The sequence below is a fragment of the Cheilinus undulatus genome, linkage group 17, assembly GCF_018320785.1.
Source record: "Cheilinus undulatus linkage group 17, ASM1832078v1, whole genome shotgun sequence".
Taxonomy (NCBI): domain Eukaryota; kingdom Metazoa; phylum Chordata; class Actinopteri; order Labriformes; family Labridae; genus Cheilinus; species Cheilinus undulatus.
This window is the reverse complement of record NC_054881.1, coordinates 37,771,510-37,914,774: the sequence shown is the minus strand read 5'-3', so window position 1 is coordinate 37,914,774 and position 143,265 is coordinate 37,771,510. Positions and strand designations below refer to the sequence as shown.

At 39.8% G+C, this 143,265-nt stretch overlaps 7 protein-coding genes across 10 annotated transcripts; 5 read left to right on the top strand and 2 right to left on the bottom strand.

The window, feature by feature from the left end:
- The first annotated feature begins 32,406 nt into the window (after window positions 1-32,406).
- On the top strand, window positions 32,407-35,930 carry lyz (lysozyme). The gene is made up of 4 exons (XM_041811353.1): window positions 32,407-32,589; window positions 35,219-35,374; window positions 35,574-35,652; window positions 35,742-35,930. The coding sequence occupies exons 1-4, from the start codon at window positions 32,463-32,465 to the stop codon at window positions 35,806-35,808; spliced, it is 429 nt and encodes a 142-aa protein (XP_041667287.1). The 5' UTR covers window positions 32,407-32,462; the 3' UTR covers window positions 35,809-35,930.
- A 10,889-nt stretch (window positions 35,931-46,819) lies between these two features.
- On the bottom strand, window positions 46,820-88,275 carry mbd2 (methyl-CpG binding domain protein 2). The gene is made up of 7 exons (XM_041811565.1): window positions 87,825-88,275; window positions 77,738-77,897; window positions 73,064-73,204; window positions 69,820-69,910; window positions 69,564-69,741; window positions 60,820-60,964; window positions 46,820-47,742 (listed from the first exon to the last, which is right to left on the bottom strand). The coding sequence occupies exons 1-6, from the start codon at window positions 87,932-87,934 to the stop codon at window positions 60,847-60,849; spliced, it is 798 nt and encodes a 265-aa protein (XP_041667499.1). The 5' UTR covers window positions 87,935-88,275; the 3' UTR covers window positions 46,820-47,742; window positions 60,820-60,846.
- Window positions 88,276-91,802: 3,527 nt separating this feature from the next.
- On the top strand, window positions 91,803-99,893 carry c17h18orf54 (chromosome 17 C18orf54 homolog). Of its 2 annotated transcripts, none has more exons than XM_041811169.1 (15): window positions 91,803-91,912; window positions 92,641-92,776; window positions 93,132-93,288; window positions 93,503-93,670; window positions 94,994-95,141; window positions 95,241-95,304; window positions 95,403-95,607; window positions 95,733-95,821; window positions 96,091-96,199; window positions 96,275-96,367; window positions 97,730-97,808; window positions 97,891-97,945; window positions 98,022-98,186; window positions 98,298-98,353; window positions 98,634-99,893. In XM_041811169.1, exons 2-15 carry the CDS (start codon window positions 92,642-92,644, stop codon window positions 98,782-98,784), a joined length of 1,674 nt encoding a protein of 557 aa, XP_041667103.1. In that variant the 5' UTR covers window positions 91,803-91,912; window position 92,641; the 3' UTR covers window positions 98,785-99,893. The 2 variants fall into 2 exon arrangements, with proteins under 2 accessions (XP_041667103.1, XP_041667104.1); XM_041811170.1 differs by having other exon boundaries at window positions 91,817-91,902.
- Window positions 99,894-101,289: 1,396 nt separating this feature from the next.
- Window positions 101,290-103,683, bottom strand: LOC121525688 (sperm-associated antigen 16 protein). The gene is made up of 3 exons (XM_041811796.1): window positions 102,760-103,683; window positions 102,419-102,523; window positions 101,290-101,934 (listed from the first exon to the last, which is right to left on the bottom strand). The coding sequence occupies exons 1-3, from the start codon at window positions 103,681-103,683 to the stop codon at window positions 101,290-101,292; spliced, it is 1,674 nt and encodes a 557-aa protein (XP_041667730.1).
- A 1,505-nt stretch (window positions 103,684-105,188) lies between these two features.
- Window positions 105,189-119,293, top strand: wdr91 (WD repeat domain 91). 2 transcript variants are annotated; one of them, XM_041811615.1, is made up of 18 exons: window positions 105,189-105,265; window positions 106,784-106,920; window positions 107,206-107,385; window positions 107,459-107,666; window positions 107,876-107,958; window positions 108,318-108,427; window positions 112,301-112,436; window positions 112,952-113,152; window positions 113,593-113,789; window positions 114,414-114,468; window positions 114,575-114,670; window positions 115,044-115,138; window positions 115,603-115,756; window positions 115,924-116,032; window positions 117,077-117,189; window positions 117,531-117,638; window positions 117,820-117,909; window positions 118,991-119,293. In XM_041811615.1, the coding sequence occupies exons 2-18, from the start codon at window positions 106,798-106,800 to the stop codon at window positions 119,153-119,155; spliced, it is 2,223 nt and encodes a 740-aa protein (XP_041667549.1). In that variant the 5' UTR covers window positions 105,189-105,265; window positions 106,784-106,797; the 3' UTR covers window positions 119,156-119,293. The 2 variants fall into 2 exon arrangements, with proteins under 2 accessions (XP_041667549.1, XP_041667548.1); XM_041811614.1 differs by having other exon boundaries at window positions 112,301-112,472.
- Window positions 119,294-120,931: 1,638 nt separating this feature from the next.
- Window positions 120,932-126,958, top strand: ccdc82 (coiled-coil domain containing 82). 2 transcript variants are annotated; one of them, XM_041810872.1, is made up of 2 exons: window positions 120,932-121,831; window positions 122,481-126,958. In XM_041810872.1, the coding sequence occupies exons 1-2, from the start codon at window positions 121,274-121,276 to the stop codon at window positions 122,700-122,702; spliced, it is 780 nt and encodes a 259-aa protein (XP_041666806.1). In that variant the 5' UTR covers window positions 120,932-121,273; the 3' UTR covers window positions 122,703-126,958. The 2 variants fall into 2 exon arrangements, with proteins under 2 accessions (XP_041666806.1, XP_041666807.1); XM_041810873.1 differs by having other exon boundaries at window positions 120,935-121,819.
- A 453-nt stretch (window positions 126,959-127,411) lies between these two features.
- Window positions 127,412-132,332, top strand: thap1 (THAP domain containing, apoptosis associated protein 1). The gene is made up of 3 exons (XM_041811417.1): window positions 127,412-127,557; window positions 131,004-131,196; window positions 131,334-132,332. Exons 1-3 carry the CDS (start codon window positions 127,487-127,489, stop codon window positions 131,721-131,723), a joined length of 654 nt encoding a protein of 217 aa, XP_041667351.1. The 5' UTR covers window positions 127,412-127,486; the 3' UTR covers window positions 131,724-132,332.
- The last annotated feature ends 10,933 nt before the right edge of the window (window positions 132,333-143,265 follow it).

Sequence of the window (143,265 nt, the reverse complement as noted above, 5' to 3'; positions counted from 1 at the left end):
GAATATGGCACATGTGTAAACCTGACTAGATCAGATCGTACTCACAAACTGAGTGAGCATGCAAGAAGGAGACCGCCAGGACACCTATGACTACTCTGAAGGAGTTCCAAGCTTCAGCAGCTGAGATGGGAGAGACTCTGCAGACAACAACTGTTGGCCGAGTTCTTCACCGGTCAAAGCTTTAGGGGAGAGTGGCAAAGACAAAGACACTGCTGAAGAAAACTCAGATTCAATCTGGACTAGAGTTCAACAAAAGGCATGTGGGAGACTCCATGGTCAAGAGGAAGAAAGTTCTTTGGCCTGATGAAACCAGAATGGAGCTACACATCACACCATCCCCACTGTGAAGCACAGTGGTGGTAGCATCATGCTGTGGGGATGCTTCTAAGCAGCCGGCCCTGTGAGGCTTGTAAAGGTAGAGGGTACAGTGAATGTGGCAGGATAACAAAGAAACTTTTTTCAGATTTTGAACACCAGTTTTTATCATTCATAAGGCTATTATCAAATGTTTTTAGTTGTTTTAAGTTGTTTCAGATGCTGTTAGTCACTATGCAGAGTCGTACGGACCTTTCTGTAAGTATCAGTTAAACTTTCTTCAGTCATAAATCACAAAGGCCATTTGCACATGCAATTCTAAAGATTTATATCATCAGGTTAAGCTAATATTTGTTCATCTATAAACTCACTGTTTGTTTTTTGTAGCTGTATGCTTCATAAGCTTTTAATTTTAGCTCGAAAATGATTGTTTTCCGTAGATCAGGAGCTACAATAACTCTGCAGTAAGGTAAGACAAATAAGTGTAATTTATACATTTCATTGAAATGCATTGATAATCATTTATACAGAATAGAATCGGTCCATGATGAAGCTATAAAACCAAGAAAAGCAGCTCTTTATGCTACACAGCTGTGTTTGATACTGTAATTGCACTCTCTGCATCTTATTTACTCTTTAAACCTTCATCTTAATTACAGCAATAAGTTTTGATGTAGACCTCACATGTGATGCACAGTTCAGCGTCTGCCTGCAGGCCCCTCAGAGCTGGAGGCCTCAGGCGTCTGCCAACCCTTGCCTAATGGTAAAACTGCCTAGGAGGGAGACCCAGTGATGTTTCCGTCCTTTATATTTCATTCTGGATGTTGTAGAGAAGTGGGGCAGCGTTAAATTTGGGACAGCGGGGATATTTAAGGAAAGTATTTTAGGAACTGAGCCATAATGTAAAGATTTAAAAGGACATCTGAAGACATCCCTAGAAGAGAGGGAATATCCGTCTTCTTATAACCTCTAGGATGTAGATTTTATAGACAGAATTACAAATCATGTGTAGAATGTCTATGGGAAGATTGTAGGTCTAAAATAGAGACATTTTCAATATTTATGAGCATAAAAGGTTATTTTAAAGGCAGTCAGAATGGATGAGAGTCAGACTGTGAGAGAGTAAAAACACAGCGACAGTGCCCTCTAGCTCAGCCTCGCTGCATTCATTTAGATTTAAAGGGTCAGTTCAACTAATTAACACTGCGGCTATCCAAGAAACGCCAGTATTCAGGTAAAAACTAAAAAAAAGACACCAATAATAAGAAGCTGTTTTTATCAGTGGATAGAGTGTATTTTATAGTGAAAAGGCTATCTTACAACCCTGTCAGATGCAAGAAAACACACATGCAGCTTTTACATTTGACATTATAAAAAGGGCTTGAAGATTAATAATTTTTAATGGAGATTAATGTCTGGGTTATATAGTTAATCACCATTATTGCATCCTTCTTGTTGTGTTTAAAATTCTATGATTTTGCATTCAAAACTGTTTTCATGTCTGTTTTAGGATTTTCTATAGTCCGGATTATTGACTTCCTGTTTGGATCCAGACCTGCTCTTATAGGATCGATGATTTTGAAAAGGATTGAAAAGGAAATAAGGGGACGGTAAAAAGATTAATGTGTATCACAATGCTAATGACTTTTGTCCACTGAGCTGTCTGTGAGGTGACGCGAGACATTAAAGACCCTGAAAAGTGAAATCCAAAGTTTTTGTCTTAACACCCTAAATATGTTGGAATATGGTTGCTGGAAACTCGTGAAAACACTGAGATCTACATGTGACTGAATTCTGGATTTGGACCGTTATAAATTCTATTCGGGCTGGGTTGAATTTGGGCAGGGCCAATACGTGGGCTGACCCCGCCCCTCTAACACGACAATATAAAACCACAGAGCAGTTCATCTCAGTCCAATCTGTTGGTCACTGATGTCACTTCCTTTATTGAAGTTAACAGTCAGTTAAATGCTGCTTTTCTGTTCATTGTGAGGTAAATTTGCCAAATCTATCAGCCACAGTGGTCTATGGATCATTTAAAACATCATAACAAAGATCTGAGCCAGAAAACAGACTTTGTTGAGATTTGATTTAGGGGTTCATAACTCAGTGACCTGTCATACAAAAAACTAAAATACTGCTTAATTTTTACTTTACAGAGTCTTTAAAGAGCAGTGGTAAACTTACATCACTGTGGCTGCAGGGAGAGAGAGGCGCCTGGCTGCAGACGAAAATGCAAAAACAAAAGGAGGACCGAAACTCAGAACCAAACTTAGATTAACTGAAAGAAAAACATGCTTAAAACTAAATCCACAGGAAACAAATCACAAAGTCCAAAAAGCCAGGAAACAATAAAACAAAACACAGGGAAAGACATATGACGATCTGACCAAGGACAAGGAGAAACACAGAAGCTAAACACACAGGGAGTGATTAGAGACAGAGAGATGTGACAAACGAGACACAGGTGAAACAGGTGAAGGCATCAAAGTGGAGGGAAACTCAGGCAGGAAAAAAACTGGAATCACACACACACAGAGGAATACAACTACAAAATAAAACAGGAAAAATGACAACAAGGAAAGATATATAAACACAAAAAGGGACAAGGATTACAAAATAACACACTAGATACTAGGGGCTGCACAGCAGTGCGGGGTTTAGCGCTGTTGCCTCACAGTAAGAAGATTCCTGGTTTGCTTCCCGGTCAGGGCTTTTCTGTGTGGAGTTTACATGTTCTCTCCATGCACATGTGTGTTCCCTCCAGGTTCTGATGTCCCAGAAAACAAAGACATGCTCATCAGGTTAATTGGTGACTCTCAATTTCCTGTTGGTGTGAGTGTGCTTGGTCGTCCATCTCTATATGTCAGCCTGATTGACTGACGGCCAGTGCAGGGTGTACCCCGCCTCTCGCCCAGTCTCCAGCCCCCAACCCCCAGCGGGATAAGGGGTGTACAAAATGAATGGATAGACATTTGATACTAGAATCTATACAAGAGATTATGAAACACAAAAAGGTAACTTACAAAACACTAGAAACATGACATGCAATAAATAACATAGCACAGAATACACTGAAACATAAGGTCAATGGGATATGCAAAAGAATCTAAACAAATCAAAATCTGAATCATGACGTTACGCATAAAATCCACGCTAAACTGTAAGCTGAAACTAAACCTAGCCCAAAAAGTAAGTAATTTTGTGTTTTGTAGATGCTTCTTGGCAAAAGAGCTTATGCTGCTGGAAAGCCTGTTTGTGTCCCCTTTAAATGGTGCTATATTTGTAGGTGACATGCATTTGTGGGCCGAGCAGCAGAGCTGAACATGTGGGTTACAACCATGAAAAATATTACTTGTTTTAGTCTTGATGATTACAGCTTACAGGTCATGACAATTAAAAATCCACCATCTCAAAATATTAGAATATTTTGGAAAAGTCCAATCAGCAAAGGTTTCCTGAGCCTTCATACTCTCTCCCTGGTTCAGTTCACACAACCACAATCATGGAGAAGACTGCTAACTCTGCAAATGTCCAGAAGACAATAGCCCAGTCTCAACGTTCACACTCATACACTCACTGACTCTGAGGCGTGCTCTCGCTAAGTCCATGAGGACTCAGGGCTGTCCCACTGTCAAATCCTAAAGCTTGTGAGGGATCTCTTGCAGACTTTTTGAGCCTTTCATGCACCTGTCCTGTTAGGGGGGCATATCTGCAGACTTAGCGTGAGGGAAGTACCCATAGTTTATAGCACTGTGACATATAACAAGGAGTCCCTTGGGATGCCCACTAGCAAATCCTGTAAAAGCAAAGTGAAAAGAGTGAAATGGTAAACAAAAACAAGAAAAGGTCCTGGAGTATTATACTTTGAGATTAATCTAGAGCATATGGAAGTTTCACTTCATAAATTAAATCAGAAAAAAAACACTTTTTCCTGATTACCTAATTTTCTGTGATGCACACGTGATCGAACTGAAGGGTCTAGATGTGCATGCATTTGTGGATGTCTGCAGCCAGGCCGTCCTGCAGGGAGACACTGATGTGGCTTAAGGGTGCTAAAAGGAACCATAAAGCATGAGATTAATCATAATTTGAATAAATGTGGACCTTGTTTAATGGTGATTAATGTAATTAATCTTAGCAGCTCTAATCATAATAAAAAGCTGGGTAAAGAAGCAATCGTTAGGATGCTTTCCATCTTCCAGTAGCCACTAAAGTGTTCACCTGCAAGGTACCACTTAACACAGTCACTTTTTACACCATAACACTACTTCCTGTCTGTCTCTCAGTCACTGTGGTCATACATGTTTGTAGATAGAGGCGTCCTTCATGCACTTAATGGTTCTTGGACTTAGAATGAAATTTAATCCTCCAGTTTGTGTGGGTGTGTGTTGTATTTCTGTGTCTTACCAGATCTCTGAGAGTTGTTTTAATATCTCTGCAGCAGCCGCTCTGACCCCCGTTAGCTCCAGTAACACCCTCTCTCCGTCTGTAATTACATTTCTAACTTCTACTAGATTAACACTCACGTTAACGGCGTGTTTGCCCAGGGGAGCGGCACTGCCCTCCTCTGAAGCTGCTAAACTATTTTTAATCATCCTTACATTCGTCAGAAAGCACAATTATGATGGAGGTAGTTAACACCGTTCACCTCTCACTGGGAGGACTGGGAGGGGGAAGACGAGGAGAGGAGAGACGAATGAGAGGAACACAAAGAAGAAGGAGGAGAATACAAATGAATGATTGAGGGTGCGTTCACTCATACAGATAGAGAGCAGCAGCCTGGGGCTTGTCTTTGTGTTCAGCAGGTTATTTAAACCCTCAGCTCTGTTTCTCTTTGTTTTCACTGTTTTTGGAGCTCGTTAGGAGACGACTATAGAGGTCGTTCTCACTAGATCAGGAGTTTCAAACTCAAGGCCCGGGGACCAAATCCAGCCCGTGGTAGAGCTACACCCGGCCCACCGGATCATATCATATTTTTATTTTAACTGGCCCCCTGGTTTGAGGTCCTCAGATTTCCTCCAGTTTAAAAATGTAAACTTAACCATGATGATCTAAAATATCCTTGTTAAGTCATAAAAATTAGAAAAGAGTAAAAATTTAAAATAAATAGATAAAAAGTCAGGAATGTGGGAAAATATATTTAGTTTTCATTTCATGTTCTTAATTTTGCACCTCACAGTTCTGACGCAAAGTCATGGTTTTGACTTTTTATTTCATACGTTAACCTTTTCCTTTAACAATTTTGACTTTTTATCTTAATTTTTGACCTTTTAGATCCTCAAGTTTAATTTTTCAAGCAATTTTTTGACCTTTTAAACTCATAATTATGATTTATTTTCCTCACATTTTTACCTTTTTAGCTCCTTACTTTGACTTTTATCTCATGATCTGACCTTTTAGATCCTCATTTTTAAATTTTAAGTAATGATTTGACCTTTAAATTTTAAAAAAATTCTCACACTTTGATGTTTTAAACCAATGATTTTGAATTTATCTCATATTTTGACCATTAAGAATCATGATTTCAACTTTCTAACTCATATATTTGCCTTTTAAAAACATGATTTTGACTTTAAATGTCATGTTTTGAACCTTTTGATCTCAGATTTTGAGCCTTTAAACTTCTTATTTTGACTTTTTTCAGTCTCTAAATCCTCTATCATCAGTGCTAAGGTTGTTTTCCCCCATAATTCATTGCAGGTGAAAATGAGGTTGACAGTCTGTGGCCCTCAGATTGGACCCAAATTCAGAATTCGGCCCCTGCTGTGATTGAGTTTGACATCCCTGCATTAGATGCTGATAATAAAGGAATATTCCAGCAGTGTAATGTATTTGATGTGCAAGCGTAGTTCCATTAATACATAATTACCTCCTGTTTATCTTGATTCATAAGGCAACATTTAGAAGCATGCTGATGAATTACAGAGGAACTCTGTCATCAGATTTCCAAGGTAAACTGAATGCACCTTTAAATAGGTGTTGCACATGGAAAATGCTCTCTGATTGATGGAGATTTCTTGCAGGATAGTCCTCGAAATGAGGGCTAGTGGACACCTGCCTGGCTGTGTCCGCTCCCAATAACAACTTCTTCAATACCAACCGAGTCTAAATGAATGCATCCTCTTAAAAGTACTGCATATATTATATATTTATTTTTCTGTGCCAAGGGGTTCCACTGTTAAAAACTTTTGTGAGCCACGCCGTTGCTCCAGGTGAAATGTTCACGCTGTAAGTTTTGACTCACAGTCTCTCTGCACAGAACAACCACCAGAGCATCACATATAAATCCATCCGCCACTGAAAATAGTCCTTAAACAACACACTTTTTCTCCTGTTTGAGAAGTTAATACCTCTGAGAACAGCTGCCAGCCAATCAGAGAGCAGGGTTTTCCGCTGTGTAGCTCTTGTTATACATGAGGAGGTCGGTGTCTCAAAGCCAGACACTCACAGCAGGAGGGCCTGTCAGCCAGAACGGTCTCTGTCTGTCTGTCAGTGTCAGTCACACTAATAGGGTGCTGTCGGTCGTCCGAGCATGAGATAGACAGAGGGAGAGCGCGAGAGAGCGAGAGAGAAGGAGGAGGAGTGTGGTGTTGTTTACTTGATTGATTTTCACACTCAGTGTCTCTCTGAGCTCGGTGTGTTAAGATGCTGACTGTCTCAACATTGGTCTGAACTTTAATGAAGATAAATCAGTAACACTTTACAATAAGGCGCACAACCTGGCATGGTTACCAGGCAATGAATGAGCAGCTATCTGTTAATTGATAAAGGAAAAGTCACACTAGGATCCCTGCTGTGCCCAAGTAAGTTTGACCCAAACTGCAACATCCGCCAACATGTTAGCAAACAACATCATAGCTTACACAAGTGCCATGTGATTAATACAGTCTGGGCCTGAATACAGTCATATTGAAAATATTAATAAATCGTACAGTGCCACCCTGTGGCAACAGGAAGTTACTGCTTGTGAATTTTACATTACACTTCCTAAATGGTTTGCCAATCATGCAAAAAATTTCCCATTGGCGTCCCAAGACTTTGACTTTACACATGTTCACAGGTCAAAAGTCTCTGTGTAAAGGCAAGGCCTTAGCGATTTTTTTGCTGCCACGAAACAAGAAGTAGTTTTTTTCAGGTGCTTAACATACATGTACAGCCATGAATTTTGGTGGTAAAATTTCTTGTGGGAATCTAAACAGAATGACACGGCATTGGCTAAATGGCACCCCAATAAAGTAAAAAAAAAAAAATCAGCCCCAAATCCACTTTCAATCTAAGATTTTAAAATTTGGTAAGCATCATTTCAAGACCAACAAAAAAATCATCACTTTGTCTCGCAATTTTTGAACAGTCATTACTCTGGCAAACAACATCATATTTTAGACAAATTCCATGTGCCTGATAACAGTCTGGACCTAAATTGCACAGCGTCATTCTATGGCAACAGGAAGTCACTGCTTGTAAATTTTACATTACACTTCCTGAATGGTTTCTAAATGGTTGGCTGATGATGCAAAAAAAAAAAAAAAATGCCCAGTGGCATCCAGAGATATTGACCTTATACAAGTTTGCAGGTCAAAAGCTTATGTGAAAAGGCATGGCCTGAGATTTTTTGTCCGCCATGGAACAGGAAGTAGTTTTTTAGGTGATTAACATACATGTACAGCCATAAAATTTGGTGGTAAAATTTCTTGTGAGAATCTGAGAGGAATGAAAAAAAAAAACAGCCCCCAGTTAACCTACGATTTTGAAGTTTGGTAATTCACATCTGTTTGAGACCTCCAAAAAGTCATCATTTTCTCTTGCAATAAACAGTCACTACTCTGGCAAACATTGTATCTTAGCCAAATTCCATGTCCCTGATAACAGTCTGGACTTTAATTATATAACGCCAACCTGTGGCAACAGGAAGTCAATTTTGGCACAGTGTCCAGTATCAGTCAAAATATTTTTCTGCTGATATAGAATCAGTGTAACTTTATAGAACATTGTTGGCACATTAGTAGAAATACAGTGTATTTCAAACAAGCAGAGAAAGAAAGCCATATGAGAGAAAGAAAGCCATAGTCTGAGCACAATTTTTAAGAAATTACTTGCTTGCAGGTACATCCTGTGTCCTAGGCAGTTCCACTGACATTATATGGGAATGACTGATGAGTGTAAACTGATTTGTAGAGGTCTGCAGAGGTTTTATTGTTAATATGATGACAAATAAATGTTTAAAATGACAAATAAGACCGATTTAAACCTGCGCATTCTAGTAAAAGGTCAGTATCACTGAATGCAGCTGGTTTCATTTGGGACACTGGCAGTATTTTAGTGTCAGGAAAGAGAATAAGCATGAATAAAAAATGATCCGACACGATTTGAGCCGAGACATTCACCTCCACAGCTGCCCTTGGAGTTAGTATTCACAGTCACTACTCTACAGCGTGTGTGATGATGTGTGTGCGTGCGTGCTGGTGCTGCAGCAGTTGAAGATGTTTTGCAGACAGGAAGTAACACATAACGGTGCCATGAGCTGGGTCGTCACCCTCTGCAGTTAAGGCCTCACAGGTTAATGAAAGGATGATGCAACAGATGACAATACAGAGACTCGCACAAATACACTCTCGCTGACTCTACACATGAACCTGGATGTTCCTGACATTTTTCTGCTTTCAGAGTGCTTTTCTTGCAGGATAGAGCTGAAAATAATACTAATGAGGATGGGTGGAAATGCTGATACGATGGAAACATCGTTAACCTACAAAAATGGTCAGTCAGTGGCTGGGAGTCAGACTGGATTTATGGCAAAAGCTTGCTTTTAGTTCATCTTTTACAGCAGAAATCACCACATGTTTAACAAACTGCATGCTCTAAAGAGACAGCATGTTAAGCCTGGCGTTGTACAAGAGATAATTGCTTCCAAATATAGTGGTCAGTGCAAGGAACCTTCACTGAAGATGCATGGGTCAGCTAGGATAAAGTCTGCAGTCATTGTTTTGCATTTACAGGTAAACTTTGTCCCAGTTGAGTTCTGTCATGCTCCCTTTTTGTGTCTACATGTAAGTAGTAAACAACAAATCAACAGCATGTCAGCAGCAAAATGCAAACAGAAAAGAAAAAGTGTGCTCTTTAAAAACTGGGATGATGTTGAACTGCAGTGCTGGTGCTGCTAGCAATCTCCAGACTTGCTTTTAAACTTTACAGTGTTTTTTAAGGCAGGCTAGCTTTTGATCTGGTGATGCTGCCATCTTCTCCTTGAGTTTAAGTGGTGAATGATGTTCCATCGATCCGTTAACATGACCATGGGCTTGACAGCAGCTCCTGCTCTGGTGAGGCTTCACTAGCACCTGCCATCAGGATTCAGATCCCAGAGGAAAATAAAACTTAAAAACCATCTGTCTTGATTTTTGAAAGTCCTTTCTCCTATCTCGGAAAGGAAGTGTCTTAATGAATGATGTATCTCCATTTTGTTTATCTTTTTAAATTAAATTAAATTATATGTTAATCATTAACAAAGTCTGGCAGTAACATTCATAGAATTAAAACACTGCAAACATTACAGACTGAGAAACATTTCATGAATAAAACATTTAGAAGTAGTTGCCAGTTATCTTTAGCTAAAGCTAACATAGCTATGCTAGCTACGTAATTAATGTTACTACATTAGCTAATGTAGCTTTGATAGCTCTAGCAATGTCAGCTTTAGCAAACACAGCTAAAGCTAAATTGGCTACGCTAGCTACATTGCATTACTAAATAAGCTAATGTAGCTAAGTTAGCTTAAGCACCATGAGCTTTGGAAAATGCAGCAAAAGCGATCATGTCTATTCTAGTTATGTAATTGTTACCACATAAGACAATGTAGTTAATTTAGCTTTAGCAATGTGAGCTTCAGCAAATATAGCTAAAGCTAGTAGCCCGTAGCTGCTTTGTTAGCATAGCTTTAGCTAAGTTAGTTACATAGCACCATTAGCAACCACAAAGTTAACTTTAACAATTTGAGCTTGACAAACCTTGCTAAGTCAACTCAGCTAAGTAGATAATGTAGATGCTACGCTCATGTAGCTACTTTGTGAGCTTAGTTTAGCTAAGTTAGCCGATATAGCTACATTATCCAAAGCCAAGTTAGCCTTGGCAATGTGAGTTTTACCAAATGTAGCTAAAAATAACCTAGCTTTGTAGATAATGTAGATAGTTTGCCCACATAGCTGCTTTGTGAGCTTAGGTTTTGCAACATTTGCTACGTAGCTATGTTATCAATAGCTTAATAAGTTTGAGTAATGTGGGCAGTAAGCATAGCTAAAGCTTACAATCTATGTAGATAATGTAGATATATAGCTTACAGAGTTGCTTTGGGAGCAAAGCTTTGGCTATGTTAGTTACATAGCACCAGTAGTTACAGCTAAGTTAGCTTTAGCCATTCGAGTTTACAAACTTACCTAAATTCAACTCAGTTAAGTATAGATTATATAGATACTATGCTCATGTAGCTGCATTGTGAGCTAAGTTTAGCCATGTTAGCTAACATAGCTACAATATCTACAGCTAGGTTAGCCTTAGCAATGTGAGCTTTACCAAATGTAGCTAAAAATAACCTAGCTTTGTAGATAATGGAACTAGTTTGCCCACATAGCTGCTTTGTGAGCTTAGGTTTTGCAACATTTGCTACGTTGCTATGTTACCTTTAGCTAAACAAGCTTTAGCAATGTAAGCAGTAAGTATAGATAAAGCTTACAATCTACGTAGTTAATGTTGAGATATAGTTACATAGCTGCGTTGTGGGCATAGCTTTACCTAAGTTAGTTACATAGTGCCATTAGCTACAGCTAAGTTAGCTTTGGCAATTTGAGTTTACAAACAGCTTAAGATAACTCAGCTAACTAGATAATGTAGATGGTACATTCATGTAGCTGCTTTGTGAGCTTAGTTTAGCCATGTTAGCTTATATAGCTACATTATCCAAGCTAATTTAGCCTGAGCAATGTGAGCTTTACCAAATGTAGCTAAAAATTAACCTAACTTTGTAGATAGTGTAAATAGTTTGCCCACATAGCTGCTTTATGAGTTTAGCTTTAGCTACATTAGCTATGTAGCCATATTATCTATAGCTAAATAAGCTTTAGCAATGTCAGCAGCAAGCATAGCTAAAGCTTACAATCTACGTAGATAATGTAGATACATAGCTGCTTTGTAAGTGTTTGGTTGGGTTAAGGCTCCTCGACTACCTTAGGTACAGGGAAAAGATCAGAGCTGCTTTAAAATATGCAGTGCATGTGTCATGTTTCATTTTTGGATCAAATGGTTCATGAAGAAAGCTGCTGTAGCTGATGACTGTGGAGAACAGGCTGTACTTTCCTAGTAAAGGAGGGTAGGAGCAGAAATCAGGAAGATACTGAATCTATTGTTAAGTAAAGTAATGATGGACATATTGGTATTAAACTGAAAGCTTACGGTTCTCCTTTTTGAGTCTAAGGTTAAATTTTGGGAACATGCTGTAAATTATTAGTAATAATCTTCATCTGGTTCACTAAAGGACGACTGTCGCTGAAGCTGCCCACCCCAGTGCTCACCTAAACAATTTACGTTAAGTTTGCCAGTCTAGTTTTGACAACCTAAGGCAAGACAAAACCCCAGTACTGGTGAGCATGTACCAGCTTTTAAAGTGCTGCCCCGGCCCCCTGCCATTACTAGAAGCTTTGATTCGCTGTGTTCAGACAGAAAAAAAGACTCTTTAGTCTGAATAAAGTTCAAACAGACTCATCAGCTGCTGTTTTCTCTCAGAGGCCGTGAGCTGAAACCTGCTGCAGGATGACGAGCAGAAAAAGAAGGTCAGACATCTAATTGATGTTTTAATTAACTTATTAACCAGACCGCTCTTTGTAATTCCACGAGGGCGACTCGCTCTATGTGACCACAATGTCTGAGAGAAAAGAGGGACAAATGCGCTGCAGCATTAGAAGTTGAGTGAGGCTGACTGTAGAGGAAAGATGAGAAAAGTTTAGCTCTGTGCTTTGAGTGGTCTTTAAGATTTATATCCAGGAAAATTTAAACAGATCTACTACCTGGTGGACCATCTCAGACGGCTGCACCCTGTGAATGCAGTTAGACAGGGCTCAAGTCTAGTCTGTGCCTCCTATCAGGAGGCCAGAACAGTACAGGACCAAGGCTGATGCATCAAAGGGCCTAATCAGCATATAGTATTGATATTGGCTAAAACGAGTCTGGAAATATTTGCATATTGGATGTTGTTAATATAATATCCAGTCCTCCTCTGTGTTCTGTGCCAACATTCTGAGAAGAACCCAGTACATTCAAGTACCCAGAGTCCTGTCTGTTGTTATGACTACCTACGGTGTATTAAAACAAGTTTCCCAAGCAAAACCTCCAGAGAGGGAGGGCAACGGATACTCACAAACTTACACACTCACATTAATAAACATAGCTGGGTTTGTGTGCAGATTTTCATTATCCTTCACACACTTCAGATGAGAATATTGGTGATATTCTTCCTGTGAGTCTCAGTCGAGTTTCAAACAGCAGAGAGACATCAGGCTAGGAACATAATATATCGTCTAATAAACTCTGAGCCTTGTCGCTGTCATATTAATAAGAGGCTGTATCATTATTATGAATATAAAGTTCAGGCTGTGGTTGTAGCTCTTCTTTCAGCACCACGGACAGCGACCAACCATGCGCTCACGATTTCTGGGTTGTGTTTAAAGCAGTTAAAGGAGGTAAAGGTGCTGATTTTTGTAGTTTGTATATACAACCCAAAGATTTAAATCTCTTAAACAGCTTCAGCTGTGCTCAAAACTATGAAACATTCAATCTTTTTGAGGATTTTAACCCTTTAAATGCCAGTTTGTTTACTTGAAGTCAATGTTGTTTCTTTATGAAAAAAAGTGAAAAAATGTGATATCTTCCTCAAACCAAATGTTGGATGGCTGGGTCATTATTTCTTAATCCAGCTTGAATATGTCAGTGATTAGCCAAAACATTGACTTTGATGCATTTTTAGTTTTTGTGTTGCATCTAATTTAAAATTTACTACCCTTTCGAGACATTAAGGACAAAAATGTTCACTTCCAAAACGGCAGTAAAAATAGTTTACATTGATATTTTTTTCAGCTTTTTCGGATCAAATTTTTTGATCAACTTCCGTTCTAATCAAAACAATCAATTATTGAATCATTTTCATGATTTTAACCCTTTAAATGCCAGTTTGATTACAGGATGGTTATATTTTTTCTAAAAAAACACACAAAACAGTAATTATTTTCCAGGTAACTAATGTTGGGGAGGTGAGGGGTGTTTTTCTAAATCAGTCCTGGGTATGTCAAACATTAGCCAAAATATTGACTTTGATGCATTATTAGTTTTTGTGTAGCATCAGATTTAAAATTTATTACCCTTTCAAGTCACTTTCAAGTGCACAAAAATGTCCCATTGACTCCCATTCAAACCACATTCTTTGATCTCATAGCCATTGCATGATATAATCATGCATCCTGTAATTTTATGGTTTCATTATTGAGAAAAATAGTCAAATTTGTCATTTTTACTGTTCATTACTACAATTGGCCATCATAAGTGATCAAATTGGCATTTAAAGGGTTAAAATTCTCAAAATGATTGAATGTCTGGTAGTTTTGAGCACAGCTGAAGTTGTTTCAGAGATTTATGCAAAACAAAAGCAGAAAAAAATACGAATCTGTTTTTTTATAGCAGTTTTTTGGGAAGTGGACATTTTTGTCCTTAATGACTTTAAAGGGTATTAAATCTGTTTCACAGTGTTCCCCTGACCTTACAGAACAATTGAAAATTGAATTCAAAAATTTGCCTTGAAAGAAACTTTGTTGCAAAAAAATGAAACCATATGGACTAACACAGCCAAAATGGTGAGCAGAGAAAGAGGAAAAACTTGCCTGAATGGACAAACATGTCCCCAGTGATGCCTGGGGGTTAAAACAGAAGGCAATGATTTTCAAATCTCATAAAGCCATTTTATTCACAACAGAACATAAACAACATATCAGAATACCACTTCATGAAAAATATTAGCTCACTTTGAATTTGATAGCAGCAACACATCTAAAAAACAGAATGGATTGGGAAACAAAAGGCTGGAGAAGTATTAGTGACTTTTCCAGCCTTAGGGTTGTCAATGGTAAAAGATCAGTCCAGCCTTTTTTGAAGAAACTGCATCAAGAAGAAGCGGATACGCCTACGCTGGTTAAAAGCTTTGATTTTCAGGGCTGACGTCTGAAGCCCCACGTCTGCTGGACCAGGCTCTGAGGCTCTTAACATGAATGCTGACCTCGGCATCAGTCTTACCTTCCTGCTCATGACCCCAGAGAATTTTCTCTCATGACTCCTCGTGTTTTTCATCTTTATTTTTGGACTTTGAGTTTGGAAAGTAAGTCTTGTTTTTGATCTTCCTTTTTCTTCTCTTTCCACTCTTCCAAGACCAGCATCTTTTATCTGCTTGTTTATTATTTTAATGTATTTCATTGTGATACTTGTTATTACTGTATCTATCTTAATGTCATGACACCGCTCGGCCTCTGTAAGCCCTTCACATTGCTCTATAGGGCTTTCTAAATAAACTCACAGAAACTTCAAACAAAATGAACACCCAATAACAAGACAGGATAGGTTTTAGATGGGGTTATGACCAGAGAAATGAAAACAAACATGGCTGACCCAGCTGAACAGGGGCAGAAGTTCAGAAATCTTCATTTCTTTGATCAACATCAAAAATTTTATTTTGTTTTTTGGTCCTGAACAGCAGAACTCTGAAACATTAACACTACCTGGAGCCGGGAGAGTGGCTGGAAGATTGTGAATGAAATAAAGACTGATTTATACGTCTTCACTTAATCTACACCATAGCAACGTGGGTGCACATTTAGCCTAGAGCCCTACGCAGAGGCCTACACAGGAAGGAGTTGTGCATCTCCTTAAAAATGTAACCCTGTGATTGGTCCACTAGGTAGCACCAAATGACTGCCACTCTCCAAGTAGTCTCCAGGCATACTGCATGTTCTATGACTGATGAATTATTAGACTTGCATATCCTCCTTAATGTCCCTTAGGCTGCTGGATGACTACAACACTGACTATGGTACATGAGATCAGGGTGTGATCAGTATCCAGTGTGGGCCCTTAGGCAAGGTCCTTAACAGCATATACACCTGTCCATCTGTCCATGTATAGCTGCAACCAAAATGATTCGACCCCTGTATTGCAAATCAGGTTAACTCTGAAAGTTTACAGACTTTCTGCATTAGGCAATGAACAAATCAGACAAAAGGAGTTGAAATAGCTCAACACAAATAATGCCCTAAGTGGTTTCCCAAAATTCAACTGAATATACAAGTTATGCTGACTTCTCCAGTCTCAAAATTATTCAACCTCATAATGGCAAGCACCTTCAGTCCTCAGTTAAGCTTGTTTTGCTTCTATTATCTGCTACAAATGAGGTGTACATCAAGACACCAGCTTCTGGCAGCGTTCCTGAAAAATCTCCTCCTATTCCTCATGTGCAATGGCCTCCAGTCCTCCAATTTTCTTGGGTCTGCATTCTGCAACCACCTTCTTTAAATCCCACCAGATATTTTCTATGGGGTTCAAGTCAGATGACTGTGCCATTGGAGAATATTCTGGGACTTCTTCTGCAACCAAGCTTTGGTGGAGTTTCAGGTATGTTAGGGATCATTGTCATGTGGGAAGGTCCAATGATGCCCAAGCTTCAGTTTCCTCACAGATTTCCTGGTTCTTCACTGAATCCCTCTTACCTTCCACATGCTGCAGGTTATCAGAGGATGCAAAGCAGCCCCAGAGCATCACTGAGCCACCGTCATGCTGAACTGTGGGCACAGTGGTCCTTCCAGCATTCTTCTTCCTCCTTGATCCCCCGTTCCAAAAAGTTCTGGTTTTGTTTCACCACTCCACAGAACAGAAACCCAAAACCTCAGTTGTGGTGTACATCTTTGAGTTCTAGCATGGAAACCATCTACGTTCAGTGTGTGCCCACTGAAATCTCAGTCCCTGTTGCCACCAAGTTTTGCAGGTCTTTTGCAGAGGGTTTTTCATGACCTGCCTTCTCAGATATCTGGTTGCAGCCGGTGAAAGCTTCTTTTTTCTTACCAATAGAGTGCCTTTTGTTGAATAGTGTACTCGCCTGACCAACCTCTCCTGAGTGGTTGGATGGATTTATGGCATGTTTAATATTTTGGTCATACTGCACATCTTTACTGCTTTCACAGCTTGTTCTTTGTAAATTGTGAGCCAGCATCTTAAACCACCACGACAAAAGCAGGAATGCCTGTTTGATGTGCTTTCCCTGTCTATAGCTGGGTTTCCATTACAGTTTTTTGCAAAATAAAAGCAATATTTCTTAAATTTCAATTAAGTACAATTGTCCTTTGAATGCATTTCAATTGACGGGAGTTTTGGGAATAGGCCTTGCAATTCCCGTAAAACCTCATCTTGCATGAATCCGCTGCAGGGAAGCCTGATGCTCAAAACCTGTTGATAGTTGATAGGCCGTTGATAAGCAACGGATGATAGTTCAGAGGTAAAGTCTGTATGTATGGCAAAAGCCAAATATAAGGGTATAAGTATGATGTTAAGAAAAGTCTTGTCTCTTCTTCTGCCCACACATACAGCGACATGTTGTCATGGAGTGACTGTTAATGTGTAAATGCGAAAAAGGTGTTTCCATCACACTTTTGCGATATATTTCTATATTGAAACGCCTGAAAAACCTTCTCATGAAAGGGGGTTTTCGAAATTCAGGTGTTTTCATTACCAGTTTTTTATTGCGCTATTTAGATTTTGCACATTTTCAACTGTAATGGAAACCCCACTTCTGATAAAGGATTTGAATAAGTAGGCGTACCGTCAGTCCTCCATCTGACACAGAATATTTGTTACTTAGCTGCTAGTTGTGTTTGCTTGCAATGCTGTTAATGTGTGAGAGAGATGGCACAACAGTTTTTTGCCCCTCTTTGCAGCTATTCCAGGCATGCAAATGAGACAACAGATCTGACTTTGCTTCTTTATGTAGGACTTGTCAATAAAAACTTCATCATCATTTTAGTCCAGTCCATCCTGGCTTCACTCTGGTCATGCAAAAACCATCAGACTGGAAGTATGAGGGCATAACCATGCACCATGGTGGTGCATTGTAAACAATTCAGTTGCAGTGTTTGCTGACATTTACCATGTCTGTTATAGAGTCCACATGTAAAATCAGTAAAGACAAAGCTGACCCTCAGAGAATCTCACCAATGCTCATGCCTAAGCGCCCAAACTAAGGTGTGCACTAACGTCAGACTGCTCCTGTTTTTACCAAGTAATTTATTCTCACCTGAATGTGTTATCGGAGTAATTTGAAGGCTGGTTCAGGGCCAGAACACTGACTATAAATAAATAAAATAGAAGTAAATCCTCACTATTTGATCCCATGATGATTCCCTTGTGTCGTACCTTTAAAACAGCCGTTTTCTCCTCTCTCTGATGGTTCTATCTTCATACTCCTTGTTGTTTTTCTGGGTTCAAGTTTTCTCTTGTTATTTCAGTTAGAGGATCGAGATGTTTTTCGAAAAATTGCTCAGGGCTTTGTCTGTCAGCTGTGAGCTTTGTGTTTGTTTTCCTCTCTTCAGTTAAACTAAAGCAGGTTAATAATAACAGCAGGAGGCTCTCTGACTCCTCAGGCACGTCTGCTTCTGTTTATCAGTAACATGTGAGGTAATGGGACCATGTGACGGGTTGGCGTGTTTTTATCCAGTTGGTACTGTGTTGACGTGTCAGATCATGAAACATGCCAGTCCTCAGACTCACAAAGCACCTACATTTTGATCTGATTTCAGTTTTTTCTGCTGCATATTCTGGGACAAACTTCCTGTGTGTCAGCCCCATCATTCTTCTTTTGCTTCCCTGTTTGGTTTGTTTACTCTAAAGACTTGGACGGTCATGAGGTGGGCCAGATGTGCTCTGGATTGTTGTTATGAATCCCTATAAAAGAAAAAAACATCAAATTTTAAAGGCTACAGTCTTAGAAACCTTTTTGATTTTTCTTTAAAGCTCCACTTCACCAAAACAAAGATGTTTTATTCTGAATAAGCTAGCCTAGCCTTATGTCATATTACAGATAATCAGCATCTGTAAATGCAAATGCAGTATTAAACACAGACGGAAGCAGAGGGTATAATTGGTTGAAGACAACAGCCTCAGATGTCTCCTCCCCTCCTCCATCAGCGCGTGTCCTTGGGTCAGTCGGTCTATTTCAGAATAAAAGTCCTCCTCTCGGCCCACTGACCCTGAAGGTTCTGCTGCGTCTGAGATATCAGCTCTGAAATTAACAACCTCCCCCTCCTTCACCCTGCTCCTCTTTTCTTCTTTCACCGCTCTCATCTCTCCTCTTTTGTCATCTCCTCCTCTCCGTCGCCTCTCCTACATCTTGTTCTCACACTCGTCTCTCCTTCTGATCCTCCTCTCTTCGTCTCTTCCTCCTCATCACTTGTTGTCAGAAACTTTCTGCCCTCCTTGCTCTCATTTCACCTCCTTTAGATGAACTTCAGCTACAAATAGCTGAAGTTCTCTCCGCTTTTAAAATTAAAGCTCCAATTCCAAAAAAGTTGGGGCACTTTTTAAAATGCAGATAAAAACAAAATGCAGTGATTTACAAATTTCATAAACTCATATTTATTCACAAAAACCAAACAACATATTTGATGTTGAAACTGAGAAATTTTACCATTTCATGGCAACTATAAGCTTGTTTTGAATTTGATGGAAGCAAGGCCTTTCAAAAAAGTAGGGACAGGAACATGTTTACCAAGGTAAGAGCCATTATCCACAAATGGAGAAAACTTGGAACAGCGATGAACCTTTCCAGGAATGGCCGGCCATTTTGAGGGCTCTGTGACTTCAGCCAACCATGGTGAGAGCCTTTATCCACAAATACAGAAAACTTGGAACAGTGGTGAACCTTCTGAGGAGTGGCTGACTATTTCTAAGGGTTTGGTCTCCAGCCAACCATGGTGAGAGCCATTATCCACAAATAAAGAAAACTTGGGACATTGGTGAACCTTTACTAGGAGTGGGTGGCTATTCCTTTGGCTTTTGGCATCCAGCCAACCATGGTGAGAGCCGTTATCCACAAATAAAGAAAACTTGGAACAGTGTTGAACCTTCACTAAGTGGACCAGCCATTTCTACGCATTTCTCATCTCTAGCCAACCATGGTGAGAGCCATTATCCACAAACACAGAAAACTTGGAAGACTGGTGAACCTTCCGAGGGGTGGCTGGCTATTTCTAAGGCTTTGGGACTCCAGCCAACCATAATGAGAGCCATTTTCCACAAATAGAGAAAACTTGGAACAGTGGTGAACCTTTCCAGGAGTGGCCAACCATCTTTAAGGCTCTGGGACTCCAGCCAGCCATAGTGAGAGCCATTATCTACAAATGGAAAAACTTGGAACAGTTAACCTTCCCAGGAGTGGCCAGCCTACTAAAATGACTCCAAGAGTGCATTAGACGACTCATCCTGTAGGTCACAAAAGAACCCAGAACATCTAAAGACCTGCAGGCCTTACTTGGCTCATTTTAGGTCCATGTTCATGATTCAACAATAAGAAAGAGAGAAGAGAAACAATTCTGCAAGGAAGAGTGGGCAAAAATTCCACCACAGTGATGGGAAAGACTCGTTGTCCGTTACCACAAATGCTTGCCTGCAGTTGTTGCCACAGAGGATGGAACATCTAGTTCAGAACACAGTCTTTTTGAAGAGCTGTGACTGTTGTCCTTGCCCTTAATTTGCCCAGATGACCTTTTCCTGTTTTCTACAAAGCTCATGTTGTATCCTCCCACTTCCTCAAGAACTCATTCTTTAGCTTTCTAAACACAGTGAGCACCAGCTCTTCCCTATTATTTCTCCACCAGATATTCTTTAATTTGGAGCGTCAGCCATCATCACTGCCTGCTTGAACCTCTGTCTGCATTAAGAACGCTCTGCTTCTTTAATGACTGAATGATTTATTCACGTTCACCCCACAAACCCACAGAGATTTTATTTTTCTGCTCCTACATTTGAAGACGACTCAGACTTTGTACAAGGCTCCAGCGAGTAAATGATGAGCGGCGTATTCATCAGAGACACACGCTGACCTTCCTTCTATGAGTCACTGATTGGTAACAGAACAGAGGATGAGGACGGGGGGGTCGACAGGGGAGACGAAGATGATGTCTGGGATGATGAGTTTTGTTCCAGCAGGCTGAGCTGTAAAAAGTAAAGTGCAATTCAACTCTCACGGCTCATCTCTTTATTTCTACTCCAGCTCTCATATTGAGACTTTTGTTTCAATTTCAATAAAATCTAAAAACTATTTCATAAAAACTTTTTACATGATATTTAACATCTGCAAATGCTGCAAAACATCTTTATGCTCTTAGGAGAAATAAGTCACCATTTATGCATCTTTGAGAGGGTTTGAAGCAAAGAAGTTTGGAGAAATCTGCCTTACCAGGCATACTCAGAATAAACAGAATGCTGTGCAGTCCAAGCTCATACATGGTGTCTGTAGAAAGGGAGCGGTCTGAAGTTTCTTCACAAATGACCGACTCACCGGAGATGCTACTGGTATTGAGAAATGAATGTTTTTAAAACAGGTCTATAGAGCAGGAGTTCTCAACCTTTTCAGCCCGCAACCCCCAAAATAAAGGTGCCAGAGACCCAGGACCCCCACTGATGAAGGTGGTTGAACACAGCCATGCACAATCAGGAATAGCCATGTGCAGACAGGGCCGTCCATAAGGGGGATAAAGGAGCGAGGTTCCTGGGACCCAGCCAGACTGGAGGCCCATGGAGATCAGCAAAGTCACAGTCAACTGTAAAGTTAAGCTGTGATATCTTTTTTTTATATTTTACCTGAATAATAACCACTCTTATCAAAGCAACAAATACCACAAAAATATCTTGTTTATTTATTTGGGCTGTTGTATATCGCCTCCTAAAAAAGATGCAAACCTATTTTCTTAAAAACATTATTAAAATGTTAAAAATAGCTCAAATGGGTTAAAAATGGTGGAAGAGGTGGTGAAATTAGATTTCAAAAGTAGCAGAAATGGGTAAGAAGTAGCAAAAAATTAGATTAAAAGTAGCAAAAAATTTAAAAAAATAAAGTGCCAAAAATGGGTGGGAAATTTGGTGAGCTGGAATTTAAAAGTGAGAAAAAGTATTTTAAACTAGCAAAAATGGGATAACTAAGGCAGAGAAATTGGCAGAAAGTGGCAGAAATTGGTTAAACTAGCAAAAATGGGCATAACAAATGCTGAAACGTAGTTAAAAAGATAGTAAAAAAGGGGTCAATAGTGGGAATAATTGGTCAACAGAGACAACAACAGGCAGAACGTGGTTTAGAAGTGGCAAAAACAAGCAGAAACAGGGGTGGAAAGGGTTTGAAATGGACAAAATTTGATATAAAGCGGCAAAAATGTGTTGGAATTTGCAAAAATTGGTGAGAAAAGTGAAGAAAATGGGTTAAAATCTCTCTTAAGAAAAATAAGGTTGTGGTCCAGTCTCTTCTGATGATGGCAAGGAAAGCAATAATGGTGAAATGGATTATGGATGACCCTCCAACTGTTGCAATGTAGAAGTCTCTGATCTCAGAGGTTGTTACTTTGGTCAAGCTTGGACACTATGTTGATGGAAGGACTCATCTTTTTCTGCAGAAATGGAAGAAGCCACTGGAAAAGTTCGGACTTGACTGTAATTTGGACCTTAATAAATGATTTAGCAGGCAATTAAAACATTTTTGGATCTTGAGTAATGGACATGAGAGCGTCTGAACCCCACAGTTTTGGTTACTTTGCAAGTATAGTGTTTTGTTTTATTTTCTCATCTATGTTACAAAACGTTTTAGTTTTTGGGTTATCCAGTCTTGTAGCTGTGTTATTAGTTGTTTGTGTGTTCTAATTTTTTCTGTTAAAAACTAAGAGAAGTTAAAAAAAAAAAAGAAAAAAAAAAAAAGACAGAAAAGAGAAGAAAAAGAAGAAAATGGGTTCAAAATGTGATGAAGTTGGTATAAAGTGGCAAAACTGTGTAAGAATTTTAAAAAATTGGTGTGGAAAAGTGTTGAAAATGGGTTAAAATGTGGCAAAATTGGTTTAAAGTGGCAAAAATGTGTTAGAATTTGCAAAAAATGGTGAGGAAAAGTGTTGAAAATGGGTTAAAATGTGGCAAAATTGGTGTAAAGTGGGTAAAAAAAAAAAAAAAGTTCAAATTGTGCAAATTCCAAATTGTGCTCAGCTCCCTCTTTATAACAACGGCCAGGTCCAGTGCCTGCAGAGCAGCTGATGCTGCACCAATCTGCCTGTCAATATCACGGTCTGTTCTATTCTCACTCGTGAACAAGACCCCGAGATACTTGAACTCCTTCACTCGGAGCAGAGACACCCACTCCTTACCCAGAGGGAGCAATCCACCATTTTCCGGCACAGGACCATGGCCTCAGACTTGGAGGTGCTTATTCAGGACTTTCCAAAAAAATGTGGTTGAAATACATTTTCACAGGCCGGTTTTTTCCCTTCAGCGAATTCTAGGTCTGCCTTGGGTTCCTCTCCCAGTTGGACTTGCCCAGAAGATCTCAAAAGGGAGGCACCTGGGAGGCATCCTCATCAGAGACCCAAACCACCTCAACTGGCTTCCCTTAACGTGAAGAAGCTGTGGCTCCAGTCTAACTCGCTGTTAGCTCCTTATTCATGTGGATTTTATTGTGAAGTTACCATAATTGTATAAATGCATGAAAAGCCTCCTCAAGACACACTCCAAACTGTGTGAATATTTGTTTTAGTCTGTCAGTCGAGTGTCTCTGGGATGTTTTGAAACCAAAAACATCATCAGAAACAATCAATCACTGACTCAGACTGTTTTTCTATCACTCTCTCTCTCTCAAACGCACAGTCACCAACACAAAAACAATCTCCTCCACAGATAAAGAGCAGGAACGGCCGAACAGACAGTTGTTTGGGAAAATGTCAGTGTTTACTTCACAATCTGTAATTAGCAGGAGCTCACAGATGGATCAGGCTTCAGCCAGGATGATGGCCAATAAATCACTGGTTCAGGGGAATAATGGAGGAGTTTAACCAGCTCTCTTACTCTCTGTTGGCACATTTCAGGATTATTTAACTACAGCAGAGAGAGGAGACATACTGTAGTCTTCTACAACTTTCACCACAGTCCTCTGAAGTCGATGTGAAGACGTGTTTGTCTTTGCAGCCAGTAGATCCACACTGAGATCCACCACTCATCATGACTCTAGCTACTCCTGCACTTGCACGAAAAACGACCAACCCCTGCACCGCCATGCAGCCCTTTCACACTTTTTATGCTGGTAAAAATTCAGGATACCCAAATAAGTGTGAAGACTTGCCAGTTAGCAGAGCTAAAAGTAAGTTTATCTTTCAGACCAGAGGATGAAATCAGCTTCATCTCCACATTTCTGTCACAGAGAGAAGTCCAGGACATTTTTAGCACAGATTATCACAAAGGCTCAAAGCAGAGGGACTTCATCAACCGAGCTCCATTATAAGAAAACAAAGAACCTATTTATACCTAAGCTGTACTCACATGGGGCTCATATTGCCAGCCAACCTGTAGAAATCTATTCAGAGATTGTCGGTTATCATAATCCTGCAAAAGTTTCTGTTTTAAGGCTTGGATCACACGGCAAATCCCAGGGGTTGTCTGAATTCTCAGAGCACTTTTTTACACCACAGGTCACACCAAAGTCAGAATATTTACAGTCAATCCAGAACAATCTGTGATCATCAGTAATTGCACAGAGTCTGCTTGCTTCACCCCTCCTGCTCCTGTTTACTCAGACTGATGCACACTATGTGCAGAGAAACACTCGTTGTCGTATGAGGTGCATAAGAGGGAAAAGTGTCCAATCAAAAAAAAGTTCAACTTTTTTTTTCCAACATGCAAAAACTCTTCTATTTGCAATGTTTCAGTGCAAAAGTGATGGACATCGTCTCCTCCAGTTGCAGTAGAGTGAATCGACGGGCTTTCAGTGTTGCAGAGTGACTCCATTGCAGGAAATTGCAGGTATCAACTCTGCAGTGGATGCAGTTCAACTCAGGGTGTTGGTTAGCGCTTGCCTCGACAAAATAGTTGTTCTGTACCAGCAGTCCACCACAAAGGAGTTGCTTAGACAAACCAACTCCCCTTTCTTCCTAAGCCACACAAAAAAGGCAGGCATAAAAAAACACAACACTAAGACAGTCAGAATTCTCACTTTCTCAGTCCCACTAAGCAGTCTTTTTCTGCACAGGCCTGCCTTATGGAGTGAGACCTCCTGTCCACTCACAAGCTCCAAACACAAGCAGGCCTATACTTAAGAACTTCAAGAAGGGTGGGTTAGGATGAGAAGACAAAGATGAGATTTGCTCCAGGATAACCCAGGTTATTGAAGGCAAAGATGCAGACCGATGATGCAAACACTCAGACGGACTGCCACCTCTGGAACACGCACTCCAAGGTCAGCTGGCACCATATTTAAAGGTCACTAATTTTACCCTTTTAAGACAAGTTTATATTGGTCTTGGAGGTCCCCAAAACATGCCTGTGAAGTTTGTTGCTGAAAAAAAAATCAATGTTGGATTTTTGCACGTCTAAAAACCCCTCTGAATGAAATGTATCTGTGTCTGTGGCTTTATATGTTACTGAGCTGTCTGACTCCGCCCCTCTCAGGAAATGGATGTTTCTGTATGGATGTGACTCTCCTGATAGGATCAGAAGAGGAGAAGAAGAAGCAGCCATATTACCCACTTAGGTTGACATTTATGTCTACTCTAGTGGATAAGGGATTCTGTCTGCTTCTATGGAGGTTTTTATTACTTTTAAGCCACTCAGAGGAGGAAATGGGACCATGCTGCATGAATATGACAGTTTTTTTTAGCAACAGTTGACATTACAAATTGAATATCTCTACTTTCTACCCTGATGAGTACCTAGTTCTTGGGCACGGTTGGGTTCATATGTCCAGTGTAGCGTGCCTGAGTCCACTTGAACCATGATTGAGACCACATCTTGAAGCAGAGTATAGCATGCATTCACACTGACCAAATGGAGCCAGACTTCGGGGTCAAGTTTACTCAGATCGGGGCCTAGGGCACTGATCATCAACTGGCAGCCTGGAGGCCATATCAAGTCCCCCAAAGCTTCCTGTCTGGCCCCTAGAGGATCATTATATTCAGAAAAGGAGTAAAAGAAGATGCTGTTGGCTTTAAATGTCTGCAGTTGTTAAATCTGCCCCAAAAATGCAAATGAAAATGAAATGAAATAGTTTTATAATGACTTAACATTTGATTGTTCTTTTTAGAAATTTACTTGCCAGCCATTATTAGTAAATTAAAAAAAAAAGTGTTAAAGTTGTCAGAAATGTTGCAAAAATGGGCAGATGAACAGGTAAAAAGGGGTTAGAGAGCGGTAAAAATGGGTGATAAATGGGAAAATGGGTTGACGTGTGGCACAATGGGACAAAAAACATTGGCAGGGAAATTGGTGAAAAGAGGTTAAAATGTGGTAAAAATTTGTTAAAGAGGAAAAAGGGGGAAAGAAGTATCAAAGCTGGGTTAAAATTGGCAAAAAAGCATAAAAAAATGAATGAAAATAGGTTATTAAGTGGCAAAAACACAAGAAAAGTTTCAAAATGGATAAAAGAGTGGCACAGAGGGGGTGAAATATGCAGTAAAAATGGTTTGAAAGGGGTTTAAGAGTGGCAAAAATTGTGTTCTAGTATCAAAAAGTGGTAAACATGTAGCAAAAAAAGCCTGGCAAAGTAGTGGAAAAGTGCCAGTGAGTAGCACACAGGGATAATAATTAGCAAGAAAGTTGCAAAAAAGGGGTTAAAGATTGGCAAATGGGTGAAAAGTGACAAAAACTGGTTAGAAGTGGCAAAAATTTTACATTTATTTTTGTTTATTTGCAGTCAGGGCTGCATGGTGGCACAGGGGTTAGCGCTGTTGCCTCACAGAAAGAAGGTCCCTGGTTCGCTTCCCAGACAGGGCCTTTCTGTTTGCATGTTCTCCCATTTGCATGCGTGGGTCATCTCTGGGTACTCCAGCTTCCTCCCACAACCAAAAACATGCTCATTAGGTTAACTGGTGACTCTAACTTGGCCATTGGTGTGAATGTGAGTATGCCTGGTTGTCTGTCTCTGTATGACTGGGGACCAATGACACCTGGGATAGGCTCCAGCCCCCCTGTGACCCCTAACAGAATAAGCGGTATAGAAAATGGATTGATGAAAGCCCGTTTGTAAATGTATTTGATGACCCCTGGCCCAGGGTCCTTGATTTGAAACCAACTTACTTTATTGGAAGCTAACGTTTTTGACGTCTCTATTATGCAACCATGTTGGCCAATCAGAGCACAGGTTACTACAAGGATTGACTCATTTGGTTGGTGATGCTCCCCGGTCTGCTCATAGCAGGTATTCCTTAGGATGCAGCAGACCTGGAAACATAAATATAAAAAGATTTGAAATCAGGGAGGCTCAGATTTCATCAAATAATCATAGATACTTGTTTGCAACAATCCTTAAATTGGGGAAAACAGGCCTGGAGATTGTTGCCTCATGTTATTCACTGTAAGCAGAGCTGCATGCACGCCCATTAATTTCCATTAACTTTTTTTTCAAAGCGAGAGCATGCAACCTCCTGTACTTAAAGGTTAACACGAAAATGCCATTGTTTTCAGGACTTCTGACAACTTTAGCAGGAATTTAAACCTTTAAATAAATGTAAAATACAGATTTTCATCATCCAGGACCATTTATGAATCACAGAGCTCCCCTGGATAAACTCTGTCTCTCTGATTGTGTCTTAAGTCTTTTTCCTACAGAGAGAAAAGTAATTCTAAGAAACACAAATGCATCTGAGAAGCATTTATAATAGGTTGAAATGTGATTGCCTGTCCCACCTGGGACACATTTATTTCCAGCTGCTGAGAGGCTGTAAACGCCACTATTCCTCTTAGACACATACTTAATCTTTATTGCTCTGAAAAAGTAAGTACAGCAGAGAGCGCTCAGTGGGAATAGGCACACACTCGGCTCTGTCTGCTGTGATAATGGAGGCTGAAATAACGCTGGAATTAACTGTGCTTGTTCTCTGTCATCAAAACTACAGGAGGAGGACAACTGCAGGGATTCTGCATGAACTGGGACACGTGTCGCTGCGGCTGGTTTGAAATCCTGATCGGTTGGTGAGATCTGAGAGGAGGAGGAGCATGAAGACTAATGATTGGATCTCATGAGTCTGGCAGAGATAAGATCATGGTTGGAGTTGAAATGATTTCCTAAAATAATAGAATGAAAGCTCAACTGAGGCTGGCTACTCACTCCCTTAATCTTCTCTTAAATAATCTTCTATCAGAGTGTCTGTCCTGATTTAGCTTCATTTTTAAGTCTCTGCACCGGCAATTGCTGTGGCTGATTTTCCTTAAACTTTGCACAAATGTTTGTCCCGACTTCAGGATTAAATGTTAACATTTTATGGGTCAGAGGTCAAGGGTGCATCTCTTGCTTGTGAATGCAATATCTAAAGAATGCCTTGATGGATTTTCCTTGTATTTCTTAGAAATAGATGGCAAAACCAAACATGACTTCAGAAGAAAAACAAATATGGAGGATGATCTGACATTGGTCTGGTCTTCTTTTTCAGTTGTCCACTCCAGATCCCATGTCTGTCATCAGATGGATCCATCTTGCAAAGCTTCAAGGGGGTACGCCTTTTCCTGGTCAGAGAATAACCGGACCAATCAGAGTCATTTGAAGAGAAAGAGGCGGGAGCTACAGGCATGGTTTAGTTGGAGTGACTGCATGCCTGTCAACAATGGCGGCCAGTGAAGAGATTAGTGTGGGTGCAGCTACAGTATAACCTGACACAAAAACCTTCAATACTAAGCGAAAGGCAAAGGCTTTGAAAAAAACTCGTGATTGGATGAACGTTCTGTCTGTCACATCTTTACAGGCCAATCAGAGCAACAAAACACGTGACGTAGCCATGACCGATGTTCACGTCTCCAGTTCTGCTGTAGCAGACCTTGCATAGCAGATGGATTTGCCCGTTTCAAATCCATCTTGCAAAGCTCCCACCTGAACCGTTTGGGCTCGGTTAGAAAGTGACAGGACCAATCAGCGTCGAGGGGCAGTACTTTTGGGCGCAGCAGAGTCGTGACGTATGCAAGCAGTGAGAAGAGGCTGGTGCAATTATGGAGGAAGAGATTAGCATGGATGCTGCTAAAGCATAAGTTTTATCAGAACTTGATGACATTTCTTCATTAAAAGAAGAACAAAGCCCTGACATGTCCACAGTTGCCATGGTTCGGGTTATGCAGCTCTCTATGGAGTTTACTTTTGGGGCTACGACGTCACGTGTTTTGTTGCTTTGATTGGCCCGTAAAGATGTGACACAGAACGTTCATCCAGTCACCCTCCAAGTTCTTTTTCAAAGGCTCTGCCCTCTCCAAAACGCCATCTATTGAAGGTTTACCAGATGGATGTGTAAAACAAATCCACCCTGAGCATGACTTTTACAGGACATGGTTCACTGACAAAATAGTGACGTCGTTCTCCTGAAACTCTCTTTGCATGAACTTTCCTGCTGCTCGCACATTCCTGTTTGGCTTTGCAAGGCATCAGGATGTTTTTGGATGTGCACCAGCTTCCAGATTTCTGTTCAGCTGAGGAACGCCTCTCCATCACTACACACATTAGCTAAATCTGGTTTACCATCAGTACGTTAGAAACAGACTGAGATTTCGAAGTAATAAAGAGGTACTGGATGCTGAAATAGCACTAATGAAGATCTGTATGCATCAGAGATTCAGGCTTTTCCAGGTCTGCTGGCGAGTTGAAGTTTGGAATCTGATTAGAGATGCCAAACTTTATGAGTTTTGGTTAGGATAAAGTTTGGTAAGACCATTTCTGACAGCCCAAGGACACAAGAAAAGTCTCAACCAATCTTAAACCTCTCACTTGCACAGTTAGAGGTTGATGTGTGTGTGTTTTTTTCATGATTTACATCTTTGGAGTCATGCAGGGGAAATGAAAACACCCTGCTTTGTTGTGAAAAAGGCTAAAGGCTAGACGAAGCTTTACGATGTGAAGATTCTAAAGACTTCTGATTGAAAATCGAGACTCAACATGTGGAAATAAAACTGACCTGACATGTAAGGTATCAGTAAAGAAAGCCGATAAATAAGTCAGGAGGCAGCAGCTCATTAAAAACGGCTATTCTTGGTTGTAATATTGAGAATCTTTTCAGAACGATGCTCCATCATTGTTTACACACTGTGAACATCTCCCCAGGTTCTCTCCCTCTCTGACTCCCATGGATCCATTCTCGTCTCTGCTCTCCTCGTGCAGCTTAATTGATCCGCCTGCCTTCAGCTCGCCGGCCTGATTAATTGCGTTCTCTGCCGCTGTTTCAGGTTTGAGATGATGCAGAGAGAGAGAGAGGGGGTGAGGGCGAGCGAGGGCGTTTTTGATGAAGAAGAGTGCAAAAACACAGCGCAGCCAGAGAATGGAGAAAGTTAGTGCAGAAAATGGAGTTCAGGAACTCCATTATGAGCGTGATTACAGCCCCGTATGATAAAACGTCTCAGAAGGGAAGCGGCAGTGGTGGTGGCGCCCGCTCTTCTCCAACTTTTAAAGCGTTGATGCCACTGAGCGCTCAGTGAGTCACAGTAGTACATGATAAAAAGGAGATGATGAGAAGAGAGCCACAGTGACTCTGATGGGTTCAGAGTCCAAACACTTGACAGATACATGGAGAGTCTGAGAGATATAAACATTTCCGGCTTTTATCATTTATTCACTCTTCAAACAAAGGTCTTCATATCAAACAGGGGCATCATTTTTATCTGCTTTTATTTCTCAGTCATGATAAACTGGAATCTAGCTGGCCAATTACACACAGCAACAGTCAGCTATTGACTTCCTGTGGTCACATGACTACCATGACATCACTTACTACACTCCTGGAGGTGACATCAGGCTACTGATAATTTAAGTCAATAATTATGTTCAAGGTGTATTCCAGAGCCATTTAAGTGACAGAAAGTAAGGATGGGAATCGGGCATGGGGAGACTCGTTAGCCCAGGGGCCCTTGCAGCAGAACACATTCTCTTCCCTGATTGGAGGAGACCTGAGGAGACTCTGCAGGAGGTCCACAAGCAGTGTGACAACACCTCCATCCACTGCCATTCCACCACCATTCAAGAAGCAGACCAGAAGTCTTCAGCTGTGTACTTCACATTCCCAGCTCCTCGTAGGCGCAGTCAGCAATCAGGCTGGTCAAGTACAAAGTACTTCATTTGATCGCATTTGGATAGGAATGCTGCAAAAGGCCCACTCATATCAAGGAGGGACGTGTAACTATTCTCCCACCCCCTCAAAGAAAAATAAGACCCATGCTCTCAAACTAAAGCCAGTTCTTGACACCACAAGACTTTTAACTTGCTGGAACCGTGGAAGTAACATTTATAGACTGCCCTCTGCTCACTTCTGGATCTGTTCTACATCAGACTTAAATCATACTGTTGGCACAAGTAAGAGGCTTTCATCTCCAATGTTATTATAATTCTAACATTAATAATCAGTGTTTAAATGATACCCAAAATGCAGCATTTAAACCCCAACAGTAACAAAATAGATCTGGCCTATTGAGGCAAATGCCAGAGATCAAGACCAGCCCTTCCCAAACTACAGTATGTCAAAACCAAATTGAAATGGTATCATTACATTGTCTTCCACTGTGTACTTCACATTCCCAGCTCCTCCTTAGCGCAGTCAGCAATCAGCTGGTCAAGTACAAAGCACTTACTTTGAACACATCTAGATAGGAATGCTGCAAAAGGCCCACCAGTATCAAGGAAGGGCATGCTACAATTCTTCTGCCTCCTAAAGACAATTCTTGACACCACAAGACTTTTAACTTGCTGGAACCGTGGAAGTAATATTTATAGACTGACCTCTGCTCACTTCTGGATCTGCAGGACATAAGATCTGGCCAACTAGGGCAAATGTCAGGGGCCGTTTAGACCTGCCCTTCCCAAACCATTCCAATGCCATGACCAAATGTTAAGTGGCAAATCATCTTGGGCCCAACAAACTCTCCAACAAACAAGAGGTGGGACTCAAGTATCTGGCTCTGTTAATATATATTCCACAAACAGATTTTAATACAAACTTGTCATTTTTCCCAAAGGGTTAATATGTTTGTGTCCTGAAAAGTCTTAATTCTGATGTTAGTATTTTTGGACACAGAGGTCTTAAAACAGAGCGTATAAACATGCTGGCACTAACAAACTCAAACAGGAACATAAAAGAAGCAAAAATGTTAAAAATAAAGAAAAGCATTCCTCTTATTCGGATTTTTCTCCAACTGTATCTGGGGAGCTTTGACCCCTAAATAACTTTGAGCGGTGTAAAATCTTTGTTAAGCTTCCGTGCGAGCAGAGAACGAAGGTGCTGACATCTCGTCTCTCTAATCAGATGAAAAACAAAAGGAAAATCAAGCAGAGCAGCAAATCTTTGTAAGCGTGTTGGCTCTGTAATATCTTTAACACAATATCTGACCTTGAGACAGCACGGATAACAACTGTGAGTGATGCATGGAGCACCGCGCTAGCTGCTGCTCATGCTTTATGGGTTTGAGTGTTACCAACACTCGACATGTTCAGGCTCTTCATTTTTGACTGCCAGGGGAACACAAAAACAAGGAAGAAGAAACAAAAACAGGAACTCAGGTCACATTATGTTCTGGTGAGTCAAAGTGAGAGTAAACAGGACTTTGGTTCCTCTAAAGGACACTTTCACTTTAAACTCCAGTGACTCACTCTGCACAGACAACCACCTGGAACCCCCCCTGTCTGTCAGGCCTTATTATCACGCTTACATAACAGACTCCGCCTGAAAACAAACAGCAAACTTGGCTGGCTGACGGGGAAGTTTAGAAGAGTTCTGTCTAAACTGGATTGGATTCAGAGAAGAAAAGCAGAAGTGAAACTGTGGAGAGCATAAAGGGTGAGAAATCAGCAGCTGAGAGACAGTCGGTTCTTCTCAGAGTCAAAGATGAGAGGTCTGGCGTTTCTGCTCCTGGTGTCCGTGGCCAGCGCCAGGATCTTCGAGCGCTGTGAGTGGGCTCGAACCCTGAAGCGATACGGGATGGATGGATACCAAGGCATCAGCCTGGCTGACTGTGAGTACGAGCCCATCCATCTGTAGACTCTTTACCAAGCCTGTTGGTCATTTTTTATCATCTTATTTACCACATGACACAAAATCTGCTTCTATCTAAAGCATTAATGTTCTTCTTTGGCTCAACAACACTCATATGATATTAGAATAAAAACATTTCATGTCTACTAGGGGGCAGAATTGGACAAAAGGCATTAATCAGTGCCCTTTAAGTGTGCCAAATTCGACAAAATGCTCTATTAGGGTGCAAAAAATGGAAGAAAAAGGCTAGCCAGAAAATGATAAAATTCTCTCTATGGTGCCCTCTCAGTGAGCCAATTAATAAAGTGCCCTATTAGAGCAGCAAAATTGAAAAAAGGCACCATCTGACAAAATGCTCTTTGAGCAGGCGAAAAGTGAACACATGATTATTTGGTGCCATCCATGGGGGCAAAATTTGACAAAGTGCCATATTGGTGAACAAAATTTTAAGAAATGCATAATTGGTGCCCTCCAAGTGGCAAAAAATGGATTAAATCCCTTCTTTGGTCCCCTCCAAATGGGGCAATTTGATAAAATGCCCTATAAGTGGGCAAAATCTGGCAAAATGTTTACAATGCTAAAAATGAATTATTTGGTGCCATCAGTGGTCACAACATTTACAAGATGCCCCATTAGGGGATAAAAATGAAAATAGAAGTATTATTTGGTGCCCTTTAAGGGGTAAAATTGATCAAATGCCCTACTTGTGCACTCTAAGTGGGCAGAGATTCCAAAATGCCCTATTAGGAGGTAAAACTAAGAAAAAAAAGGTATCATTTGGTGCCCTTCATGTGGCCAAAAATTAATTAAATTTCCTTCAAAGTGGGCAGAATTTGACAAGCGCTCTCTTTAGTCCCCTCTCAATGAGCCAATTCGACAAAACTCCCTATAGGTGGGCAAAAATGGGAATAAAAGCATTTTTGGTGCCCACCAAGTTGCAGAGTTCGATAAAATGCCCTATTAGGGGTCAAAATTTAATAAAAATGCATTTTTGGTGCCCTCAGAGTGAACAAAATCTGGCAAAATGTTTACTATGTGAAAATGAAATTATTATTTGGTGCCATTTTTTTTTTCCACAAAATTTAACAAAATGGCCCATTAGGGGATAAAAATGTAAATAAGGGCATTATTTGGTGCCCTTCAAGTGACCAAAAATTGATCAAATTCCCTCTTTGGTCCACTCTAAATGGGCAAATTTGACAAAATGCCCTTTAAGGGGGCAAAAAGGAAATCAAGGAATTATTTGGTGCTCACCAAGCGGGCAAAATTGGCAAAATTTCCTCTTTGTGCCCTCTAAGTGGGCAGAGATTCCAAAATGCCCTATTCAGAGGTAAAACTAAAAAAGGGTATTATTTGATGCCCTTCGAGTGGACAAAAATTGATGAAATTTTACAAAATTTAACAAATGCTCCATTTGGTGGTAAAAATGGAAACAGAGGCATTATTTTGTGCCCTTCAACTGGACAAAAAATGATAAAATTCCCTCTTTGGTGCCTTCAAAGTGTGAAGAATTTGACAAATGCCCTCTTTGGTCTCCTCTAAATGGGCCAATTTGACAAAATGCCCTATTAAGGGGCAAAAATGGGATAAAACAAGCATTTTTGGTGCCCTCCAAGTAGACAAAATCTGGAAAAATGTTTACTATGTGAAAAAAGAATTTTTAGTGCCATTGTTGGTTACAAAATTTAACAAAATGACCCAGCAGGGGGTAAAACTGGAAATAAATGCGTTATTTGGTGCCCTTCGAGTGGCCAAAAATTGATCAAATTCTCTCTTTGGTCCCCTCCAAAAGGGCCAATTTGACAAAATGCCCTATAAGGGGGCAAAAATGGAAATAGAGGTATTATTTGGTGCCCACAAAGTGGCCAAAATTGATAAAATTTCGTCTTTTGTGCCCTTTAAGTGGGGAGAGATTCCAAAATGCCCTATTCAGAGGTAAAACTAAAAAAGTGTATTATTTGGTGCCCTTTTAGTGGCCAGAAATTAATTTAATTCCCTCTTTAGTGCCTTCTAAGTTGGAAGAATTTGACAAGCGCTCTCTTTTGTCCCCTCTAAATGGGCGAATTTGACAAAATGCCCTATAAGTGGGCAAAAATGTAAAAAAATGCATGATTTGGTGTCCACAAAGTGGGCAGAGTTAGATAAAATGCTCTATTAGGGGTCAAAATTTAATAAAAAGCATTTTTGGTGCCCTCCAAGTGGACATAATTTGACAAAAATGCCCTATTGCCCTATTTCCTAAGGAATAAAGGTATTGTTTGGTGTCTCCCATAAAATTCCCATAAAATTCCCTCTTTGGTGCGCTCTAAATGGGCATATTAGGGGGGAAAATAAATATAATGTTATTATTTGGTATTCTCTAAGTTGGCAGGATTTGACAAATGCCCTATTAGGAGGCAAAAATGGAAGAATAGTATTATTTGGTGTCCTCCAAGAAGGCAAAAGTTGACCAAACTTGCACACTGGTGCCCCCACACAGCAAGTGCCCTCTTATTATATCAGCCCCTGCCCCTCAGACATCCTGAGTGAGTCACTGTGTCATGAGATAGAGATGGATCTGGGGTTTAGTGTTACACATTTAGCCGGTCTATGTCTGGTTTCCTCTGCAGGGGTTTGTCTGTCTCAGTGGGAGTCTAATTACAACACCCAAGCCACCAACAGGAACTCTGATGGATCCACCGACTACGGCATCTTCCAGATCAACAGCCGCTACTGGTGCGATGACGGCACGACCGCAATCAACGCATGCCACATCAGATGCACGGGTCAGTGATGAACTTAATAATATAACAGTAAATTATTACTGCAGCAACTACAACAGTTCCTGCTCCTTCACCAGCTGCTGAAACATCGTTTTAACTTCATACTTAGACAACTGTAAAGCTGCTCAGGCCTGACATCCCTGATTTTAAAGAACTGTCTTTCTGCATCCTTTTAAATCAAGTCTCTTTTTTTTTTTCACAGAGCTTCTGACTGACAACGTTGGCACCGCCATCACTTGTGCCAAACGTGTGGTCAGGGATCCCAACGGCATCGGAGCCTGGTAAGACATGATCATGTGACTCAGGCTAGATGCTGGTCCATGTTTATGGACTTCTTCATGTGACGGGGTGTCCTTCTGTCTGATTTCAGGGTGGCCTGGCGTAATCACTGCCAGGGCAGGGACCTGAGCTCCTATGTGGCAGGATGTGGCGTTTAACCATCAACCAGGACAAGGACAGCGTCATTAAATACTCACAGTTTCAGATTCTATGGATTTAAATGTTTGTAACTGTGTATGATCTGACAATAAAACTCAAGAATACTCCTCGACAACATCAACCTCTTTGTTAATGTTTGTGATTTATTCTGAACCAGACAAAGTTGATCTCATCAGAGGAGAGGAATGTTGTGATCCAAGGCCGCACATAAGGGGGGATAATGGGGGAAGCTTTTGGGGGCCCAGCCAAATTAGGGGCCCATGGGGGTCAGGAGGATCATGGTGCATGTTAACGTTAATCTGTGATATTTTTTATATGAGCTAAATAATAACCACTCTTATTAAACAAACAAAAAATTAACTTTATTTTTGCTGTAGTACAACATTGCCTAATTCAAAACGTCACTGTCTTTTCTTAACCTGAAATTACCTTTTTTTGTGTTAAAAATGTGCATGGGTTAAATTGTGACAACTGAAATATGTGGAAAGTAATGTCAGATTTTATAGTTAAACCATGATGTGTACAAGCGCCAGGATGCCAGAAAATAAAGTAGAGGGAACCGAATGGGTCAATAAAGGCAGAAAATAGGCAGGAAAAAGTGTTTTTTTTTTTTTTTTTCAGAAGTGGCTAAAATAGGATAAAAACAGCAAAAATGGTACAGGAAAGGCAAAAGGTGAAAAAAATTGATGGGGAAACTGATGAACAGTGGTTCAAAAGTGGCTAAAACCAGATAAAAATTCAAACATGTGGTCAAGGCAGGCATAAGGGGGCAACATTGGTAGGAAAATGGGAAAAATCGGTCAAAAAGTGGCCAAAATGGGATTAAAGTGTAAAAACCAAGAAAGACAAATGGTGAAAAAATGGGTTGGGAAAATGGTGAAACGTGGTTTAGAAGTGGCTAAAATTGGATAAGAACAGCAAAAACGGCTCAACAAGGCAAGAAGGGGCAACATTAGCAGGACAATGGTGAATAGTGGTTAAAAAGTGGCCAAATTGGGTAAAAAGTGGGGGAAATGGGTAAAGAAAGACAACGGTGCAAAAATTGGGTGGGAAAATGGTGAAAAGTTGTTAAAAATGGCTAAAAGCTGATAAAAGTGGAAAAGAAATGGGCCAAGAAAGGCTAGAAGGGCAAAATGGGTTGGAAGATGGTGAAAAAAAAATTTGGATTAAAGGGAGAAAATTGACAAACACGCTTTGAAAAATGGGCAGAAACAGTCAGGAAAAGTGGTTAAAGGGTGGTGTAATAAGTCATTTCAACATTAGAGCCAAATAACAGCATAACAATAAATTACAACTTACAACTGGGCCATTCTCAGGGTGTTTCAGGGGCCATTCTCAGGGTGTTTCAGGGGCCATTCTTTGGGTTTATCAGGGGTCCATTCTCTGGGTTTATCAGGGGTCCATTCTCTGGGTTTGTCAGGGGCCATTCTCTGGGTTTTTATGGGCCCATTCTCTGCTTTGTTTTTGGTGGCCTTTCTTTGGGTTTTTAGGGGGCCAATCTGGGTTAATCAGGGACCCATTCTCTCTGTTTTTTGGGAGCCCATTCTCTGGTTTTTAGGGGCCGATCTCTGGGTTTATCAGGTACCCATTCTCTGGGCTTTTGGGGGCTCATTTTCTGGTTTTTGGGGGCCCATTCTCTGGGTTTTTGGGGGCCCAGATATCTGTGGACATATCTTCAGTATTTCCTGATCAAACAAAAGAAAACTCAGACATGTGGTTTAGTAGAGATAATGTTATCATTTCAGCTCCAGGAACATACAGGATGCCATTTAATCATCAGAGAAAAAAAAAGCTGCTGTTTGTTTTCTCACTAAATTCATCAGGACTGTTTGTTTGGATGGAATTAATCGGATGTGACATCCAAAAATAACTAATTATGATCACACAAAGACAAACACGCTAGCACTATGGCTTTTCAGAACTATCAGGGCCACTTTCATTAAAACATGCATGTTAACAAGGTAGAGTCTGAACACAGAGAACATGCAAAATGAAGGTTTCTTGTTTACACTAAAACTGGCATGCGTAGGAGGAGAACTCAGGTTGCATAGATAGAAACTGCAGAGATGGAGGCAGAAAACAAGGAGGAGCTCACACACGAGTTTATATCTCATAGTCTGATGTTTTTAAATCATTTTCATAGAGTAGAAACGGATGCAGAGAAAAACCGAAGCAACTTTGCTCGGTCCTGCAATGCCCCAAGAACTATTTCAGAAACATTCCAGAATAAAAGCATCATGTGAAAGTGGGGGTAGTCTCACCATAGAAGCAAACTGATGGGGCTTTTACTTTGAAAAATAAACCAAAAGTATACAGTAGTGTCACATATACCGTGCAAACCATGTTATCATAGGATCATTAGAGTGCAGGCATCGTAAGACATCATAGGTACCATAAAAACAATGAAAACAGTAGGAACCCAGGCAGCACAGGAACCCAGCTACACAGGCTGAGACTTAAACGACCACAATTTAAGAAGTGAGCAGTTAAAAGAGGCACAAAGAGGTAAAAACAGACAAATAAAACAGTAAAAGTAGGGTAAAAGCAGTCAGGAGTGATCAGAGAAACAGACCAAGAGTTAGTACTATAAATATATGGCATTAAAACTGATATAATAGCAAAAGTAGAAAGCAGGAAACAAAATCTGTTAAAAAAAAAAAAAAAAGAAGAAGAGATCACACAAAAGCAAGCCTGTAAAAATGAGTTTTAAGAGGCGATTTAAAAGAAGTGTCTGATTCTGCACACTTTATCTCCTCAGGTAGGTCGTTCCAAAGTTGAGAGGCCCTGATGGAAAAAGCTCAATCACCTTTAGTTTTAAGTCTTGACTTTGGAGTGACCAGGAGGCCCCCACCTGAGGATCTGGGGCTGCGAGCTGGCACATCAGGGGTTAAAAGTTCTGTTACAGAGTTTGGAGCCAGACTCTTTAGGGTCTTAAAAGTATCAAGTAAAATCTTAAATCAGTTCCACTCTGCCGTAGAGCCCAGATCAGTGGAGGGTTGCAGTGATGGTTGACCTTCTGGAACTCTCTCTCAGGATTTGTGGAGCTCAGTCAGAGTGACCACCAGGTTCTTGGTCTCCTCTCTTATTGAGGCCCTTCTTTCCTAATTGTTCAGTTTTGCTGAGCAACCAGCTCGTGGAAGAGTCCTGGTTGTGCCAAGCTTCTTCCAGTAGAGAATCTACTGATATCATTGTCAGCTGTAAGGTCTTCTATAGAGAGGTGTGAGCCTTTAAAATCACAACCAATCGGTTTAATTTAGCACAAGTGGACTCCAATCAAGGGTTAGAAACATCTCAGCAAAGATCAGAGGAACCCAAGCTACATCTACAGTGTTTTTGTAGAGTCTGAATACCCACATCAGTGGGATTTTTTTTTTTAGTTTTTTTTTTTTTTTTAAATTAACAAAAATTTCTAAAATTCTGTTCTTACTTTGTCATGATGGGGTAGTGAGTGTAGATCCCTGAGAATAAAAATGATTTTTTTCTATTGCAGCATCAGGCTGCAACATAAGAAAATGGACAGGGTCTGAATACTTTCAGAATGCACTGTACATGAGGTCCTTCACCCTAACTAACTGTTCAGGCCTGCGATTTTGGGGACTTTCATTTCTGCTTCCTGCTATTTTGAAAACTGTAAGTACTAAATGTTCAAATGAAATATTCAGAGAGCACAACGTCCCTAAGTGGAGACTCATCATAGAAAGAATAAAGCCCCAGAGTCATTATTTAGACCACAGAGGAAATGAGCTAAGTTCATCTAAAGGTCCCTTACTCCTCAAAATTCAGGCAGCAGAAATAAAACCTTGGGGCAAATATAACTATCAGTGCTTTGCTAGTTCACTAACCTGAGCATATCTGTGTCTGAATACCTGCATCTTTGAGATGGAGATGGAGAAGAGGCTGTACATTCATCCATAATGACCTGTTCATGGCTCAAGCTTTATCACAATCAGCTCGAGCATCATCAGCAGCAGCGGCAGCTTCATGTCTCCTGATCAACCTCTGCCACAGATGCAGACCACGAACAGATCCACCGTTACAGGATGGAAGCAGGGATCCCAGAGAGAGACAGAGAAAGAGGGGAGAAGAGATGGGGAGATGGGGGGAGGAGGGAGCATCTGGCAAAGAAGCAGGATTTTAAATGTGTCGTCGCCGTGATCAGAAACTGGCATCATAGAGCCATTAGCAGATGCAAATGAGAGCCGAGCTGGCAGGCTGGTGTGTGTCTCTGTCTTTAACACACACACACACACACACACAAAGAGCCACATACAGTCACACAGACAGAGGCCAACATCTGGACTGAGAGCTGTACGTGCCAACAATCTGACAGAACAAACAACACGCCTATTAGCGAGCTCGTCTCACCAGCAGTGGCGCTGAAAATGTGAAGTTTGATCGGAGGCCGGAGGGTCAGGAGGTCAGGGAGGTCTGAGGGGTTCATCCTCAGGGGAGAGGGAGAAGGATTAGGAAATTACAGGGCAATCTGGGCAGTAGATAGAGATACAGTTCATTTCCAGAGGAATGTGGCAGCCGAATGTTGGAGTGGGAATCTAATGTCTGCCGTCAGCACATTTAGAATCAGAAGTTATAAAAATATTTGGCAAAAGAGGAGAAGAGGACATAAACTTGACATTATTCCTTCATAGTGTGCCAGTTTTTTCATAAAAATTCTTAGAAAAGTCAGCATCAGATTCATAATTTGCTCTTAAATGAAGCATGGAGTTAGTTCATGCAGGACGCATCCTTGATCAGGTGACCAGCTGATTCTAATTATTGCCTCCCAGCTCCCACAGCCAATAACAGCTCTTTCTCTCAACACAGCGGAGTATTTAAATACATCTCACTAATCCCTGCTTGCATTAATGCTGATGCCCCACACTGCTGCCACAGGCAAAGTTTAACCTCCTCCACCCCAGCCTCCTCCTTTATAGCATAAAGCTTGTGGCACCCTCATATTTAGACTAAATGAATTGCTTTTGAACTTATTTTTTTATTGTATTCAGCATATGTTTTAATAAATTCATCCATATGGGGGTTTCTAGCCATGCATTCCCTGGAAAGTCAAAGCATGCTGCTTGATGAATCCAGGGAGGATTTCGGAGCAGAGCAAGTAAAACTGTGGATCTATTTTGCAATAATATAGTTAAAGGTATGACGAGAGTATTTATGAATGCTCACCCTGGTTATTTGTGCCTCTTAATCCCACTCTCAGCCACAGATGTCAACAACCAGCCCCCAGCGTAAGCATGCAGACCCCGACATAATCTGGAAAGAGCCAGCCCTAGTGAACACATACTCCTCCTATAATACAGTTAAGTGTGTGATGTCTGAGTGGTGGTAGGACTCAGGTGCGGAGACGGAAGCAGTTTTAAACAGTTTATTGTGCAGGTTAATACAGAGTGAGGGGGGTTCCAAGAGTCCAAGAGGAGGTGAGGGTGAGCTGGAGCTGGCTGTGGTGATCTGAGCAGGAGGCACTGGAAAAAGGAGGAGAGGCACGTTAGCAAACGACACAAGGTAAGTACAAAAACTGGAGATAACTAGAATCATCAAAAGATCACGAGAACTTCTCTGGAGGATCGGAGAAGGAGCCTGGAGCGGACGTTTACCGTGAGGTATGGTAGACAAGACTCAGGCGCTGTAGAGAGCTGCAGCTGGTCTTAAATAGCGTGAGCTGATCCGCTGCAGGCGTGACTCTCCACAGCACCAGGGGGGCAGGGTGAAAGCCTCAGGAGAAGCAGAGGAAAGTTAGCGCCAGCAACCAGCTCCAGAAACCGGAAGTTTCCACAAAATAAAACACATAATACACAATAAACACCACAAAGTGTAAACATTATAACATGGCTAATGCACAAACATTTGTGTATACAGGAGATGAGCAGAGTTGCTTCTCATGTGATCATGATCTCAGCTTGCAACACAGCTTCAACTCCTCTGGGAAGGCTTTCCACAAGGTTTAGGAGTGTGTTTATGGGAATTTTTTGCCATTTTTCCAGAAGTGCATTTGTGAGGTCACACACTGATGTTGGATGAGAAGGCCTGGCTCTCAGTCTCCGCTCTAATTCATCCCAATAGTGTTCTGAGGTCAGGACTCTGTGCAGGCCAGTCAAGTTCATCCACACCAAACTCTCTCATCCATGTCTTTATGGACCTTGCTTTGTGCACTGGTGCACAGTCATGTTGGAACAGGAAGGGGCCATCCCCAAACTGTTCCCACAAAGTTGGGAGCATGGAATTGTCCAAAATCTCTTGGTATGCTGAAGCATTCAGAGTTCCTTTCACTGGAACGAAGGGGCCAAGCCCAGCTCCTGAAAAACAAGCCCACACCATAATCCCCCCTCCACCAAACTTTACACTTGGCCCAATGCAGTCATACAAGTACCGTTCTCCTGGCAACCGCCAAACCCAGACTCATCCATCAGATTGCCAGATGGAGAAGCGCAATTCGTCATTCCAGAGAATGCGTCTCTGCTCTAGAGTCCAGTGGCGGCGTTCTTTACACCACTGCATCTGATGCTTTGCGTTGCACTTGGTGATGTATGGCTTGGATCCAGCTGCTTGGCCGTGGAAACCCATTTTATGTGGCCTATCACTTCATGGCTGAGTTGCTGTCATTTCCAATTGCTTCCACTTTGTTATAATATCACTGACAGTGGAATATTTAGGATCGAGGAAATTTCACCACTGGACTTGTTGCACAGGTGGCATCCTATCACAGTACCACGCTGGAAATTTACTGAGCTCCTTAGAGAGACCCATTCTTTCACAAATGTTTGTAGAAACAGTCTGCATGCCTAGGTGCTTGATTTTATACACCTGTGGCCAAGTGATTGGAACACCTGGTTTCTATTATTTGGATGGGTGAGTGAATACTTCTGGCAATATAGTGTATATCACATGCCATGGATCACTGAAATAGGCGATCTGGTGTGAAGGTTGCACGGCGGTGCAGGTGTTAGTGCTGTTGCCTGCAACAGAAGGTTCCTGGTTCTGCATGTCCTCCTCATGCATGCAGCGGTTCTCTGCAGGTACTCAGGCTTCCTCCCACAGAACAAAAACATGCTCTGTAGGTGATCCGGTGACTCCAAATTGGCCGTAGGTGTAAGTGAGAGAGTGCATGGTTGTTTGTCCCTGTATGTCTCACCCAGTGACAGCTAGAACGGGTCAACCCCCTGCAATCATGAATGGGATATGCAGTGTAGAAAATGGACGGATAGATCTGGCATTTCAGGTTAACGCTGACTTACAAAATAAGAAAAAATTGAAAATATTCAGTGGGATCGAGCGGCACAATCAGAGCCTGGTGGTCTGCCATGGTTTTTATAGTCCAACTACGTGCACGTAAATTTCCCACTTTCATTTCAACAAAGTCAGAGCTCTTTCAAAAGACTGTACTCTGGAACCAAAGCTTTCAGTTTCCAGGTATCAAAAACGCTGTTATTGTGCAAACCAACCACCAAAATGCAATCATTTTCAGCTGAAACAGTAGCCGAAAACTGGCCTCACTACGGCGAACCCTCCATCCAAGCATGCAAATTTGTTATTGTGGAGGAATGGTTAGGGAGAGGCCTTTAAATGCCCAAAGAGAGGAATCAAACTGCCAATTACATCTCACACAGAAATCAAAGAAGAAAAAGAGGTCAAAAATGGACGAAGAAGACTTAAAAGATGAGTGAGTACTGGATTCTGCTTTTGAGAAAAACTTTAGCTGAACAGAAACAGATGCTCAGCAGTGGTGAGTGAACAAGCCGGGGCGTTTAGTCGAGTCTGTAGTCGAGATCAAACTCTAGAATAATCAATACAGCTACAAAAGAGAGTTTTCTTTTCAGTGAGAGTTGCATTAGTAGTAGAGAAACAGTTTGGTTGAAGATCAGAGGCCAAAAAAGAAAAAAGCTGAAAGAGATATTCAACAAAGTAGAGACAATTTACTGTACAACTGATCTGGGTTAATACGTTATGGTGTGCTATTAAATGAATGTTTAGACTTGCATATATTTGTGTGCATGATTTCCTCTTTAACCAACGTCAGAGTCAGAGGGGAAATCCAACATCAGATGTGGTGAAACGTTCCTCTATTTCATAGTTCCAGCTCACCGCACAAACTCCACCCTTCGTCTTTCACTTCACCTTTTAGCTGGTTCAAACTTGTGACCTTAACGTGAACACAGTTCTCTGTGACCTCAATCATCATCTGGCATGATGGAAGAAATTGTAGAATGCAAAAGAAAGCTTACTCGTGCATGCATATCATTGGTCGTTTGCAGTCATGGTGTCCTGTTGATGCATGGAAGTCTTCACAGGTTGTGAGACGTGAAAACAGCAGTCAGGAGTCGATGTGAATGGAGGAAAGATAGTCTGTTAAAGCTTTAGATGGGCCTGCATGCTGCAGTTACCAGAACACTTCTACATCCACTGGCTATGATCCCTACAGGTGTAGGGAGGTGACTTAGTCCTGCAGACCTCCTGCTACAGGTCAAGACTGATGAAGGGGAGTCTAGGACTGAGCTAGCTGCACCCCTTTAACAGCTTTTCTCCCTCCTTTTGTCATAAATATTTTAATTTTAACACTGATATCGTATTGAGGAAGCAAACCTTGTAGGGTACAGTGTTAACTTTGTAGACTAAAACTATGACTAAAAATGTTCATCGACAGCCTTTTTCCATGACAAAAAGTAGACTAAAACAAAAAAAAATAGATCTGTGATGACTAAAACTGACAAAAACTAAGTTTAATTTTCGTCAAGATGACTAAAACTAGCCTAAAATGTAATTTAGTTTTTGTCTGACATTCAAAATCTGTGATATTTCTCCACTGTGGGTAAATCTGTCAAAAAACAATGCATCTGGATCTATTCTGTCTCTCAGCTGTAGAAAGCAGGGACCCCAGGTTTGACAGGGTGCAGAGAACACACTACCATGATTTGGTACCAGATTTAAGCAAGAAAATAAATGCTTGGACTAAAAGTTCAGACTAAAATGTGAGGACTTTTTATGGACTAAAACTAGATTAAAATGTTTTGAGTTTTTGTCGACTAAAACTAGAGTAAAACTAAAAAGAATAGAAATGGCTAAAATGTGACTTAAACTAAAATGCATTTCATTTAAAGACAAAATTAAAAATAGCTGCCAAAATTAACACTGGTGGGGTAAGAGACCAAGCAGTGATGAACCATTCATGAACGAGCCTGTTCTATGAGCCGGCTCTTTTATGTGAATGTTTGGGAGCTGGATTCCTTTCTTTTATTTCCATCATTATTTCCCCCACATTTAAAAAGACAACCTGGTACCAAACGAAGAGCTGTTTGGGAGCCAAAAGACCCATATCCCGGAAAGGAGATGGATTTCCCATCAAAACAAGCAGAGCTGGAAGGACATCAAAATGCAAAAAGCATTGTTGATGCATTGTAAAGAGGGCCTGGGATGTCCCACATGGGCTGAAGACATCAGGTCCCTAACTATACAAATGCTAGATCAGGATAACTTCAGCATTAGTTGTTATTTTTGTTTAACTGTAAGAATTTTCTGGTATATGTATACTAAAATATATGCAACCCTTTGCAGAGCCCTGCACCAGGGTGGGAACATGAAAAAAAAAAAAGCTATTAAGACTTTCTGCATAAAAGATTAAAAAAAAAAAAAAGTCGATCCTGCACAACTTTCCTCAGCAACATCTTAGTGTGAAAAGCTCTTTGATTTAAGTCTTACTGTAAATGGTTTGAAGAAAGAGCATGACAACCAAATGTGAATATATTCATTTATTTACTCCAGTCAAAGACATGTACAGGTACATATGTTCTCTCTCAAGGTATAAAATTTATCTTAAATAAGTAATTGTTCAGTTTCATATTCATGTAAATTCTCATTATTATTTCATTAAAACCCCTGAAGACATCTTTAAAAGCGATGACACCACAAACATCAAAAAGAAGCACATTAAGACGTAAAGAGTAAGCAAAAGCCGTCCAGCAGTTTGCAATGAAACTTTGGGATCACTGAGTCGTTAAATTATCTTCATCACGTTAAAAAGGAAAAAAATCGTGCATCTGGGTTTAAAGGAGAGGGATGATTAGCGCTTGTTGTAAAGTTCATCAATTACAGAGGGGATTAAAGGCTGCGGTCGTTGCTTCGAACCGATGGATTCTCTGTTTATTGCTGCCATCCTTTGTTGACATGTTGTTGTTGTTGCAATTTTTTATTGACATGTTGTTGTTGTTGGTGCAGTTGCAATCCTTTATTGACACGTTGCTGCTGTTGTTGCTGTTGCAATTCTTTATTGACATGTTGCTGCTGTTGTTGTAGTTGAAATAATTTATTGAAATGTTGCTGCTGTTGTTGTTGCTGCAATTCTTTATTGGCATGTTGCTGTTGTTGTTTCTGCTGCAATTCTTTATTGACATGTTGCTGCTGTTGCAATTCTTTATTGACATGTTGCTGCTGTTGTTGCTGCTGTTGCTCCCTGAATTCTGGATGCAATCATTTATTGTCATGTTGCTTTTTTGCTGCTGTTTCTCCCTGTATTCCTTTTGCAATTCTTCATTTTCATGTTGTTGCAATCCTTTATTGACATGACGCAGCTGTTGTTACTGTTGCAGCTGCAATTCTTTATTGACATGTTGCTGCTGTTGCATTTCTTTATTGACATGTTGCTGCTGTTGTTGCTGTTGCAATCCTTTATTGACATGTTGCTGCTTTTGTTGCTGCTGCAATCATTGATTGACATGTTGCTGCTGTTGTTGCTGCTGCAATTTTTATTGACATGTTGCTGCTGCTGCAATTCTTTATTAACATGCAGCTGCTGTTGTTGCTGTTGCAATCCTTTGACATGTTGCTGCTGTTGTAATTTTTTTTGACATGTTGCTGTTGTTGTTGCTGCTGCAATTCTTTATTGACCAGTTGCTGCTGTTGTTGCAGTTGCAATCCTTTAATGACACGTTGCTGTTGTTGCAATTCTTTCTTGACATGTTGCTGCTGTTGCAATTTTTTATTGACATGTTGCTGTTGTTGTTGCAGTTGCAATCCTTTATTGACGTGTTGCTGCTGTTGTTGCTGTTGCAATCCTTTATTGATGTGTTGCTGCTGTTGTTGCTGCTGCAATCCTTTATTGACATGTTGCTGCTGTTGTTTCTACTGTTGCAATTCTTTATTGACATGTTGCTGCTGTTGCAATTCTTTATTGACATGTTGCTGCTGTTGCTGCTGTTTCAATTCTTTGACATGTTGCTGCTATTGTTGCTCCCTGAATTCTGGATGCAATCATTTATCATCATGTTGCTTTTTTGCTGCTGTTTCTCCCTGTATTCCTGTTGCATTTCTTCATTTATATGTTGTTGTTGCAATCCTTTATTGACATGTCAGTGCTGTTGTTGATGTTGCAATTCTTTATTGACATGTTGCTGCTGTTTATGCTGATGTGGCTCCCTGAATTCTGGTTGCAATCATTTATTGTCATGTTGCTTTTTTGCTGCTGTTTCTCCCTGTATTCCTGTTGCAATTCTTCATTTTCATGTTGTTGCTGCAATCCTTTATTGACATGTCACTGCTGTTGTTGCTGTTGCCATCCTTTATCAATATGTTGCTGCTGTTGCTCCCTGTAATCTGGATGCAATCATTTATTGTCATGTTGCTTTTTTTTCTGCTGTTGCTCCTTGTATTCTGGATGCAATCCTTTGGTTGTCGTGTTGCTTTTTTGCTGCTGTTGCTCCCTGTATTCCTGTTGCAGTGGTTTATTGCTGCTGTTGCTGGTGTTCTGATCATTGTTGATGTCATTATTGCTTTGGAGAATCACTTTCTGTGTTCCCGTGTTAAAGGTTGAATTAACCCGGTCAACAGTTCAGTGCTGATGATGTTTTATTCTCCGGGTGATCTTTTTTTGGTTTGTTGTTCTTGTGATGAAGAAGATGATGATGATTAACCTGAGGTGGGTGAACAGAAGGAATCTGGAGAAAGAACGAGAAAAAGGCAGGAAGTTATTGTCAGTGAGAACGGATAGTGGTTAAGATTTGTAGCTTGTAGCAGAAGCACCACCAGGAAATTTAAACTTAACACTCTGTTTTTGCCCCGGGGCTCTGCAGAAAAAGTTTGTGTTGTGTTTTGTTTAAACAGAAAAATCCAAGCCCATTGTTCGCTCACATACTTGTTCTAAAGATTTCAGCCTTTTATTACTGATCTTTTTTAACATGAATGAATACGCTGGAGTACAGGTAAAAAGGCCATTTCAATTCAAATTTTATTTTCAATGAAACAAGTTTATTTTATTCAAGGACCAAATAAAACAAACAAACAAACAAAAAAAATAACAAAACACCAAATAGTAATATATTGTCATGTACGCCTGGCAGATAAGTGTTCTGAAAAAGATGTTAAAGAATCACTATGGTGCAATGGAACATTTTCAAGTTTGTGAACTGTTCTTCAAGATACAACACATTAGTTATTTCTGCAAGCATGAGTGTGACTCATGCAGAGGCGTTAGTTCCTTTATCAAGGAGTTACTAACACCTCTGAGTTGCACTCATGCTTGCACAAATAACTAATGTGTTGCATCATAAAGAACAGTCTGGATCTTAAAAATGTTTCATTACAATGGCCACAAATACTGTGAGGGACATATATGTATATAAAACACATCCAGTGTGGTGCAGGTAAAAATCAGCCAACAGGTGGCAGCAGAGGCATCAGTGCATGATTTAGCACACGCTTCAGACCAACACAAAGTAGTGGTAATATGGAGGAGAAAGTCTCACTGCCAGCAGGCTTCAAAATAGGGTTATGACAGGTTACAGGTACAAAAGATACAATTTTTGCTGCAGAGTACAACCCTAGATTCAAAAAGTTGGGATGCTGTGTCAAATGTAAATAATTGTCAAACCTGATAAACCCATATTTGATTCACAATAGAACATAAACAACATATCAGATGTTCAAACTGAGACATTTTACCATATCATGAAAAATATCAGCTCATTCTGATTTGATGGCAGCAACACTGCTCCAAAAAGTAGGGACAGGGCAACATAAGACTGGAAAAGTAAGTAGTATTAATGAAAAATACCTGGAGAAGCATTTTGGAATGAGTTAAGTTTATCGCCAACAAGTCAGTAACATGACTGGGTATAAAAGGAGCATTTTAGAGATGCAGAGTCTCTCAGAGGATCACCAATCTGCCAGTGTCATAGCGTTTTCATCTGAGTGTTCAATTTTCCACTTGGGAGGGCCGCTCGACAAGCCCATATGGGTTTCTTTGGCTTCTCCTGTACATTCTCCTCACTGCCTGTCTATTAATCAAACTTAAAAACACACTTTTATTCCTGTGTTTTTAAGTGTTTTTAATTTTTACTGTGCAGCATTTTTCTGTTTTTAAATGTGCCTTGTAAGTAAATTCTGGGCTGATTTGATTATTATATGAATTCAAAATTATCATGCTCTGCATGTATTGTATTTGTTGTTTTATTCTGTATCTTTTATTAAATCCTTTTCAATTTTCTTTGTGCAAAAGTGCAATAAAATAAATCTAAAATCTGCACAAAAATGAGTCTAAAAAATTGTGCAGCAATTTCAGAAAACTGTTCTTTAATGTAAAATTGCTCAGACTTTGAATATGCCACCATCTACAGTCCATAATATCATCAAAAGATTCAAAGAATGTGGAGAAATCTCTGAAAGTCATGCCATGCACAAACCTCATATCTCCTTTTATCATGATTTTATTCTATTTTTCCATAAATCAGAGCTGTTGGTCACCCTTTACATCTGTCAGTTAGTTTTACAAATTTTGAACCAATAAAAAGTGTCATAAAGATGCTGACTATCAGCATTCAGTGTTAGACTTAAATGAAGCTGTTTTTTTCATTCCCTTGAAAGAAGTGATTTTGGAGATAGAGGGTTTTCGCCCAATGGCAGCAAAATGCAAGTTAAAGCTGTAAAAGAGAAGCCATATGTGAACAGGATCCAATATCAACGCTGTCTTCTCTGAGCCAAAGCTCATTTAGAATGGACTGAGGCTACATGGAAAACTGTTCTGTGGTCAGAAAAATCAAAATTTAAAGTTCTCTTTTGTAAACCACAGACGCCGTGTCTTGTGGACTAAAGAGGAAGGGAGCATTCAGCTCGTTATCCTGTCTCAGTTCTAAAGCCTGCATCTCTGATGGGATGGGGTTGCATTAGTGTCTATGGCACTGGCAGCTAACACTTTTAATATACATGTAGCGCCCCAGCTTTTTTGGAAATGGGGTTGTTAGATGAGATAAATAAATGCTTGTTAATTTCTGCTCTTTGTCTTCTTCTCCAAACATAAACATGTTTTTGATAGGTGTGTGAGTCTAACGTCAAAGAAAACAGCAGAACCAGGGGAAATAGTTTAGCCTGACCAATCAGGACGCTCCACCACACAGCAGGAGTTAACCATGGTAGAATATGAAGATTATAGATTACAGCAGGCGTTTATGGATGAGGGTATTTATTCGGCGCTGGTATCCAGTCTGTAACGTGTCCCCTCTGCTGTCCAGGCTGAGCCAGGACAGACATTTTGACATCAAAGGGTCAATAACGTGGTTTCCAGCTGGGGGGCTGCGAGGGAATAGACGGGTCAACAGCAGCCTTCACATGTTATTAAGTACCAACATGTGTTTGTGTTAATGAGCACTCAGCTCTACACTGACGGCTCCTAATAACAGATAACATGTGAATATAATCATGAGGCTCTGCAGAGACCTCTGAACATTACTCCACCCCCTTCCCCTTTCTTCCATTAGGCCTAAATTGATTCGTTAAGCTTGTCTTCATAAAACCCACTTAATAAAAACACTCTGCAGAGCAAACGGCCTTCCCCTCCTCCTGAGGACTAATAAACATGCAGCTTCTGGACGAAAAGATGTCCAATTAATGCAGAGAGCCTCTGTGCTAATCAGTAGCTTCTCCATTAACCCCTCGACACCTCATCCCCCATGCTGCATTAACAAGGGGGGTGGGGCTACAATTAGGATGGTTGTCTGCAGAGGCCTTTCGCCTGCAATGAAAATATTATAATTATTCTTAAAACACCAGAGTGAAGCATTCACGCAGCAGGAGAGCAGCAGTGATATTAAATATTGCCATGGTCTCCCTCTCTGACTGCTGACTGCTCCTCTCACAGCTTCTGAGCTCATTTGGACTCCCATAATGAGAAAAAATGTTTCAGATTAGACGGCAAAGATTTCCTCCAAACTGTAACCCCTACTCTATTTACTGCACCATTTGAATCTGCAAAAGATCAACAAGCAACAAGACAGTTATTTTTCTGTTTGGAGAGGTCAGAGGTCAAAAGTAGAACTCTGTGGCCCAGATGATAAAAAGAGGATGCTTCTGCTCCTAAAATGGATTCACATTTCACACACAGGCATACCTCGTGTGTATTCATTCATCTCTGTTATGTTTGTTCAGAAGCCGTTATTTTATGTCCTGATAGACAAGGCCTGTAGGAACTAAATGCAGATGTGAAAAGGTTTCCTCGTTGTTGATCTGAGTGTGATTTATATAAAGTTCTATGAGATTCGTTTTTGGTTTTGTTCTATTGCTTGGTCTTTGTGGTCATGTAACCTCTGATACATTCACCTCACATCCTTGCAGCACACACATTCTGATAGTCCAGGCTGTCCTGATAAAAAGGATGTCTATAACTTGTTTGTGCTTAGAAGGGTTGAGATTCTACAGGCTTTTTTGCATAGAAAATACAGGCGGACCAAAAAATTAAATTTGACATTGTGCCATTTGGTATCCCTTGTTAGTCCCACTCTGAATCTTCACTGTGCTTTTTTAAATCCAACTTCTGGTTTCCCTCTAGTGCCACCATCTTTAATCTCATTATCGAATTTTCTCAGATATATTTTGTAAACTGAATCATACAGAGTGTCATTTTATTCCCACTCTTCCATTTGGGATCCTTTCTTTGGTTGTAATATTCCGTCTGAATCCCCTCTGGTTTCCTCTTTTAGTTTTAATCTCTTTTATATCCATCTTCACCTAGGACATCCTGAATCCTTATGTCGTTTGATTTAAACACTTTAAATTTGAACATATTACTGTGCCATTGTGTATCCCTAACTGGAGTAATTCTCAGTCCTTTTAAGGTTTAATTTAAAAGGCTTTCCCTCTTTATCCTGATATTTCATACCAAATATTAACATTTAGAATCACTTTTCCATTAAAAAGATTCAAGTGAGCAATTTGAATCCCTTGATGGATTTTCCAATATCTTTCTGTGTTAATTTTAATTCCTACTTCTTTCCAACATAATTTTCTGTTATTTATCCTAATTAAGTAATTAATTGTTATTCAGTTTCATATAAAACATGTGATTTTTCATGGTATTTGAACACTTCTTTTGAGCATTATGCATCCCATGTATCCATTCTGAAAATCTATTCATGTCATAGGGAATCCCTCCTTGTGCCATTTGAGTCCCTTCTTTCATATTTAGTATTTTTAATCATAACTTATCCCCATTTTTTATCCCTCTTTATGACATTCATGATTTGTGGTATTAAAATCTTTGCTAAAGATACCAAATGTTTTTGGTGCACCATTGTGCATCCCTGAGTCTTACACACAGAGAATTTAGGTTTTGTATTCCTTTAATTGTACATAAAATACCTTAACAATAGGCTATCTTAACACCAAATGTAAGCATTTTGTGTCCCATAAATCCATTCTGAAAACCTTTTGGTGCCATTTGGAATCCTTCATTGTGCCATTTGAGTCCCTTCCATATTCAACATTCTTAATCACCACATCTCTCCATTTTAACCCCTATTTATTCTTTTCAGCAAGCTTTCTTGAGGATTTGAGATATTATAAACTTTGCAAAGGTGCCAAACTTTTGTGATGCACCATTGTACGTCCCTGATTCTTAAGACAGAGAATTTAGGGTGTGTGCTCCTTTAGTTGTACTTAAAAAACTTAATCATGTGCTATTTTTTGCACTTGTTTTTTAGCATTTTGCATCCCATAAATCCATTCTTAAAAGCTCTTGTGCCATTTGGAATCCTTCATTGTGCCATTTGATTTCCTTTTGTCATGTTTAATATTTTAATCACCACTTATCTGCATTTTAATCCATCTTACATGCTTCAGAGACCTTTCTTCATGGTTTGAGAAATTGAAATCTTTGCTAAATGTGCCGGACATTTCCTGATTCATCATTGTGCCTCCCTGAGTCTTACATGTGGCGAATTCAGTTTTTTTTTCTATAATAAACTCTTTGTGTCATTATGTTTCTGTTTCATTGTGTTGTTGTTTCAGCGTATTAACATGTCGATGTATGAATGTTTTCTTTCTGCAGTGCTTCAGTATTTTCATGTTTCGCACTGATAATCCTCGGCTCAGTCTTAATTACTCCCTAATAATTAGAAAATCCTGATAATCTGCCGCTTAATCGAGGCAATTCAGCTGAGTGACAGCGCGCGCGCTCACACTCAGCAGTTATCAGCCTGGTGGATGACTCTGAAGCAGATAATTCTCTGTGTCTCAACAACCACTAATTACCAGCAGCTGAAAAAATGCTGCAGGAGTCTGAATCAGCTCCTCTGGAAATTACAAGATACACGGCTAATAATCACACCCACCCACACGCGCACGGAGCCAGGACGGCCCGTTTGTGTGGCGGTATCAGACGGTCACAGTCTTTCTCAGTCAGCAGTGTGAATCTTCAGTCTCCATCAGATAAGAACAGCAGTCTGCACATTTAAAGGAACAGTGCCACATTTATTGGAACCACCTTTTTCGTCTTTCTCTGAGTGAAATCAGAGGATTGAGGTCACTCCTATTTCTTAGTGACCGTCATACCTCAGCATATAAGAAAAAGGTTGAAGCTATCAATCTCAACATTTAACAATCAATCCTCTCTTTGTGCTCTCATGATAGAGTATATACTCACTGACCACTTTATTAGGTACACTACTCCAGGTGCCCATTACACACATATCTAATCAGCCACTCACATGGGAGCAACTAATGCATTTATGCATGTTGGAATTAGGGATTCAACAACAGAGTTAGCCTACAGTTATCATTTGTTTTTGCTAAGCACCAGCCCATAGAGCGACCCATTGGTTGTTTGCTTTATAATGACAGTTTACTGGCCCAATTATGTCTCCTAAAGGACCGTTTAATCCCCTCCTCTCTAAACTCTGCTCCAGCTAAGAAAAAGAAACTAAAGTGTCCGGAGAGAACAAAACTAAAGCATGAAAAAGTTCAATGTAACATGTAAATAAACAGCACATTTTAAAAAAAACTGTCAATCAAGATGTACAAATATGGTAAAGACTCTGCAGTCCATACAATAGACGGTCTGATGCTGCATGCATTGGCAGTAAAGCTGATTTTAAATTCACTGATGCATCATAGGCCAAATTCTTCTACTGCTTTCAATGAAAACTGTCTTTATTTTTTAACTAGAACCTCTTAAACTTTGATTTATTTTCCTCATAGTTCACAAATTCAAACATCTTTTTCATGCAATGTGATAAAAAAGCACTACATCCACAAAAACTGCTCCTTTAAACAGGTACGTCTGATTTTGACTCCATGATGAGGGTGTGAGGCCCAATTCCTCCCTGGTTTTATTACTGCAGTGATGAAGCGTCACCGGTGTGTCGCTGCCACCTACTGCATCGCCTTTCCAAGAAAAAACAGCACAAAAACAGAGAGAGAATGGAAAAACAACCACTCAGCAGTAAAACCAACATAAATAAATTAACAGAAAGGAGCACCAAGAGTCCAAGCAGCAGGAAACCGACCCAACACTTAGAGATTTCTGTGAAGATTTAAAACGGTTGTTTCAACAGCCCAGGAGACACCGGCTGGGCCGGCCGCTGGCCTCTCTCTCTCTGGTCCGGCTATAAAAACCCATTAGTAATCACTCCTCTACTCTCAGAGGCTCTTTTCGCCCAAACGACTTCCATCCAGCCAATCTGCATAAATCTGCATTAATGGACGATTCTCGCTCGGCAGAAAACAAATGTGCTTTAAAAAATGCCTCCTTATCTGTCGGCTTTTAGAGGAAACATCACGGAGGAGAGACACGCGCCGACTGTCTGACAACACGCACACACACACGACCGCTGCTGAGATTAATAATGGATTTATCATGACAGATACATCAGTACAGCAGCACTTAGGCAGGAAATATGAGAGTTGGATTTGACAAACGAAGGCTGATGATTTAGATTTCCTAAGAGCTTCAGAGGTAATAAAAATAAAACTGTGAAGTTTTATGACCTGGGGATGGCGCTAGAGGAGAGGCGTCCTCTGACTCAGTGTCCTCATTTACATCCAGTTTTTCACAAAAAATTTGAATGTTTTATGACTTAAGTAGGGCAAAAACTACAAGATGACCATGCTGATTTTGGGCCAAATTCCTCCTTTCCTCTTCAGATCCTTTTGACTCAATTCAATTTAACCCACCTCTGATTAAAGGTAGTTCCTTGTTTCTAAACTCATTCAATCCTAGAGATTCCCAAGGTTAAACTGAGTAAAAGTGCAAAGAAAAAAAAGCCCAGAATGTTAGGAAATTACAACCCTGATTCCAAAAAAGTTGGGACACTATGTAAAATGTGAACAAAACAGAGGTCAATGACTGTTAAATCCCATAAACTCATATTTGATTCACAATAGAACATAAACTACATATCAGATTAAGAGACATTTTATCATTTCATTAAAACAATAGTATTTGATGGCAGCAACACATCTCAAAAAAGTAGGGACAGGGCAACAAAAGGTTGGAAAAGTATGTGTTACTCATGAAACAGCCGGGGGAGAATTTTGCAAATAATCAGACTTAGTGGCCACAGATCAGTAACATTACTGAGTATAAGAAGGGCATTTTAGAGAGGAAGAGTCTATCAGAAGTAAAGATGGGCAGAGGTTCAACAATATGCAGAAAACCTTAAAATTGTGGAACAATTTCAGAAACATGTTCCAATGCTAAACCACATACCACATCCATCACAACAGCATGGCTTCACAGGAGAACAGTCCAGGACCTGAACTGGCCTCCCTGCAGTCCAGACCTTTCACCGATAGAAAACATTTGTAGCAATATAAAATGAAAAGTCTGGCAAAGAAGACCCAAATACAAAATAACATCAGGCAAGAATGGGACAATATTTCTCTCCTAAACTCCCTCCCTGCCCAAATGTGTGTGTTAAAAGAAGATGGGAGGCTACATAATGGTAAACATGGCCCTGTCCCTAATTTATCAGATTGTTGATGCCATCAAAATCAAAATAAACTAATATTTTTCATGAAATGGTAAAATGTCTCAGTTTCAGATATGAGTTCATGAGATTTGACACTCATTGACTTCTGGCTTGTACTTTTTGAACAAGTTTTCCAACCAATCAGAACCCTGGCATCAACTTTAAATTTACTGTTCCTTCATTATCTACTCCCAAAGGTCTGTAACGCTCATCTTAAAAAGTATTTTGCTTGTTTTAAACTGGAGATTAATTTTAGCCTCATTATGGAGCAGATGAGCCCTCTATTAGTGAGTGGGAAAAAGTCAACCTCTCCTGAAAATCTGAGGCAGTAAACATGATGATGTGGATCTCTGATGAGGAGACGTCAGTTCACCCAGAGTTTAGCGAGGAGGAAGTGCTGCAGAGGCGAGCTGAGGTGGGTAAAGACATTTTGGAGCTGCTGGTGGAAAATGTAAGAGGAAGGTGAAGATGCAGAGGATGAAACTTCATCTTTGATCCTGATTTAAGTGCAAAGTAAAGTTGATAAAGTTTTCCATCCCTCAGAGGTATAATATGGGTCAAAGATGAGGTGTGCTTCATGAGGCAGACTGTGACCAATCAGAGCCTCCTGTCGCCTTCTTAACTGTCCTCATAACTGTTAATACTCAGAGGGAATGTGAACCTCAGCTATCATACAGATTATTTCACTGATTTCTTTAAATCAATCACTGTCAATGAATTGCCAGGGATTACCGATCTGTAATCCCATCTCTAACAGCTTTTCTCCCTCATGTTGTCATGAACATGCCTTTCTATAAACCCCCATTTATGACAATGCATATTGAATACAATAAAATCAGTTCAAAAGCAATTAATCCATAGTCGCATGAATCTGAATTTGAGGGTGCAACAAGCTTTATGCTATAAAGGAGGAGGCTGGGGTGGAGGAGGTTAACGTTGCCAGCTGCAGCAGTGTGGTGCATCAGAATTATGCAAGCAGGGATTAGTGAGAACTATGTCATATTTACATATACATGGCTATGTTGAGAGAAAGAGCTGTAATTGGCTGTGAGGCGATAATTCAAATCAGCTGGCCGTCAGCTGATCACAGCTTTAGTCAAAGAAGAATTAAGGCTTAGACTTCAGATGAGACTCATCTGATTCATCAGAGAGCTTCTAGTTAGAAAACAAAACTCTAAGATCTTTGACTCTGCAGAAGAAAAAACTTTTGCATGCTGAAAGCAGTCTCCCGTCTGTGGTGAAGCCTGGTTACCACGGAGACCGTGACCTGGCAGAGCGGTGGGGAAACAGAGGGATGATGGATGGATGTGTGGACCGGTGGAAGTGAATGTTTTTTAATTTGGTTTGTTTACCGTCTCTGCAGAGTGAAATCTAACCAATAACCAAACCGCATGACAACTTTCTCTTTACACACACTTTACACACACACATATATTCCCTTAACTATTAAAACACACGCCTAAAACAACCCACAACAGCCAAAACAACCCCCAGCCCATCCATCACACCAACACTAACACAGCCTGCTGCATGGCTGAGTTTCAATCAGACACCAAGAATCACATCAGCATTCACAACCAAGCCTCTCTCTCTCTCTCTGTCGCGTACCCTTGCTTGGTTCTAGACATTTAAATCTGTGATCTGTAACTTTCCTTCACTCTCAAACTGCGGCACAAATGTTTCTTCATCCCCACACGTCTGTTAGAGCTCAGTAGTGTATTAACTCTGGACTTTAGGAGTTTGCTATGTAGCTTAGTCGTTGTTGTCACAGGTTATGTAAATGTCAGTGAAAAGGCTCTGAAGATGAAATTACATTGGGACCGTTCCAGTCCCCTAAAGTTCTGGGTGAAGTGAACTTCGGAGGTTATTCAGGGTGAGAAACAAATCAAACTGCAGGGGGGAAAACACTCCAGGAAAATGTGAACGGTGCAGAGCAGAATGAGACAACCACTCTTTGGTTCACGTTTAACTCGCCACATCTCATTGCACCATACTTTAATTTACTACAGCTTATTGTTGCATGTAAATATTACTCAAGGCTGGCTGTAGAGCTCAACATTCGCATTCTGGAAGTAAAATTCCCATTCATTTTCACCATTGTGGATTTGATTTTTTAGCAGAGCCTTCCCCCACCATAACAGGATATCTGATCTACACTGCTTTCCACATTTTTAAGCAAATTACATTTTTCTCTTATTTTACTAAATATTAATGCTAATGACAGTCAGAGTATTTTTCAAGTCATCAGCTGTTAGAGCATAATTGTCAATCAAATCAAATGTTTTTGAACAAACTTCATAATGATAACCATTATTTAAAAAAAATAAAAACCTCAAAATGCACTTTTCCACATGTTCCACATTATTAAGCAGGCCACAGAAAAGGGATCTCTGCTGCCGTGAAGTGTCAAATAGTGTAATGCCTTGGACAAGGAATGAAAACATTAGATATTTCATGAAAAAATAACCGTGATCATCATACTGTGAAGGACTTTGTGGCTGATTCAGAGCACAGGCAGGTTCCTGCAGATAAAGGCAAAATGAGGAAGATTTCTGACAGACAAAGTCATCAGATTAAGAAAGCAGAAGCTAAAATGCCAAGCGGCATTTGAAGCAGCTGGTGCCTCTGGAGTCCCACCAACCTCAAGGTGTAGGATCCTCTAGAGGCTTGCAGTCATGCATAAACCTACTATTCAGGCACCCAATCCAATGCTCACAAGCAGAAACGGTTGCAGTGGGCCAGAAATACATGAAGACTCATTTTCAAACAGTCTTGTTGACTGGTGAGTGCTGTGCAATCCTGGATGGTCCAGATGGAGGAGTAGTGGATGGTTGGTGGATGGCCACCATGTCCCAACAAGGCTGTGACGTCAGCAAGGAGGGGGTGGAGTCATGTTTTGGGCCGGATTCATGAGGATAGAGCTGGTAGGCCCCTTTAGGGTCCCTGAAGGTGTGAAAATGACCTCGGCAAAGTATATAGAGTTTCTGACTGACCACTTTCTTCCATGGTACAAAAAGAAGAGCAGTTCCTTCTGTAGCAAACTGATCCTCATGCATGACAATGCACCATCTCATGCTGCAAAGAATCCCTCTGTGTCACTGGCTGCTATGGGCATAAAAGGAGAGAAACTCATGGTGTGGCCCCCATCCTCTCCTGACCTCAACCCTACTGAGAACCTTTGGAGCATCCTCAAGCTAAAGATCTATGAGGGTGGGAGGCAGTTCACGTCAAAACAGCAGCTCTGGGAGGATATTCTGACATCCTGCAAAGAAATTCAAGCCGAAACTCTCCAGAAACTCACAAGTTCAACGGATGCAAGAATAGTGAAGGTGATATCAAAGAAGGACTCCTATGTTAACATGGACCTTGGCCTGTTAAGATGTTTTAGATTGAAATAGCTTTGATTTCAGTAAATATGACCTCCTAATGCTGCAAATTCAAAAAATGACTACTTTCAGTTCTTTACAACCTATAAAATCTTTTAAAACTCTTGTCATGCTTAATAATGTGGAAAAGTGCATTTTGAGGTTTTTATTTTTTTTAAATAATGGTTATCATTATAAAGTTTGTTCAAAAACATTTGAATTATGCTCCAACGGCTGATGACTCTGTCATTTGCATTAATATTTCGGAAAATAAGAGAAAAATGTCATTTGCTTAATAATGTGGAAAGCGATGTAGAATGCTGCTGTTAAAAATCAGAGCGACTCCAACCATCTTCCCAGCAGATTGTTGAGGATAAAATCAGTCTCAGATCACAGGAATATCTGTTAAGATAATCTTTAGAACAGCCAGGTAATTTAGTCTTTGTTGACTTTGGTTAGAAATAAGCCCAAAAGTACATCTTTGGGTTAAAAGATGGGATTTTGTTTTACAGCTTTGGTATTTCTCAGTGCTAGTGACCGCTAAAACAACAGAGATTGTGTTGTCAAGTCACAGTGATGTTGAAAAATTACCTAAGTCTATTTACTTTCAGTTTATTCACGTACTTCTTTACTAAAAATGTCCACAGTTGTAGCAACAAGTCTCAAACAAGCTGAGCCAAAATGAGAAGTGATTTCTGTGTTTAAGGTTTTCATAATGCAGTAATTTTTCTGAGAGAAGTTCACCTAAAAACATTCAGGGAACAGAAAGTGTGAGGGGTTTTTATCTGTTTTAGGAGGAACTAAAGCCAGGCTGTTAAACTGAGTAATAAAAACCCTGTCCTCTGGATAAAGACAGTATTTAGTTGTATTTTTAGCCATTGAGACAATGCTGTAAATAAAACTACATCTCTAACACTCATCAGTCTCTCTTCTGTTTCATTCTGTTGATGCTCTGAGGCCTTTAAACCTCCTTTTCTCTGACTCCTCTAGTCTCTCTCTGTTCTGACAGATTTGGTTTCAGACTTATTCTCACCTCATCTCACCTGCCTGAAGGCTCGCTGTGTAACCATGAAACCCATCTAACATGAACTGTCACCTTTAAAAATGTCCCTGCAGCTCGTCTACACATTTAAAAGGAAGTCTTTCACATGTTTGAAACCTTCATCCTCCACCTCTCATATTCAGGTTCCTTGTGATGACATTTCATCCCGCCATCTGCTCTTCACAGCAGCGATTTTAAGAGGAATGATCAGCAGTTTAGTTCATAAACTGAGCTAACCTTGTTTAATTTAAACCAAGCTAACCTTGTTTTATTTAAACCGAGCTAACTCTGTTTTATTTAAACCGAGCTAACTCTGTTTTTTATTTAAACCCTCTATTTTGTTCCTGCTGATAATGATTAAAAACACGTTACCTGTCTCTCTCTCCTGTCCGATGGTCTTCAGGCAGTCTTCCCCTCCAGAAGCTCTCGGGTGTTTTCGGCGGCCCGCGCCAAACCGTCAGCCATCAGCGCCTCCTCCAGGCTCCTCCTGGCGTGGTACACCTTCAGCTCCTGCTCCCTGTGGAAGCACAGAGATGGAAAAGGTCATTTTAATAAGCATGCATGATAGAGGATTTTTGCTGATTTAGCAATAAATATGTTTCCTATTTTTTTTTACATTTTATCTATTTAATTATTTCCATTCATCTTTTTTATTACCGATGATGATTATTACAAATACAATATAATTTGTTACTTATTATTTGTTATCATTATTTGTAATAATTATTATTGTGATTATCAAATTTTAGCTGATAGCAACAAATATGCTCCTTCTTTTGTTCAATTTTATCTATGCATTCATCCATTTACAATTAGTAGTATTATTATAATAATAATATTTTTTATTATTAAATTGTTATTAATTATTTTTAGCTGATAGCAATATGCTCCTGGTGTTGTTTTATTTTACTTATTCATTTATCTTATTTTTTTTTTACATGTATATTATTCATAAGAATTATCATAATCATTATTAAGGATTATTTTCGATTATTTATTCTTTTTATTATTATTATTATTATTATTATTATTATTGTTGTTGTTGTTGTTGTTGTTGTATTTATTTGTATTTTATTACCACTATATTTATTTATTATCATCAATTTTTTAACATTAATGATATATTTGCTCCATATTTTGTTTTATTTTATTGATTTATTTCTAATTATGTGTATACTATTATTTATTATTATTATAATTACAATTATTATCATATTCATTAATTATTAAATTTCATTATTATTTATTTATTTGTTTTTTAATTTATTTATCAAATGTTTGCCACCATTGCCGTGGAGCTGATTAATATCATGGATTACTTAGTTCTGCAGACCTTAGGATCTAGTGTTGTCGCCCCCAGGACAAGGGAGACAGGAGTCCAGAGGAGTCTAGTACTGAGCTAAGAGGCTAGCTGAGCCCTGTTAGCAGATAATTTCTTAAATCTCCATTAAAGGTATGGGCAGATATGAACACTGACAAAGTGAGGACGCACATCTGGCACTGTGAGCACGTGTGTGCAAAACATTTATGCAGCTTTTGTTTTTATATAATGCCTCTTTAAGGTGCAGTATGGTCTTATCATCGTGTGAAATACAACTGGTGCCATACCATTCATAAGCATGTGCAAGTTTTCTGTTGCCATGTAACCCTGTGTTTTAAATAACACTGTAAACTGCAGTGAATGTAACATACTTTTCGTATTCGTAAGTAGCACAGTAAATTTCCTTGTGCAGTGTGCAATGTCAACAAAGGAATTCTCTTCTATTGTGTGCAGCACTTATTTTAATAGTTAGTGGAAAGGTCAACATCCTAAAATACATCTCTTTGCCTTAATCTGTTCAAACAAACAGGGAAAAAATCATGAGACATTGTTATTAAGAATTCAGTTGTTGTTCTGAAATGCAAAAATAAAATTTCAAACCTGCTTAATCGATTATAAACTAACAAAATTGAGTAATTAACTAATAATAAAGTCAAAAATAAATAATGTGACTGCTCCATGAGCAGCATAATTAAATGAGGCAGGCATCTGTGTTTATTTCTGCTTCTAGGACTGAGGGAAGACGCCGTCTCCTTTTGTCAAAACAAACATCAACAACAAAACGCCCAAAAAGACGTAATAGGACTAAATCTGGATTAATAAACAGACAGAGACCTCGTTCTACCATAACTCTACTGATGTCTCTGAAAGAACTAAAATGAATGAATGGAGCTCATTCCAAACACTCCAGAAAAATACTATCATTAAAGAAAAGTGGTGTAATTGCACACAATTAGGGAAAAAATAGCAAAGACTTAAGAGAAAATTTAAAGAAGAGGAGGTGAGAGGGAGAAATGTTGAGTTTCATGTAGTAGAAGAGGAATAAGAGGAGGGGAGATGAAGAGGAGGAGGAGGAGGGAGAGGAGAGGAATGAGAGCGATTTAGGATGACAAGCACATTCAGCTGGAGAGAGAGGAGGAGAGAGGAAGAGAATTGGAAATTAATGGAGGAGAGAGATAAGAAAAGGAGGAGGAGGAGGGAGGAAGGCTGGAGGGAGGGAGGAGATATGAGAGGAGAGAAGAGACGGCGAGGAGGAGGGGTGGATATGAAAGATGGAGATGGAAAAAACAAAGGAAGGAGGAGAAGCACAAAAATGGAATATGTGAAGGATGGAGCAATGAGGGGGAGACGAGACAGGAGATGAGGGAATGTCGGGGGGGACTGAGGGATGGGAGAGAGGAGAGAGGGAGAAGGAAAATAGCAAGGTAAAAGTAAAAATAAAGAAGGGATAAAAATCAAAGAAAGAGAGAATGAGGCAGAGGAATAGGTGGAAATGAAGAGGCCATGTACAGACAGACAAAAGTGGATCCCTAAAGAGGAAAGACTGAGCACCCGCTGCAGCCAACAGGAAACAGAGCTAACCACCTGCCCTGTAGGAGGACATCAGAGACAGGTTCCATTTTTCATAAATTTGTATATTGCTTCTGCAATAAAATTAATGATTTCCATCAGAGGCGTAGCTAGGGATTTTGGGCCCCCAGATAGAATATTACACAGGGCCCTCCATTTCTGAAAAATGGATGAAACAAAGACATTCCTGTTGAAACTCTTTCAATCTCAGTCGTTTTTGGTGTTGTTTTAATGGCAAAAGGATTGTGTTTTTAAATTATTTTGAATTTGATCATGTTATGGGGGGCAGATGGGAAGATGTGGGGGGCCTGATGTGGCCCCCGGGCCACCAGTTGATGATCACTACTCTAAATTCTCATACGCCTGAGATGCATGGAGAGGTGTGTGAGACGGCGTACGTGCAGCCCTGACTTGTCAACATGCAAACAAACTGAAAATCCAGCTGTGTCACGGCCAAGATGCGCCTCACACTTCCAGTCTGAAATGGGCTTAAGGGAGGAGTTAGGAAAGGAAAAGAGCAGATGAACAAATGCTTGAAGTATGGGACGAATAAGAAGAAACAAATTTGACAGGAGGAAACAACTCAAGAAAGGAAATCAGGAGAAAAAATGACTGGAGGTGGAGAGTGAAGATGGAGGAAGAAAAGAAGAAAATGGAAAGAAAGGGGCGAGAAGAAAATTAGGAGAATGGGAGAAGGAAATGGTGAGCAGAAAAAAGAGGAAAGAAAATTAAATAAAGGTAAAAGAAAGCAGAGAAGAGAAAGGCAGGAAAAGAAAATGTTTAATGATATGCAGACAGGATGGGATGAAAGAGGAGGTAAAGGAGAGGATGAGGTGATGTATGTCAGTGCTTCTGCTGTAACGGCCTCAGCCAGCTGTTCTCTGCTGCTGGATTCACATTAACACTCATGTTTGGTCCCACAGTGAGCCCACAGTGCCCCCTGCTGTCAGACTTCAGTACTCCTGTGAGTGACAGAAGTGAAAAATGAAAGGAGGATCATTAAAGTTTCCCTCCATCAATCATTCATCAGATTTTAACTCTCACTTCCTCCTTTCACTTCATTCTGATGAAAACTAAAAGCTGAGACATCATCCATCAGCATCAATAATCCAGACCAGCTTTTATGGGGCTCTGAAACTGAAGCTGTATTCAGGGACCCTGGGATATCTGACAACTCATTATCTTAGGTAAAGGAGATAAACAGAGTTACTGAGATAAATAGAGGACTGAATGTTTTCTATGGGTGGAGCACATTATGAATGTAAATCATCACAGACCAGCACCCTGACTCCATTAACTGTGCAGCTCTAGAGTTGGTTGCTAATGTCATAATGTTATTAGATGAGCAGTTTTAACGGACTGATCTGAAACAGGATGGATCCTGTTATGGACTCGACTGTGTTCAGAACAATACAACACTACACAGAACCAGCTGATAAACTCTCCTCCAGTAGATATTACAGAGCACACAGACACCTGGAAAGCCTCCTCGCTCAGACTCTTTAGAGATGGGAACAGCTCGTGTTTAATGACTAAAATCACTGTGCATGTAAAAGAAATCCAGTGTGCATGCAAAATCTCTTACTTATTTTTAATGCCACCATTGAAATCCACCCTTTTTTCATGTATAATTTATAAGTACAACTAAGGCTGATCCACAGCTGCTGTAAATACTTTCAGCTGCTATCCTTTACAGCTGTAGTTAAACAATACTAAACTGTACAATACAACAAGATATTATATGATTCCATGCCTATGAAAAGTCTTCACCCCCTTGGATGTGTCACACTGTTAATGATTTTATAAATCAGTCAAGATCAATATAATTTGGCTTTTTGACAAAAAAAAACCTCTTTAATGTCAAAGTGAAAACAGATTTCTATAAAGTAATGTCTATCAAATAAAAATATGTAATTTAAACTACACCGCGTTCAAAATTATTATGCAGGGAGGGAGGATGGGGGCCACACCATGAGTTTCTCTCCTTTTATGCCCATAGCAGCCAGGTAATCTTTGCAGCATGAGCTGGTGCATTGCCATACTTGAAGATCATTTTGCTACGGAAGGAACGGTTCTTCTTTTTGTACCATGGAAGAAAGTTGTCAGTCAGAAACTCTACATACCAGGGCTGTCCAATTTGGGGCCCGCGGGCAAACTTTGGCCCACGATGTATTTTTTTTTGCCAACTGCCCATGTTCGAATTGTTTTTATTTATTTATTTATTTATTTTTCCCCACTGCCAGCAGTCTAAATATTTCTTTCAATATTTATTTATTGTTGCACTTCCTCTACTGACCACAAATTAAAATTGTGTTACATTGGGGGTAGGGTGGCGCTGTTGAGCTCCCGTCAGCTCAGATCTGGAAGCCCATGACCAGAGAGTGAGTCAGTGAGAAGCTTCTGGGGTCAAGCTGAGGTCATGGCAGAGATGGCGTGTATGAGGCAGTGGCACACTGATAAGAGAAAGTTTAAAAATAGTTGGGAACATGAGTACTTTTTTACTGAAATTGATTTCAAGGCAGTATGCCCAATTAGTATTTGTGCCATATGGATGTTCAGTAATTTCATGCTGTGAAACACAATACAGAATAGTGTTATTCATTTTCTAAATTACTTTGTCTGAGTTATTATTTTGCACAATTATGCTATAGGCATATTTTAAGCATTTGAGCACCCCTGCTATATACTTTGCCACGGTCATTTTCACACCTTCAGAGCCCCTAAAGGGGCCTACCAGCTCTCTCCATGATTCCCGCCCAAAACATGACTCCACCACACCTCCTTGCTGATGTCACAGCCTTGTTGGGACATAGTGGCCATCCACCAACCATCCACAACTCCAGCTCAAGATATCCCACATCATCTCTACATCCATCCACTCGATTCCTCATAAATTCAACCTTTCATCACCTCATCCCTCAAACCTTAACCTCATCACTTCATCCCTTCATTTCAATATTAAAACTAATGTCTGACTAGTGTGGTATTTGTTAGTGAAATGGAATGGATTTGACCTTGTATAGTACTTTTCTAGTCATCTGACTACTCAAAGTGCTTTTTCACCACAGTTCATACCTACCATACCTATCCACAGTCCATACCTACCCATTCACACCATTTACTCACACATTCATTCACTGATGACAGAGGTTTCTATGGAGGCCATCAGTATTAACTAATCTGATTCATACACTTCCATACCCATTTACAGCAGTGGGAGCAAACTGAGATTAAGTGTCTTGCCCAAGGACACATTGACATGTTACTGCAGGAGCTGGGGATCGAACCCACAACCTTCCGATTGTGAGACAACAACTCCAGCTACTGAGCTACAGTCACCCCATAAATGATGCACATACGTACAGGTCAGCACAGGAGTGTGTGAAAAAAAAACTACAAGGAAACTTCTTTAATAGTTATTTTTCTGGTTGTAAACTCTGCTAAACCAGCTGTTTGGTCCTGGAACTTGGAAGGGCAGCGATAGATGCATTAAGACTGAACCAAAGAGCCAAAACACTTCACTAAAAATCTGTCTGCAGCGCTCCGTAGAGGGAAGAGGTCTGACAGAGTTTATTCTGACTATTTGGATGAAATAAAGCCTCGATCTGCCAGATGACTGAAGGGGAATAAATCTAATATCTGATTGGATGATGGAGGAAAACATGACCTGCATCATTCTAATGTGCTTGTCCTTTACCAGCAGATGTTACATAAGTCTGCATGTTTATCTGCAGATGAAGATGATATCTGATGACGGATTCAGCAGCTGCTTCCTCACAGCAGATACCTGAATGTTATTTTCAATCACGTCTGCTGTAAATTTCCCAGCCTGCCTGTGGTGGCGGCTGCTTCGTCTTCATCCTCCTCCGTCATGCTTCATTAGTACTCATCTCTGATCATCTGTCTCCTCTCTCTACACCCTCTCATCCTCCTCTATCACTACAAGTTATGATTCAAACTACCCAGCATGCATCAGTCATCTACACTCATCTGATCTGTCTCAAGTAGGAGAGACACTGGAAGAATCCGCCTCAGGGTTTATCACAGGACTGAATGGAAAGTAAGGCAAAATATGCCACAAGAATAGATAAAATCCTGCTGCAGTGATGATGATCACTCTTAAACTGAAGTTAAAGAATTATTAAGGCCCTAAGAAGTCCAGTTGGACATATTAATAGTAGCAACACTCAGGGGTAGATACACTAAAGAATAGCAATGCTTTCTGTGCATCCTGAAGCCATGCAAAGCCACTAAAAGATCAGAATCTGATCCTCAGAGTGTGCAAAGGGGAAATAGATGACAACTGCTCAGCCGAGGAAGCAGCACCCTGGGGTCACCTGTCCCATTTGCATGCATGAACATGAGGGGATATTCAAAAATGTGGAGAAAAATTGCTCTCTTCATATGCAAATAAACCTCATTACAAATAGCAACTAATACACAAAGGTCAGCGCTGCCTGCAACACGTAGTAAAGGTGGTGCAGTTTAACACCAAATGAAACTGGGTATTAAATCAGTGCTGATCCTCTCTCTCCTCTTCAGTCAGCTGTTCCTGTGTGTCCTATGATGAACTTTTAAAGAACAATAGTGGGCCGTGGTCAGACCTGGGCATGAACCTGTTTAGAATAAACATTTATACATGGTAATGGTGGAGGGAAAATTGAAAATAAAATTTCATTTTACCTGTGAAAGGCTACAGAACAGAAGTAGGACAGGGGATTTCCCCCATCCTCATGACATTTGGAGTAAAAAACATGTCATTATGAACATGTCCTACACTGAATTCACTACAGCAGCTGTTCTTTATTTAGAGGGTAAAAGAAGCGGTAAAGTTTAAAAGATCTTACATTTTAAAACATTTCAATACAGATCCTCAGGGATCCAAGTATTTTTCTGTCATGGTGGTGTCATGATCTAAGGCAGTGGTTTTCAAACTTTTTTTGCCCGAGGCACACAAAAGGTTAAGCCAAAATCTCAAGGCGCACCATATTCATATTGTAAAAAGTGATACAAAAACATGGCAAAACCGGGCAAAAAGTGGTGAAGCAAAGTAAAAAATGGGCAAAAAGTGTCCAAAAGATGGGTTAACAGTAGCAAAAATGTGTTGAAAGTGTCAATAAGGTAAAAAGACTTGGCAAAGGTAGTAAAAATGGCTAAAAAGTGATGAAAAAATGTGGCAAAAATGGGGAAAAAGTGTCAGAGCAAGGGCAAAAACAGGCAAAATTGGCACAATGTTGCAATAAAGTGTTCAAAGTTGCAAAAAGCTGGTTATAAGGGATTGAAAGTGATGGAAATTTTGGCAAAAAATGTCCCAACTATAGCAAAATAGGCAAAAAAAGTGGCCAGAAAATGGGTTAAAAGTGGCAAAAACTAGTGAAAATGTCAAAAAGGCTGCAATAATGGGTGACCAGTGGCAAAAAAAAGTGAGTAAAAATAGGTTAAAAGGGAAGAAAAATATGGCAACGTAGGGCAGAAAAGTGGCCAAACAAAGGCAAATAATGGGTGAAAATTGGTATAATGTGGCAAAAATGGTTAAAAGTAGCAAACCAGTGGTAAAAAATGATTGAAAGTTGCAAACAATTGGTAAAAAGAGGTAAAAAGTGATGAAAAATTGACAAAAATGCTGCTGATCCAACACACATGCACTGATATCATTAAATCACACATGGGAAAGCTCCATTCTCTATTTTTTTTTGTTCAGGGGTCCAGCCAGATCTGTGTGCAAGCCTGGTTAAAGTTGTAGTAATGTATGGTTGTACAAATTCCCAAGGCACATCTAGACTTGCCACAAGGCACACTAGTGAGCCCTATCACACCATTTGAGAACCACTGATCTAAGGGAACAGCCACTATTGTGCCACTTGGCTTCTGAGAATACACACCAAAATGCGCTCAGCAGCAAACTCCTGTGTTCATGTTAAGGCCAGCATATGATTGGAGCAAATCTTTTTTGGGTCCTGTGCAAAAAAGAAGCTAATAGTGGGCACAAATCTCAAGCAAACCCTGGTGCCATTAGTGCAGCACAATAACTCTTAGTGGATCTGCCCCTCAACTTTCTTTCTGTGAAGGCTTAATGAGGATGTGCTGGTTTTATGCACCTTTTAGCAATGGGAATGTCTGAATTCCCTCCACCCAATAATTAATGGGACAATGCAAAAACAATGCAGTGTACGTAGCATAAAAATACAGCTCTGTAGAAACTGTCTCCTTCTAGAGAATGAAGTACCTGATGTGTTCGTCAGTGACAGTGAAGGCCTTGCAGAGTGGCTGGGACACATTGAGCCAGATTGCCGGGTTCTTCTCAGCAGCCACAGACGTCTGTCCCGTGATTGGAGCCGAGCTCATGTGCAGAGCACTGGCGATGGCGGACAGTAGAGTGTCCTCGCTGGAGTCTGGACCAACACCTAAGGACAGAGAGGTCAGAGGTTAGCATGGATGCTTCTGGAGCACGGTGAGTATTCAGAGTTAAGATGCTGGCTTACTCTGCAGGCCTTTGGGCAGGTCCATCGACCGCAGGACTTCCTCTGTGACGTCTGATGAACGGAGACCTTTCAACCTCCTCTCCCAGAACAGCTGCAGAGACAGATGGAGAGATGAACATCAGCTGTGGGCTGTGGAGTCCGTGTGGATTAATATCATCTTCATTCTGGTCTGATCTTGAACTACAGGAGTTTTCCTCCGAGTAGAGATATTATGAGTTGTAGCCTGACACTTCCTGCTGCTTCACATAAAGAGCTTTTCAGTGGCGAACACTTGAAGGCTTTTTCTGAAGTGGCTTCATGAAGTGCAACTTCACTCGCCAAGGTCTGCAACAAGGAGCTCAACTCAGGGGTAACAAAAGAGTTCACATCCAGATATGAGCATTTCCTGTCTTTTAGTACGAACTGCGATGATATCAATGAAAAGTTATCTTAAAAACAGCATCACACTGTTTGGCTGTGCAAGCTTCAGACATTAAAACACACAATTTAAAGTCTGAGGTGAAGAAATTCACAGATTTCAGTCCTTAAAACAGACTTTAACCTGTAATGGATGATGATGAATAAAGAAAAAGACTTCCATTGGTCCAGACAAAAACTCTACTAACTTATTTGTTCATATGGCTGATATTTTCTGGTGTCGGCAGATTTTAAGGCTGAACAATTTAATAAAATAACTTTATTGCAATTTTCCCCCTAATATTGCAAATTAATATGCAACAATTTGTATCTTTCTCATCTTACGTATTTTTCAACAAACGCAAGTAAAAAAATTCTAGATTAAAAAAATTAAATAATAATAATAATGATAATAATAATTATAAATATAATGATAATGATAATAATAATAATAATAATAATTTAATAATAGTTATAATAATAAATTAATAATATTAAAACAATGATATTAACAATGATAATAATAATAATGACGATGATAATATGTAATAATAAAGTAGAAATAATGATAAAAATGGCAATAATAATAATAAAGTAGTAATAAGATAAAAATGATAATAATAATGATAATAAAAATAATAATAATAACAATAATAATAACAAATTAATAATAATAACAATAACAATAATAATATAACATAATAATAATAATAACAATAACAATAATCATAAATTAATGACTATAAAATATCAATGGTGATAATAATAATAATATAACAATAATAATAATAATAATGATATCAATAATAATATTAATAATTTAATAATAATAATAACAATGATATAATGATGATAATAATAATTATTATTATAATTATAATAATAAATACAATAATGTTAATAATAATAATGATAAATAGATAATTCTTACAATAATGATAATATTAAGGTAAAAAATAATAATTTAAATAATTGGTACTATTGTGGCTCATGTTGCAAAATTGGTTCCAGTGGCTATACTGAAGGGGAAGTTTATTTTTTTTCCTTTGATTTATTTTGGGCTTTTTGTGCCTTTATGTGATAGAGGAGGACAGTAGATAGAATAGGAAACAGAGATGAGAGAGTTGGGAGAGACATGCGGCAAAGGGCCACAGGCCAGATACGGATGCGTACACGAGGCCGCCTTAAACCACTATACCATCTGCACCCCAGGAAGATCATTCTAATGTCATTCTTGTTTTGATTAAGAAAAATATTAACCAAAAAAAAGTTGGATTTTTGTAACCTTTTCTAAAAAATACACTTGAATGTTTGCGGAATGTGTAGGGTATGATATCTCTGCTGCGAAAATAATAGTAACTGGTATTTTGACACAGTTCAGGTAAAAGAAATATTGCAGCATCTGCGATTTGAAAATTGCAGAATGCCATATTGTGATTTAATCTAATTTTGGATTAACTGCCGAGCCCTAGCAGATTTTTTCAGCCAAAACAGAAATATTCATATCTGCAGACACTGATAATTCAGGTTTTTAGCTAATATTGCTGATACAGACCTCATGCTGATGATATTGTGCATCCCTACTATCATTAAAATAACTGTGTGTGTTAAGTTTAGAAATGTTTCTAAAGCAAGTGTCCGAAAGTTTTGACAAACTTTCTTCAGAGTTGATCAAAGTGAGGCAGGGACACCAGGATCAGGATTATCTCTCAGAGCTGCTCAATAACCAGCTTTAAACAGACTCATTAATTTAAATGATAATAAAATAGCTCAGTGGTTTTTAAAGCGTGAGGCAGGCCTCCTCTGGGGGTGCTACAGGACTTCATGGGAGACATGGAACCATAAACCAGAAAAAGATGATTTGCTTTTCTAACTCCTGCTGTGCATGGAGCAAATTAGACAGATTTAAAATTGATTATTAAAGTGAGGATTTTCCTGCATTGGTCCTGATGATGCTCAATAGCCACAGTGTTTAATTTCCAAAGATGTACATGTTAATAACAGCATACAGCTGTGTAAAATCTTGGGTCATACTGAGACAAAAGCACAAAGTCTAGAGACCAAACCAGGGGGAGTTTTTGACAAGAAGTTAGAGGTATTTCATGCACTGAAGATAAAAGAGACATTTAGCACCATAAACACTAAGGCAGCCTCTGCAAGCGCAGGTTTTTTGGCACTGATACTGATTAAGAGTGAGTACCAGGCAAGGCTGAAGGTGGAGAATGATCTGCTGTTGGCAATCCTGCATCAGCTGCGTCGATGTAAACTCAAATTACCAATAAATCAGAGCATAGAGCAAAATAATCAGGCAGTATCGGCATTAAATACTGAAACTATACAATGGACTGTCTGGAAATGATGGATGTTTAAAGAGATATGCAGACCAAAATATAAAAATATTAGAATAAAAGTGCTTAAAGATGAGACGTAAACGCTTGAAAATACAGTTGTTTAATTCATATTTTTATTAGGTTCGGGGTCCACAAAATAAGTTATTTTACTTGGGGGAGGCTCATTTTTCCCACACTTTGAAACCCCCTGAAATAACTTAATTTCATTCTTTATTATGTCCTGAATGGTATAAGGAATTACTGTAAACTATACTGAATCCATGGGTAGTATAAATGATCATTTTAAAAACATTTCTCTCCCTCAATAATCTCTCCTCTCTCATGTTTTTAACTCTATAGTCACAGTTCTCCTCCCATGAAGCCACAGCGCCCTCTAGTGTCCTCAGTCACCATGACAGCTGTTCTCCTCCATCATTCATCTCTTGTGTAACCGTCTGACCTCGCCCTCAGGCTGCGACATTGGGGTGTTTGTTCCTGTGAGTGATAACCGTCCTCACCTGTCGGGGCTGATCGGTCCCTCTCTGCAGGTCCGTCTTCACCTTGTTGCCGGGGTGACTCGTAACCTTGGTAACGGGCTGTTTAAAGATGGAGGCTGTCTGCCTGATTGGGAGAGCGGTGTTCAGGTCTGGTTTACCTCCCTGTGTGAGACAAAGAGGAGTTAGGGTTTGTTACATCGTCTTTTCTCTGTCCTAAATCCTTCCTTCTCTCCTTACTTCCTGTCCTCGCGCTATCCTTGCTCCTTCCTCCTTCTCTCCTCCTTCCTTCCTTGCTTCCTGCTCTCGTTTACTTTCCTAACATGAGACAGAGAGCGATAATAAACCTCTGTGTGTTTTTTAGCATGTGACGGTTGAACTTAAAGGGTTAACTCCCAGCTGAGCTCCCACAGATAACAACAGGAAGTGGTGTTTGTGTTTGTGCGAGTGTGTTGGTGTGAGTGTGTACTCCAAGGTAATGATGTGTGAAGAGCAGCAGCAGAGAGTTACAAACCGTGTCAATACACCACCCACACGCTCACAAACATGTTATTTCTGCACTGCTGAAGGATGTTCACGTTGGTTGGTTTGATTTAAAACATCATCAGAGCTCACCGCCTGCAGCTGTGCACAAGTAGGGAGGTCGTTAGCTTAGCTTAGCATATAGCATGTTAGCAGTGGGACACAGTTAGCCTGATGCTACTCCTCAATCACATCTGAATGCAAAGATTCTAAAAGACAAAGATGCATCACAAAAGTAAAGACATGACTGAGTCTTTCTAGTAACTAAACTTTATTTTTTTTATGCAAATAAACTCTGTTTTATCTTCCTACACCTTTAATTGGTGTTTCAATTAAAGGTAAATTACTGTTTGCTCATCTGGAAAATTGTATTGGCAGCTCGACACCAAATTCAGCAACAACAGAGAGGATATTGCTACCAAGAGAAGAAAAATTTAGATACAAAGCATGCTTTCTTATGATTATTCTACCTGGAAAAAAAATCAAAGTTCATGTAACATAAAAAGTAGGGCTGTCAGTGTAAACATGTGAATTATGAGGTGATTTAAGTTTGTCCTTTGAGGCCACCATACCCTCTTTCTGCTCCCACATACACAATATGGACAAAAGTATTTGTCAATAGGTGTGTAAAATCTTCCCCTAGCCATGCAGTCACAAACATCTGTGATCCTAAATAGGTCATTCTGAAGACTTCAAGTGTGGTACTGTGATGATGCCACCTTTGCAGTAAGACAGCTGATGAAATTTCCTCCCTGCAGGATAATCCACCGTCAGCTGTAAGTGATATTATTAGAAAGTGGAAGAGTTTAGGAACAACAGCAACTCAGCCACAAAGAAGAAGACCATGTAAAATCACAGAAAAAGTCTAAAATGCCAAGCGTCTGATGGAGTAAGGCACACCGACACTGGACTGTGGAGCAGTGTTCTGTGGATTCTTTGCAGTCAGATAGTTGAGTCTGGATTTGGAGGATGCTGGGAGAATGTTGCCTGCCTGACTGTGAAGTTTGGTGGAGGAATGACAATGGTATGGAGCTGTTTTTCAGGGTTTGGGCTAGACACCTTATCTCCAGTGACGGCCAATCTTAGGCCTTCTCCACACAAAGACAAAAACAATATATTACCGTTTCATTTTTTAAAAAGTTTCCCATAAATACAGGATCGTTTCAAGAAATGTCCGCATAAGCACGGAACCACTGAAAACAACTGAAAATGCTGTAGTACATATGCCAAGCCTGTAAGTGGTGCTGTAACGCTGCCATGGAAATGCACCAAAAGAGAGAAGATCACAGAAAACTCCCACAAACTTCCTCCTGGTTGTTCTTCACGTTGGACTTAAGAACATGTGGTGTCTGCTGTTCTTGATGGTGGTAAAGGAGCAGCTGATTTTGCTGTAAAAGCCATAACAAGCTCAACAGCTTCTGCAGCACGAACACACCCCTGTAATCCCCCATGTTGTTTTGGTTTGACAAGCCCATGCAGTGTAAGTGGGCCACGGTATGTGTGACACAATCGTTTCAAGAAAGATGCCGTTGGCTGTCCACACGGAGACGAAACGGTAAGTGTTTATAGATTTGTTCACTCTGGGACCCGGTTTCAAATAGTAGTGTTTACGGCCTCCCAAAACGCTGTTTCCATGTGGATGAAACACCGATACAACAAAAATCCTCTGAGTATACTCCTGATTTCGTCTCGGTTTTGACGAGGCCTTAATGCTTCAGCATACCAAGACAATCTGGACAATGCTACACTTCCAACTGTGGAGCAGCAGTTTGGGGGAGGGGCTTTTTCTATCCCTGCATGGCTGTGTCCCAGAGCACAAAGAAGGACTAGAAAGATAGAGCCCTAACCTCATTTTACAACAGGTGGAAATCAAACGAAGCAACAATAAATAAAACATGCATTTTCAATGAGTATTTAAGTTATAAGTGAAATATGCTTATCACAGCTCAACTATACAATGGAGCATGCTTTTGCCCCCCATGGGACTGGGCTCCAGACACCCCCTCCATGTTCCTGACCCTGTCAATGGTCTGTGCTCTCTGAGTGTCTTCTAGTTTCACTTCAGATGTGCGTTTCCTTTAAAGAACATTAGTTAGGTGCTTTTTACTTGTGTGTTTTGTAATGCTTATGTTACGTAACAGCGTCTGTTCTGTTTCCCTCTGTTTGCTGGAGTTTGTTTTTCAAAATCAACTTTAAAAATGAGCTTAAACACGTTATTAAACAGTTCATCCTTAAATTAAAACATTTAAGAGACAGTGGGGAGTCTCATTACTCTCCCCTGTGAGGGAGGAGACAGAGCTTCTGTTATCTCTGGTACAAAGACTGCAGCAGAAAACACACACAGACATGAGAAAGGCACACAGGCCTGACCTCCTTTGCTCCCCACCTCTCTGTGTAGGCGGAGCTTATTACTAGGCTGGATACACACAGACGAGTTAAGGCCCCGTCGCTCCAAATGATTACTATGCTGAAAGGTCTGGACTCTTCTCCTGTGAAGCCATGCTGTTGTGATAGATGTGGGATTTGGTTTAGCACTGTCTTGCTGAAATAGTCAAGGCCTTCCTTGAAAGAGACGTTGTCTGGATGGACGCATATGTTGCTCTAAAACCTCTCTCTACTTTTCAGCATTGATAGTTCCTTTCCAGATGTGTAAGCTGCCCACGCCATAGGCACTAATGCAACCCGGCTTTAGAACTGAGCCAGGATAACAAGCTGGATGTTCCTTCTCCTCTTTAGTCCTCAGGCCATGGCCTCTGTGGTTTCCCAGAAGGGTTTCAAATTTTGATTCATGTGACCACAGAACAGTTGTCCATGTTTACTCAGTTCACTTTAAATGAGCTTTGGTGCATCCAGCTTTAACTGTCATTTGTGGATGGCACAGCTAACTGTGTTGACAGAAAATTATTTCTGGAAGTGTTCCTGAGCCCATGCAGTGATTTCCAGAACAGAATCATGTCTGATTTTAATGCAGTGGCCCCTAAGGGCCCCTTCAGCCTTGTCCATTACTCACATAGATTTCTCCAGATTCTCTGAATCTTTTGATGATCCTATGGACTGTAGATGGTGGGAGATTCAAAGGCTACACTAATTCACATTAAGGAACATTTTTCATAAATCATTCCACAATTTTAGACACAGGGTTTCTCAACCAATCTCCATTTCTGGGAGACTCTGCCTCTCTAAAATGTTCCTCTTATACCCAGTCATGACCCTTTGCTAGTTTACCTTATGAGGTGCGAAATGCTCCTCCAGCTGTTTTTCATCAGTACCAGTTACATTTACCAGCCTTTTGCTGCCCTGTCCCTACTTTTTTGAGATGTGTTGCTGCCATCAAATTCAAAATGAGCTAGTATTTTTCATGAACTGGTAAAATATCTCAGTTTGAACAGCTGATGTTGATGTTCTGTTATGAATAAAATATGGGTTTATGAGATTTGTCAATGTGGCTTCTGTTCTTATATACCTTTTACACAGGGCACCAACTTTTTTGGAATTTGATTTTTTTTAAATCCTGCATTAAGGCCATACAGTCAAAAATGAGTGGACAAACCTCAACATGATTCCATTATTTTACTCTGTGTATAAAATCATTACAAATGTAATCCTGTGTAAAACTCTGATAAGGTCCCCGTGGGCCAGATTATGGCACTGGTTGGCTGCTCCTGGTCCACAGGCCACCATCTGGGGATCAATGATCTGGTCTCCCATGCTTTTAAAATCAGTTTAGATTTGAGAATAGTCTGGTGAATAAGCCTAAATCAAAATTACCACAGGATTAATCTGTTTGGCGAGCGTTTGGATTCAGACCGGTCAGACTGGAAGAGATGAGCCTGATTCATAACACTGACTAGTCTCACTCCGCACCTAAGAGACAAGTCCAAGCCTTACTAAAGGCACTGATAATATGGGTAGAAGATTTTAGAAACAGACTGGAGAACCACAGCCCTGTGGTATAAACCAGAGACTTAAATTGAGACAGTAGAAGAAGAAGAAGAACAAGAAGCAGAGGGTTTTAACTCTCCATTTCCAGTGAATGAGTGTTTGTGGAGCGACGAGCCGACCTGTAAACTTGTTGCAGGAAGAGCAGCGTTAATCCCATAATCTTATAACCCACAACCCAAACCTGGCACAGCCTAAGCCCCGCCTCCTCATGGTTGTGTCATCCATCAGCGTTACCTTAGACAGGCTTAGCTGGTCATGCCGGAGCCTCTGTTTGTTCTTCTGCATTTTCCCAGGCATCATCTTCCCCGTCCGGAAGTCGAAACATCCTAAATCCACCGTGTTTCCGAGGTAACGGGCCAGCTGAGGTTTACTCCTGAACTTTTTACCTGAAGGACTGAAGGAGGGAAAGAGTCAGAGGGAGAAACATCACACCTGTGCACCTTTAGAAACAAGAACATAGAGCGTATTTGAGCTGCATCTGGTTGATATGGGTTTACCACCTTTAGGTACCAATTTAATTTATATTCCTGAAGTAATGCACCTATCGTAACAGCTGCAATTTCAGTTTTCCTTTCAGAATCAAAATCAGCTTTATTGGCTAGGAATGCTTATGCAACAAGGTGTTTTGACTCCAGTTAGCTTTGCTCTCCATGTACAGGAAACAAGATTGAGTATCAAAAAAATAGTTAGAGTGAAAAAAGTATATAGCAAATTAAAATCTAAATATCCACAAGCTACTGCAGTGTGCATTAATAGCATGGTTGCAAAATGTGCAAAGGGTGCAAGAACGCTGACTAGACATGATCAGAAGTTCTATTTCCTGACACTCTGTGACTGTTAAGTGCTGGTCACATTCAAGTTCTCTAAGATCCTCTGACAAGCATCTTTTCTCTTTGTTACCCAAGCAACTATTAAGGCTGATTGGGCAGACTCAGAAGTAAGACTTCAGAAGAAAAACAAACATGGAGGACGATCAACCTGACTTCCCTGGCCTGTGTTACAGTTGCAGAAAAAAAAAAATAAGGAAAAAAATATTTTGGTGAAATTATGGCTGAGATAAAGAGTTGTATTTATGAGGTGTAAAACTATGCTACCATCCATTTTTAGATGCTAGACGCTCTGCATCTCATTGGTTGTTGTCTGTTATCTGTTAGACACAGTCCAACATAATACTGTATATTAAATATATTTCATATTTACAATTCCAGGTCGAGGAGGATGCCACAAGGAGGAATAAAATCATCATTTTGGCAGCACACGCTAAAGTATTATTTGGACAAATAAGTATTTGGAACTCCAGGTAGGGAGAGTGTCTCTGACCCAGGTGAAAGAGTTCAAGTATCTCGGGGTCTTGTTCGTGAGGGTAGAAGGGACTGCGAGATCAACAGGCGGATGGGTGCAGCATCTGCAGTATTGCAGACGCTGTACCACACCATTGTGGTGAAGAGGGAGCTGAGCCAGAAGGCAAAGCCCTCAATTTAATGGTCGATCTTCGACCTATGGTCATGACCAAAAGAATAAGATTGCGGGCTTAAGTGATTAAAGTGAGATTCCTTAGGGGGGTTTTAGGGTTCAGCCTTAATCCTGATTTATGCTTCTGCGTCGTGTCGACCATTCAAAGTTCTGTGTTGAGGGAACGCATCGTTCTGTAATTCACCACCATGTTGCTAGGGGGTGTGGCTGTGTGTGTGTGGTTTCTCCTCTGAATCCTTGTTTATCTTCCGGTCATGGCGACCGAGGTGGAGCGGGTGTGTTTGGAGTTGGAGCTCATCAATATCGACAAACAAATTCTATTGTTGCAAATGATGAAGCGCAGGCAACAGGGGTTGCGGAGGTGGTCTGTTCAACCACTAAACGAGTCGAGGCTGAGAACAGGTGAATTTACCACACCTGTTCACCCACTGAGGGACCTGGATGAAGAAATGACGTTTTGAGTGGACCAATCACAGCCCTTGCGGTCCAAGTCGCCACGACGCGTAGTTAGGATTTTTTGGAGGTGCGCATCAGGCTACGGTGTAGGGGTCCGCATTGACACAGAGGGCTATGCGTCAACGTGACACAGAAGCATAAATCAGGCTTTAGAGATAGGAGAGGAGATGGTTCGGGCAACTGATCAGGATGCCTCCTGGTTGCCTCCCTGTGAAGGCACGTTCAACTGGAAGGAGACCCCGGGGTAGACTCAGAACTCATTGGAGGGATTATGTATTCTATCTGGTCTGGGAACGTCTCAGAATCCCCTAGGTGGACTTGGAAAATGTTGCTGGGGAGAGAGATGCCTGGGTTTACTTGCTTAGCCTGCTGCCACCACAACCTGACCCCGGATAAGCAGAAGAAATTGGATAGATGGATTATTTGGAACAAACCTTGACTTTGGACATGCTGCCTCAATCAGTGGGGGCAAATGTGGCCCTGATTTGGGTTTAAAACCATGGAGTGAGTGGCCGGCCTAGGTGAATTGTTTTTAAGACTGCAAAAGAAGCTTTTGTCTGAAAGGACTGGATGAAATCAGTTTAAAGGTGGGCACCTGCATCTTGGCTAATGGCCTTCTCTGTGTTAATATCATATATTATGGGAAAACAGAATTAAAAAACTGGATTATCACCTAATCCCATAAGTCACCACAGGTTATCTTCCTGTAGTTAGTATGGAACAACAGATCGGCTTCATTGATGGGTTGGTTCAGAGACTGATTGAGGATGGCACGGTGCTATAGCTTTACTTATAACCACAAAGACTCAGGGCCTTAAGAGAATCAGGCATTATGGTCTTCTTTGGCTGCTCCTGGCTCACTTCAGCTGCCTTTCTAAACAAAAATGACGTCACAGTTAAAAAAGTGCATTTTTTCTAAGTTGAAATGACCTTAAGGCGTCTTTATTTCCTGTGTAAAGGACTACAGGGGCAGCTGGTCCCCACAGAGATAGAAAAGGATCAGACTCACAGAGGTTCAGCTGCGTCTGACATGTAGGTCAACAGCTACGCAGCAAAGATCAGAGGCCGTGTGTGTATGGGTGTGTGGGTGTGTGAGTGTTTATTGTGTTTCATCTTGCTCAAGCGTCACATTGTAGCTGAATAAAGTCTGTTTTTACGGCGCCGTGTTTCCTGGGAATACTCCAGAAGTCATGTGAACGAGTCTAAGCGGTGGGTAAAGACCCAGATAAACAACATGACTGTGCAGCGATGGAGGCAGCGCGCTGTTTCAGGGTGTTGCTGCTCTTCCAGTAAGTCGACCTGCTGACTGGTCTCTTTACTGGCACTGATGAGTCACGATTCACAGGGAACTGAAAGTAAAGCCTCGTCTCTCCTTCGTGTTCAAGGTTCAGGATGTGACGGTCTCACATGGTTCTCACTCTGAGCTGTTAATCTGTTCACCGACCATCGATGGGAAGAGAACGCAGCTGACGGCCCACGGGGCCGCAAAACAGTTATGTCATTTCCTCTGTCTATAGGAGAGTAAAGAAACAGAATCAAGAGGACATTAAACGCTTTGACTCTAGTTTAAACTTTGACCCGCTTTACAGGAGGACCATGATTAAAATGAGGGTCTGGAGGCTGAGAGACAGGCGGTAGTTTAAAGATAAATGTTGATCTCATTCCTTCAGAGCGTTCTATAAATGCGAAGTTATGTAACATGTGGGAAACATGCATGAAAAATACATCAAAATAGAGGCTTCATGTTGCCCAAACCTTAGGGATTTTTGTTATTTAAAGCATCTTTAAATATTTGAGGAGAATTCTTTATCATGGATTGCAGAGTCCAGTCCTTAGTGTGTGTGTGTTATACCCTAGCTATTGTTGCATAGCCATGCCAGCAGCACCTACATGCACCATAATGCATTGCACACAATCTGCAGCAGCTCTGGCCTCGCTCATTGCACTTCCTTTTGCTTTATAATCTGGCAGGAATAAATACAGTGGAGTAATCATGTCAGCCATAGCTACATGTTTCTTTGTCTACAAAAATTTCTTAAAATCAAATACTATGAAAATATGATTCAGTATGGCAGCAGCAAAACATCCTTGGTGCCAAATGTTGGATTTTTTTTCTTATTTTAACTGATAAACTTGCAGGCAAATATCACACTATCAGAACTGTGAAATTTAGGCCATGCATGCAATGCATAATTTCAAGCCTTTACAGGGGACTGGTCATGACTCAATGCTGCTCCGGACTGATCAGATAAATTTCTGCTTAACATGTGTTTGCACGACTGCATGCACTAGCCCAGTGAGAGCAGAGCTACAAGGAGATTCCTATTCAGGGCTTTTTTTCCTGCATGTGCCTGCACAGACTATTGGACCACTTGGCATGCCTGTTTGTTGTCTTCTCCCTGCTATCACAAAAGAAAAAAGCAGGAAATACCTGATGGTGTTCAGGTGACAGGGAGTATTTGTTAGGGTATCTAGATGTGTTTGTTGGTGATGCTGTGTGTGTTTGCATGATTTTGAACCATGAGATAATTAGATAATAAAAATTTAGATTAAAACACTATATGCCCTACGCCAGTATTCAAATCTTAGAATGTGCAATATTTCTTTAACCTGAAATGTGTGTAAAAGTTTAAAAGGATGCATATGGTGCAGAGGCTCGGCAGTGTCCTATGTATGCAGGCTCCTTTACCACAAGTCAATATCAACATTCTCATCCCTCCCTGACTCTTTCTGCTGCCCTTCTCTCCTCTCTTAAAGGCCCCAAAAAGCCAAAAAATACATTTTTCCCTTATTGCAGCAGTAGAGATGTTATGCTCTGCATGTCATGCAAACAATAAAGTCTTTTTTTAAATAGTTGGTAAAAAATCCTCTTTGCCTTGTTCCTGAATATCCCCTCTTAAATAGAATGAAGTTCCCTTTAATGTAGCAATTCATATCAAATTAACATTATGAGTCAAAATGATCACAATTAGATCCTTTTTCAGAAATCCTTCAGCCCATATACAAGCAGACAAACCACAACCTCCATCTGAGAGGAAATAACTTTGGTATTAGTCACGGTCCATCCTGATTTTACTCCTGCCGTGTAGCTCTCAGACCTCGTCTGACAGAGACGCACAGATGCATTGGTTCAGCACATTGGTTCTGCCAGTGACATCAGTCACTGGCAGATGATGCTACTAGGGGTGGGAAATTAATCACAAATTACATTAAATCACAATATGATCTGCAGCCATTTTCAGCAGAAATATTTCTATAACCTGAAATGTGTCAAGATACCAGTTTGATACTATTTTTGCAGCAGAGATGTCTGTACTACTATTATGCAAACATGCAAATGTCATTTTAGGGTGGTTTAAAAAATCCTGCTTTTCTTGTTCGTGTTTATTTTTTTTCTTGATGAGTGAATAACATAAAAATGATCATCACATTTAATGTAGCAATTAAGATCAAATTTGCCATATGAGCTAAACCATATATGAGCTGAGCCGAACTTAGAAATAATTGCATATTAAATTGCAAATATTGTGGGAAAATTGCAATTAGATTGTTTTCACACAGACTTATTATTGAGCAGAAGATGGGGCCTGCTCGACAAACTCTCTGCTGCTTTTCATGGACAGAAATGTGAAAACAATAAGAATGTTGCACCAAATGAAGCATGAAAAAACATCAGCAATGTTTAAAGCCAGCAGCTTAATCATCTTCAGCATCAGCCCTGATTTTCACAATCAGATAACCTCTAGTGTCCATAAGACTGTAGAGTATGAGCACATGTTCTGTTGCACACACATCTTAATACTTTTTTTAGCTTTTGGATGCAGCTGCTTGATAAAATAACAGATGAACATTTAAGAAGAGATTTTAAATATGGGCAAATTTCCTGCAGAGTGAGGAGGTTAAAGAGAACTTCATCAACATCTGCAGCCATTTTAACAGCTCTAGACCTCACTCTTACAGATAATGATAGGGTTAAAATTTGAAAATATTCCTCTTTATCAGTGCCAACATGGTTCTGAGAACTCTGTTTAAAAAAGTCAGTATGAAGTAGCCTAGGCTGATACACCCTGACTAGAGATGATGTTTGGGGGCCTCTAAAAACAACCAAAAATAAGAGCTCTTGTTCCTGTAGGTTCCATGCCGACCTTTACTGCACTGTTCAAGACGTCAGAAAATCTACATTTACCGAGCTGGCAGCCGTCCTAGGAGAGGAGACAAGGACACATACCCAGGAGTCCAGGAGTGATGCTGACTGATCATCTTGTCATGCTCTGTCTATTCAAGGAATGTGGGCTTTGTCCTTTTTTCCACTAAGAAAGCAATTTGGGTTTTCCCCGTTTCTATGAAAGTAGCTGCACCATGGAGCATCACCCTGAAAGGTGCTCCTCATTTGGATTTATCAGGATCATTAAGAGTCAAAAGATGCTCATCTTAACTGATTATTACATCCTAACATTACAAGTTCAGAGCTAAAGAGGAGAGGAGGAGAATCTAATCTACTGCTGGCTTTCCCCACATAGGGATGTGTCTTCACCTGCTGTTTTATTTGAGAAGTGCCATTGCAAAATTGATTCCAAGCACTCACACTACACCCTGTTGCCCCATACTGTACTGAAGCACGACTGTCCCCCCTCCCCTCCTGCACCCACATTGCTGCAGGCCTAATCGCGGCTGTGGTGAGAAGTAAAGCCAATGCAAAAGTGCATAAAACCGCAGTTCACTTGAGGCTGTCTGCAGTAGCCGGCTGCAGCAGCTAATGTGTGAGCTTTGTCTTAGCTGCAAAATTCACTAAACCATATGATGAAAATAGTTCTGCCTTTAGTCGTGTCATTGTTTGGCTACCACAGAGGAGTAAGGATCATAAGGTCCAAACTAACCTAACTATGGTTGCAAATGTGATGTTTTCACTACAGCATGAGGCCTCATTCACCAAAGTTAAGAAGTTTGCTCCTAAAACCCTCGTGTGGAGTTTTTGAGAAGATTCTAACATTTACGTGACACGGCGACCAACATCTAAGTGCCGATATGGCAAAGCATTATTTAGCATTATTTCTTATTGCAATTAATCCCAGAATTTCTGTAGTTAATCGTGATTAATTGCATTCTTCATGTCCCATTTGAGAATTTCCCTTTTCAAAACAGATTTTTGTGTGATTTTGAATTATTCTACTGTCTTAGACTAAGGCTGACTCTTGCTACTTCTATAGGAAGACCAAACCTAAACACAGAAAAAAGAGCTTGTTCTGGATCTTAAAGGAAAGGTGAAGAGTTAACAGGTAAATGTTTAATAACACCAGGTTCAGATGTCCCAGACTTGTCCACTGAGCCATCTGTGAGTTTTTTAAGTAAAATCAGACATTAAGAAACAAACTTATTTTACATGACTGTAGCTGCAGGGAGACGCTGATGTGGCTGAACCAAAGTGTGCTGTAAAGGGTCAAGAAAGTTTCAGATTAATCATAATTATAGAAAAAAGTGTGCACTAACTGTGGCTCTTGATTAATCAGACAGCACTAATAACAACATATCTTTCCATTCATGCATTTTTAAGTGCCACGTTTTTAGAAAAAATGTACTTTTCTGTATTTTTAACTTCCTTTTCTGCTGCATGGTTCATGTCATATCTGATGAAAGCAGCGTCTGAACCAGCTAATATGTTTGTCGCATACATTTACACTACTGGTGCTAAAAATAGAAATAAATCTTCCTCTTTTGGTGTCGTGGAGCAGAATATACACTTTAAAATGAAAGTATTTCAGCTGTTTTTACAGTTTATTTTAATTTCACAGAGCACAAGCTCACTTCTTCTCCTCTCACTCCTGTGTGACCTCTGTGTTTGTACACTGCCCTGCAGTCTCACGCCTTTATATGGTCATAAACGGGACGTTTATCTATGCTAATTAGGTCAAATGTGCACATGCTTCCATCTTAGGACCACAGGTGAGAACAATTCAGCAGTTTAAGAACGTGCCATGAATCTGGTGTAGTTTTCTCTTAAAGGGTTATTTCAATATTTTTGAGGTAAGGTTGTATAAGGTACTTAGCAATAGTAGCGCCATTAGCTTCCAGTGACTTCAATAGGGCTGACAGCCTCAAGTCGATTGGTCGATTATTGGTCGATGACCTTATGTTCGACCAAAATCTGATTGGTCCAACAATCACACGTGCTACTTTAGGAAGAATCCATTTTTTGCAGGGGTGAGAAGGGAGACGTCATGTGTTTTTATTTTTTCAGTTATCTAGTGTTACAAAACATAATTTACAAAAAAAATAACTAACTATTCAAATATAATTTACTTGTGCCTTTAAGGGTAATTAATTACAGGTCAAATCCCCAGAAAGTAGGACCTGTCCCACCTTAGAGGAGAGCAAAGCCTGTGAAGCACATTTATACTTTGTTTCCTGTTAATTGACGACATGTCAAAAAAGTCAGTGGTGTGGCAACATTCTGTTAAAAAGGATGATTTTGGTCTGTCCCACAACCAATCGATCAATTGATGATCTGGTGCGATTTTAGTTGACCAAGTTTTTCTTTGGTTGACTACAGCCCTAGACTTCACTGAGTGTTGGCCATTCAAACAGGACATGTTTGGAGAAGCTAAGCTATGCAGCTCAGCAGATGTCTATAGTTTCACCAGGTGATTTAGCAAATTTTAGGTAAAAATGGGTCAGATGCTAGCTCAATTGTAAGCTATTTTGAAATTTTTAAAAGGAACATAGGCTTTTCTAACAGAAATACACGCCCCTGGCCTGTCCACAATCCTCCCAAGAATCAGAAAAATCCACTCCCTCCCCCCTCTCTTTCTCTACATCTCAGAAAATGTGAGCTGAAACAAGCCGCTCTCAGATTTTGCCCTCATGATGTCATGTGGGGAGTTAGCCCCGCCCCCAGGTTTAGTTGGCCCTCCCTGCTTGGAAGAAGGTTCCGCCCTCCTCTCCTGGGCAGCTGAGAAGAAGATCAGGAGAGCCACATCCATGTCCTAAGAGGGGCGTGGTCGGGGGCGGAGTCAGACAGCTCAGCAACATTTAAAGCCACAGACACAGAAAAAGCTTATTTTTCTAGACAAGCAAAAATCCAATACTGAAGTGTTTTTTTCAGCATCAAATTACACAGGCATGTTTTGGGGACCTCTGAGACCAATCTAAACCTGTCTTTAAAAAGTAAGATATGTCCTCTTTAAAAGCATTTTATTTTTCAGCCAGGAAGCCTCTGTGTTCAGCACAAAGAGCTGTTCAGCTACACGGAGGAAGAACAAGTAGTCGAAGCTTGCATTGCAAAATAGTGCGATTATAGAGATACCGATTTGCCTCTGAGTGAGCTGAAATACCAGGTATTTTACCTTCGCAAATTACTGAAAAGGTTGATTTGCATGGGATTAAAAACAGGCATTCTGCATGATAAACCAGTGTGGAATATCAAGAGTGGCATGAAATACCCCCCCCCCCACATGCAGCTGAAAGTCCCCCTTTTCTCCCCACAGCTACATTAATATTCGTATTTATCGAAACTTTGATTCTGTGCAAAAATAAGACTGGAAAACAGAGGAAATGGTAAAAGTACAAGACTGTATGTTGACTGTATATTGAAGTAAAGGAACTACGCATCCCACAATGCATTGAGATTCCCTTATTTTGCTGAAAATGATAGCTTTCAAAACTTTCAAAATCTTCTCCCTACATTATTGTGTATTTATCGTTGAAGTTCACGGGCGAGTAAACACTTTCACGTAACAGCGGGTTCCACCAATCAAAGACATGGTTGAGACAGAAGGATTATGGGTAGTGTAGTTCTTTCCTTCAAGACCGCAAAAAAACTCATTTTATGCGTATCTAACATTGTTCCATACCTACTTAGTTTGTGATACACCTACTTTGTATGGTTTTGATATTATGGCTGATAATTAAATCCCCTGAGGAGAAAATAAAAGAGGATTTTTACCAGCGGATCCTAACTGTTAAACTCAATAAGTTCAGATAATTAATATTCGTATATTTTTTGTGGGTTGGGGTGCGGGAACTCATGACCTCAGCAGTTAAAAATTCTGGTTGCGGCCCTGAATGAACCTCAGCCTCAGTAAACAGCTTGTTGACAACGACAGAGCTGCTGTGTGAGCACAGGGAATTATTCACATATTTATATACTTTTCTTGAAATACAGTTCATTATAATTAGAGGAGATGACACTTTGAGGATCACCATAGAGCTTCTGACGTTCCACTGTAACTTCTGTGACTGTTATTTATCGTTATTGATCAACTGAACACTTTTTATCAGTCTTTTATCAACACAACAGTTTATAAGTGCAAATATCAGCCTTGTTTTAGGATCTCTCTCCCCAGGCTGACTAATCGATCACTGTTTTCCTGCTGGCTGATCACTGATCGATATGTACCTGTAGTAGTAGACGTCGCTCTTCCCTGCGCTCAGCCCAGACTTCCTGATCACTTCTTCTTTCTTCCAGCCGGCCGGAAGAGCGGGACAGTCCGTCCTCTTCCTCTCCATCCTCACTCGCCGATCAATTCACCGAATAATCCTCCGATCTGATGATCGATCTCTCAGAAAACACCGCGCAGGACGAACAGCGAGTCGGTGAACCCAGCCCGGGCGGACCCACGTCACGGAGGTTACGTTAACGGCGCCCTCCCTCTCTCTCTCTCTCCCTCTGGCCCGGCTCACAGTGCTTATTCCGGGTTGGAGAGAATCACAAAGTGTCCCCGGTCAGACTCTGAGTGCAGCTGTCCCGGGTTAGACCGCCTTCAGGTCCGGGTGTAGATCAAAATAAGTCCAAGGAGAACCAACGGACCAAACTGCTGATCTGGTCCGAGCTGAACTACTGAACTGGACCAACGGCAGGCCGTGACGTCACCCCCGGCTTGCTGTCTCAGAGATCGTCTATTGTGACCAAAGTTTCACACAGCAGCTGTCAAGTCTAAAATGTTCCCATGAAGTTAGTTATACAGAATGTGGTGAGAATGGAAGCACATCCCCACCACTTAAAAAACCTTAAAGTTAGGTTATAAAAAACGAAATTATGAGAAAGTCACTATTACTATACATAAAAGTCAAAATAAAAACAAAGCAAGTCATAACAATGAGATCAAAGGTCAAAATTAGGTTTTAAAAAAGTAAAAAATGTAGTTAACTTTCAAGTTCACAAGATTCATGAGGCCATATTTGAGATAAAATCATAATTGAGATACAAAAATGAAAATTGAGATAAGCAGGCATACTTATGACACAAAAATTGAAAATTGAGATAAAAATGTATAATTATGAGTTTTAAAAAAAGTCAAAACTGAGAAAAAACTCAATATTATGAAATAAAAATCATAATATTGAGATAAGAAATTCACAATTGAAGTTAAAAGAAATCATAACAAGGAGATGAGAGTCATAAGAAGATTTTAAAAAAGTCAAAATTGAGATTTACAGTCAAGTTTACATAGAAATAAAATGTCATGATCATGAGATAAAGTCAAATATTTGATTAAAAGTCTTGATTATGAGATTAAAGGTCATCATTTTGACACAGTAGGACATAATTGTGAGATCAAAATAAAGTATGACATGGTTTAAAATCATAAAAGGTTAAAAATTAAGATAAAATTCAAAATTATGAAAAAAGTCATAAATATGAGACAATTAAATTATGACATAATGAGTCATAATTTTGAGATTGGCACAATTGTGAGCTAAAAAAATCAAATATAGACAAAGAAGACATGACTAAAAGATAAAAAGGTAAATAATTATAACAGTCAGCCATAACTCTGGGATAAAAATGACAAAATTATGACATAGTAAGTCATAGACTTTATTTTTTTAAATAAATGAAAATTAAGACATAATTATGATAAAGTCATACATATGAGATAAAGTCAATATCATAAAATAAAAACTCAAAATTATCAGATTAACCCCTTAAAGCCTGTTGTATCATATTTGATACATATTTTTATGATACCTCTATCATTAATGACAAAAACACGTCTGAATACTATCTGATAAATGATAAAAATGCCCTCAAGTGGATTATCAGTTACCAAAAAACACCTAAAGTATCAAATGAAATTATATATATATATATATATATCTGTGTGTGTGTGTGTGTGTGTGTGTGTGTATATATATGGGGGGCGTAAAATTTTATGGAAATTTAAATTATTTTTTTTTTCGTTAGAAAGTGAAATAAACATTTCAGTTCCCAAAAATTAGAATTTTCTGGCTTTAATTTGTGTTTTCAGGCTTTAAAGGGTTAAAGTTGGTATATGATTCCCCACTATCTCGCCCCAATTTCTGATTTCATCTTATCAGTCCTTTCTTATTTAAAGCTGAGGTTTTACTCAACAGCTGTCTGCTTCAGTGTCTTACAAAAAAGTCAAAACAAAATCCATCTTTACAGCAAATGTTCCTCACAGATCATGACACAGCATGTCAGCGTCAAACCTGACTGCTGCAGAAATATTCGGCTGAAATATCTCTCCAGAATCAACAACCAACTACCAACAGTGTCTGCCAAGAAAAAGTTGGCACTTGTGCAAACGTTGCTGATGCCCCCTGCATCTGGGCCACCGTACACCTGCCTGTGTGCCTTCTTTTTCCTGCGAGAAAAAGCCAAACAAATGTAGGACGTCTTTGTTTTCAGTACACTGTGCTCCACATATATGTATGCTAGGGAACTAAATCTATTTCTGACACGCTGAACAGAAAATGAAGTTAGAATATGTGTACACACTTCTTTGGGCGGTTGTTTTTTTCTGGTGCCTGGACTTTAGCTCAGAGTGATCCCTTATTCTTTTTCTCATATCATGCCGTGCCTCCAGTGACGTCACGGGCCCATCTTAAAGGGGCTGCAACCATGAACTTAGGAGAGAGGAGGTTGATAGAAGAAGCTGGCTCACCACGGAAGGGTGTACTCAGTACCGGTATTTGAATTTTGGAGATGTTTAGTTGACTAAAATTTTAACGAGTGGTTAGTAACACAGTGACCTGTCATACAACAAACCTAATCACAGATCTATTTTCTTTTTACATGGTCTTTAAGGGCTGAAAATCTGAGATAAAAGGCCCAATGTATTAGTCCAAAGGTCAAAACACAAAATTAAAAGTCACAATAATGTTTTCAAAGGTCAAAATATATGAGATAAACAAAATCATGACTTTAAAGGTCAAGATATCAGATATAATTCAAAATCATGAGTTTAAAAGGTGAAATATGAGTTAAATTTTAAAATCATGGGGTCAAAAAGTCCACATACAAGATAAAATTAAAAATCTTGAGTTTAAATATCAAAATATGAGATAAAATTCAAAATTATGTGTTCAAAGGTAAAAATACCAGAAAAAATCTAAATTAGCAGTTTAAAAGGTCAAAACATGAGCTTAAATTCAAAATCATGACATTAAAAAATAAAAGATGAGATAAAATTCAAAATCATGAGATCAAAAGCTAAAATTTGAAATAAAATTTAAAAATATATATAAGTTTAAAAGGTAAAAATATGAGAGAAAATGTAAACAGAGTTTTAAAGGTAAAAAGTATGGGATAAAATTAAAAATTATGAGTTTAAAAGGTAAAAATACGAGATAAAATTGTTAAAAATACGAGGTATAAATATGAGATAAAATTCGAACTCAGGAGTTTTAAAGGTAAAATTATGAGATAAAATTCGAAATCATGAGTTTCAATGTTTAAAATATGAGCTTAAATTCAAAACCATGAGTTTTAGGTAAAAATACAAAATAAAATTCAAAGTCAGGAGTTTTATTCTTTTTATGGCAAAAACATGTCTTTGGCTTCGGTTTTTGACATTGGAGGAAAAAATAACTGTGATATCTGAGTTTGTGAGGTCATGAACACTTGAGGACTGAGAATGTTACAAATAATGAGACAAAGTCATAATAATGAGGTAAAATGGCATAATTATGAAATCATGAGAGAATTATGAGATAAACAGTCATAATTATGAGATGGAGAGACAATATTTTAAGACCTTTAAAGTAAAAATTATGAGAAATAAGGTCACGGTCTTGTAATATAAAATCAAAACTGTGAGCTACAAAGTTGACTTTATGAGATAAAATTATATATATATATATATATATATATATATATATATATATATATATATATATACATATAAGAAAATTCAAAATTATGTGACAAAGTCATAATGATGAGATAGAGGGTCGACAATTTTGAAAAAGAGATTTATGCCTTTTCATTTCATTTCTTCTTTTTTTTTCTTTTACACAATGAAAGTTGTAGTATGACCAGTAGGTGGCGGAAATGCACCATTTCGTCGTTTTCCAACCGCCTATTAACCTCATTGAAGAAGAAGAGTCTACCGTTGTACTGATTCCAGATCAGCTAACCGTAAGCTAGCGTCACCCGGGAGCCTTGAATTTCCTGTTTTCATCAACAGTCAACGGACCTGGAACACGAAAGAAATCCATAAGGAGACTTTTCAGTGAGTAATAGTAAGTGTTTTATCTTCATTTTGAACCATTACATAGGTTTTAAATGGGACGTCGTGTCTTGAATATCTGGTTTAGCCTAGCAGTTCTGCTAAGTTGATCATAAATGTTTGAAGTGAGTTTAACTAACTAGAAGTCTTGGAGGTTTGTTTACCAGTGCATGTATAAAAGTCTTAAATGCATTATAGTCTTATTAAACTATCGTTGATGTTAAAATAGTTGCTACACGCTAAAAAGTTATGGAGCATTTACAGTGTATCGGTCATTGCCTACTTTCGACCGAATCTGTTTTAGTCACAACAGTAGCAAAATAGGCGTAACAAATAGTAAAATGAAGTTCAAACTGCCAAAAAATAGGCATTAAAGGTTAAATGGGATTCCAAAAGTAGCAAGCGTATGTCAAAAGAAGCAAAAATGTGTTACAACATGCGTGAAAAATGGGAAAAATAGTTAAAGTGGCTAAAAAGTGGCACAGTCACCTTTGGTCTGTGGGAGGAAGCCACAGTACCCAGAGAGAACCCACGCATGCATGGGGAGAACATGCAAAGTCTGCACAGAAAATTTCAAAATGAGACGAACACAACCACCTATAGGTCAAGCTTTTAATTCAATCCTCACTTGCAATATTTATCAGCATATTACTCATCTGTATGATGGCAGGGTTTCTTTCTTCTTGAGTTGATTGGTTTTACAACTTCAGGATAAAATTATTGTGTTTGTTTTTTATTCAGCATGGACTACAGCGGACCAGTTAGTGATGTTCTGTCTCCAGAGTCCACGGTGACCTCCTTACTGTCCAGCTCAGGTCATCTTAGGAGCAGCCTGCGAGTCCCTGAGCACAACACCACCTTCAGATACAGAGACAAGGTCCGTCTGCCTTTCTTCTCACTGCTGCAGTTATAAAAAAATGAAGATTTGCTGCCCTTTTGACCTCTGTCTTGGCAACATACTGATCCAAATTAAGTGTACACCTTAGTCATTCTAGCTGACAACCAGTGGCAGTTCTCTGTTTTCCTTTCTTCGGTGGTCTGATCGTAAATTTATGTTAGTTTTAGTATTTTTAGTCCCTTAGTTGAAATCCCTATAGCTGTCTTGCATTTAATAATAACCCCTGGCTTTATGCTTGTCTTCACACTAGTTTCTAATATCAGTGATAAAAAACAGATTGTGATGTTTTCCTGCATTGCAAATACAATCATCAAAGCTTACTGATTGCTTGCAGGACTACGAATCAGCCTCAGCAGCGCTGGATGCCTACATTGCAGACTATGAGAGAAGTCAACAGAACCGAGAGTCTCTGACAGGAAGGCTGGTTCTGCCGCACATTCCTCCATTGACACCGAGAAGACCTGGAGTGAGCACACTCAGAAACAAAGACGGTAGGTCATCATATAGAGGCACAGGAGCTCTGTAAGTCTGAAATAAACAATCTGCAGAAGAATCTAAGAGAGGGATGCTGATATTATATCTTGTTTATGAAGAATGTGACTTTTCTTGTAGCTCTGTTTCTAGAGGTGCATTTTTCTGATTTTTCATATTATTTTTTGCTCAAGAGTTTGAAATATTTTGCCAACGTTTTGTTTTGACCTACAGTTCTCAGGGAGCATCTGACAGAAAGGGAGCTGCACTTCCTGAACCTCCCTGTCAGTTCCCTCCACCACCGCGCCAACAGAGACAGACTGTCCATGACGACGGACGAGCTACTGTCAATCCCTCGTGATGGCTCTATGCCTGTCACCCATACGTCCGCTTTCATCCAAGGTCTTTAAATGCATCATTTACTGTGTATCTCATACCTCCAGCTTTTGTCAAAGAGCCCCTATCATCAGTATGATTGTGTTCAAATTAGTGCTGCACAATTAATCTAAATGCCTTCTCAGTATCAGGCTGTGCAATTACATAATTGCATAAAAGGCTGCAATTGTTTTAATATTAAGTTCGTCTTGAAAGGTTTACAAACCTGCCTGCAGAAAACACTTTGAATTTACAATAGTGCCACTACTGCACTTTGTTGAAGTACCTCCATTTTCAAAAAAGGAAAACAACTTTTGCTTTTTTTTTTTGTTTGTTTGTTTGGTTTTTTTGGGGGGGGGATTATTTTGAAAGCTGTACTACAAAACCGTCAGGTTTTGTATTTTTGATGTCACCTTATAATTTTACGTTTTTAAAGTGAAATACAACTCTTAAAACTATCATTATTCTCTGCATTTTCCTCAATATCCAGGCAAATAGACTCATGATATCATATATGAATTTTATTACAAATGCAAACTGCAATATTGTCCACTGTCCTGTATAATCACAATAGCACATTATCACCAAATCATGCAGCACTAAATGCATCACCCAGTCCTCAAACCTTTAAAATAAACCTACTGAATGAAAAATTTTAGAGTTTGAACCATAAATGAAACAAAAGAGACAGGACAAAAAAGAGTATGTTTTGTCACAGAAGGACATATATGCATGCATTTTATTTTACTCAATTTTTTCCAAGAAAGCATGGAAATTTGGCTATTTCTTGAGGACTTTCCTAATCACCTAGGAAAACCAGCTTTGCTGTCCAAGAGAAAGAGATAAAACACTAAAATCTGGAGATAAAAGACAGAAACTTTCTTAATTTAACATGAAAATCTAAAAAAAATGCATGGATGTTTTGCATGTCCGCTTATAGCTTTTGTACATCATAAGCTTTTTGCCAGATTTTTTTTTCCTGACCTACTAGAAACAGCTTCACCACCCGCTGTTAAATAACAAGGAAATGCTGCAGCTGAAGGGAGCTTATACTTCCTAATGTTAGCCCTAAGGCTAGTGCTAGCCCTGGGCCTATAGTCAGTATTTTTGGCCTTATTAAAGCCTTAAAATTGTTTTTAAAAGAGAGTGTAACAGCCCTGTTTCATCTCAAACATTTTAATTACACACATCTAACTTTAAAAAAATGTCTTTACATGCATCACATATATCCCAGCCCTTATTTTAAGGGCACTGTTGCAAGATTGTGATTTGTCATGATTTGTGTCTTTAAACGATCACTAGACTGATGCGTTAATTGAAATCGTCTGACACTCTTGTCTGCTGTTTCAGGCCTCATGTCCCAGTCTGCAGCCTCCCACCCTCATCTCACCTCATCCAGACCAGCACACAGACCCTGGGACGGACTCAGTAGTAACCACACTGCCCCCAGAATAAACCACAATCACAGTCATACAACCAGAGTGCACAAAAACTTCAGGTTCATATCATCTTTGGCACTCTGCTTTCTGCAAAAGAGTGTAAAAACTCCCCCTTTCTATCATTTCACTTTTGATTGTTCCCTTTTCTCTGTGTGCAGAGGAAGATCAGGGACAGCTATGTTGAAGCCAGATGTAGATTTCTCTTCAGGCTGCTGCTTTAAGGTGACTATTGTGTATGTTTTACAAGCTTCAAGGTCTTGATTATTAGATATTCCTGGTTTAGACAATGCCAAAATATTAACTCATCATGTCTGTATCAGTCTTCACACAGAGCAGCGAGGTCAGAGCGAGCTGACCCATCTTTATCACTCCACCTCCCTCACTGGCTCACAAGCAACAAGTCAGAAATGAACTGCTCAGGAATCACCAGTGTTCCAGACCTGAAGTATCCGGCATGGGTCCAACACTGCGACCTGAGCGAGCCCCCAATGCCTGCAGAGTCAGAGCTGTGGGATCATGACCATGGTATGAAACATCCTGCAGAGCATAAACGGTTCATATTCAATGTGTTTTTTAGAGATGCCACTTTAAAATCTGGCTTAATGGTTCTCTTTCGTATGTCCAGTGTAATGAATCTGTTGCTCTTCCAGGTGTTCCTCAACCTGGGGGTCACAGAGCAAGAGCTCCATCTTGGGTGGAAGAGTTGGAGGATGATGTTTCTGATCAGACGTCTGCCCAGGTGAGAGAAGTGTTGACCTTTTTTTTCTGACAAAACAATTTCTTTTCTGCAGCAAAACAGACATGTCACTTACTGGAAGTTAGAGCTAAATTAGCACTCTTTTACACAAGTTTTCCACATCTGCATATTAAACAATTTTTTTCTCCTGATGTGCAGAGAGGTGTACTAAAAAGCTTAGAATATCAAATGCTTTTTCCCAGTCAACATTGGTACAAACTATGTCGATAATAAATACTGTCTTTCTCATAACCTTATGTGTGTTTGTTTAGGTTGACAGCCAGCAGACCCTCAGAGATCTGAGGCTTCAGTTTGCCGAGCAGATTTCTCTCCTGGCTGCAGAGAAAAAAAGCTCAGACATCATGGAAACGCTCTGCAGAGGTATCAATAAAAAATACTGATGATGAGTCAATGCCATGTGAGTTATTGACCCTTAACTTGTTGTTTGTATTTTAGACAACAAGATTGAATCTCTGATCCAGAAGGCCGATCAGGTGTTGAACTCTTTGTCCCAGAACTCTGGAGGAGCAGGAAGTCGAGCAGATTCAGGTGAGACCAAAATTCAACCTAAGACATGTGCCTTTTCAGCTGCCTTGTAAGCATTCAGTACCTTTACTCCCACTTAGATCAGGAGTGTCCAAACTTTTTCCACTGAAGGTCCACTTTAATATCCACAAGGCAACGTATATGACATTAAATAAGTCAGAAGCAGAATAAAGGAGGAGCTGGGATAGAGGAGGGTTGCATTAGCAGCTTGCAGAGTGTGGCAAGGTAAGAGCACTTCAAATAAGACAGCATTTGCCAATAGCTTTCCCAGAGCAAATCAGCTGGCTATCAGCTGGCTAGGGCTTGCATGGGATCAGCTGATCTGGGCAGAGCTTGACTTAACTAACGCTAAATGCTCGATTTAATGGCTGACAACGCAAATAAATAATCATATCCAGGTTTTTGGGGATACCAGTCAGATTTCAGGGGACCCTGTTTGGCCCTAGCTACCACTGGCTCTGGCACTGCTATTTGCTGCTGTAACCTATCAGGGAGTTAGAAAACAAGATATTGTTATTATTTTGGTTGCCAATAATTTTACCATGTGCAGAGTTGTCTCAATTATGTCACAAAAAACACATCAATAAATTCTTTTTGTCAAAATGTTTGTTTACAGAATTAGCATGGTAGCACTATCTTGTGCTAAAACTATGAAGTTCAGTACAGTCAAACAAAAGCTTCAAATTAAAATGTTGGCCATGTGTCATTTTGTTGCTAGAGTTTGCTGTGGGCAAATCAAATTGGACCACGGGCCATATTCAGCCCCCGGACCATAATTCGGACACCCCTGATTTCAACCAAGACAGTTGTGTTTAGCATGGTGTTCATTGTAATTTTCAGACGATTCTGAAAAAAAAATGGAGGTTGCGGCGTCTGAAGGCATGTTGTTAATCGTACATTGTTGGATCATACGACTGCACTAGATCCCATAGTGGGAGCAAAATCACGAGCAGAATCCTCAACTTTGGTTCATTTATTCCTTGTGAGCTGACTTTTTGAAATAAAGGAAATAAACAAGCAGGAAGTAGGCATAACTGCAGACCTCCAGCTGATATTTGTTATTATTTAGCTGCTAGTTGTGTTTGCTGGTGATGTTCTTTGTGTGTTTGAGGTGAGAGAAATTGCTTTTGGCAGCTATTGAAAAGGGGACATTAGATCTGACTTCAAGCTCTGTGTTGAAGGAATTGTCAGGAAATCCCTCAGTGTATGCTGGGCGTAAGTCTTAGCAAAGCTCCCATCACAGTGGAGAAAGGGTTAACCCAGCTTCTAATTTCAGTGAGAGCTCTGTTCGATTAACATGTCATATTTGAGTTTCAGCTCACTAACCATGGTTTACAACCACTGAATGACTGTCTTTTTTTGCAGTCAGTATCAGCGATCGTGTTGAAAAAGATTTCAGTCCGCTGAACACAGAACAATTTCTACACTGTCCTCAATTCACCCAGTAAGACGTTTGTTTTACATTATTGTTGGTTCCTAAGCCTTAAACAAGCTGGAAGATATTTAAGTTTCTTTTCAACCTGCAGAGACTCAGCAGCAGCAGGGGTCGACATGGAGGCTCTGACAGACAGAGGAGCTCAGGTAGGTGTCAGAAAACTTTTAAGTCAAGATTTCTGACGGATCTAGGACTACATAGCTCTTTATCCCCCCGGCTCAGGAGTGCAGTCTTCATGGGAACAGTTCTTTAAAGCAGCCAGGTCCAGCTGAGGCTCTGAAACAGATGCTCTTCAGACTGCAGGCAGTGGAGGCGGAGCTTCAGCGACAACAGGCAACTCCAACAGAGACCGAGAACCTACAGACGGACAAGACTCCAGTGAAACGGGCAAGAACAGAAACTTTTATTTCATAAGGATCCTTGAGTTTTCTTTGACATTCACTTAACCACCAGTTCCTCTATTTTGGGGGTATTAAAAGAGTTTTTTTTTTGTTGCAGAGTGCTAAAGGTGAAGCAGAGCTAGAGTGTGTTTCTGGTGGAGCGTCACTACAGAGGTAACTGACTCTGAACACATCCAGAGTTACGGCTTTACAACATTATTACACCAGGGAGTTTTACTCTGGAGTCTTCTTTTTCAGCCATGCCGCTTTATTATTTTACTGAAAGCATATTCAGTCACACAAACCCACAATGATTTGGTTTTACTTTTAACACACTTATAGTTAAATTATCAAAGTTTTAACACTATGAGAGTAACGTGCAATCATTTGATAATGATTGATGTAAAATTCTTACCTTTTGGATCTCATCCTTTCCCTGCTTCACCATCCCCAGAGCTCTGCATCACCTCAGCAGACTGAAGATGTTGGTGGAAGAACCCCGAGAAAAACGCACACAGGAAGTAGAAGAGAAGGATGAAGATGAAGGACGTTACTCCTCTTCATCTGCTGATGGACTCTCCTCCATTCAGCAGAAACCTTCCTGAAGCTAACGACCTTCAACAGAGCGCTTTTCAACATTGGGATCAATCAGTGTTATTCTGGTTTATTTCAGATATTTCCTTTATCATCCCTCAGAAAGACATTTATGAATCTGAAGAAGTCTGATGTGGATTTATATTTAAAGACTAAAGAGTTATTTATCTAAACACTAATATCGGTTAGTGAAATGTGCCAACATGACTGAAACCGTTAGATACTGTCAGCTGTTTAGGACATAGGAATAAATATATGTAGTTTTCCAGGACAGTTAAACTTTTACTGAGGGGAGAAAGGGACCAGACGTACTAATATTTTATTTTTGACACACTCTATCATTTATTCAGCTGCCAAGATGCTTAAAGTGTCAAACTGACGTATCAATGTGCCAAAAAGAATGAGGACCTTGTTTTGTCACTGCACTAAAAAGGTTGTATTTATCATCTTTTATTTGTAACAGAGTTAGCAGCAATGCTCTACAGATGTCAGTGCCATATTTAGGGTTGTCAAGATAAGAGAATTTAAAGTTTGATATGATGCCTGTAAATATCAAATAATAACAATACCTGATCTGTACCACAGCAACAAAAAAGAAAGCCCTAGGCATCCATCAGAGAGTGTTTATTGTTTTTATTTGCCAAAAAATGCACTAACCCCAGCATTTCCTCACTTATGCAATACCTGGGTGGGCCATCCAGGTATAGTTACAGCCAGCCAAGTATAATTGCTGATCATTTTATCCTTTGAAAAAACTGTTTCATCAAGACAAACAAGAGAGAATGCACTGATTTAGGAATGTCATCTAATGTTCAAAATTATTCTTCCTGTGCCCCTGTTTCAACATTTTTTCTGCAGCTTCTTGCTGCTGATACTCTGTGCTATTTTAAAAGAAAAGTGGTGTTACTTGAGGGTCTTGTGAAACAAAATGTAAACATAGAGAGCATACATGAAAGGCATTCCTACTGATTTATGCTGTGAGGAAACTCCTGTAACAGATACACTTCAGCATGCAGTTTTAACATCGCCAACTCCAAAGCAGACCCACTGTCCAGATTCCATGTCAGTCATCAGGCAAATCCATGCCTGTGTCCAACCACACACTCATCCCCTAATCCTCCTCCCAATTAAAACATGTTGCAACAACGGCTCTTAGATTTCCATGACGATGGCTGAGGAATGAAAATGACGGTACAATTTTAAATCAAAACTACTATGGCACTATGCATTTTAGGACTTTTGTTGCAAAATGTTGAAAATAAAGGCTAGTGACCATCGGGTGTTCACTACTTTTCACAGTGCATTATGGGACAGAATAAGTGCACCATAGAATGTATACCAAAGCTCATTCAGACTTCAGACACCGCTAAAAAGTGTCAAATTCAATATTTAGTGTGCTATATAGTGAAGGGAGGGCAGGGTTTAGCTGTACTGGAAGCTGGTGGCAATGGCTGCCACTGGTGCAACAGTTAGTTCAGATTTACCAGCGCTTGACTATGGTTTCTTAAGTAAAACAACACTAAAGAGCCACACTGAGAGTTCCATATGGAGGAAAAGATGTTTCCACTCTTCTACTGGCCTGCTTTGGCATGGGTTTACAATGAAAACCAGTGTATACAATGGCTGCTGGTGGAGTCATTAGCTTGGATGTAGTTTTATCCAAACTAGGCTATGTATCTCTATCAAAACGAGAGGAAGGCTTTTCATTGCACAAAAGATGTTTCCACTCTTCTCCCAGCCTGTTTTGGCATGGGTTTGCAATTGTTACAGGTGGGGGTTAGTTTTATTGCAAGCCAGTAGCAGTGATGGCTGCTAGCGAAGCTATCAGCTTGGATGCAGCTTTAGCAATAGTTTTATATCAGATCTAGGCAGCACAAAAACAAAGAACCACACTGAAAGCTTTTCTTGGTGGAGAAGCGGTTTTTGCACTTCTCCCGACCAGCTTTCGCATGAGTTTTATCCAACAACAAGCTCCACCACTGACATTTGTGCCTTACTGTCGAGCTCAGGTTACTACCAGAGCTGCACATGCCTGCTACCTTATTCTGTCTTTTTGCTCTGATTGGTCTGTAATGAATGATACAAACTGAACATTTATCCAATCACCTTCTGAGAATTTTTTGCAAAGTCCTGCCCCTTCCAAACTCTTTGTGTTGGTGGTTTCCCAGATAAATGAGAAATACATCCATGGATATATGAAACAGTCAGTTTGACTTGTTGGGTTACTGATCACAACTAGAGGTACACAAGTGCCTGTAAAATTTTATGTAGCTGGTGGTGTTGAAGAATTTGACAGTGTTCACCCCCTGAAGTGCCTAATCCGTCTTTCATTTTTATCCATTCTAAAGTGATAAATGAAGCATACTCTCATAAATGCATAATCACATATATGGGAAAAAGTAGTGGTTTATTTCTTCAAAACTGAGTTCTGTAGGGATTGACTGACTTTTGGAGCCATTTGTGGAGCTACAGTTTTTACTACTTCCACTTGTACCTGCTTTTTGAGTCGAGACTTGTCATGACCAAACATTTACCATCCCATCACTTCCTGCTGATATTAAAGTCTCCCCCTTGTGGTCAAACGTCACACTCTGCACATCATCACTGTGTCCCATCAAACCGCTCACACCGAGGGAATTCATGTCCACCAATATGACCCGGGTATCACTGCAGGCAGTGGCTAAAATCCTTCCTTGTGGATTAAATGCCACCTGATTAGCTGATGGTCCTGCGTCCACGGTTGCCACTGCTGTTGACAGTTTCCTGATGTCCCACAGGTTGACGATTCCGCCAGAGTCACAGGAAGCAGTGATGTTTCCTGCCAGGCTGAAGGCGACGTGGTTGCACGGGTACTGGTGACCCTGGAAGGTGGCGACACAGACTCCAGGCCTGGCATCCCACATGGCGAGGGATTTGTCAGCCGAGCAGCTCAGGAGGAGGTCAGAGAAGGGAAGGAAGCAGACACTGTTGACAGAGGCAGTGTGGCGGCGCAGCGTGAGCTGACAGTGTCCTCTTTTCATGTCCCAAAGCTTGATGGTTCTGTCGGCGGAGCAGGAAGCTAGAACGTGACCACAGGAGTGGAAGGAGCAGCTCCAGGTGGGCTGAGTGTGACCAGAGAGGTTTAGCACACAGGAACCACGGGAGAAATCCCAGAGACGCACCTGAAGGAAGAACGAATGAGCAGTCACTGACAGGATGAAAGCAGAAAGATGACAACTGAATCTGGAGAAACATGTTTTGGGTGTAAAATGACAGCATTTACATGAACTATCATCTTTTTACTACAGAGATTCTATTCTGCTTTTAGCCATGCAAGCTTCATACTAGTATCATAACAGCATGCAAGCATTAGATATTGGGTTGCATCATGCAAATTCACTGGGCAGAGAATTAAAACATTTAATGTTTTAATTCTCTGCCCAGTGAATTTCGGTTTAGTGCTTTGGTAAAAGACAGATGCAGTTGAAGGTTCTGATAGGAGAAAGCACAGAAATCTCTTTGAGTACAGGACAGCATTTTTCCAACACGTACGATGGAGTTGGAAAATATTGTACAGCAACGTCCCAGAGAGGATTTTGTCCAAGTATGACTCTGCTAGAGTCTACAGCCCATTATTTTATATGAGTTTAATACATGCAGACTTACCGTAGCGTCTCCGCTGGTTGTTGCCAGTTTTGCTCCATCAGGATGAAAACAGCAGCCAGACAGCCAATCAGAGTGACCATCACCTGTGAGCACCATCTGACCAACCTAGCAACACAAATGACACATCAACCAAGAAACTGTAGGGCAGGGGTCATCATCTACATTTGTACATGGGCCAGTTTTTCCTTGATGGACACTTTGGGGCCAGAGTTTCAGATAAACTAGAAGAAAGACATTTTTATATAATTAACATAAAAGGAAAAAATTGATGTCTACATGTATAAATCTGCTATTGTGACATCCATTTGTTATTTATTCACAACAAAAAAGGCTCCTCTGACCTTCTCCCCGTCGACCGGCAGCGCCCACAGCCTCCATTTTTGATCATCACTGGCGGTGGCAAGGATCTGTTTCCGTGGATGGAGGTCGATGCAGCTGATTGGAAGGTCGTGAGCTCTGATGGAGCTGGACAGGCTGAAGGAACTCTTGCATGTTTGAAAGCTCACCTGGGCCAGGTGAGGGTCTGGGAACTCCGTTTTCTTTGGAGGTTTGGTGATAGTGGATTTGTCTTTTGGTTTATCAGAACTCTTAATGCTTCTGTCTTTCTTGATTCGCGATTTCTCCAGATTCATGGTGTTCTTGACTCGCTCCTTCTCCAAACTGATGAGCATCTTGTGCCTCAGAGCTGTTTGATATTTGTCATCCAGCTGTTTCAGCGCCGGCTCGTAGGATTCCAGGTGTTTCTTCAGCTTTTTAAAATCCTCCATCAGCTGTTTTTTCTCCTCCTGGATTCGTCTGTACTGTAGCTGGTGGAAGTCTCTCTCCCTCTCCATCCTCACCAGGCTCTCCCCTGTGGCCAGCACCTCCTCTCTGAGGAGCGCGGCCTCCCTGTGGACCTCCTGCAGCTCACTGAGGAGGACCTGTTTGTGAGTGAGGGCGTCAGGGATGAAGGAGACACCTGTAGAGGTCATCCTCAGAGATTCGGTCTGGAGTCTCTGAGCCGAGCCGTACCACTCGGCCTCGAAGCTGCTCAACGTCCGCCTCAGCCCGTGTCTGTGCAGGAAGTTCCTCAGGAAGTCATCCACCACCTCCGGGACTTTAGGGATGATTTGTAGTCTGGGAGGTTCAGGTTTTCTCCTGGAGGTGGAGGAGGAAAACTCTCTCATTGCCTCCCCATAATTCTCCTCCTCTTCATCACTCCTCTCCTCCTCCCTCTTCTCCTCTATTTTTACCAGCTCTGCTCTCTCTCTGCTCATTGCTGACATTTTGTCTCCTCTGTCTTATTCTTGTTTACATGTTGCCATGGCAGCTCTATGAAGAACAGCTGAGTGTTACACTGTTACCATAGCGACTCAGGGAGCCTCTACCTAGACTGTTCTTCCTGATCTGTTTTCTGGATTAAACTTTTAAAGAAAACATACCTTTGAATAGATTAATGAATAATGAAGTCCACTTTAGAAGGTTCTGTTGCTCATAAAAGTTGGGACAGGGCCATGTTCACTGTTTTTTAGAATCCCCTCTTCTTTTAACAACAGTCTGTAAACAACTGGGAATTTAGGAGACCAGCTGATGGAGTTTTGGGAGAAGAATGTTGTCCCGTTCTTGTCTGATGTCAGATCCTAGCTGCTCAGTTCTAGCTGGATAGTCCCTCTCCTCGAGTCCACAGGACACGGCGTCCATGTTTTCAAAAAATATTTTTCAATTTTGATTTATCTGACCACTGAACAGTTTTCCATTTTGCCAGATTTCTCTAGATTCTCTGAATCTTTTGATGAAATTATGAACTGTAGATGGGTGGATATTCAAAGTCTTTGCAATTTTATGTTGAGAAACATGAAGAAATTTCCACAATTTTTAGACTCAGTTTTTCACAGATTGGTGAACCTCTGCCCAGCTTTACTTCTGAGAGACTCTGCCTCTCTAAAATGCTCCTTTTATACCCAGTCATGTTACCGACTGGTTGACAATTAACCTAATTACTTCCACAATGGTCCTCCACCTGTTTATTCAGTAATACTTATTTTTCCAGCCTTTTGTTGCCCCATCCCTACTTTTTTGAGATTTGTTGCTGCCATCAAATTCAAAATGAGCTAATATTTTTCATTAAATTGTAAATTGTCCCAGTTACAACATCTGATATGTTGTTTATGTTTATTGTGAATAAAATATGGGTTAAAGCAGGGGTGTCAAACTCGAAGCGTGGGGGCCAAATCTGGCCTTGATAAAAATGTAATTAATTATTTTGTATTTTATCTAATATTTTCAAATCCAAACTTTGACTTCATAATCCCATAGTTTGACCTTTTAGACTCACAATTTAAAATTTTGAATCATATTTGACTTTTAATTTCATGATTACAAATTTTATTTCATATTTTGACCTTTTAAACTCATTATTTTGACTTTCTTTCTTTTAAATTTGCCCCAAAAAACATTATTTTTCAATTTGAATTTCATGTTTTGACCTTTTTGAACTAATTAATTTACTTTTCTCAGATTGTGAGCCTTTCAACTTACCTTTATAACTTTTTAAATGTCAAAATCGTTTATCATCAGTGCTAAGGCTTTTTTTTTTTTCCACATTTTATCAAAGGTGAAACAAGGTTGACAGTCTATGGTCAAAAAGGTGACCCTGTTAGGCCCTCAGGTTAGTCCTGAATTCAGAATCCAGCCCCTGTGACTGAGTTTGACACCCCTGGTCTAGGACCTTTGCTCTCTTTTCAAACGGGGGTATGAATGTTGGCCACCAGAGGGCGCGCCACCTCCGACACTGGCCTCTACGTCATCTAAAGTCGTCACATGACTGTCAGAGAGCAAGCACAACAGGAAGATACTTCGGGCTTTAATGTGAGTAATTTTCTTTGTTTTACCTCAGTTATTAAACCCAGCTCTGTGCATCAGCATGATCCTTAATAACATTTAGTGCATTAATGCTGTCTTTAAACGGTCATTTTTCCTTTTTGTCACTCACAAACACACCGCATTTTACTTAAAATCCACTTAATTTACAATGAATTTGGCTGCTAAGGTAAATACATATTGATTGAGCAATGTTTGAATGGTCATGTTGATTGAAGACAGTCTACGTCTTTATTCGGCATCCATCTGATTTAAGTTTTTTGTGTTTTTATGAAAATCGTGATATTATAGGACGCCTACCAAAGTCGCTGCACTGACGGTACACACCGTTACAAACAAAACAGAGCTCCAACAAAGCTTGAATTTTAATGCATTTATGTTCGATTTTACTGAATATGCCTGTATGACACTGTCACAGATTGGTGCTTTTGAGGTTGTGAAGTAAAATATCTATGTCAATGAGTATTCGTGTTTCCTGTTTTCTGTGGTTTTTAAAAGGAGTTTGGTTCTGAAGGATTTGGCAGCTAAAAGGAGGAATGAAGACACATCACCACAAAACCCTTTAGATTTCAGTATGATATGTCCATGTTATTTAGGGACATGCAAAACGAGCTTTTTATGAAGTGATAGTTTATGTTTTTAACTTCATGTCAGGCTGACATGTGATTTTAATTCACCAGATTACTAACATGCAGGTTTTGATGGGGTTTTTGTGCAAGTTAGGCAAACTAGTCTGCTGTTGTGGACTGAATTCATAAATACATGTGATGTTTTCAAGTTAGGGTGATTTTTGTTTGGTTTCTTAAGATTAACTTTGACTACTAAGTATGCTATCATCATTTAAAAGCTGTTATCTATTTTGTTATTTATCCATTTAATCCATATCTTATTATTCATCAGCTTAGAAGTGATTCTTTTCATGTCTGTCATTTTTCCACTGCTGACTTTAAATTTTTCAACATTTATCCACCTCTATTGGATTTGCATCAATGCGGCTTTTTGTGTTATTTTAGGGCTGTTTTAATCAAGGCAATAATTTTTAAATGAATCCAACAAAATGAAACAAATCTAAATCAAACATTCTGACTCCTCTGCATACATGCAGCCATGTTCCTGGAGTGTGTTGGGCTCCACAGGGCTGCCCCTTTTTAACAAGCTTCACTGGCATGAAAAACATCACTTTCAATGCCAAAACAATGCACAGCCAATATCCCTCGCCACTGACTCTGTCTGGGAGTTTCATGCACAGAGTGGGTTATATATTCTTTTCGGCTTCTGGGAAATATTTTAAATTTACTCTTCAACCCACATGGTATTAATCCAGTTTATCATCAGATTCCCACAAAGTTTATCTTGGCTCTATGGCAGTCTTTAGTTTACAAAATAATCCCGTACTGCAACAGACATCTCTGTGATCAACAAAGGTTAACTAGATGGTCAGAACGATGCTAAACAATGTTTTTCCTCATGTTTGTATTTTAAAGTGTGCTATATTGTGGCCTGCAGGGTCAAAGGTCACCATGGGGTCTGCAGTGGAGAGGACTGATGAACACGTGAGAGAGTATCTGATCTACCGAGGATTCACCAGCACGCTGAAAAATCTCGACATCGAGATCAAGGCCGACAAGGAGAAAGGCTTCAGGGTAGGACTGATGGAGACCTGGATGAACATTTACCATTATTTATTATTATTGGTTAAATTTCCTGCCCTAATTTAAATGTATGCATCTGTTTTTAATAACAAGCTCTTTTTGGTTTGTCTCCAAGGTGGAATTGTGTTTTTTTTAACTTACTTCTACCTTTTTGTTTGGTATAAATGAGTTAAAAGTGCAGTAATTCTAGACATTGCTCCTTTAGATTGCATCAGCCACCAGGTGGGAAATCAGGCTGTAATGGCTGCTTTAATCTAAATCCTCTTCTGTCTGCAGGTGGATAAAATCATTGATCAGCTGCAGCAGTTCGTCCAGAATTTCGACCTGTTCGGTCTGAAGGAGTACTGGCTCTACCTGGACCGACGCCTCTTCTGCAGACTGGAGGACGTTTACAGATCAACCGTCAACAAGCTGCGGACAAGCCTGTACAGATATTATGTCATTAACACCATCCAGGTACAGAAATCACACTAACATGGCAGATAGAACTAAAACAGAGCCACAGGTTACACTCTCTTCGTCTCTGCAGAAAGGAAACCTGGAGAAGACTCAAGAGTTCTTCCAGAAGCAGGCACTCGAGCTGCAGGGTCAGGCCGAGTGGAGGGATTGGTTCATCCTGCCATTTATCCCCGCCCCCGAGCAGAACTCCGCTTTCTCTCCGTACTTCTCCCGCCAGTGGGCCGACACCTTCCTGGTTTCTCTTCATAACTTCCTATCTGTCCTCTTCCAGTGTATGCATATCCTTCATGGCTCTGATGGTCCAGCTTTTTACTAAAACGTCCAGTTTAAAGTTTGATGAGGTATAATGCATAAAGCCAGTTATCTAGTTTAGCCTAGTCTAGTTATTGAAGTCGCCGACGAAGCTGTGTGGCCCTTTCTTGGCTCTCCTGCTGAACTTTATTGTTCCTTTAAACCCTGCTGGTTTCCAGTCTTTAACTGTTCCCACCCCAGCCCGTCCTGCTTAGTTTTGATGCTGAAGTTCAGAGAACGACGAGCCTGACAGAAGAAAATGAACAGCTCCGACAGCTGGTGAGAAATAACGCTGTTCTAAATCATCCGTCTGCAGAAAAGAAGGATATTTAGAAAAAAAACTTTCACTACTGAAATCTAATTTAGAGGTGCTAACAAATCTACACACGAGGCTTAGTCTGAATTGATGCCATCATGATAAAAAATGGAGTAATAAAACAATTACAACCCCATTTCCAAAAAAGTTGGGGCACTGTGTTAAATGTAAATAAAAACAGAAAGCAATGATTGTCAAATTTCATAAACCCGTATTGTTTACTTTCCTGTTTGTTAAATTATATCAGTGCGGTTCGGTTAGTCTGTAGGTATAAATATTCTCCTTGTTTTATCTGACCCTTCTTTCCCGTCTTCTCATCCAGCTGTTCGCTCTGCAGACAGAAAACCGGGACCAGAGGGACGGAGACGAGGTGGTCCACCACAAGCTGCCGGTCTACGTCCAGAACATGGACCGTCTGGGAGACACTGAGCTGTGAGACACTAACACCATCTCTGTCTTTTCTGATTGACTACAAACAAGATGGCTGCCATTCTGACTGTTTTACAGCGTTCATGTAGACTCTTAATCTAAGGGTCTGTCAGCGGGATAATGCTTTTAAATTTAGTGATTTATATTTTTATTTATGGGCTGTTTGACGCTCCATTGGTTCATCCAAGATCTTTCATTGTTATTTATGTTTTTATCAGCTGTTTGTTTTGTTTGATATCCGTTAATAATAACTTTAAGCACTTATGTGGAAAGATGTTGTTACGGGTGGCAGCCATTTTTGAATATTCTCTATAAAACTGTCTTTAAGTAATAATCAAGCACAACTTTCTGCTGCCTATTGCACTTTTTTCTTTCTGAATGGTCTTTAATAACTCAATGCCAAACACAGGATATGACGTGAATTATTTATTAATAGTTTTACTGCTTTAGTTGTCGTGGTTTTATACTGTATTTTAAGAAGTCCTGACATGCACAGTGTAAAATAACAAACCATAAGTGTTCTGTTTTAGAAGATAATAGATGGAAGACATGCTGATATGGATTGTTGGTAATGCAACTGAAAACTAGAATTATAGGAGTTGTGAGCAAGTCAAGTCTTTGCAGAAGAAATCAGATGTTTGAAACCAGCAGGAGAGCTTTAATACTAATGTTTTTTGTTGTGTAACATCTACTCAGACATTTTAATGAGAGGAGAGCAGATTAAGGAGATAGGACATGAGAACATTTTAACTTTTTGGACAAATGTTTTGTGTTTTTATCCAAAACATCTTTAACCTTTATCCTGAAGTCAAAGTTTTAAAGATTTTTAAGCACTTTAAAGCACGAAGAACAACTGATTATTATGTTGATTCCACTAAAATATCTATTTAAAAATTTAAATTATTGTTAATTATTCAGTATTTATGATATTTTTTCTCATTGATGTGATGCGGTTGCTGTTGCCAAATAAACAATTCACCTCATGAATTGTTGGGTTTTTTTGTCCGTATACCTTTTTTTAACACACACAAGAATATGAACCCCTCGCTTCCACTTCTACATGGTTACAGAGGAGATTTGACCACAGATCCATTAATTCCTCTCTGGGATATCTGCCAGATCCAGCCCCCTGTAGTGATTTTCATCCTGAATGTGCCCCTACAGTGTCCAGTAAGGGACATCCTTAGGTCTCAGAGTTCAGATGAAAAGCTCTGAAGTTCGATACCCTCCCCCCCAAGATCTTACCCCTTTTTCCTGAGACCTTTTAGCCTTTGTTTGTTAATTATCATGAAATACTTCACAAAAGATGCTATGTTCCTTCTTCACTCATCTTGACCTGCGACATTATTCCTGTTTTGTCAAGGTTATTCTCCAAACACATACCAAACTACTGAATGGTAAAAAACAAACAAACCCATCTTTTCCCAACGGTTTAGGACTATCAGATTTCTAAACTGTCTGTAAAGAAGTCCACTTTATCTGCAACATTCATATATCTAAGAATATACTGACATTCCTCACATATGTTAGTGGAAATGAGGGGTTGCACACTGTTTTTACTTTTTAATAGAGTGGAATTTAAGTAGGGATTTTAAAGGCACGTGGTGAAGCTGTCTTTAAAGATTTAAGGAGCCCGGTAAATGTGCCCCAGTCAAAAATCAGCTGTAAGTCATGAGTCTAGTCATGTGACTAACCAGCAGCTTCTTACCTGGATTGACTTCAGAGTCCTGAATGTGACACAGTCCTTTGCTGGCTCAGGTTGCCTGTGAGCCAGGGTTGGAAACTAACTTTTTGGCATAGCTTTTTAGCTTAACTTCAACTGTGGCTAGTGGATTGAAAAATCTACCGGCCATTAAATTTTTTTACCAGGCGCTTTGTGTTTCCTGCATGATGTCGGAATGACAAAAATTAAATATTTAGTACACGATTTCCAAGACAGTCTGGTCGCAGACCATTGATCTCAGACGGTCCTGGTGCAGACTGTTAATGGGAGACACCGTCTGTCAGAATAAAAGTGCCATAATCTGCCAGGACAACATATTTCTAGTTTTAGATTTTATTTTAAATTCAACTTTATGTATAAACAAACTCAGTTAGCAGTTAGTTTTGGCAAGGAGAGCTTTAGCAAATGTAGCTAAAGCTAGTGTAGCTAAAGCTAACATAGCTAGGTAGCTTAAGTAGCTATAAATTTGTGGCTGTATTAGTATAGATATGTATGAGCTCCATGAGCTTGTGCTTTTGCTATGTTAGCTACGTATCTCCATTATCAAGGTAGCTCCATTATTTTTTGGTGTGTAATTCCGTTCTGGCAAACGTGGCATCTCACAGTAGTGGTCTACAAAAGGGGCCGTTTGAGATCTACAGCCCTATCATGACTTGCTTAACATTCTTGTACTCAAAATGAGTGAAACTTCCCTTGCCATCCATCCCCAAATGTTCTCAACTGGATTTAGGTCAGGGGGAACACGCAGGATGGTCCAAAAGAGTGCCGTTATTCTCCTGGAAGAAGTCTTTTGTCAGGCAGGCATTGTGAACTGCAGAGTTGTCCTGCTGAAAAACCCAGTCATTACCACACAGATCAGGGCCCTCAGTCATGAGGGATGCCCGCTGCAGCATCTCCATATAGCCAGCCGCCGTTTGGTGCCTCTGCACAACCTGAAGCTCCATTGTTCCAATGAAGGAAAAAAAGCACCCCAGATCATGATGGCGCCCCCTCCAGTGTGCCGCGTAGAAAACATCTCAAGCTGGATCTCCTTGTCATGCCAGTAACATTGGAGGCCATCAGGACTGTCAAGGTTACATTTTTTCTCATCAGAGAATAAAACTTTCTTCTATCTTTCAATGTCCCATGTTTGGTGCTCCCTTGCAAAGTCCAAACAGGCAATTTTGTGGCGTTAAGGGAGAGGAGGCCTTTGAAGACATTTTTTTGTTTTTTAAGCAGATGCCATCTGATGGTTATTGGGCTGCAGTCGGCACCAGTAACGGCCTTAATTTGGGTCAAGGATCGTCCCGTGTCTTGACGGACAGCCTATCGGATCCTCCGGCTCAGCGCAGGTGACATGTTTTTGGGTCTACCACTTGACTTTTTTGTTCCATAACCCTCAGGATCTTTTAAGAAATTCAAAATGACTGTCTTACTCTGTCCAACCTCAGCAGCGATGGCACGTTGCGAGAGGCCTTGCTTATGCAGCTCAACCATCTAAACATGTTCAAAGACAGAAAGCTTTTTTTGCCTTTGCCATCAGGAGGTCATGACAGTGTGAATACCTGACAGAAAATGACATTGAATCCACATTTTGGGGCAGATTTTGGCTTCTAAAGGCTGTGATCTTAAACTTTTAATCAGCTGATGAACAGCCTGTTTCAGTTTAATTGTTGTTTTCAATAAATTGCTTACTCAATTTTTTTTTGTCTCACCCTCATTTCTTCTTTTTGCATTTTGAAGCTCTACTTAGAACCTTCTTAAGCTCCAACAGTGCAAAATGTAAGTTCTTGCAGTTTTTCAACTGGTCTTAAAATTTTGATCATGAGTGTATGTAGTAATAAAGAGTGGGTAGCCTGGGTTCAGGTTCTCCATTATCTTTAATCAGATCTGACTCTGGCCAGCACGTAGTGCACAAAGTCTTCATTGTTTTTATGACATGAAAATCCACCCTGATGGTTTGCAGCATTCTACCCAGCGGTACTGTCCTTGTTCCCCTCTTCTATTGCTGGCATTTGGTGACTTCCTGCAAGATGCGACAGGCTTGTTTTCTACATTGCTTATGAAGAGAGCTTGGACAATTATTAGGTTTCATCTTGGATCTATTTCGTACTCATTATTCAGTGTTTTGTTTTTAAACTCCCCTCTTCTTTGCTCTCTCTCCATCCTCACAGGGACTTGGTGTCGAGCACACGGGCTGCCAGCACCACCGCCACTCCTTCCAGAAACTTTTTCTCTACATTCCTACCGCAGGGAAAACGCACTCCGGGGAAACCGCCTCAAATCTCAACGGGGTCCTCGCCAAGCCAGGTAGCAGTGGGCAGGAAGGAGCCACCAACCAATCCAGTGAGAGCAAATTTACCACTATGACAGCCTGAAAACATACAACTGAATTTATTTGAAAGCAGGAAACAGCAGCTGTAAAAGTACACAGTTTGGCAAAGTGTGAACTCTATAGTGGGTTGGATGTTTGAAGAATCAGTATTCCAGCGCTGTGACTGATTGGTGAGGAAAGACATAAATTGTGTGGCTGCAGTTGCTGATTTTTCTCTGCAAAAAAACAGGATTTTATTTTTGCACTGGCCATCAGGTGTGCCAGGTTGGAAGATTATACTAATTTGCTCAATTTATTGTCTGTGATTTAGTCAATCGAACCACCATCCTTAAATGGTTTGGTACGGCCTCCCCAGACTTTAAATGTTGATTTAGACTCTTTTAAGATACGATACAAACATTCCAGTCATGCTTTCCTCTGATAGGAAGGATCCCATGAACATATCTCACCAAAGAAGCCCCAGTAACTAATACTGATTTGTGTTTTCTAGCCTGCGAAGTCCAAAGAGACGGTCCAATCCAAGGAGGTGAAACCGATGTTGAGCCAGACAACATCCAGTGAACCTGTGAGCTCCCAGCAATCCCAGCAGTCCATAAACCAGTCAACGAGCCAACCGGCACACGCCAGACACAAGAGGATCCAGGAGCACGAGAAAGAGAGGAAGGAGCTTTTCTCTAAACCGCCATCACAGGTACACGAAGGGCGGGATCACAACGGTTTTATAAACAGAACCGAAACCAGTGATTCGTCTTTTATGTAAGTGTTAATAGGAGAGACGTTAACATTTTTGGATAGTATTCCCAGACATCTACAATAAATAAGAACTAAAAGGCAGCCTAATAATAACTTTATTTATACAGCACTTTTCAAAACAGAGTCATGAAATAGAATTAACTTTTATGCTTGGAGTCGGTGCTACCAAACTATTTCCTAAAGAAACCCCCTAATATGTGGCCTGATATAAACTGGAAATTAGCTAATTTTGCCCAGCTGTAAAATGTTATTTTCATGGTTGTACTGTTGGATAACATTCATGTTTAAGTCTCTAAAATATGTTAGAATTTTGTCTTCTAAATACTTAGTGTGACTGTGAATTTTTAACATTTATATCTTTCCACATTTTGTTTTCAGGCCCCAGAGAAGAAGACAGAGACAGGGGAAACAGAGCCTGTTACAGAGACCCCCAGTGAACCTCCAGAGTCTTCCTCCTCCACCAAGAGTTCTGCAGGAGTAGGAGTGGAGGGAGGGGGTCTGCCAGCCGAACAGCCTTTTATTAAACTCAGCCAGGAGGAGTATGGAGAACACCACTCCTCCATCATGCACTGCAGGTCTGGTTCACTTTGACTGATATTTAAAGTGATAAATCACCAGTAATCCATTCAGGAGACATGTTTATGTTACCTGTTAGACAACCTGTTTACATGTTGCATTAGCGATGCATTTCTGGCATTTGCATACCAATGCAAGAAAAGTTGAGGGAGTTGTGATGTTTCATTGAGTTCTAAGTGATGGCTACGTTTAAGAGCAACGAGAGTCAGCTCCTGTTTCAGAGACGTTTTTCTTTTCTTCCTTTTTTGTTATTTTAAGAGTAAAAAGCTCAAAGAGACCAAGTGAGGAGCTGATGTGAAGCCAAAAGGCCAAATCTGAAAGGAAAAGATCTTTGAAAGGAGCTGTAACTCCCATCACTCTGAGCTAAACTGGATGGACATAAATAAAGCCATGCTTTGGGTTTTACCTGCAGAATATAGCAGATCAGGCATTTCAGTATGCTCTGGGTCTACATAATCAATTCAGTCTTGATGAAGGCATCCTAGACCACCTCTGTAAGCAGTCTGAACTAGTAGATATCAAACTAATTTCAGTGCTCAAAATGCACATAAATCCTCTTTAATGCATGGGGTAATAGACACCATCCTCTCCTCTCACTCATCCTTTCTCCTCCTTTTTCTCAGGGTTGACAGTTCTGGTCGCCGTGTTGCCAGTTTGGACGTAGACGGAGTCATCAAGGTGAGTCTGCACCAAATGTTGGTTGGTTTGGACAAACTTAGAAAACTATACCTGTACAATAACTACACGAAACACACATTAAAGCCCTCTTCATCCTCTTCTCTAGGTTTGGTCCTTCAACCCCATCATGCAGACCAAAGCCACCATCATGTCCAAGTCTCCTCTGCTGTCTCTTGAGTGGGCGACCAAACCTGACAGACTGGTACAATCAAGAACAAAAATTCTGCATATTTAATAAATGTAGAAATATTGGAAGCAAAATCAAGTGTTTTTAGTGATTATGTCCAATGAAGGGAAGGTGATTCACATTTAAACTGTCTCTAGTGAGGGTGTTTTCTTTTTCAAATAAATGTCTGTCTTTAAACCGACTATATTTGTTTGTACAAAACATAAAAGAATACTCAGGATGATATACAGCAAATTAGAGCTGAAACATAAAGTACAAAAGGCAATAGACTAAAATAAAGCAATGTATTTGATTAAAGCATGCTCTCAGAAAAAAAATATGTGAATGTAACATTTTATAGGTAACGTGAGTCAGAATTTAGTTAATAAGAAAATTTCTGTGTTCTCAGTTATTACTCGGCAGCGGTGTTGGCACAGTGCGGCTCTACGATACAGATGCCAAGAAGAATCTTTACGAGATGAACATCGATGAAACTCATCCACGGTAATCCTGTCCGTCTCATCTGTGAAGTATTGGAAATGTGTGTAACGTTTAAGGACTGTAGCCAAAAACACAAGTAGTAAATGCCATCACCATTGCATGAAAAACTGTTCAACATTTGGAGGAACACTCTCATGTCTCGCCATGGAGATGTGACGCAGTCTAACGCAGTCTAAGTGCAAACTTTTCCTTAAAGAGGATTCTGAATAAAACACAAGATACTTGTGCCCTATATATGTCTTAAAAGAGTAAAATATGTCCCATTTAAGAGCAAATGCCCCTGATCTACCAATGAATTGGCTCTGACTGTAAATCCATTGGCTGATGATAGATATCAAGGAGTTTTATTCAGAAAGTCATTGGCTAGAATAAATTGAGACCTGGATTAAACCTATACACTCAAGATTTTGCCATGAAGAAATCTGTTAATAATAATAATAATGATATTTCCATCCTATGTGTGCTAGTATCTTGTCTCTAGCCTGCAGTCCCAGTGGTTCCTCCTTTGTCTGTTCAGCTGCAGCTCTCAGCCGATCAGGGAGCCTCGACGCCGTTCCTCGACTTCCTATACCGGTGTCAGGACAGCTGCTGCTGTGGGACACCAAGACGGTCAAACAACAGGTGAACAAACCAACCTGTGAATTATTCATCTGACTTTTTAAGTTATCAGGCAAGACTGAGCCATGCTTTTGTTGCATCCTAACACTGGTACCTGAACTTTTAACTAATGACATTAGGGTCTGTGATTCTTGTCTCTGGTTTATTATTCATTGCTCTGTCCATCTCAGGTCCAGTTCTCTTTAGAACCTGAACCAGTGGCCATTAACTGCACAGCCTTCAATCATAACGGAAACCTGCTGGTGACAGGAGCGGCGGACGGATTCATCAGACTGTTCGGTCAGTGATTATCTAGGGGGAAACTATTTATTTTTGTAATTTTATCTTTTTTTTTGCTCAAAATCACATCCAAGGTAGAAAGAAAAGTTTGTCACCTCACTCTTAAAAACATAAAAAAACATGGTTCCTAGTAGACGTTAACGTATTCTTATGATATAGAAAAAGTCTCACTACAGCAACTACACCAAGTATGTCCATACTGGGCCGTCCTGGTAAGAACTGTCACTTGATCAGGCTTAATGCCTTAATCTGGTCTGATTTTCTTCCTCACAGTTTGATTTTTCTAACTTTGGTTCATGTAATTGAGCAACTTTAAAAGTGTTTTTTAGTTATTTTTTCCTCATATGTTTACAATTTTAAACAATTACAAACACAATTTTATAAACTTGAAAATTTCAATTTTTTCTTAAAAATGAACAAATCCTCTTTATCATCTTCAGTTTTCCTGTTCCCTGTTATGCCGCAATATCAATGAGTAGTTTATAAATTGATCTTTTGGCAAGAACAAGGTATGCAGGCCTATTATGCTGGGATTCTGTCAATGAAAGCTATTTAAATTAGTGTTTATTTTTCCAAGTTAGCCTTGGGGGCTTGGTTTTTCTTAAAGATGAGTAGGGGTCCTGTAGGAAAAAAGTTTGGAACCATTGTTTACAGGCTTGCGTCGCGCCAGCTAAACCACACCTGTAGCTGACACCTCTTCCTCCTCAGAGGGTGCTTATTGGTCCATTCATTCTCTGGCTAGAAACCAGTGTATTAGCTAAGCAAAATAGCCCGACTGATGACAGACAGGGAATCTGGACAATCCATCGCCTTTGAAAAGTTAACAATATCTATGAATAGAGCTTCAAAGTTGATCTTCATAATTGTAAAGATTACACTTAAATGCACTCTTTCCTACAGTTAAATCAGCCTTAAATATCTTTATGAGCTTTCTCAGTACATTTAACAGACCACTTATTCATCAATAAAACATAGTTCTACATTCATAATTGATTTTGAGTTTCTTGTGATCTTTAATCTGACGTTCCTCTTTGTCTTCTGTAGATATGCAGCGATATGAGAGCGCTATGAGCTGGAGAGCTCATGACGGAGAAGTTTACAGCGTGGAGTTCAGCTACGATGAAAACACTGTCTTCAGCATCGGGGAGGATGGGAAGGTTTGTTTTTGTGTTTTTGGGAGCTCTGATATTTTCAACATGAAGTCCAGAGATCCTCTTCAGACATGTCTTTCAAAAGCAACATAAAAAGCTTTTTCCATGCTTTTATCAGTGAGATCATTAAGTCAGCACAGCGCTGAAACTCTCAGTTGTTTTTTGGCTATTTATTTATTTATATTCTGAGTTTTTGCTGTGTCATATGTTTATGTAAAGAGAAGCAGACAGGCTCACTTTTAAACAAATCTTGTAACTATGTAGTACACAAACATTTCTACACAGCGTATTAGAAAAACCACCACAGCAGTTTAAAGTAGGCTGTAAATGTTTTTTGGTGTGTTCAGTTCATCCAGTGGAACATCCATCGGTGTGGCGTGAAGCAGTCAGAGCAGGTTTTACCTCAGGATGCCACGGGACCCTTCGTTCTGTCAGGATACAGCGGATACAAACAGGTGAGAGCTGTTTCCTCAGAAATATACAGCACTCCTTTCTAGTTATTTATCTGTTTGATTTATCATTTAGGGGTTCAATCACAGCGAGATACTTCCAGCTAACTCTGAGTTAAAAGGGGGCATGGATGAATTGATTTTATTATGCGTCTTAAATAAATGAGTTAATGATCTGTGGTTTCAGGTTCAGGTTCCTCGAGGTCGACTCTTTGCCTTTGACTCTGAAGGACAGCACGTCCTGACCTGCTCGAGCACCGGAGGACTCATATACAGAGTAAATACACCTTCATCTTCACCTTCATCATCATCTGATATTTTGATCATTTATTATTAGTTTAGATTATTTATGGCTTAGAAATAGGAGACTGGTTCAGTATTCTTACTCTGGCTGAAACAGCTGGATAGGCCAGTTTACATCGCTGGCTCTGATACATGATTCTAGGGGTTTGCGTCCCAGTCTGGGCACAAATGGTACCCAGTGTGGACCCTTAGGCGGGTTCTTTGATGCCATGAACACCTGTCTATGTCACGTTTGCATGTTGATTTGGATAAAAGCATCTGCTAAGTGACACTGTAACTGCATATACAAATTTTAACACTGTTGTACAGTAAGAATTATGCAGGAGTGCATGTACAAAATGACTCACTGAAATGCTTGCAGGTTAATGAGACAGCGTTTACATTTTTCATGTTCAGTTGCTTTCTCTTTGTTAGTAACTTCATTAAGGTTAGCTAATAAACCCAGGGATTTTCTTAAGAAGCAGTTCTTTGTTGTGCTTTTATTCAGTAATTTGTACTCTCAAAAACCATGTGTACTCTACTTCCTGTTAATAAAAAAATCCTGCTTTTATTTTTAAAGTAACAAAACAACTCTGGGAGAACTGAGAACTACAAAATTAGCTGACATTTTTGAGGAAAAAAACCTTGTGATGGGTCAAAAAATAATGAAAATATGGGAAAAAGTGAAATGTTTGCAATCACAAGGTGCAGATGTCTTTTGACTTTAGCATCAAGCTGCAATAATGCATCTAAACGGTTAAATAAGCCCCCCATTTAAGTACATTTTTTAGACATAATGCATTGATTTTACATTTATCATGTCCAATGTGTTAATTTTTTAAGTTTTGATGGTGTTTATAAGACCTTAAATGTAAGCCAGTAATTGTACTTTCAATTGGATTCTTCAAAATGACTTTAATGCATGTAATTTCTTTATTTAAAAATATTTTTTATTTACTCAAGGGTGTTCTTTATGTTTTTTCTTGTCTTGTTGCATCAGTGTGAATATTTTCTTTTAAAAGTATAAAAATAATTCAACTTGCTAACATGCATTTTTCTTATGCCTGTTATTCCAGCTGACCAATGGGGAGCCAGCGTTGGAGAGTGTGCTTTCACTAGGCGGGCACAAAGCTCCAGTGGTGACAGTTGATTGGTGCTCAGCGGTGGACTGCGGTACCTGCCTGACCGCCTCCATGGACGGAAAGATCAAACTAAGCACGCTCCTGGCACAGAAGTCCTGAGTGAAGACAGCCGGGTTTCAGAGGTCGTCAGAGTTTTTATTTTGTTTTCACATTAACATAGTCTGATGAATTCAGAATGTCATTATCAAAACCTACAAAGCTGAGATAAATTTACAATAAAATCAAACTGAAAGTGAAGCAGAGAGCATGATTCTTTCTTGAGGATTTAGTTCATAAATCTTCCTGTTCACTGAATTTATCATGTTAGAAAAATCTTACAGGTTCTATGTGAAAAAGTCTCTGCCCCCTAACCTAATAATTGGTTGTTCCATCCTCTGCAGCAACAACTGAAGCAAGCATTATAACTGTCAGTGAGTCTTTCACATTACTGTGGAGGAATGTTGTCCCTCTCTTCTCTGCAAAATTGTTTTAATTCAGCCACTTTGGAGATTTTTACAGCATGAACGGCCTGTTTAAGGTCATGCCACAGCATCTCAGTCAGATTTAAGTTCAGACTTTGACTAGACCCTCCAAAACCATTTGGCAGAAGATTTTAGAGCCCAGACTCAGTGGATTGTATACAACTGACTTAAAGATATCCTCTCCCTAATTTCAAGGAAAAGAGATGTTACTTATGTCACATTGGGCTTCTATGGTTCATTTATGATCTATTATTGGACATCACATTTACTTTCCAGTCTTTAGTGCCCAGTGGAATCTTTTTATCTTTTCATTTATTTTCATACAGCATAAGTCAAAATCAATTAGATTTAACAACAAAAATCATTTTTCAACCCGGTGAATGGGCCCTCCACAGTTGTGATTTATTGATGGCATCAATGCATGCATGCTGAATCGGAAAAATTGGTGCTTTTTAACCCCTTTCCACCACTGTTTCCGCTCATTTATGCCACTTTTTCCCACTCAATACCCATTTTCTCCACTTTTAATTTACTTTCGAACCCCATTTTTCGACTTCATCTAGCCATTTTTACAACTTTTTGCCACTGTATACCGATTTTTGCTACTTTTTAACAGCTTTTTACCATTTTCCATCCACTTTTGCAACCTGTTTGCATTTCTCTGACCCATTTTTGCCTATAAAAAAATTCTGCAACTGTGTTTTACTTTAAGCCATTTTCCCCACTTTGAACTCATTTTTGCCACTTTTTGACCTGTTTTTACAAGTTAATCTGGCTCTTTAAACCTGTTTTTGCCCACTTCTGTCTCTTCAATCCATTTTGGTCCATTTCCAGCCATTTTTGTCACTTTTTAACCACTTTTCACTATTTTCTTTTCATTATTTCCCCTTGTTGCATTTCTATAATAAATGTTTGTCAATTTAATCCCACTGTTACCTCTTTTGAACCTTTTTCACCACTGCTTTCCCAAGTCATGCCACTTTTTTCTACAGCTATTTTAATGTTTTACCATTTTTAACTTATTTAACCAACCACATGACCACATCAGAATGTGTTTCAATCAGTGACTTTATTAGTTAAAGTCAAGAAAAAAAGCTGTGCAAGGTCTTTTACAGGACACTTAAAGGACCCACCGTGACACATGTGTTATGGTGGGTCCTTATGGGTTAAGAGGAGGATGAGAGGCACCAGACTCAACAATCCAGATGAGCTGAAGGCTGCTGTATGTGCAATCTGGAAAAGTCTTGAAATATTTCATTTTATTTGGGATAACTCTAGACTATATAGAAGTTTAATTTCTTGAATTAAATCACAGATAAAAATTGAACTTTTTAATGATGTTCTAAGTTTTGGAGCTGCTCCTGTAGTAACCGTATTTTATGCACTGGCTAGGGGGAGCCCACACACATTGCACCGTAATTTCATCCAGCGAAGAAGAAGCTGGAGCAACAACAATAACAGACAGCTAGCTACAGTAAGAAGAATATCTGCTACATTGTATGCGTTTGGCGCGCAAATCTTGCTTCAACGTACAAAAATATATCTTTTATGCGAAGTTAAAGCATATTTAACGTGCACGGAAGGAAATTCGGATGCTATCTTGTGTTTTTTAAAGAAATAACATGCAGCTGTTGTTGTGACGCGCAGACGGTAGAAGCTAGCTAGCCGCTCCGTTAGCTTGTTTACAGACAGACAGTCCGGTTCTCTGGTTCGGTTTTCTGTTTCATGTCACTGAGCTCCGGTACCGTGTGCAGACATGGAGAGCCTGTACAAGCGCAAAATGTTCGCCTCGATGCGGAAGACCAAAGTGGACGCATCGAAGAAGCGGCAGATCGGCCTCCCCGCCTCCATCCTGGACGACAGTGACGAAGGCTCCTTCTCCTCCTCCTCCTCTGGATCCCAGTCAGACTTCCAGAGCTCCCCGGAGGAGGACAGCGAGCAGGAGGAGCGGGACAGGAGCGACTCTGGAGCCTCCTCCAGCGATGACAGCCGCTCGGTGACTCGCAGGAAGCGCTCGTTCTTGGGAGGAGATGACAGTTCCTCCTCGTACAGCCCAGGGGAGGAGGAGGAAGACGATGATGATGAAGATAAAGGAGACAGGAGTCAGCCTAAGAGGATGGTGCAGCCCAAGAAGAGGAGCAGGGTGCAGCGACAGGACGACTCAGATTCGGATCATGCGGAGGAGAAGAAGAGAGAGGAGGAGGAGAAGGCGAAGAAGAGGCAGAGACACAACAAGCTGCTGGCTCTGTCCCGAAGGATGAAGGCCCGGGTCCCGAACCGGAGGAGGAACCGCATCAAGCAGGTAGGACCAGAGGTGGGTTCAAAGGTAGACATCAGTCTGGGGGTCAAGGCAGATCTGTGCATCAAATGAGAGATGTACTGCAAAAAAGAGTTAACAATTAAGACAAGTAATTAGAGTGTTAATAAGGTGCTTAATATGTAAAAATGCATCAAAATAGAGTTAGACAGAGTTTGACAGTTCTGTGCAGAACTTTAAGGCATGTTTGGGCCCAAAAATGAGGCTGGAGTAAGGTGTAGATGTGGCAAGTAAGCCACCTGAGGGTGCCATCATGCAGGAAAGAGGATTGACAACAACCCTCTGGATGTCCTTGTATGTTACAAGGGGCATGGGAAAATATCCTTTTGAAAAAAGTCCTACACCTTTAGGGTGGAGTAAGGGGTGGATGTGGCAAGTTAGCACGGCCTAGGTAACTGAGCTGGTAGCCGGGTTGTCATGAACCCCTGGTCGTGCTTTAGATGACTCAGGGGCCCGAATGCCACTGGTGGTCTCCAGGCGTATTACCAAAGGTGAAAAGGCCCATACAAAAGAGATGCCATCAAGCTTGACCTTGGGACCCAGGGTGAACCCTTAATGCCCTACATGCCTAAAACTTAAAGGACTGTATATAGATATCAAATCCATTAAACAGTGCATTACTCTGTGTTAAACTTTGTATTTACAGGGAGGAGGTGATGAGGAAGAGTCTAAAGAAGCCGAGGATGAAGTCGACGATGATGACGTGAAAGCTGGAGGCAGAGAAGAAAACGGAAACAAAGGAGAGGCTGCAGAGGATGATGAAGGAGGCAAAGAGGAGGAGAAAGACAAAGACGAGGAGCAGGAGGACAAAGAGAAAGTCAAGGATGATGAGAAGGATGACGAGGATGAGGAAGAGGGGAAGAAGTAGATCCAGACCCTGATGGAGAACAACAGTGTAGACTGAATGTGAAAAACTCTCTAAACCGACTCATAACTGTTAATTTGTGCAGTTTTTTTTTTCTCTTTTAGCATTTACAGAAGAAACAAAAAACACTAATAACTGAAGGTACAATGTTTTTATTTCAAAATAAGAGCAGTGGACAGCATCAAATGCCTGATAAGACTTTTTTTATTGTTTATACAGGAAGAGGAGCCGGAAATGGGACACAGCTTTGATGGTTTAATGGTCAGACTCAAACATAAAAATGTCTCTCCTGGTTCAGTCTCACATCAGACTTGTTAGAGCCCCGCCACTGCTGATTTACCAACATGTTTCAAATGGTTGGATTTATTACCATAAGTAAAAGTCGCCAGTCGCACTGAGGAGCTTAACTTCTCACCAGCATGACAGTGGAAAAGAGCAAGATTAGTTAACTTGAGAAAGATGGAAGTTAATGATCAAGTTTTAGTGAATTGTGTTGTTTGTCATACTTTAAGAGGGCTTTTCTAGGTTGGACACATGCAGTAAGTGGCAGTAATGATAAAATACCACCTCAGTGGAAGCTTTTTTTTTCTCAAAAAGACAGGCTTTATTTTATAGGAATATAAATGTTTCAACTTTTTAAAAGCAAGGTTGTTAGATTTCTTAATTTTGTTCTAACGCCCTTATTTTATTATCATAGGACTGAAAAGTACTGTCTAGGCTGTAAAAGAAGACGTGACAACCATGCAGGATATCTGGGCTGAAACTAGCAAAGATTACTGCGGTCAAATGTGGGACATTTCTGTGGTCAAACTGACATTAAGTCAGCAGTCGCTCTCTGACAGCAGGAGCTGTAGTCTGTCTGTCTGTTAGCAGATTCTTCACACATTCACTAATGCAGTGATCCCCAAAGTAGGGCCCAAAGGCCCCTAGGAGGGGCTCAAAGTTATGGCAGAAGGGGCATGACAAGGCTGGATTAAGTCAATGCAGAACTTTTAGCCCTACTACCAAAGTGTGGCACATTTTTTGAGAACTTTCCAAGTAAATTGGATAACAATGAATCTACACAAGACATCTCAATACCTAAAACAAAGACAATAAAATCTGATGATTCAGACCTTGCTCTCAACTTCACCTGTTAATGCTGGTTAAAAAAGAGAGCTAGAGCCTTCCTTTTGCCACATCCTACTAGTTCGAGGAAGGTTTTTCTGCTGTTATCTTACACAAGAAAAAAAATGGACTTTGAAAATGAGATAAGAGAGGCAGTCTTAACTCGAAAATTGCAGTTACTAGGCTGTACTTTTATAGACAACTTTAGAAATAAGTTCTAAGAACAGAAAGCAGAATACATCAGCGAAGGGTATGGTTGTATCTTTAACAGAGATTAGGGATCCTCACTGAACCTGAGGGTAGTTGAAGCATAGTTTAACACAGCCATGTGCATTGTTACATTCTTAAGGATCTTTTTGAACATCACTTTGTCAGCTTAAATCTCTCCAAATGACCTTTTTTTTTTAATGTAGCTAATTTTATGCACATATCTTTACAAAAAATGGGTAAGACATACAATTCAAACCATTAAAAAAAGATTGTCTTTTGGAATGCATCTCACGACCCCTGGGGGTCCTGACCCCTTGCTTTGGGAACCACTGCTTCAACATATTTCAATATACTGTATGAATGTGTGTGTATGGGGATGAGTGGGGGGCTTGAAAGTATTTTGAAAGGGGCCCAACAGATAAAGTTTGGGAGCCACTTCACTAATGCATTAACAAAATTTGAATTTAACTCATTTAACACAGTTAAAATATGCAAAAAAGGAGTGATGTCAGTTTATGACGTCTCTTGTCATAGATCCTCTAGGCTCCATTGTCCGGTTACCTGGAGGGAGTCTGACCAGATGCACCTATCATTTGTTTATCTTGATCAGAAAAGCCATATTTTTCATGTTAAACTCACAGGTCTCTGGATTCAGGCTCCTAATAGCAGTTAAAACTCCACACAGCTTTGTATTCAAGCTTTTAAAACACTCAAGACCCAATGTTTCCCATTTACCACCATTCATTTTGATGGAACTTTTTCATCCAGGAAAGTCCAAGCAAAGTTTGGGCAAAATACCTGGACTGATTTATCTTATCAGTTAGTTTCCGAACGGTTTCAAGTGTAAAATTCAGGTATGACAACCCTACAGTAAAGAGGTATTTTATATTAATTCTTCAGAACTTTAACTTTGAGTTGTGGTTGAGTTTTCTCTTATTGCTGAAATTGCTGAAAGCTCCCCAGAAAGCCGGTCAAATGACTTTAGTTATGTTTATGTATTACCCAGATTTTAAATGATATGATTAAAACAGTAAATCAGCAGTGGTACGCTCAGAATTGAAGGATTACAAAACAACAGCAGGAAGTGTTTCTGCTGTGGGGTTTCATCAAGGTCAGCAGACTGTCTGAGACATGTAATATCGGCTCAAACACTTCAAAGATTTTATTGAAATGTTCAGTTACGAAGGCAAAAATTTCAGACGAGGAGTTTCATCCAAGTCCCAGAAATCATTGCTGTAAGAATCATCCAATCAGAAAGCTGCAACTCTGTGTTTTGTTACTGACTGCAGTGATGTATTCCTCTGAATGTGCTACAACTCTGACTGGTGTGGATGGACAGCATCAGAAGCTTCTGAGAAATGCAGTATTTAGAGACAATGAAAATACCCAACAGAAGCACTCTTTGTTGCACTTCTTTCTTTTCAACTAGCTTAAAGAAGACATGAGTTGATCCCTGCATAGCAGAGGTTTTTATTTTCTTGTGTGTTTGATGGCGTCGCTGTCCGCCATACTTCTTTCTGATGTAAGCTGAAGATTCAGGCCAATAATTTCAGCCTAGAACCTGTACATTTTAATGTATAATAGCTTTGTATCTGTTAAAGTTGAAGGCTGCAGGAATGCCGTTATGGTTTGGTAGTTCTGTCCATCTCTCTCTGTCTCATTATCAAGCACTTTTTACTTTGCTGCTTTACTTTTTTTGCACCTTTAGAAGCATGTGATGGGGCAACCCCAAGCTTTATGGTACACGAATGAGGCTTTTAAAGGAAGCTTTACTCTGTATCAAATGCTCCTGAACAACTAGAGCTTGTTTAGTTTATCATACTGTAAGTTTGATCATTGGTGAACAGGCTCTCTGGTGTTGGATTGGAATATTGTCAGTATTTTTCCAGCCTCGTTGATAAAACTTCAGTCCTTTTCAGTTATTTTCAGTTTTGTATTACCTTCACAGTCACAATAAGAGACTTTTGACCCTTACCTGGGCTGGTTCCATTTGGTGGCTGAAGATGGTGAGATGTGCGTGACAACTCCAGAAAATTACCAAAGATGGTTGATTTACTTCAAAAAACAAAGAAATTGCAAATTCTCCCAACACTAAAGAGGTGTTTCTTCCCAAAGCAGCAACCCTAAGACTTCAATCATCTTTATAGTGAATATTTTCCATTAAAATGGCATCAAGATGGACAGAACTATCCAAATATGAATCTGACTGTTTTTCTGTTACAGTCGTATATCGTCTTGAGAGATTGTTGACTTTTCTGTGAAATGCAGGAAACAGATTGCAGTTTACTTGTGGCACTCTGAAAGTCATTTCTGTAAACGTTAACATGTAAATGTGACAGGAAAGATATACAGTGTTTCCTGGGAATGAATTTAATCCAAGCAGCCAACACTAAGGCATTCTTTCTACTTCTTCCTCTCCTATTTAAAGGCTGCTAAAGCTCTGCATTTTTGTGCGAATGTTAAAATTGGACGAGTAATGTCCCTAAACAGGAATTTCATTCATTCTTATTTACCTTTTCTTCCTGTCATTTCTATTTCCTCTCTGTTTCAATGCACTAGCATTGGAAAAACCAATCTCTGATCATATATTCTGCGTGTTTTGCATTTTCGGAGTGGTTACACCCATATATCAGACGTATGCTGGTGGGAAACTGTAAAGACTATTTTTATGTCTAGTTTTCGTTCTGCAGCTGCTCCAGTTTAACATACATTTTTCCATGTTTAAGAGCCTCGTGGCCTTTTTCTGCTTTTCGCTCAGCTATCTGACTTGGTGTGTTGTACAGAGTAGTAACGATACGAACACACTTTAGAGTTACATATCAGTGCTGTGTCTATTTACTCATTTTCTGGTGTATGTTTTTGGTCTTTTGTTGCTGTATAAAGCTTGTCAGACCAACATGCCCTGTATGAAACAGCTCTTTTATGAATAAAGTTTCTTTTTTGACCAACATGTTACTCTAAATTTTATTCTTTATATTTAGATTTCTTCAAGATCTATATCTATTACAATTTCTTAAAAGGCATGGGTACAGAATGGTAGTTGTACTTTTTTGAGAAGTTTTAAAATCAGTAGTTTAACTTCGACTTGGTCTAGTTTGGGGAAGTATTTTACTTCATTACATTTATAAAGCATAAAGTACTGAGTGGAAATACACAATTCAGCAGCAAAGTTGCCCATTACTGACTGATCTCTATTTAGCAGTAAGTAAAAAAAAAAATTATAATAACATATAAACAGTTTGTATCATAATAAAAAATAAAACATTTTGAAACTTTCTATTATTAATGTTAGGGTCATTGCTATATTTATTATTATTTTTAAATATTTCGAATAGTTTAAATTCCATTTCCGTTTCCGCCGCCATCTTTGTTACTGGCAGTGAAGCCTTCAAGGAGGGTGTGGAAGAGTACCAGCGGAGCTTCTGTCACTGTCAGCCCGTACCTCAGTGAGTGTCGCTGGGGCAGCAGCCATGGTTCAGACGTGCTCCGCGTACGGTTGTAAGAACCGCTACAACAAAGACAAAGATATTTCCTTCCACAAGTAGGTCCATTTTAGTTCTGTGTGTAAGCTACTTACCGTTAATTAACCGGATTTGATCGGATAAGAACTGAAATGTACTCGTGTACAGTATGAGACAGTTTACCAGCCTGCGTTCACTAACCCTCCGATTTAAAGAGTCGTAGCTAATCCCGAACTCTACATGGATGTTACAAGCTGTCAAAAGACGTTTCGTGCCCCAGTCTGTTTTACCGATGTATTCGGGTTTCAGAAAATTAACGTAACACTGTTTTTTTTAGCTCAGTTTGAAGTTTTGTGTGAAGTTTGCTCGTAATCCGCACGTAACAAGTGAACGTTCATCTTGTGTACCAGCGCAAGACCTAAACACTCCCCTTTAGCTAATATTATAACTGAACCAAACTACTTTTTAGCGATTTTTTTCTGCCGAATTTTCCAGAACATTGCACACGTTCATAGTAACGCCGACTAATGTATTATAAAGTGTTTTTTCCACGTCAAAATGGGCGGAAATTAAAAATTCCTTGAAATCTAAAGGGAGTTCGGTGATGGTTGGTCACGCGCCCGTGGCGTTTGACAGTTAAGCTAATGTTAGCTGAAGTCTCCTTCTGAACAAGGTAAACATGTGGAGAGGCTGTTGGTTTGGCCATGTCAGAGGAGTTAGACTAGGCTGTAGATGGCAGTTAGTTAGCTGTCCATAGTCCGGTCAATTTTGTTGGGTTAACTTTAATAACTACTGTCAAACCTGCTGATATCTAACATTTTATTTTCGAGTGAGAGGCTCATTTTCCAGCATGTTAAAGCAGTGATGTCCCAACTCGTTATCCATAGTTTTAAGCTTCCTGTTATAATTGATTATAGAAGAATTTAAGATTCCTATGCTGATTTAAACTGGCCTCTTATAAGGAGAAGCTATTTGAATATACAGTCCTGATAACTTTTCTATCACTTTAGGCAAAATGCATCGTTTTTAAACCTTTTCTTGTAGTTTAAGTCTGCAAGAGGAGTCTTTACATGGATATGAAAAAGACTGAAATTAATCAGGATGACTCTTTATGTCAGGAAATAAAGCAAAAGAGACTTTAAGGGAAAAGGTTGGCAATATATTTACTGTCATTTTGATCCTTGCAACTAGGATTGTGCAGTATCCAATTTAAATACTATTATATCTTTCCCAGATTTCCCCCAAGTTACACAGCACATTCACAAAGTATGCAGACCAACTTCACTTTTTCAGTTTTGTTGTGTGTTGCAGCCTGATATTACAATTGAAAAAAATATTGTTTATACTCATTAGTCTGTGCTCAGTACCACATCATCCCAAAGTGAAGACAGAATTTTAGAAAATTTTGCAAATGTATTAAAAATAAAAACCTGAAATATCACATTGGCATAAGTATTCAGAGCCTTTACAGTAATACTGTAAATGTAGCTCAGGTTCTTCCATTTCTCTAATCTTTCCTGAGATGTTCCTACACCTTGATTGGAGTCCACCTGTGCTAAATTAAACTGATTGGACATGTTTTGGAAAGGGACACACCTCTATGGAGAAGGCCTCACAGCTGGCAATGATACCAGAGCAAAACCCAAGCCATGAGGTCAAAGGAACTTCAGAGCTTAGAGACAGGACTGTTGACAGGCACAGATTGGGGAAGGCTACAGAAACATTTCTGCTGCACTGAAGGTTCTTAAGAGCACAGAGACCTCCATGATTCTCTAATGGAAGAAGTTTGGACCAAACCAAGAGCTGGTCGCCCAGCAAAACTGAGCAATCAGGGGAGAAGGGCCTTAGAGAGGAGACAGAGAACGTGAGCTCCAGAGCTCCTGTGTGGAGATGGGACAAAGTTCCAGAAGGACAGCCATCACTGCAGCCCTCCACTGACCTGGACTTTATGGCAGAGTGGCTAGATGGAAGTCATTGCTCAGTTTTAAAAAAAACAGCATTATTTAACAAGATATAATATAAAAACCATGACCTACTGTTGTCAAGTTATAGGCCATTATAAACAAAATCACTCTGGAAGGTTAGGCTACTTTTATTTACCTGCCCCAGTGGCTGGTAAGGTGAGCAAATTCACCTCACACTGCTCAAAAATGCCTTCAGTTGGCTGTTGGTGGATACCAATTTCCCACCCTGCTGCCTGGAGTGGGCAAAAACCCCACATGAAAACTGAGCTGAATGCACTGCTTGGTCTCCCTGCTACATGATTTAAAGTCAGTGTTTACAAGAAGCAGTTCAGACCAAGCAGTAGCCACACACCTTTAGCCCAACATCTAAAGGTACATTATATCTCAAAAAATTAGAATATCATGAAAAAGTTCAATGTTTTTGTCTCTCATTTCAGAAAGTGAAACCCATATATAGACTCATTACACATAGAGTGAAATATTTCAAGCCTTTATTTCCTGAAATGTTGATGATTATGGCTTACAGATAATGAAAACGCAAAATTCAGTGTCTCAGAAAATTAGAATACAACATAAGATCAGTAAAGAAAAAAGCTCATCCATGCCTTGATATCCTCCAGACTTGACTACTGTAATTCACTCTATTTTGGCATCAATCAGTCTTCTATTCACCGCTTACAACTTGTTCAAAATGCTGCTGCACAACTCCTCTATAGATGTAAAAACGAGATCATATTACACCCATATTAGCATCCCTACATTGGCTCAGTATAGTTCAGTATAGAATCCCATACAAAATTCTCCTGTTTGTGTTTAAAGCCCTCCATGACCTCACTTCAAGCTGCATCAAAGAACTCTTAACACCCTACAGTACAGCTAGATCCCTCAGATCATCAGATCAAGGACTACTAACCATCCCACGATCACACCGTAAACTTGGCAACAGGGCTTTTTCAGTAGCCGTTCCAACCCTCTGGAACAACTTACCATCACATATACGATCAGCTGATTCTGTGGACTGCTTCAAAAAGCACTTAAAGACTCACTTTTATTCTCTTACATTTTTTTGATAGTTAATTCCCCCTGGCTCTGTGTCTTTGTTTCCTCCTTGTTTTATGTTCGACCCATTTTGTGTGTGTCCATGTGCGTCTGTGTTTTTCTGTCTAAGATCGCTATTGCCCCCCTGACCTATAACACTGTAAATTGGTGTGTGCATGGTATGCCCATATGTACTTGCATACTTATGGGTATGTCACTATTATGTTGTCTATGTTGTGTTTTAAACGCACTTGCAACATCATGGTGTTTTACTTGGTGTTTTTAAATAACTGTTCAAAATTTTCCTGTACAGCACTTTGGTACAAACTCTGTTTTGAAAGTGCTCTATAAATAAAGTTGACCTTGACCTTGACCTGATTATTAAGTGATTTCAATTTTATTTATTCCATACTTTTATCTTAACCTCTATGCTTCTTTTTGAAATTTCATGGTAGCGCAAAAGGAGTCGTGCAAGATTTCCTTTTAATTTTGTTTAATTATTGACTGGTTGGTTGCCTTCCCAGGTTTCCTCTGGCCCGTCCAGATATTTGTGGAAAATGGGTCGCAGCGATGAGGAGGAACAACTTCAAGCCAACAAAGTACAGCAACATCTGCTCGCAACATTTCACCAAAGACTGCTTCAAGATGGAGTGTAACAACCGAGTGCTGAAGGACAACGCCGTGCCATCACTCTTTACCTTCAACCTCAACATGAAGGTGAAGTTTTGAGTCAACACTCGTCCAATCCAAGAGTGCAAGGGAAAGATTTAACTAAAATCAGACTAAAGCTGTTTTTCTGTTCCTACCATACTGTCTGAGATTAATCCAGATGATCATGTCTTTTTGTTTCACAGACCCTGGATGATCCCTTCACCTCAGAGATCCACTTCCCCCTCTCCCTCCCTCTGACCTCTGACCCTGTGGCGGCGGTGATGGAGGAGCCAGGGAGGAGCCTTCCAATCATCTGGGGCAACACGGTGTCGGTCTCCTGCGACCACAACTACACAGTGGAGGACTCTGCTCGGCAGAGGAAGCGCATCGAGCAGCTGGAGAGCCAGGTGGGCTCTCTGAGGAAGAGGCTGAAGACGATGCAGCAGAAGTGTCGGCGGCAGGAGAGCCAGCTGAAGAGGCTGAAGGCGGCGTGTGCAAAGCCAAAGACGAGCCTCGAGCTGCCGGCGGCGTTCGGAGAGAGATTTGTGATTTTACCCAAGCACATCTACCACACACTGAAAGGTATCAAGTAGAGGAACAGAAGGAGGCAGTGTGTGTTAATCTGGAATCTGCAGCAGCCAGGCCGTCTGCTGAGGAGCTACAGAGACGGCTGTGAACCCTGGAGATGAGAGCTGAAGGACTCAAGGGTTCAGGAGAGCTCAGACAGGATGTGGAAGACTTGAGTCTGATTTGGTGGAAACACCAAACTCCTTACATATCATCTTTTGTACTTTATTTCTCGTGGTTGGTTAGTTTTCCTCTCTGCAGTGGAACGACTTCAAAATAAGACGTTTGACTTTTTGAGTTTTTTGTTTGCTCTTAAATTATTCTAAAAGAACAGTAGAGTATTTTGACTTCCATAGGATCAACCACGAAGCAAGATAAGAAGGTAATCTGGTCTGTTGAGCCTTAAGTCTGAGTTTTTAATGTCATGAAGCTGGCTCTTTTACTCGTGACTCTAATTTCATAAGGCTGGCTACACATGAGGCAATTTTCAGATCCAAGCCAATTTTAAAACATGGTAGCCCACAGACATGAGGACTAGGGGTGCTCTGATTGCAATTTTCTGGCCGATCAACAATCTTTAAAAAGCCTGACCTGCCGATTCCGATTTTGGCCGATACCAATTTTTTTTTTTTATAACTGACAGCATACACCTTCAATGTTCCAATCTTATTTTGTTGAAAAACATTGAACAATACCCGTGAAACAATACAAACCTGTTGTTTCAACTGCACATGAGGTAGTTCTCTCAAATATAAATCAAAAGTTTAGACCTTTGCTGTCCAAACTACTAAATTATATCAGTTCCTTTAGTCTTTCATTTTTCACAGTTTAGTAGGTAGAGGTGGATAAGATCAGTTTCATATGTAGGAATCGGCCTGTTGCTGATTCCCGAAAATTAAGGAAATCGGCACCGATCTGTATCAGCTGAATTTTACTATTGAAAAGTGAGGATTTCACAGACGAGATCTAACAGAAACGAGTATTTCAAGGTTTAACATATCTATTTGCACTTGTACAGGTGATTTTTTTGTGCAGAATTCAGTCTCAGCATTCTAAAGACAAAAACAACAAACCACTGCAAGGCATTTATAGACACACCCTGACAAAATACATAAAAACACCTGCTATAAAAACGACAGTATCCTTCCAAATTTAAATTGCATTGTGGTGTTGTAGTTCTGTTGAGAGGCATTGCAGCTGCAGGTACTAAGTTGTTTCTGTGTTTTGTTCTCCAACATTCATGCTAATTTGATCAAACATGACTTACTGATCGCATGGCGATAAAATGCCTCCCTATATCTAGTTGAGGATTATAATAATCAACTAAAGCTGTCCTTATGTCAGAGATCTTGCGTATTTGCAAAATCAGTTAAAATTTAAAATCATCAGATTCCGTTTTCTTTCAAAGATGGGGTCAGCAAGCCCCAGTAGGAGGGTTAGTGAATTATTTTAGGGAAAAATATCTTAATATAATTCTTTTGATGTTAATCACTGTATATATGAATCTACGTGTTCTTTTTTTACTTTGCAACTTTAATTTCTAATTCACCTCAGTCACTGTTTAACCTCTTGAGACCTGAGCTTTTGTTTGGAAAGCACTTTTAGTTTCTCCCACTTATTTGGGATCGGTTAAAACATCAGCCTTGTCTTTGAACAGGATTTTCATGGAGATTTTCTTTTCCAAATCCTCCAAAAATTACTGAATTTTAAAGAAATTACCTAGAATTTCTATCATTATTCGTAGACATATTTTAAAGTGTCCTTAAGATCTGGTCCCCAGATCTTTGAGTGAAGTTTTATCATGACGCCTTGCAGATTTCTGAAGATTTTCAAGCAAATTCCCCCTAAAATTTCTTCAATTTAAGTTTTTTAGCAAATTCTAAAAAAAAATTACAGATTAATTTTTTGAAATTCCAAGAAAATGACAGAAATATCCAAACAAATTCCCTGATGTTTCATAAAGTTTTAAATAACAATCCCTACCCCCAAATACCTTGTCCAGTTCCCCAAAATTTGCAAGTAACTTTCCCAATTCCCCATGAATATTTAAAAAAAGAGGTCTTTTGCAATTTACCCAAATCTTCCAATGAAACGCTCCAAAATGTGCAAAACAATTTCCTTGATAATACTTGACAATTTGAAAGAAAATTCCTCAAAATATCAAAACAGCAAATTATCCCAACATGCCAAGCAAATTATTTAAACTTCAGTGGCCATTCTGAACATTATCTCAGAAATCCCAAGAGCAGAAGTCATTACCATGTTGTAGGAAAGCTAAAATGTAATGTCCTCATATGTGCATGCAGGGTCTGAGGAGGTTAATGCCACTACAGAGGAATTAGAGAGAGTGTTTATAACAGGAGAATGACTTTTTGAAAGTCGTGAGTAGATAAAAAGGCTTAAAATTTCTTTAAAAAGTTTGTTTGCTTCAGCCATAACTTTGAATTTTTGTTAGTACTTTGATTATGTAAAAAAAAAAAAAGATAGCATGAAATGAAAAAAATATGATTTGAAGTGTTACTGACAGTGAGGAAACATCTGAAGAAGCTGTTTCCTGAGTTATTATTTGCCATGGTAATGTATGAAAGATGTAGGGAACATGGCAGGAAGGGGGCTGATTATCGGGGTGGATATCTGATGGTTGATAGATTATCTGCAAGAATTTATTTTTCTGATTGATGATAATTATTTAGTTAAGAAGTGTACTACTTTATTACTGCTGACATTTGTTTTCCCCTCTGTCTCTGTTTTCACTCTTCAATCTCAATCTGAATCAATCTGAAGTAGTCTGGATTTAGATTTGGTCACCAGTTCTTCTGAATGAGAAGTTTACACCTTAAGTTTTATTAGGTTTGAATTACTGAAACTTTTGAAAGGCTAATTTCTTGTTTGCTAGTCTTATAACCCACTAATAATCAGTTTCAGCCCCCCCTTGTGTGTGGCCAGCCGTACTCAAAGAAAGTCCAGGAGGGTATGATTATCTCCCTTCGTGGTAAAGTCCTCTGGTGTTGGATTTGCTCTTTCACTTGGGCCTAAAAGAAGCTAAACCTTTTCACTTCCTATTTATGGGCTACTAAAAAACAGCAGGTTTTCCTCAGAGCTTTTTTCTTTTTTTTCTGTTTTTTATTTTTATTTTTTATTTTTTAGTATTTTCTTTACAGAAATATTATGCAAAAACTACGGTATGCCTGTGTGTGCAGACGGACTTATCCAACAGCTGCTAATGTGCAATAAACTTGAACGACACTGAAGCCATAACTGATGTTTTGCTGTGATTTAAATCCCTGTCTCGGCCATTATAATCTGTATTTGTTGGTTTATTCCTCTGCTTGAGTTGCAGAGAGATGCTGAGCTTTAAAGAAATATATTTCCACGTTTTACCCAGGAACTTTTCATGATGATCAGGCTGCAAAAAAGCACCAAAAACCCACCATGTATTTGTTTTAATATTAAAATGTCAAAATGGACTTCAAATATTGAGAAAGAGAATAAACAAAAAAAAAAAAAAACTAAATCAGGATCAGGAGATGACTTAGGATTAAACACAGATGGGAATTGATTGATTTCCTTTGAAATTAAGTCTATTAAGTCCTTGAACCTTGTATTTTCTCCCTTCGAAGTAAACTTTAAAAAAAAATCAGGTTTAGACAGCAGGTGGAGCTACAGAGCTGCAGATGGTTTATCCAAACCTTCACTCAGGGCTGGATTATTGTGTACTGCTATTTTAAAGTAGATAAACTGCTCTAATGAAAGAATTAACCATGCAGCGAACTGAACCGAGCCCTTTAAACATACTTTAAATGAATTAGGTGGCAGTTTTTACATTTTTTATTTTGCACTAAAGCTATTTGTCTATTTGTGATTGAAGGTTGCACAGTGAAAGATTCCAGGATTGGAAATTGAACTAAAACTGATGTTTTATTATATAAAAGATTGAATTTATGTCCCTGATAAAGTCCAGACCCTGTGTTTTTCTTGGTAGTTTTGATGCACCCAAGCTCTAAGGGATGTTGAGTAATGTGCTTTATTTTTAGACCCTGGATTAATCCTCGCCAAGGTTACAACTAAGACTGGCTCTGCACCAGATGATTTGGGCCTGATTGGACCTCCCATATGATCGTGGGCCATGCCCTTATTGAGGTTTGTTGCAGTGAAAACAATGCATTCACAATGCTTTTCCTTGATTGGTCAATATATAGCAATATAGATAAATGGTATGTTTCTGTGATAACCAAACAATAACAAAGCTTAACTCAGTTTATTGTAGGGTTTTGTGGACTTTACAGCAGATCTTTCGACAAAGACTCCATTGTGATGTCTTCATGTACTTTAAGGGGTTATGAGGCCAGCAGCAGGATAGGATACCCCCTATGGAGTCTAGACTCTGGTAGTGGGGGTGGAAGGAGCAGTATAATTTCAGATACATCTGAGGAGCTGGACCATGACACTGTTGAGTTGTAACAGAGGTGACTGGGGTGGAGGAGGGTTGCAGCAGTCACACTGAAACAACTGACAGTGGAAAAGAGAAGACTGATTTTAAAATGTGACGGCATCAGGATGATTGGATGGAGAGAGGTCATGGCAGAATTTAAGTGAGAAGAAGCCCCTCAGAATCCAACACCCTTACAGATTCTACGGGATGTTAATTTGCCGCCCACTGGGACCAGAATATAGTAAGTGAGCACCATGCTATAATAAAGAAGGCTTTAAACTAGAGCTAAAGAACAAAAACTCCTTAGGAAAATGTTTGATGAGATAGTATGGCAAGTACCATTTCATTAACCAACTTTTGCAACCTGCCATCGCCCCTGCTGGCTGTTATAAAAGAAGCAGGTTAAAGGTAAACATCCATTGGCCTCATATGTGAAATAAAGAGATCACATCCACTCATTTAAAGGAATAACTGCAGTAAAAATCCTCATGTAATGATCCCAGCAGCCTCTAGGGGGCCCCAGTACCGCTTTGAGCTCTTGATGTCTCGGTTTGGACAGCAGGTTTGACCTCCCCGGTGACCTGGACCCTCCTCAGGTGAACTCCTCTCTGCAGGGCTGAATCTGATCCTGGTGAACGCGCTCAGGCTGAAGCTCCTTCCCCTCTGGTGAGGCATCAAGGTCGTCCTAACCCGAACGTAACGCCCCTCAGGCTGCAGGCTGACCACTCGCATTAGACAACACCTGGATGCCCTGCTCCCAGCATGCTTTGCTCCCACTGCTGCTACCACCAGCAGAAGGTAAATCTGACTTTGTTTTTACTGCTCTGCTGAATAGTTTTAGAGCTTTATTCTGTCTTTTTTATTTTGCCCCAGAAAATGATGAATTTTAACGACACTGCTTTGTGTTTCTTTGATTTTACTGAAAAGCAAGTTTTAGACAAGTCAAAATTCATGAAAAAACAACAGCTGACTAAAATTCTAAAGAAGCCACAAACGCCTGCAGCTCTTCAACTCATTCTGTGCGGACAAAAAGCACCAAAAAGTTTATTTAAAACCACATAAAATTACCCTTATAATTCAGATTAAAAATAGATAATTTAACAAAATTTATCTGTTGAGCGACTGTCATTTTTCCCTCTTCAGCTGAGATCCTGTATAGCTTAAGCTTTGAAGGAGTCTTGTCTTGATATCAAAAATTAAACACACTTCTTCATATATTTACTAGTTTGTACTGATCGAATTTTTATAGTCTTTAAATTTCCATCGCATTAGCATTCAAGCTAACGGTAATAAAGGATCATAATTGGATTGAAATGGATAAAAAGATGTTCAATATTGGGTTTACTGGTGTTGATTTAATCATTAAAGGCCTAAAAAGTCACACGCTCGTTCCAGGCTTGCTGAAAATCCTGACCACAGGATTCAAAGACATCAACAGTGTCAATGAGAAGGCACAACGGCTAGCATCAAGAGGAAAAACAAGTAAAAGGCAATGATTTATGATTCAAAAGTTATTTAACTTTTGATAAACTGTGTCACTTCCTGTCGTGTACGACAGCGCCGGTCTGGAAGGCATTTTAACAGTCACATTCAGAGAAATACTGTCACACAGACACCTTTCTTTGCTGCAGCAGTGGGTCCTTTGGTTCTTCTTCGCTGCTCTAAAAACGGTAGCTTGCAAGCAGTGGTTTTCAGGCTGCAAAGAAAAATTGATTCCGGTTTATAGCGCTAACATTTAGCATGGCTAAAAGAAGTAAAATATAGAGCTAAACCAAACAGTATCGGATCAGTGCATAAACTCGTGTACTCGCCGATACAAATACCCACAAGAGTACCTGGATGCATCCGAGGACCTCTATTTCAGTGCTTCGGGAAATCGCAGCCATATCTCATCTTCTAATACTGGAAGTCCCTTGAACTGAACATCTTCTTCATTGTTTTCTCCGTGTAGAAGCACACAAAGTACTTCCAGTTCAGCGTTTATTGTGTGGGACCACTTCTAACAAATAGACCGTCTGCACGAAAAACAATCTAATCTTTATATATACTTATATTTCACAATCAGTTATATATTTTAATATGGATCATTTGGTAAATGATTCATTAGAATCCATACAATCTTGTCGTTTTAGCTTTTATTCCGAAAACTGGCACAATCTTTGTCTACTTTATTGACTGACGTAGTGGACCTGTGGTAACATGGCGGCAACACCGGCGTCCGGCCAACCAATCTCCCATCGCATATTATGACTGTGCTCAGTGATACTTGAATTTGGATCATAAATCCATTTAGTAAAATTAATGTTATGTCATCGCTGTGCTTGTTGGTCTGAAAAGTCACATATTTTTCTTCTACTTATATTTCTTTATGTGACAAACATTCCTATATTGATATGGCAGTGATGCACAAAGAAAACAACAAAGAAGACGTTCAGTTCAAGTGACTTCCGGTATTAGAAGAAGAGATATGACAGCGCTCATCCGACTTCCGGTGTGTAGTGGACGTCCTCCGATGCATCCAGGTCCCTCTCCAAATACCTGTGTTTTAAGCAGTAGTGGACATATTTCATAAACTGGTATCAGAATCAAAACAGCTCTTGTTATTTTTGTGTTTATGTCATTTATTTAATCATTTTGATAAAAATTATTACTGCCTACACACTTCTGGCATCCTTGCATTTTAGTGATCTTTGGTAGATCATAAACATTGATGTGCAGTCACGTGTTAAAGATCTGGGCCTCAGGGGACAGTGGAGAGGAGGGCTTGGTGGGGTGGGCCGAGTTGGAAGACTCTCTAACTATTTCAATGCAGCAGCTCTTCTATTTTTAATTGCACTTTTGCTTGCAATGTATGCTGCAAACAAAATGTATGATTATTTGAATCCTCAAAAAAATGTTAAACAGAAGAAAAAGAAAGAAAATGCATGCATGAAAAAGAACACACTGGCTTTGGATATGCAGTTATTAAAGTTTCCGGACCCCACTTTGAAAAACACAGACGGAAATATTGTTTAAAATACTACAGCTACTTATAATAGGAATATCTTTTATTTACGAATCCCTTTATAGGTGTTAAAAGCTGTTACACATGATCTGGAATGTAGTAACAGAAATAAACAGAGATTTTACCTTTATGTAAATGTAGAGAGCTGTCAGTTCAAATGGGACATCAGGAGGAATTTAAGCCCTTAAACTGTTTGATTAGTGTGATAATTAAGCTTTGATGAACATGCTGCACTTAAAACACTTTATTTCTCTTATAGATTTTTTTTCTACCAATCTTTTTATTATACAACGTACAAATGTACAAACTTTAAATATGAAATCAAATGTTCAATTGACGCTTTTATTTTATCAACCTTTAAAGTTTTTATTCTTTATATTTAATGTTTAATTCCTGTATTTTGAGAACAGAGCTAAAATGCCTTGTTTGTGTTGGCAAACTTGACCAGTAAAGCTGGTTTCAATTCTAATTCTAATCTATGTAGCACAAAAATAACCTTAACAAGCCTGTATTTTTATATATTTTTGGATTAAACTTCAAATTGCATGTGTAATAAGAGAAATTTAGTGATGCAAAATGATGCAATAACATTTAGTATGAGAACCTGCAGGTTAAATTTTGCATGCACCTAATTTTCAGTTATTTGGTTGCGTTTTAAAGAAAGAATAAAACAATTTTAAAATCAGAAGAAACATCTATAAATACATATATAATCAGTTACTTAAAATATACAAGACTTTGTGTTAAAATGCAACATTATACAGACTTTACTCTCTTAAACTGCATTTTATTAGTTCAATTATTTGGTTTAAATAAAGAAGTTGAGCCAATAATATTTAAAACACTGCTGTCTTCTTACAAAAGGATTTTATTCTTCCATCTGTGTAGCACAAAACATACCTTAGGCTGCACATACTGCATTTATTTCAAATCTAGTGCATGGAAACCTCAAATTGCATGTGTCCTTGCATTTATTTAATGATGCAAATTAATGCAAAAACATTAAGTTTGATAGCTTGTAGGCTAAACAATTTTACATGCAAATACAACAGCCATTAGGATGCATTTTAAAGTAAGAGTAAAACCAATTTTAAAACAGGATAAACCTCCATATATATATATATATATATATATATAATTAGTTATTTAAAATATTCAGTACCTGGGGCTAAAATGTGGCGTTATGCACATATAAGTAATAACTTTAAACTGCATGATTAGTTTAGAATTGGGTTAAATAAACAAGTAAACTCAAAAAAGGTTCACTTTATTTATGAAAACACTGCAGTTTTCTAATGACTTATTTTTTACTTTAATCTATGTAGGTTAAAACATACTTTAGCCTGCACAAATCTCATTTATTTTATATATACTGCATGAAAACTTGAAATTGCTATCTGACAAAATACATTTGATCATGCAAAATCATAGAGGATGTGGACTTGTGACTGAAATTTTGCATGCAATTATGTCCCTTAAATTTTGAGCAATTAAATGCATTTAAACTCTGGCGAAAAACCAGAGTTTGGATCAAATTAAACATCTAAAAATTAAGATATAATCAGTTATTTAAAATGTGCAGTCTTGTGTGTTCATTTATAACACGTAATGCCCCTTTAGGTTGAATTAAATGTTATAAATGAGGGTCCTGGATTTGAAATAAAAGCAGCTTGTTCACATCAGAGTCTTTCTTCTATCAGATCATTTCTCCTCTTCACACTGATGAATCTGTTTCCTCCTCTGACCCAGATTTAAAAAAAAAAAAAAAAAAAAGACATCCCAGCTCCGCTCCTCGTCCTCTCCAGTCTGCATCCTCAGCTCGGAGCCTGCAGCAGCGAGCCAAGGACTTAGAGAGTAAAACAGAGGTTAGCGGGACGAGCATGATGCTAATGAAGATGATGTATATAAATATAAACAGGGCCATACATTTAAACTGCGCCTGCAGCGTCTATCAGATCTATAATACCGTCTGATCTGTGAGCCAATGATCCGACGTTTCCTCAACAACAGAGAGAGAAACGCCTCAGGGAGAGAGGAGAGCGGGGGAGGAAGACGAGGGGGGGTTGGGGGGGTGGAAACCGAGGGCTTTATGTGGGAGCTGAAAGCTGTCGGTTCAAATCCCAGAGAGAGAGAAAGATCAGAGGAGAGAGAGATCAGAGGAGAGAGAGAGGCTGCTGAGGAACCGCTGAGCAAAAACAGCTGCAAGAGAGAGACAGAAGATAAACTGTAGACTCTGAATATAGGAGAGAAATGACAGGAAATACTTTATTTATTATCATAACAGACCAGAACTTTGATTTTTTTTCATGTTTTAAAGTCAAAAGTAGACAAAAGTGTGGAAGAAGATAAAGCTGTTGTCCTTGAACAAGTCCTGCAGTTCTGAGCTTGATCAAATAATACCTCTTACTGGGAATAATCACTATGTACTGGTGATTTTAGCCAAGAATCATTACATTATCATCTGGACCTAGAAGGGACATCCTACTACTCTAATTTGTAGCGTGGCTGTCTGTCCGTGTTGATTTACACGCCACATCGTTGCTCCAGTTGTCCTTGATTCCTCTCAGAAGACTTATTGGATGTACTTGGTCAAAGGGGACCTTTATGCAAAAATCACTTTTTCAGGCTTTTCTAACAAAAATATGTGCCCCTGGCGTGTCTACAATCCCCTGAAGTACCAGATAACCCCCCCTCCCCCATTCCTTTCAGAAAATCTGTGTTAAAACAAGCTGTTCAAGCTGTTCTCAGATTTCCCTCATGATGTCATGTGGGGAGTTAGCCCCGCCCCAGGTTCCACTGGCCCTCTCCTCTTGGAGGAAATCTCCAGCCCCAGCGCCACATCCATTAAGCCGCATCGATTTCCTGAGAGGGGCGGAGTTGGACAGCTCAGTAACATCTAAAGTCCCAGAAACAGCTCGTTCTGAGCAGGGCTGAAACAGAGGGGTTTTTCAGACATGCAAAAACCCTATACTGGAGTGTTTATTCAGCAACAAACTTCACAGGCATGTTATGGGGACCTCTGAGACCGATATCAACTTGTCTTAAAGAGGTGAAATATGTGACCTTTAATTGTGGTTTGCATCCAGTTTGTAAAGGTGCATATCACCACCTACTGTACCTGAGTGTGCATTGAAACACGTCTTTCTTTCTCTTCTTTCCGTTCTTCTTTCACTACCACAGGTGGCTTTCGTGGCTCCGCCCCTTCCCTTTTGCTGTTCCAATACATCATCTGGTGGCCTTCATACACAAAGTAGTGCTGCTTCGCATTTCCTTGCTTATTTGCTCACTACTGCTCTGACTTCCCTTCAGCACTGGGCCGAAGAGGAGATGGTGTTCGCTCTCAATCACGGTATAGCAGAGAAACTACAACGAGCTTGTTTCTGTAAATCCAACCAAAGCATTCAGTTTGGTTTCTCATAAATTTGTGACTTTAAAAATATTAAATTATTGAGTTTATGTCATAATTTAGGACTTTTAAATTTGTTTTGTTTAATGAATTTTAACACTTTTCAAACTCAGATGTTCTGAGTTTGGTTTCTTGTAAATTTCTAACTTTAAAATCTAAAATATTTTGACTTGCTCTCTTTTTTTATCTTGTATGGAGGCACTAATATGCTGTCATACATTTTGTTTCTAACCATGATTTAAAAATATATTTCTTCATCCATTTTGACACCCTCAGTGCCTATGGACCCTGCACCCACCTGACATCCTTTCACGCTCCTCTTAGAGGGGTTGAGAACCAATGCTTTAGCTAATGAGCTGAATATTTAGACTTTTTAAATGTTTGAAGCTGGAAACTACGAGGCTGAAGTTAGCAGGAGAGTTTAGAGGAATATCAGTAACATGGCCTCATTTGATAAACCTGAGCTAATAGCTCATTTACACTCAAAAATCAAGATTAGTATTCTGGACTGACTACTTTTACTTTAAAACAAAGACTTTGCCAACCTGTGCTCTTCACCCTGAGTTTCTCCTCACAGGCCTCCAACAGTCTGATAGAGAATTTACAGAGATTGAACATCTGTCCCTGCTTTCTCTTAAACCTGACACTAAATGTCTTAAAGTATGAGAGGCTCGTTTATGAGTTTGGTGTTTAAAAACCCTCCAGGGCCGTGGAGGGAGGAGAAAA

Bases quoted from the DNA above. Each gene is read 5' to 3' on its own strand.
- c17h18orf54 (XM_041811169.1), top strand. From the start codon at position 92,642: ATGGACTACAGCGGACCAGTTAGTGATGTTCTGTCTCCAGAGTCCACG. The intron at 92,777-93,131 runs GTCCGTCTGCCT...GATTGCTTGCAG, and splicing joins CCTTCAGATACAGAGACAAG to GACTACGAATCAGCCTCAGC. The intron at 98,354-98,633 runs GTAACTGACTCT...CACCATCCCCAG, and splicing joins GGTGGAGCGTCACTACAGAG to AGCTCTGCATCACCTCAGCA.
- wdr91 (XM_041811614.1), top strand. From the start codon at position 106,798: ATGGGGTCTGCAGTGGAGAGGACTGATGAACACGTGAGAGAGTATCTG. The intron at 107,959-108,317 runs GTGAGAAATAAC...CTTCTCATCCAG, and splicing joins ATGAACAGCTCCGACAGCTG to CTGTTCGCTCTGCAGACAGA. The intron at 117,190-117,530 runs GTTTGTTTTTGT...TGGTGTGTTCAG, and splicing joins GCATCGGGGAGGATGGGAAG to TTCATCCAGTGGAACATCCA.
- LOC121525688 (XM_041811796.1), bottom strand. From the start codon at position 103,683: ATGTCAGCAATGAGCAGAGAGAGAGCAGAGCTGGTAAAAATAGAGGAG. The intron at 102,524-102,759 runs GTCAGAGGAGCC...TTGTGTTGCTAG, and splicing joins TGCCGGTCGACGGGGAGAAG to GTTGGTCAGATGGTGCTCAC. The intron at 101,935-102,418 runs GTAAGTCTGCAT...TTCTTCCTTCAG, and splicing joins CAACCAGCGGAGACGCTACG to GTGCGTCTCTGGGATTTCTC.
- ccdc82 (XM_041810872.1), top strand. From the start codon at position 121,274: ATGGAGAGCCTGTACAAGCGCAAAATGTTCGCCTCGATGCGGAAGACC. The intron at 121,832-122,480 runs GTGGGTTCAAAG...TTGTATTTACAG, and splicing joins TCAAGCAGGTAGGACCAGAG to GGAGGAGGTGATGAGGAAGA.
- thap1 (XM_041811417.1), top strand. From the start codon at position 127,487: ATGGTTCAGACGTGCTCCGCGTACGGTTGTAAGAACCGCTACAACAAA. The intron at 127,558-131,003 runs GTAGGTCCATTT...TTGCCTTCCCAG, and splicing joins AAAGATATTTCCTTCCACAA to GTTTCCTCTGGCCCGTCCAG. The intron at 131,197-131,333 runs GTGAAGTTTTGA...TTTGTTTCACAG, and splicing joins CCTTCAACCTCAACATGAAG to ACCCTGGATGATCCCTTCAC.
- lyz (XM_041811353.1), top strand. From the start codon at position 32,463: ATGAGAGGTCTGGCGTTTCTGCTCCTGGTGTCCGTGGCCAGCGCCAGG. The intron at 32,590-35,218 runs GTGAGTACGAGC...TTTCCTCTGCAG, and splicing joins AGGCATCAGCCTGGCTGACT to GGGTTTGTCTGTCTCAGTGG. The intron at 35,375-35,573 runs GTCAGTGATGAA...TTTTTTTCACAG, and splicing joins ATGCCACATCAGATGCACGG to AGCTTCTGACTGACAACGTT.
- mbd2 (XM_041811565.1), bottom strand. From the start codon at position 87,934: ATGGAGAGGAAGAGGACGGACTGTCCCGCTCTTCCGGCCGGCTGGAAG. The intron at 77,898-87,824 runs GTACATATCGAT...TCCCTCCTTCAG, and splicing joins AGCGACGTCTACTACTACAG to TCCTTCAGGTAAAAAGTTCA. The intron at 69,742-69,819 runs GTAAGCCAGCAT...CTCTGTCCTTAG, and splicing joins CCTGCCCAAAGGCCTGCAGA to GTGTTGGTCCAGACTCCAGC.